This window comes from Polyodon spathula, chromosome 22, assembly GCF_017654505.1.
Source record: "Polyodon spathula isolate WHYD16114869_AA chromosome 22, ASM1765450v1, whole genome shotgun sequence".
In the NCBI taxonomy this organism is placed as follows: domain Eukaryota; kingdom Metazoa; phylum Chordata; class Actinopteri; order Acipenseriformes; family Polyodontidae; genus Polyodon; species Polyodon spathula.
Genome location: NC_054555.1, coordinates 19,908,099 through 20,052,277, shown reverse-complemented (window position 1 = coordinate 20,052,277; position 144,179 = coordinate 19,908,099). Strand labels below are relative to the sequence as shown.

Below are 144,179 nucleotides of genomic sequence, written 5' to 3'. Positions count from 1 at the left end.
CCAATACTGTGGCCAGTCCCAGCCCAGAATTACGGGGTGCGGCAGCCTTTTCATCACCCCCACTGTGAGGTGACGCTGTGTCTGACCTATTGACATGTATGCTTTTAGGGTGGGATATGTCGCTGTGTCTCTATAGATTGCCACCTTGCCTTGTGGCTGCCTCGACACACCACCAAAGTGAGTTTATCGAATTAAGGTCTATGCACACCCTGAGTCCACTAAAGCCTGGGTACTCACGTTACCAACCACCACATCAATAATATAAGGTCCATCCCGAACACCCGGACAGTGCGTGCTCTCAGTGCAGGTGCGGTGCTGGAACACCGATGCTGGTTAAGTGCAGGTGCAGTGAATTTCGGGTGAATCGCTGGCCCAAGGCTGCAGCTCCCAGATCAGTCTGGCGAAGACAAAACACAATGTTTGAAAACAAAACAAACATTTCTTCCCATCAACCACAACAAAGGAACCGATTATGGTGTCACACCCCCCTAAGTACCCTCAGCCCAGCCCCTTTCAATAGCTAGTTCAATCACGTCTCCTCCAATTCATGAATGAAATTTCGCTTACCGTACTAGGGTGATGACTCCTGGTACCGTGGCGCCGTCCCTTTCCTGAATGATCGGCGTCTGACACCCCCCGAAATGAACTACCCGACCATTCAGTACGGGGCAATCAATTCCTACTGTACAGTGCTCTCACAGGTCGAGAGGGAGGTTGTTGATTCAGATTCATTCGCTCTTTCACAGAAAGTTAGCAGGATAATGTTCCTATATTGAAGTAGACCGATATGTGAGTATACCTACTATATATCTATATTATATTATATATATATATATATATATATATATATATATATAGATAGATAGATAGATAGATAGATAGATAGATAGATATTCTTTATTAGAAATAATGTTCAGCTTTCATATTGTCTTGTGCACTATTAATTTAATCAAACCAAGTAACATAAGAATTTGCTTGTATCGTTTTAGAAGTTTCTCAAATCAGTCCTTTTTCAGCCCGTATCATTTACTGTAGGCGCTGATATAGTAATGTTTAAGTAGGACATCCTGGCAGTGGACTCTTTTTAGCGCTCGCAAGAACTTGCAGAGTGGATACAACTGTGTTGAGAATTTTAATAAAACTCATTTGAGAGCAAAATATTGTATAAGATTTTTACTGAAGAGGTTCTGGGGCTATGCCTCTGCAAGCCGAGAGGTGCCGAGGCCCCGGCGTAAGTTAGGCACTGGTTTTTATTTTAAAGTGTGAACATGTTGAATAAGTTGCTTTATCAATTTATGTTATTTCTCTGTTCTGTACTGTAGCAACAGATTGTACCCCTGAAAGGAAGGATAGCTGTCTGTATTATTTGGACTTGATTTGGGTTGAATTTATCCTTGTCAAGGGATAGTTATTTGTGCATAATTAAAACTTTTATGAATAGGTTAAATGCATCTGATACTTACAGGTATTTCACCATTGACTTTTTTGATTTTAAAAATGTTAAGTTGCGTAAAAATATAATAAGACAAATCCACAACAACAACAACAACATTTTCTGCTTCAACTGCAGAAAATTAATATTTCTAAAAATCTAAAATTTGAATGGTTGAATTGTAAAATTTAAGATGCTGTTGCAGAAAATGGAGCCATATTAATACCGCAGGATCACTGAAATTGTACAAGTATAATAGGAGCCTTTTCTTGAGACAAAAAAAATATGATTTGAGAGCCTCAAATAGGTCAATAATCCTTTCAATAGCTGGCAGTAATGACAAGAATCTAGTTTTGCTAAGGCCTAGCAAATTCTGACACTCCATTTCAGTGAAATCATAGAATTCTTTAAGACTTTCTACCCTCGCTGTGTAAATGTGGAAATATTGAAAAAGTTAGCAAATAATTGATTACATATCTACAGGTAAAAACGGTCTTCGGCAACGGTATGGATTACACATCCAATTCCAAGAAGCGGTGGGTTTATTCGTTCCATCAGTCTTGTGAATACATTGTTTTTCCCTCAGCGTTCAGAGCCTCCAAAATTAGTGTTGGTATTGTCAGTGGAGAGGGCAATAACTTTGTTGTGCAGATGGAAATTTTGTAGCTCTCCAACAACATGATCAGTCACAACAGCTGCAGTTTCTCGGGGGGGTGGGTGGGAGGTTTGTTAACACTAGGACTTGCACATGCACACCATGGTTCATTATAAAATATCAAACAAGTACGGGGATGACTTTCAAGGCTTTGTAGTTGCTTGCATCAACAGACACTGAAATTAATTTTGCTCCCTCTAGTTCTTTGGTTACCATTTCTATTGCATATGGCACAAATACTTAGCAATGATAGTTTTTGATTTTGTTCGGGCTCATGTGAATTTTTGTTTCATAGAACCTAACCAGTCAAGGCTTTCAGTCCACGGATCGGAAGCTATGGTTGTGATATACTGTATGATAGGCAAACGTACCTTCTTCAGCCACGAGGTCCAGCTCCTCCTGCCCAGCTTTTTCAACATTAAAGGCCCGATTTATTTTTTGACTTTACATTAAGCACCTGCTTGCAGTTGCATCCTCGTGTTTTTTTTTTTTTTTTCATAATCTTTGATATCAGAGTAGCCACCATATTCCACAGAAAACACTCTGCTGCACACTGAACATTCAACTCTGCTCTCGCTGCCTTTACTTTTCTTAGATAAGAGAATTATTTGTGCAAAGACTCATTAAAAGTACACTTTGGTTTACCCCTTTTTGTTTTGCATATGAAAGGGTTTAAAATGAAAGACACAGCCTTGATTCATACACAATAATCACACTGAAAACAAGTGTGCCAAACTAACATGCTTAAAGCTTAGAGACTGGCTCTCATTGTTCAAGTGGCATCAATAGCGCTCATTATCAGTGGAACTGGAACAATTTTAAAGTGAGGGTGCTGAAAGCCACTGAACAAAACTGTAACCACTGTATATGATGGAAGCCATGCAAAGGTACCAAGTTCAAATCTCATCTCAGCCACTGACTCATTGTGTGACCCTGAGTAAGTCACTTAACCTCCTTGTGCTCATTCTTTGGGGTGAGATGTTTTAAGTGACTCTGATGCTTAGTTCACACACCCTAGTCTCATATCTTGTAAAGCACTATGTGATGGTGGTCCACTATGAAAGGCGCTATGTAAAGGTTATTAATATATCGCGATTTTTTTGAAAATCCTGCCCATGGACTTTTATTATCACTGAAACAGTGGATTTAGATGTACCCTTTCCAACAGAGGACTTTCCACTGCTATACATTCTCCTGTTGATTTTTTTTTTTTCTTTTTTACTCAGTCAGCCTCCATATTTTTTATGTAGACAATCTCCTACGTACAACTTTTTGGTTAACTGAGGTGCACGCTAGAAGTCCTCACCACTCATGGCAGCTCTTCACTCACGCAAGATATTTTTAGACAGTCAAAAAAGGAATCAGGAAGTGAGTTTTAGGAAGCACTCGAGCACAGAGGAAGAAAAAAGTAGTCACTTAAAATTAAAAACAACAAAATCCACTCACTGATAACACACTGACCCGAGCCCAAACTACAATATACAAACTACACCCAACCCGAACGACACTGATACCCCTTCTCTTCTGGCACCAGCTATTGTCAGGTGCCATCGGACTCGGGTCAGGTAGCAAGGTTCCAATCTGAGGTGCCTTTACAACTAATCAGTCTTTTCCTTTATGAACAGCTGTCTTGAAATTGAATGATATCCTTTTCACCTCTAGAGGCAGCCAAATGCAAGAACATCAATTGTATGGAATCTGCATTGCAGACACACTGTAAGCCTCATCTAGGTTATAAAATGTTTAAGTTTTCTGAGATGTGCAGTAAAACTCAAAAGCAGGATACTGACAGTTTTCTGTGTTGTGGTTACTACATATGATTTAGATTTAGAAACTGAAATATCATTACATTAAAGCAACATTTAAAAGTGCACAATCCTAAATAGAACTATTCGATTCGATTATACGATTTCATGGTAAATGTGATCTCCACCCCCCAGATCTTACTAGAATACCTTAATATGCAAGGTAATCCCATCCTTCAGTTTAAAGGAAATAGATTTGGTTTGTTTTGGAGATATTATTATGATACGATTTATAATATTATGATACTGTTTCAGCAACTCTGGAAATACAGAAGAATGGGAGTGTCAGGCTGACATACAGATAGAGATTCTGACCCCCATCTGTGCTCAATTTTCTATATTTTTCAGTTTGAATTGCATCTAACCCTCAAGTACAAATTTGTCATCTCATATTTCAACAATAATTCCGCTCATTTTTATTGCAGAAACATGATCAGCCAACCAGGAACTGCATGGCTAGGATTCTTGGGCTGATCAATCAGACAACCACCTCCCCAGAAAGACAGCACACTAGACCAGTGAACTCATTAAAGTAACGTGGCTGTGCATAGTTGGCCATCTTGGCGATATAGAACCGCTTTCCAAGTTTGCTCTTCACAGAGGTTTTCATCATAACAGATCTAACTGAAAGCATTCTCCCTCCCCACTGCCCTGTCAGCTTTCACTGCAAGATCTTGTGTGCAGCTCTGCCTCTTACTTGCCATAGCCGTGTTTTTTTTTTCAATAATGAAAATTGTAAAAATCTATCCCTCTACTTAAATATAGCACAGTTGCGTCTTAGAAATGACACACTTTGTAAAATCACAAATTGTATTTTGTTAGAATTTATCAATTTATCAGCTAAACTCTGCACAGTATCTACAATATTGTATAAAGTTTGGCAAAATTGTATCTGTATGCATCTCTTGGTAAGACTGCTCTTTTTATTGGTGTCAAGACACTTTTGTCTACATTTGTCTCAATTGCATTAACATCGATGGTCACCAGGGGCGTGCCAGAGTACCCCCTTCTACATGTGTAGCATGCTCTCTGGGGAGCTGAGGGTGGGATTAGACATTACACTGCAGATATCTGCACCAGCAAGCACCATACTCAAGTGTACCTGTGTGTGACAGGACACTGGTGAGAATGTAACATGCAGAGTGATGCTGCTGCTACTGCAAGGCACAGGTGTTCCAAAGCGCTGCTAAATATGGAGCTACTTGACATCAAGCCCATAACATCTTGGAGTGTCTGAGGCACAAAATACATGAGTGGTGCATGGCAACTTGGACACTGACTGTGGATTCCTTGGTCACAGACAAAACAGGCAAACTGGTTATTTTATGATTCAGAGAGTGGTTGTGATCTTGGGCTGAGGACTCCTTGTTTATGCATGAATTACTTTGCTAATTAAAATGCTGATTGTGATCACAGGTGCAAAACACAGTCAAGCCAGCTGAAGCTGCTTTTGATCTACTTCGGATGGGTCGACTACAAGGAAGGGGCACTTGCTTTTGTACTGTATTAAACTCTGCAGACCTATATTCCTGCACTCTTTTCCAAGCCTCACTGATGGCGCTGGAGAGTCGTGTATGGTCAGATCTACAGTTTTTGTTTTGTTAAAAGATTTGTACATGCGGTTTGTACATAATTATGTTGTGAACTGTTTTCATTGGTTTTTCCTTTTTGTTCCTGTTTTATTGAAAATCACATCAAGAAGACTAAATTATTATTTTGAGAAATAAACAAACCTTACTTATAGGCTGGTGGAGTGAAGACATCTCTTCATCTCATGACCCAGGAAACCAACATGGACGTGGGCTCAGCAACAGGGATTTATTGTTGTGAGGGGGAGCTGGCATGTGTGCGTGCTTTTGAGGCTGCTTCTGTTTCCGGTCTCCAGCCTACTGTTTAACCAGATTGTCACAAAGACGGCTGTAGTAGGTGAAATCAGACCAGAATCAGGAACTAACCAATAAACAATAGAGAGATGGAGTTTGGTGAAGCTGAGCAGTTGTTTTCACTCAGCATTTAATAAATGAACAGACAGAAATAAAAGGTTGTAAGACAAGCAAAACACAGGACACAGCACTTTAGTCAAAATAAAGAGACAAACAAAATGGACTACCCAGACAAACACAGTGAGCTAATATTATTTACTATCACTATTATTACCTCTGTCTCCAATCCCATTCTCCACTCACCAAACACACAACCCAGAGTGAGTAAAAACATTCTGCTTTTATGCACCTGTACCGAGACTCAATTTCTAATCAATCATTCAATTGGAGCCTCGGTACAACTGTACGCGAATTAATAAAGTGCAATTCCCCGTGCTCACCTATTGCTACATTTTACCTGCATGTGAAGTGCTGCCTTGCATTCGTCGTTCCTAAATACAAATATACATTTTAAACACTCATGGGTATACCCCATATTGCATCCCGTGTACCAATAACTTTACACCAACATTAACACGTAACCTACAACAAAGAAATACACAGGGGCAGGACAAAATTGACACATATCCCCCACCTTGTGCATAGCACACATGGCCTCAATGGCCACCTCCCCACTTAAAATCCCCAAAGTCTCGCTCAAAGTCCCGGGCCAAGAACAGGGCCTTTAAGGGGTTCATGAGCGGCAAATTTGCCAGTAGCCAGGCTGCTACTGGCCATGCTCTCAGAAAATGTGCTTACAATGGGGCGAGGCTCTCCTCCCACTGTATCACTGGCAGCAGAAATGCTGACAATGGTGAGGCTGTTAGCAGATGCGTTGACAGCTCCCAGACTGATTCCTTCAGCTGGGGCAGTTCCAGCAGTGGAAAAGCTGCTAGGGTTGGTGGTCTCCAGACCTCTCCCAAGATCTCCTGTAGTGAAACTACTTCGGGTGGAGGTGGTCTCCTGACCTCTCCCCCCTTCTTCCTAGCCAGCAGCTCCCTCTGGGGGGACTCCAGTCACCAGAACTCCTACAGTGAAATTGCTGCGGGGGAAGGTGGTCTCCTGACCTTTCCCCCCTTCACAGCCAGCAGCTCCCTCTGGTTGGCTCCGGCCACACTGACTCCTGCGGCCAAGCAGAGCTGACGGCGACCCCTGGCGGCAGGCTGCCCCGGGTGATGCGGAGCGGCAGGCAGCCCTGGGCGATGTGGAGCAGCAGCCAGCCCCGGGAATGTGAAGCGAGACAGGCATCCTTGGGCGAAGCAGTTCCAGTGACCCCATGCAATGCGGAGTGGCTGGCAACCCCAGGCGATGCCAGGCAGCCATCCTTGGGCGAAGCGAGGCAGGCATCATTGAGCAAAGATGTGCGGGGAGTCAGGACAAGCTGGGGTGCGGGTTTTGGCCCTCTTCTCAGCCACTGCGGCCGGGCGGTTCACCCCAATGCTTCCCTCAGCAGCCTATGCAAGGGCTGCTGAGGACCGCCAGCACCTAGTCCTGGTCCTTCTGGTAAAGGGAGAGGCAGCTCCTGCTCCTCTTCCCCTGATGGTGGTGGAGGCAGAGGCAGTTCCAGCTCCTCTCCTCATGATGGTGGGGGAAGTGATACCAGCAGACGTTCACCCTCTGCTGGTGGAAAGGGACCCAGCAGGCATTCCCCCTCTACTGGTGGATGGGGACCCAGCAGGCATTCACCCTCTGCTGGTGGAGGTGGTGGAGGCAGATCCTGCTGCTGCTCCTGGCGGTGGAGGAGGTAGAGACAACTCCTTCTTCACTGCTCTTATCAATGGAGGTGGCAGAGGCAGAGGCAGCTCCTGCTGCTCTGTATCTGTCGGTGGAAGTGGGAACAGCGTGTAGCCTCCTGGCGACTGAGGTTGGAGCGGTGTGTAGTCTCCTTGCAGTGGAGATGGGAGTGGCATGTAGTCTCCAGGCGACTGGTGCAGCTCAACCTCACTTGCAGGGGACTGGTGCGGCTCTCCCTCTCTTGCAGGGGTAGGTGATGGCGGCAGAGGCAGCACCTGCTCCTCTTCTCCGTGTGGTGACGGTGAAGGAAGTGATACTAGCAGGCATTCGCCCTTTGCTGGTGGAAGTGGGAACAGCTCCCTCTCAGCCTTTGGACTCTCCTGGTCCCCCCTCCCGTCTGGGCGCTGGAGACCCCATTACCTGGGCTGCTGTTCTGTTTACAGCTGCCTCCAGGTAGCTGAAGACCAACTCCACACCTTCCTCCAGGGAGTTTGGGGTGTGTTCCCTCTCATAAGCCTCCCATAGCTCCCTGTCCATCAGCTACAGGACCCAGATGGCTATGGACATAGACAGGGCCTCCAGCCCAGCATTGTCCTGGATCCAGTCCCTCAGCCTGATGGCGTCTTCTGCCATTCCCCTTTATTATAGTTTTTTTTTTTTTTTTTGTAATCCAAACACTTTTTTTTTTCCCCCCCATACTCTGGTCTGCAACTAGGAGGTGCTGGTAATGACACAATGTGTCACAAAGACGGCTGTAGTGGGTGACATCAGACTAGAACCAGGAACCAACAAATAAACAACAGAGAGGTGGAGTTTGGTGAATCTGAGAGATAGTTTTCGCTCAGCATTTAATAAACGATCAGACAGAAAATAAAAGGTTGTAAGAGAAGGAAAAAAACACAGGACACGGCACTTTAGTCAAAATAAAGAGACAAACAAAACAGACTACACAGACAAACAAGGTGAGCTGATATTATTAACTATCTATCACTATTATTACCTTGTCTCCAATCCCGTTCTCCACTCACCGAAAACAGCCCGAGACTCGACTGCTAATCAATCATTCAATTGAAGTCTCGGTACAACTGCACGTGAATTAATAGTGCAATTCCCCATGCTCACATATTACTACATTTTACCTGCACATGAAGTGCTGTGCAATCCTCATGCCTAAATACAAATATACATATCCATTACTGCTTGGTGTGAGGCTGCACTGGTTTAATTAACAGTCTGGTAAGTTTGATCATCTGAGTTCTTTCCAGAGAAGCAATACATGACGGAAGCATGGTGAATTGAGTTTTTGGATTTAGCAAGAAGATAATCTATATATTTACAATAAGAAATGAACTGAACATCACTATGCTTAGCCTTACAAAAGGCATATTGAATAGAAAGTGGTAGGTATTTTACTCTAGTGGGGTGATTAGTCGTTTCATGCTGACATGGGCATGTAAAGGGTTCTTTAAGTAATATCTGTGCTTTTTTATTAAGGATTAAATGTGACTTCCATTTAGTGTCTTCTTGGTCTTAGGGTTGGTAGTATACTGGAAAAGTCACAGAAATGTAGAAATACACACAGTATGTTAGAGTTACAGTGCTGCAGTTGTACAGTTTTTTTTTTTGGGGGGGGGGGTTGCACATATGTGTACACTTCTTGAAAATCTATACAGCAACTGGATATGAATTAAAGAGAATAGAAACACCTGCTAACTCATTTTATCCTTTCACTAGTGGGTGATTGGTGCAAAAACATAGAAAAACACATATGAGCATGAATAACAGGTCTTCAGGGTTTGATTTTGGCCTTGGATGTCACTGGAAGTCATTGACGTTTGGATTAATGTTTATTGATCATAATTATTTTCCGGTAATTATTCAACCTGATTCAGATAAAAATGTTGTCCGTGCCTGAAGGGAAGTTATAAATAAATATTGTTTAGAAACCATGCTTTATAAAGCCTAGTTCCACAGTGTCATTAAAATTTTTTTTTTAAAAGATTAGCTTGCCTACTTTAACACTTTAACCCACGTAAGCAGCACCTGCTTTTATATTGGAATTTCTTTGCACAATTGTGTCACGAGTGACTATAATTAGCTGGATTGTGCACATTATGTTTTGCTTTTGTATTTATTATATTATTTTGTATTTATTTGCACTTAATATGTTTCACACTTTCCATTATAAAAAGGGAACCAAAAATACAGGAAGAGGAGCATGTGGTTCAAGGGTGAACTGAATGGAGGACTGTGGCAAAGTGCCCGCCCCTGTGTGTAGTTTGTGTTATATGTTGTGTGTTAATGCTGGTGTATAGTCATTGGTACACGGGATATAAACGGGTCTGTGTAACACAAGTGTTTAAAATGTATATTTGTATTTAGGCACGAGGATTGCACAGCACTTCACTTGCAAGTAAAAAGTAATAATATGTGAGCATGGGGAATTTCACTTTATTAATTCACGTGCAGTTGTACTGCGACTCCAATTGAATGATTGATTAGCAATCGAGAATCGGTACAGCTGCATAAAAGCAGCTCGTGGTTGTGTGTTCGGTGAGTGGAGAGAGACATAATAATAATAGTAATAATAATAATCGTTAAAAATATCTGCTCACCGTGTTTTGTCTGTGTAGTCTGTTTTTGTTTGTCTTACAACCTTTTATTTTCTGTCTGTTCATTTATTAAATGCTGAGCGAGACCATTCGCTCAGCTCCACCAAACTCCACCTCTCTGTCGTTTATTTCCTGGTTCCTGTTTCTGGTCTGATGTCCCTACTCCTGCTGTCTTTGTGACACGTGGTGTTAGTAGTGGGATTACCAGCATCTCCTAGATGCAGACCAGAGCAGGAACTGCAGTTTCTTGTTTAAACAAAAAAGCAAAAAAAAAAAAAAAACCAAAAAACTAAAAAAATGGAAGGCTGGAGAGATGGCTGCATGGACCTGGAGGAGCTCCTCAGTGGTCTGGAGGAACAAGGCTGGTGCCTTGCCTGCGGGGTGTACGGGCACGTGGTGGCTGTCTGCCCTTTCCAAGAGGAGTAGGAGGTACCGGCCCAGGAGAGGAAGGTGAGGAGAAGGAGGGGCAGAAAAAATCTACAGCAGCAGCCGTAGCAACAGCAGGAGGAGGTTAGGGATGACAGGGTTTTTTTTTTTTTTTTAAAGAACCTCGTGGCAGAGCTGTGCTCCTGCTGTGGGGTGTATGGGCATACGTTGGCCATCAGCCCCACGCAATGTACAGAGGTGGAAGTAATGCCTGTCTGGGAGGATGGGGGACCGTGAGCGTCTAGCACCCAGATGGGTGGACTGCGGGAAACCAAAGCCCGAGGGACTGCTGTTGCCACCTCTGCCAGCAGAGGAAGAATGCTTGCTGTCCCCATCTCCACCAGCAGAGGGTGAGTGCCTGCTGGTATCACTTCCCCTACCATCACCACCTGGAGGAGAGGAGCAGGTGCTTCCTCTGTCTCCATCACCTTCCCTTGCAAGTGAGGGAGAGCTGCACCAGTCCCCTGCAAGTGAGGTAGAGTCGCACCAGTCCCCTGCAAGTAAGGGAGAGCAGCACCAGTCCCCTGTAATAAGGGTAGACTATACGCCGCTCCCACCTCTGCCGCCAGGAGACTACACGGCGCTCCCACCTCTGTCGCCAGGAGACTATATGCCTCCGCCACCTCCATCAGCAGGAGCAGAGCAGCAGGAGCTTCCTCAGCCTCTGCCACCTACACTGGCAGGAGACTACATGTCTCCGCCACCTCCATTGGCAGGAGCAGAGCAGCAGGAGCTGCCTCTGCCACCTCCACCAGCAGAGGGTGAATGCCTGCTGGGTCCCCGTCCACCAGCAGAGGATGAAGTTCTGCTTGGTCCCTTTCTCCCCTGCAGAGGATGAATGCCCTCTGGTATCACTTCCCCCACCAGCAGAGGATGAATGCCTGCTTGTATCACTTCCCCCACCATCACGAGGAGAGGAGCTGGAGCTGCCTCTGCCTCCATCACCATCAGGGGGAGAGGAGCAGGAGCTGCCTCTCCCTGAACCAGAAGGACAAGGAATAGATGCTGGTGGTCCTCAGCAGCTCCTGCATAGGCTGCTGAGGGAAGCACGGGAAAGAACCGCCTGGCCGCAGTGGCCGAGAAGAGGGCCAACAACAGCATTCTAGCTTGTCCTGACTCCCTGCCTCGCTTTGCCCAAGGATGCCTGCCTTGCTTCGCTCAAGGATGCCTGCCTGGCATCGCCTGGGGTTGCCAGCTGCTCCGCATCGCATGGGGTCACTATTAGTGCTTCGCCAGGGGTCGCAGTCAGCTCTGCTGGGTCGCAGGGGTCAGTGTGGCTGGAGCCCCATCAGAGGGAGCTGCCAGCTATGAAAAAGGGGGGAGAGGTCAGGAGACCATCTTCCCCCGCAGCAATTTCGCTGCAGGAGTTCTGGGGGCTGGAGTCCCCCCAGAGGGAGCTGACCGTTATAAAGTGGGGAGAGGTCAGAAGACCATCTTCCCCCGCAACAGTTTCGCTGCCGGAGATCTTGGGGGAGCTCTGGAGACCACCAAACCCCAGCAGCTTTTCGGCTGCTAGACTTGCCCCGGATGAAGGAGTCTGAGAGCTGTCGGCATGTCTGCTGACAGCCGCACCATTGGAAGCATTTCCACTGCCAGAGGTACAGCGGGAGGAGAGATTTGCCCCACGGTCAGCACGTCTGCTGACAGCATGGCCAGTAGCAGCCTGACTACTGGCAACACTGCCGCCCAGGACTTTGAGCGAGACTTTTGGGATTTTAAGAGGGGAGGTGGCCATTGAAGCCATGTGTGCTTTCCACAAGGGGGGGGGGGGTGGGGGTGGGGTATATGGGGCAATGTGCCTGCCCACGTGTGTATTTTGTGTTATATGTTGTGTGTTAATGTTTGTGTATAGTCATTTGTACACAGGATATAAACGGGTCTGTGTAACACGCAAGTTTAAAATGTATATTTGTATTTAGGCACAAGGATTGCACAGCACTTCACGTAAAAAGTTAAAAGTAAAAAGTAATAATATGTGAGCACGGGGAATTTCACTTTATTAATTCACGTGCAGTTGTACCGCGACTCCAATTGAATGATTGATTAGCAGTCGAGTCACGGTACAGCTGCATAAAAGCAGCATGTTTTTACTCACTCGTGGTTGTGTGTTCGGTGAGTGGAGACGGAGGTAATAAGGATAGTAATAATAATAATTGTTAAAAATATCTGCTCACCGTGTTTTATCTGTATAGTTCGTTTTTGTACACCAGTTTATTTTCTGACTGTTCATTTATTAAATGCAGAGCGAGACCATGCGCTCAGCTCCACCAAACTCCACCTCTCTGTTGTTTATTTTCTGGTTCCTGTTTCTGGTCTGACGTCCCCCACCCATTTCACAAAGGAAATTGACCATTTTGAAAGACAGGTGAATATACTGGAACTATTGTTTCACCAAACTGCTGCTTATATTGTTTGAGACTCTTTTGTGATTATATAATGTGTAGAGTGGAATAATTGTAATATTAATAGCTCCCTGAAGTCACAAGTAGCCTGTTAAAATATTTTATGGATGATTTTAGTGGTTTTACTTGGTGCATAGTTTTAGGTGTTTCTAGAATAGAGTTTGTATTTGAATTGTCTGATGAAAATAAGTTGTAACTGATTGTCTTAGTTTCCTGTAATAAAGAAATTATTTTTTTCCTTGCCTGTTTGTGTGGTTCCTATACACTGAAGGTCTGGTTGGTCTGTACAAAATCCAAAAAAACCTGTGGGCAAAGAGTTATAACACTTCAGCCATCAACACCAGACAGAAAGATATCTACATCATCAGATGGAAAACAATGCAAATGAATGTAGATGCAGATGGATCACATTAGTTTACTGCAAAGCTACGTCTTAGTTGATGCTTATCTTGGCGAGAGCCGAGTTCAAATCAACATGAGGTTCAACATCTACTCTCATGTAATGGAAATCATAAACATAACTAAATAAAACATATTCTTACCTGGAATTAACAGTATAAGAGAGAACCCTGACAATTACCTTTTATTTATTCATATAAGAGACCCAGTGAGCTGTGACACATTGCATTCAGACTCCCTCAAGGATGGTGTAGCAGGGCAGTAGGAGATAGCCCTGCACATTATTAAAAGGGGCTGGGCAAAGCCCTGCTTGTTTATATGTTTTTGGTTGTTGTTATTGTTATTATTATTATGGTTATAGTGATTTATTAGATATGTAAATGATTGTGAAAGCTGTGTTATTGTTTATTTGTATTTATTTAAAAAACATATGTGATGGCACAGTTGTACATCTTGTTTTTATGTTGTTTTGCAGCGTGAGTGGGAAGCCCCATCCATATTAATAAACTCGTGCAGAGGGTGGCCATCTCCCAAATTAATTAAATGATTCATTTTTTGCTAATTGGGAGATGGTCACTTGTATAAAAGCCTCCAGCTCTCTGCATTCAGGGTGGGTGTACAGAGGAGAGTACGGGAGAGCCAATGGCAGAAAGGAAATTTAAACAAAACCTATAGGAACAGTGAAGGTGATTGCCCAGCCTGACCTGTAGTCAGTTTGTGTGCAAGATTTATTTTTGTTTGCCTTTTTATTTTCTCTCTGTGAACAGTGTTTTGTTAAATATGTTTTTTTTTTTTTTTTTTTTTTTTTTTTTGTGATTTAGATAAACTGTGCCACAGCGTCATTTTGCGCCGCAGTATTTCCTTTGTTTTTTGTTCCTGCTTCTGGCCTGACGTCACCACTCAGCTATCCCTATCACAGATAGTTACAACCACAATATACATTTGTGGGATAACTTGGGTGGCAAAATATGTCTGATTTGGCAGTTGATGTCATTCTACAAAATCAACTTTTTTGCACAAATAAAAAGGGCAGTCAACCTCAGGCAATTGTCTCCTAAATACCACATGTGATGTGATTACTGTTGACTTCCACAGTCTCCCTTAAAGTTAACTGCTTGGATTTTTGGCTTATGGTTGAAATGTTGGTGGTGGGCCTAAAAGAGGGGCCCTCATCACAGTCTGAGAATGCGGAGAGCTAGGCCAAGAAAAATTATTTATTTTTAGTAGAGATCACACTTGAATCAGGACAGTGTCTTCAAAAGATTCAGCATTGCTACTGCTGTGGGTGTCAACCTCAATAGCCCTTCAAGGTGCTTTTAAAGCACTCTTTGCTGGGGGTACACTTTTATGTGTAGCATCAACTAGCACTGAGAGAACAGATTCACTAACCCTGGTGTGTCTTTCCCCCAACAAAATCCATTGCACTGGAAATTGAAGATTATTGCAAAGTTAAATGTGTAGGGATGCCTATGTAGAGACAAAAATCTCCACTTGTTTATTTAGCATTTTTTTTAAAAATTTTGCTTTATAGATATTCTATCTTTTCATCCATTACTTGTTCCTACTTCTCTCTCTCCTTGGTAACTGCTACCTGCAGTAAACACATACTCTGTTGTTGAAAGTGAAACTTCCAAATGAAAGAAAAAACACTGTTCTATTGATCCCCATCTCTCCAAACATGTCAGTTACCTTGACAACAAATTCAAGTGCATCTCAAACTTCCTGAATGCAGACAAGCTGATGACATAAGAAAAAACATAGCTCTTCGGGCTGGAATTTGATATGTAAGCTCCATACGAGCCATGAGAATTGTTCCAGCTCCAAAGGGCTTGTTCAGAACTGTTAAGATTCCAGACGAATGTGTCAAAGCTCATTACTGGCTGAAAGCATGCCAGTCAATAGGGCAAGCAACAGCAGAAGAAATTGAATAATGTAAAAGCATGGCTCACAAACAAAGATTATAACAAATGGAAGTGTACAATTGTGTTAGATACAATTATGCTGAGAATGAATGGAGGCATAGCCTTTGCCAAGCTAATTACCTACACTGAAAAGAAAGACACATCATGCTTCATTGTGATAATATTGGTGATGCAAGTAGTTCAGACAGGGAGATATGGTTTCTACTGGCATGTCAACAGTATAATTCTTTAAAACACTAGAATATAATTTGCAGCACATTCACACCTGATCTCTCCACTGACTGCTTCTCTTCAACAGAGCCATATGATGAACGACAATATGTTAACATTATTCAACAAGTTTCATTCAATTTTATTTGTCATGAAACCTGGTATTAAGATTATGTATACAAGTTACTGATAATATCACATTCTGGGGATAATGCCGGTGTCTGTTTGTTCACTCATCCATCCGCTTGTATGTCAATGGACTGTGGACCTGCACATGTACATTTGTATATGGCACGTCTGTATGTGTGGCTGATTTCTGTTGTAACTATTTGTATTTAAAAGCAGGGATTTGTTCATTTTGAGTCTCTTTCATGTTCCCCTCCAAAAGGCAGACAAACCAGCAATGTGAGAAAATGGCTGGACTGGTTATCTGTCCTGATTGGAGGGGAACATAAGAAACATGTACAGAATGTGGCCAGGTTCTAACTTTAAGTGATTTTCCGTGTAACATTTAACAAAGAGTGTGTTTTTTTTTCCTTGGCCTGTGACCATTGAAATATTCACTATGCAATACTCGCCCTATGGTTGAAATGGAAACCCCAGTCACACTTGCAGCCAGTTCACTTTGAATATCTTTGACAGTCAATCTGGATTGTTATTAACCTTCATCATAATTCTTCTTCTTATTCTTGGTGAAAGAACCTTCTTTTTTCCAGACCGAGAGCGTTGTGGCACTACCATGAGTCTTGTTCTATATAATAGAAACAATAGTTGAAATTGGGATATTCAAATGCTTGGAAATCTTCTTGTATCCTTCTCCAGCTTTATGACAATAAATCATGTTCTGCCTAAGGTCTTCAGATAGCTCTTTACTTTTTCCAATATTGATTTATTGGTAATGGCGGCAATCATCCTATGCCTAACCCTTTTATACTCTCTAAGAGTGTTCACCTACAATCCAGTATTTTCTAGATTAGGTTCTGCATTATCATATTGACGTTTCTAGCACTTTGTAGACAATAGTATCATAACATCAAAGGTATGACTACTTTTGAATTAGCATTTTTGGAGTTTTGCAAAAAAAAATTGCTGAAATAAATAATTGTAGCCATCCATTTCTTGTAACTTTTTTTATTCATCCACAAAAGCAAAACTTTTGCTAAAAACTATTTTTCCAAAACTTCTTTGTTTTCGAGAAATTTCTAAAAATGAGAAATTTCAATTGTGGTATGTAAACATTTCACTACAACTGTATGTATCTTATGTGATATCATTGTCATCCATCTATTGCACTTACTACATGCTCTTAATGGACTTTACCCGTATAAGCAAATATGTTTTACTGTAAGTTTAACTGCTCTTAGTCGAACTCGCTCTCAAATGTATTTATTTACACTATTCCTTATTTTGCTCTTATTTGAATTTGATCTTATTTTCCACTGATTTTACTATACTTTATAACTGCTTTTATTTGTACTGTGATATTCTGTAACAACTGTAAGTCATCCTGGATAAGAGTGTCTTCTAAGAAATAAGTAATAATCATAATATATGTATCTATCTAACAGGAGAAGCACTTATCCAATGGTCCTGAAACATTGCCATTCTTATTTTGTACTATTATCCCACTGTCATGAAACGTGGTCATTCTTATTCTGTCACAGACATGATTTCCCTTGTCTGTAGACCAGCGTCAGAAAGTATGTTTAAGTAGTTTTTTATGTTATCAGATTAGTTATAAATTAGAATGTTAAGGGAAAAAGCCGGTATTCATGGGCGGATTGATTTTAAAATATAATTCACAGTTAAGCACTTCAACGATCCAGATGGCATCTATACAAAATAGAAGCTTGCTAGATCTGGAAGCTGATTGGCTGGTCGCACTCCACTGTTTTCTAATATCCCATTGTCATGAAACAGGGTCAGTCTTATTCTGTACTATTTTGTACATGTGTTAATATAGGTCAAGGTCATCAGCTTTTTCATCATACAAATAGTTTCAAGTTTCACAGTTTTACACTGGAAACCTACCTCCGCTTGATCCACATGTTTAATGCTTGTTCTAGTTCTAGAAGGTATCTGTAAGTCAGAACAGTTATTTGTCATTAAAATGAATGCAAAAAGCCATTTTGTTCAAACATTTACTCATATATATTTATATATAAAATAATAATGTATATATATATATATATATATATAGTTCTGTTGTTTATATCTATAGATATATATATATATATAGTCAAAGGACAAAAACACTTGTGAATTCTTTGCAAAACAGAACCTAAAAAAAATAGTCTACTCAAGTAAAACAATAAATATTTTAAATTTGTAATTAATTCTGCCCAGCTGAAGTTCTCAACGGTTGGTTATAATAAATGACTAATAGGTCTATAGAGATGCTATAAGTTAAACAATATCTGAACCATGTTGTTATAATGGATCCAGTCTAAAGCTGCTGTAAGAACTAAAATATTAGACAGGGATTAATTTGACTTTGCCACTTACTCGTGTATGCCACACGGTGGCGCTCGAACACCAAGCAGGCTCTTCATCAAAGTTTTATTGAGCATAGCATTGAAACCGGATATATATCAGATGTATGCAATTTAAAAATTATTTTTTTTATTTTAAATACGTAGGACACCGGTAGCGGTATTTAATGTGTAATGCTATCAAAGCTGTGTTAATAACGTTAAGAAGAAGAAGAAGAAGAAGAAGAAGAAGAAGAAGAAGAAGAAGAAGAAGAAGAAGAAGAAGAAGAAGTGTTTATTATGCTTTCTAGAGATTTTTTTTGCTTGTTTGTTTTGTTTACTGTTTGTATTTATTGTAGCCTACTGTTCACCGTATTAAATGTATCATGCATTGTTTCTCACTATCTTGTAAAGCGCTTTGTGATTGTGGTCCACCATGGAATGCGCTATATAAAAAAAAAATATTGATTGATTACTGACTGAATAGCGTTAATCGTGCATATTTAAGAGTCTATCAGAAACAGTCGAGTGTTCGTTCTTACAAGTGTGCTTTGCCAATATGAAGACGATTCAACTGAACACCATATTCAAAGCATTGAATCTTCGGACAAAGGAAAGTGAGCAACATTTTGTGAAGAAGTTGTTCAAGACCGTAGAACTATATTTAAAAATATTTAAAACAAAGTTAAAATTAAAAATCTTACACAGAACTTCATTAAAAAAATGTAATGTTGTTTATCTAATGCAAGTTATATCACATTAGTTTACTGCAAAGCTACGTCTTAGATGGTGTTTATCTTGGAGAGAGCCGAGTTCAAATCAGCATGAAGTTAAACTCTCGTGTAATGGAAATCACACTAAAACACAGTTATTTTAGGTTATATATAAACTCTATAATGTATTATTATTATTATTATTATTATTATTATTATTATTATTATTATTATTATTATTATTATTATTATTATTATTTTTCACTGCAATGTGTACGTTTCACTGATGACATGGAGTCAGTGTACCTCAGTTTGTTTGTTATTAATATATAATAATAATAATAAATAATAATAATAATAATAATAATAATCTGTTTATTTTACTAAAACTTAATTTGAGTAAATATATAGCAAAAATGTAAAAATATTTTTTAAAAATGATGGTTTCTGAAAAATTATTTTTTCTTTGTTTTTCCTTTGTTCCGGTGACAAGGTCTCAGGCAGGTAGTACTGTAATACTTTTTATTGAAAGCTTCAATCGCATTTTTACATTCCTCCTGTTGTTTTATGGAGTTTTAAATTATTCTGACTAATTCTGGGTCCTGTTACTCCGTTATTTTTCATTTTCCCTAAATCTGTCTTTACCAGGCTTTGAGCTTCTTTGAGCTCCTCTAGAGAAGTCTGCACTGAACAGCCGGCTTCACTTAATTCAAATCATGTGACAAACACAAAGCCAGAGAAGAATATTACAGATAGGGTTTCTGATTTCCGATGCTTTAACCAGACTTCTGCTCGCCTTTAAAAATTCAGTTCGCTTACAATGCAATGGGTACCCATGTTTTCAGATACCCATGCCTACCTGAACCTCAATGTAATTCCTGTCTGCTAGTTTTTAAAACATATATATTGTTTATCATTGGAGCACAACATACCAGTGGTGCTGAGCCAGCTGCCATCAGGGCTTAGTTGTCAGAAGGCCAGGTTTAAAATGCTTGAAGGGTCATGTTTCCCTCCCAGGCCTGTATGTGCACTAGACCTATATATGCAGAAGCAGAAGGATCACTTCACAAGATGCAATGTAGTTGGTGCCCAGGCATCTGTTTCTCAACATATTGGCTGCATTAACAAACTTTTCCAAGAAGAAAGTCTCACAGGTGTTCCTGGTATGGCAATGCTAGCAAAAACCAATTCCAGCAGTCAGGTTTGTGATGACGGATCAAGCCAGCTGGCAGGTACCACGTAGTGTAACAAAATTGAATTCTGCTACAGTGGTCCAGAACCTTGAACGCTGCATGAGACAAACTCAAAGAACGCAACTGGAGATAAGTTGTAGGTCATGCTAGCACATCAGTAAAGAAACACAGCTGGGTTCATAAATATAGTTAAAGAGCAGCAGTGTTTCAACCTGCCGCTGTCAAGCTCACTGGGTTCAATATTAAACCAAAGGCTTCTGAACAGAACAATTAGGATTGCCATAACATGGTGCTTGATATGTGAAAGCTCTAATTAGAAATCCCCCACGGCATTTTTTCTTCCTGTGTATGATGTTATTTGAAAATAAAAGCAAGCCAATTCAGTTGCAAGATTTCCAACCCTTTAAGGACCAGGTTTGTGTTATCAGGCTTATATGGAACTGGGCTTCTAGGACCACAATACAAAACACACTTTGTCTTCTTGACTTGCAGGCAGTGGTGTAATGCTATATTTAGAAGTGAGGGGTTGCTATTCTCTACCAACCCCTCCAAACCATACCACACCTCCGGTTGTTCCAGATGCACGCTATATTCATTTTTTTTTTTTCATTATTAATCTCTCAAGGGGTTCTTATGATTATTGTGTTTTTTGCTTTTTTGTATGGGTTATACACACATATATCTATCTCCATATATTACCAGGAGAAAAACAGTTAAATAATTTACACGTGAAGCACAGAAGCAGCGCACTCCCTGCCCACAGTACTACACCCCTGCTTACAGGGCTTGAAACACATATCATTGCATAAGGAAGGGATTGAATTTCACTTCTTGACAGTTTTTTTTACATTTAATTTCACTGAAAGGGGCATTTACAGCTTGATTTTCAAAAGGGATAGAGAGAAAAACACTCTTGTGACTGTGACTAAGTTGCAATATTTATTTTCAAAAGTTCTATAAGTCAGTGGCGCAATGGAATTTTAGGCTTTGCGCATTTTTGAAAATACACTTGCATTACAGCTTGTTAAGCAATTGAAATTCATAAGTGGTTTTATTTTGAAAATAATTCTTTATTTCTAAAAGGTGCAAAACACCAAAATACACTAGCTAATGAAGACATGCCATCCTCTTGTGTCTTAAACTGTGACCGCTGACAAGGCTTCTGAGCTGTAATCCACAATAGAGAATATCAAAGCGCTTCCAATTCTTCGACTGCAGCATGAGAGGGAAGGGATGAAGAAAAGACGTTAGGTTACTGATGTAACGCCAGTTCCCTGAAAGAGAAGACGACCAACAACCAAAACTTTTAGTATCTACTGAGCATTTTATGTCAGACCTACCGATAGACCTGGGGAGTGATGTCATCGGTCCCGCCTATCAAGGGAATAAATAGTCACTCCGCGGAGATCACATTCTTTTTTGCATTTCAACTTGCAAATGCATGTGATGCAACTTTGCCCGATTTGTTGGTTGTCTTCTCTTTCAGGAAACCAGGATTGCATCCGTAGCCTACCATTCCCTTTCAAATCGAAGACAACCAACAACAATACTTTTAGGAAAGTATATCAAAGAAGTTGCGAGGGAGCGTGCGGGACAGTGTTACATGGTAGAGGAAAGGGGTCATAATGTGTGAATTTTTTATTTATTATTATTATTATTATTATTATTATTATTATTATTATTATTATTATTATTATTATTATTATTATTATTGTATAATCACTTAGATTTTTTATTTATGCAGTGTATTTTAATTGTATATAGTTTTTTTGCACATAATGAGTATTGTGCACCAACATGTTTCTTTTCTTATTACTTTGTGCCCCATCTACCTGTAACAAATATTCTCATGCAAACACAGGCTATGGAATCCTTGCGTACAACAAATGAATCCCCTCATTAAGGCGAGCTAAAGCACCTGCAGGACTGTCTATTACCTGTGTATTTAACTTTTTTTTTTTGGGGGGGGGGCGATTCGACTTTCTCTGCAGTTAAGCAGTCACTGCCCCTCCCCTTTTACATTTTTTGTTACAGTACTGCCTGCTGCTGCTCTGCATCTGCCCTGCTGCTGTTGGTTCGTATTGCCCCCTAGTGGCAAAGCATTTTTGCTCCTGTGAAACTATTTTTTAAACTGTCTGGAGGATGTCCTTTCTAGGATGATTTCAAAAACAATTTTCAAAAACATGCTGCCAAGAAATGAGCACCTGGGGACACTAAATCAATATGGACATGACATGGGGATATAGGGATATGCAGATATACACCGAGGGCACCGCTGTGGGGACTGTTTGAGCACCAAGGGCACAAAGCACTGAGGCGCCGAGGCTCTGGTGCACAAAGGGCAAAGAAGCACTGAGGCTCAGAGGCACTGATGCCAGGATCATCCAAGCACCGAGGGTGCCGAAGCACAGAGGCACCAAGACTCTTGAGCAATGAGAGCCTCAAGGCACAGAGGGCACTGATACAGGGAGTGTCTAAGCACCAAAGGCGCCGATGTTTAAGAACCGAGGGCACTGAAGCACAGAGACACAGAGGGCACCAAGGATACTGAGGGCAGCGAGCAATGAGGGCAAATGCACTGAGGGTACTGGGCCGGGTGTCTAGTCTGGACCGCATGCAGTCACATAACAGGGGTAGCGCGTAGCTTGCAGGATTGTGGAGCACTGCCTACAGACAGAGAAAAAGAAAGAGACTGTTTTTTAAAATTATTTTAAGACCCAACTCACAAGGTGGGTCGGTCAAAGTATCCGTGGAATCTTCTCTAACTGGAATCAGGCCCAGTGGAGGAAGCACACATTGCTGTTGTTTTTTTTTTTTTTTTTTTTTTTTTCAAAATGCAAAGCAGTGGAGACATTACACACACACACACACACACACACAGCAAAAGCTGAAGGGTAGAGTTTTTTGGGGCCACGTCCACTGTGTGGGCAAGCCGATTCAGGCCAATTCAGTTTTTAAACAGAGTACAGTTACTCAGGGTTTATAGTTCACTCTTCAGAAGCCGAGTTTCTGATTCCAGGGAAGTGGCAAGCCAACTTCCAGCTATAAATTGCAAGGGAACTACCAAAAGATTCATAGTGAGAGCTCTTTCAAAAAGACTCAGTCATGCAACTGGAAAGGTTAGTTTATACCTACCTTACCTACCTGCTTGTGAGAAGCAAAAGATATCTCCGCGGAGTGACTTCACTCCTTGGAGGGTCCTCGGCAGAAATTACATAAAATGTTCAGTAAATACCTATCCTGTGGCAGGCATATCCCAAAAGTATTGCTAATGATCGTCTTTTAGGGAACTGGGGTTACACATCCGTAACCTATTGTTTTTTCTTCATCCAGAATTGGAAGCGTTGTAGATTGCAGCTCAGTAGCCCTGTCATATTAAGACACGAGAGGATAGCATTTCTTAATTATATCATATATAAGTGTATTTTGGTGTTTTGCATATCGTAAAAGTATTGTTGTTTGTCATTTTCGAATTACACTAAACCCAGAATATTTTGTTCCTGACATTTCTAGATCTAACTATAAAAAAAGTTCCATTTCAATTCAAAGACGACCACCAATGACATTGCGTATGGTATATGCCTGTCCATTGAGTAGGTATTGCTGAGATCTCTATACCAGAGCTGCCGATTGGCCCCTTCCTGGGATGAAGCACTCAGTCCCAGCCACGAGGGGATAAAAATGTCATTCCAAGGAAGCCATTTCTCATTTTCCTTCTCAAGACGGTACGGTAAGACCTCTGTGTTGATCTGAGCGTGTTAATAGAAAAGAGCTTCCCAAGTCGATAGTATTTCCCTTGCATTCGTGGGTGTGCGCAAGATGTTCACACTTTAACCAGTGCTTGAGCTTATAGCAAGTGCCCCCCAATTGTCTTGCTCGGTTTTGGCACTTGTAGGACGCACTGCAGCCTTCCTGCAGGTCCCCTGAACTCCAGCAGCAGAACCACGCAGGTCTGTTTTCCAGATGCAGGCGATGGCTCCTTGCCCTCAGAAGATCCCAGCCTTCCTAGATTTCATGGAGGAGGTACTCTCGTCCTGGGATCATTCGTCCTCAGGTCCTAGCATGATAAAGCAGGTGGCACCGCTTGCCTCTCTAGAAGGCACAGAAAAGCTTGTCATAGCGAGGTTCCCTAGTTAAGGCCCCGCTGGTGGGTGGGTGGCCGGAGCCTGGCTAGCTTGATTGTGGCTTGTATACAGCTGTGGCTGTCACAAGCCAGAGTTCCTGTTGCGGATAAGGCTACACTGCTAGAAGTGCCAATATCCCCAGGAAATCCTTTAGGCCAGCCGTGAAGGAGATTTACAGAGATCACCTTGCAGGTGGCCGCATTGCTCCCTCTCTGCTGCGTGGGTCAGGTCGAACAGCTGGCAAGCTCCTTAGATGCGGACTGTCACCAGGACAGTTCCACTCCCCACGGCTTTGCTGGGTGACCTAAGCCACTGCCTACAGGGCACACCAGCAGCATACAACCGGGTCCACTCAGCAGGCAGAGGGAACGCAGGACATAGCCAGTCCACATACCAGCGTCACAGGAGGCGTTTTTAGGGCCAGCGACATAAACAGCCATCCCAAACTGTTCCACCTCAGCCTCAGCAGCCCGAGCAGGGCCCCTTAAGGCTGACGGCCTCAGACCCCCTTTTTGGCACAACAGCTGCAGTACTGGCACTCTTGCACCTCAGACTCCTGGGTGCTTGAGTTCCACTTGGGACCTGTAGTAGGTATCTGAAAGGACTCGACACAGGAAACCAGGAGCAGTGGGAGTCTCTTGGTTGCAGACGTTGGTAAGAGTAGATATTGAAGATATCAAACAACAATACACTAAAAGGTGAGGGGAGTTCAGATAACTGACAAAAACACTTAATAAAACATTAAATCGCGAGCTTGGGACTTACCAGCATAATGCATGTGGCCAACAGAGCTGGGTTAGGGTTAGGGTGGGTGGTTAGGAGCTGTGAGTTCAGGTCTCAACTCTATAGATAGCATACAACAGGAAAATGAAAACCATGGGCAGTTTCTGAAAACAAACAATGCTATTCAGAAGTTGGCAATGGCTGAACAAATGACTGGTAAAACACTAGACATTACAGCAAATGTCATGCAAGAGATAGCTGAGGTAATAATTGAGGATGTTAATTTGACAACAAGGGAAGAGAGAGGCTAAGGGATGCAAGCAGCTTTATGGGATGTAATAATAACTGTCCGAGATTTGCATTATGGGATGATAGGTGTGACTTGAAAAAGACAGACATTACATAGTTTAGCTAAAACCGGATATCCAGAATATCCAGAGTTTCAGGATAATATGGTGATACGCACAGAGCAATGTGATGAAGGTATTTGTTTTATTTTAGTAGTGCCACATACCACGAGTCTGGACCACCACAGTACTGGAATAAGGGTAAGTAGCATAGGGGTAGTAATTGGAACATGGGTTATAGTCCCAAAAATAACATGGGTTGGTCAGCGTGCCCGAAATGCCACCTTGTACTTTAAAGCTACTGAGTGTTTTGAATTTGTTGATTCTATTATGTGTGACCATGCTGGCAGCAGTAACCTATCAATGCAAATGATGGAAGCAACAGTACACCCAAAGTTAGGGTACGAGAGGTGCGCCCTGATGAGGAATGGGACATGACGCGTGGTAACCTCCGTATCAAGTATGATGGTGGGAAGTAGCAGACAGGTATGCCGTCGGCTGTGTATTTTGACCCACAGGCTGTTGTGACTGTGGGACACCTGAGCATGCACATCACTCCACTTATTAACATCACAAGCACCATCGAGGATGCTGAAGAATGGATGAAGTCAATTAATCATACAGGTATGCTGATGGCGTTGACATACATTAACAGGCAGCTTATGGACGTCCATTCAAGGGTAGTGGTGGCTCAAGTTCAGGCGTCGCTGGCGGGCAACACTGGTCAACTGATATTAGCAAACACACGGTCATGTGGGCGGGGTATCCTATGTGGATTAGCTGGAGAAAGTGATGGAGTGAACTGGGCTGACTGGTGGAATGTGGCAGGACATGTGTCCTCACTTATTTCGTTATTAGTGCTGCTTATTACTGTGTTACTGTTCTGCTATTTGAAATGTGTGCTTAAGAAACAATATAAATTAATTACAGGGCTGGCCAATGAAGAATTGTGCTCCAGCATTCGGGGTTAGGAACCACTGAAACAGGACGACGCAACTCAGGTTTACTGGGTTGAACCTCAATTGAGGAAAATAAAGTTCAAAGGAGGGACTGTGGAGGTGGAATTTATACTTTCAGAATATTTGTGTATGAAGTAGGGTTTTAGGTCAGTCAAGGGTTAATGTGTAGTTGAGAATGCATATGCCTCTATGTTATCAGCTGCAATGGAAATTGTGCTAAATTATGTGTACTTGGCTGTTGCTTTCAGGCCCTAGCTTATGCCACGGCAGGAAAAGGCTAAACAACAGGTGTACGTGCTCACCTGCACATAGTGTAGTGAACAGGAACTAGATAGGGAAAAAGGCTAAACCACAGATGTACATGCTCAGCTGCAAATAATGTTAAGTTGTTCAGGGTGAGGAAGGCAAAGTATAAGTAAAACAACCCCTGATATGGAAACCTCCTGAACCGTCTATGTGACTGTCACTTAGACGGCCGGAGTGGGTGAAGCAGGAAATAAAACGACAGAGAGGTGGAGTTTGGTGGAGCTGAGCGAATTGTCTCGCTCAGCATTTAATGAATGAACAGACACAGAAAATAAACGGTTGCAACAAACAAAAACAGGACATGGCACATTCGCCAAAATAAACAGACAAAGAAAACGGACTAACACTAAACAAAACACAGTGAGCAGATATTTTACTTCTATTATTTATGATCACAATTATTAGCTCCGTCTCCTATCCCGTTCTCCACTCGAGCACACAACCCCGAGTATGTGAAAACATGCTGTGTTTATGCAGCTGTACCGAGACTCAACTGCTAATCAATCATTCAATTGGAGTCGTGGTACAACTGCACTTGAATTAATAAAGTGCAATTCCTCATGCTCACATTTTTTACTTGCACGTGAAGTGCTGTGCAATCCTCGTGCCTAAATACAAATATACATTTTAAACACTTGTGTTACACAGACCCGTTTATATCCCATGTACCAGTGACTATGCACCCACATTTAACACACCACACGCAACATAAAACACAAAAGACACACAGGTGCAGGCACTTTGCCACATATACCTCACCCCCACCCCCCGGCAAAGCACACATGGCATCAATGGCCACCTCCCCCCTTAAAATCCCACAAGTCTCGCTCGAAGTCCTGGGCCAAGAACAGGGCCTTTAATGGGTTGATGGGCAGCGATATTGCCAGTAGCCAGGCTGCTACTGGCCATGCTGTCAGCAGACATACTGACAGTGGGGCGAATCTCTTCTCCTGCTATACCACTGGCAGCGGAAATGCTGCCAATGGTGCGGCTGTCAGCAGACGTGCTGACAGCTCCCAGACTGACTCCTTCAGCCAGGGCAAGTCCAGCAGCAGAAAAGCTGCTGGAGTTGGTGGTCTCCAGACCTCCCCTAAGATCTTCGGCAGCGAAACTGCTGCTGGGGAAGGTGGTCTCCTGATCTCTCCCTCCTTTATTGCCGGCAGCTCCCTCTGGGGGAACTCCAGCCCCCAGATCTCATGTAGCAAAATTGCTGCGGGGAAAGTTGGTCTCCTGACCTCTACCCCCTTTTTCATAGCCGGCAGCTCCCTCTGGTGGGGCTCTGGCCACACTGACCCCTGCGGCCAAGCAGAGCTGACTGCAACCCCTGGCGAAGGAGTTGGCTTCCTTGGGATGACAGTTTTATCCCCTCGGTGGACGGGACCGAGTGCATTATCCCAGGAAGGGGCCTATCGGTAGCTCTCGTATAGAGAGCTCAGTGATACCTATCCAATGGGCAGACATATCCCATACCGGTCGGTACATAATGTCATTGGTGGTCGTCTTCTCTTTTACGGAACCAGGGTTACGTTAAGTAACCTAATGTTGTGCGAGATACAGCTTGGATATAGGCACTATAACAGAGCTGTGTGATCTACTTAAGTTTGATTTAGAATCACAAACAGCCTGCAATCAAGCTATACCTGTACCTGTAAAGGTTACAGTAGCCATTTATTTTCATGCAACGGGTGCCATCCAGACAACGGCTCAGGACAGATGAGATGAGATCAGGCATCTGTCAGTCTTCTATGTCAAAGATACTGACTGATGTCACAGATGCACTTTTTCTTAGGGCAACGGTATATACTATTTCCAATTGGGAATGTTGAACAATAGAACCAAACATAAATATTTTCAGTTGTCTGGCTTCCCAAATGTGATACATGGAATATATTGCACAGATGTTGCAATATCCCCAGATTAAAGTAATGAAAACGTCATCATTCTTTAACTGTGAAAGTTTTATGTGATGCTCAATGTATTATCACAATGTATTATTGCTAAGTACCCTGGCTCATACCACGACTCATTTATCGTGAAGAACAGTGCTGTGTTCAGAGAATTCAAACTCGGCCTTATAAGAGGGGGCTGTCTAATTTTATTAATACATAATAAGCTGTGGCGGAGTGTCCCGCCTCTTTATGTTTATTAGTGTTTTATGTTGTATGCAGTGTGTTAATGTTGGTGTTTATGTATAAAATACACATGATATAAATATGGGCTATGAGCACAAGTGTTTAAAATGTATATTTGTATTTAGGCACGAAGATTGCACAGCACTTCACATGCAGGTAAAATGTAATATGTGAGTATGAGGAATTACACTTAATTCACATGTAGTTTGTACCGAGACTCTAATTGAATGATTGATTAGCAATCGAGTCTTGGTACAGCTTCATAAAAGCAACATGTATTCACTTACTCAGGGTTGTGTATTCAGGAAGTGGAGAACAGTTGAGAGAGAGGAGAGTTAGTTTAAATATTTAAGCAATTGCTACAGCGTGCAGCTAAAAAGCAGCACGGTACTTGTTTGTCTGTTCGTCCACTGTCTTGTTTAGTGTTGTCCATTTTTTTTACCTTTTTATTTTGGCCGCAAGTGCCGTGTCCTATTTTGGTGCACTGTTTTTGTTTAAATGTTTATTATTATTATTATTATTATTATTATTATTATTATTATTATTATTATTATTATTATTATTATTATTATTAGTCATTGTGTCTCTGTTTTCATCTGCCAGACCTTGTTGTGGAGTGTGTTTCTGGTCTCATGTCACCCCTGCAAAGCCATCCTGTTCACATAAGCATATGACCATTCTAAAACATATGCAACAAACACATATTAATGTTTAACATTTTTATTATGATTTTTCATAAACATTCAGATATTGCATGTAAAGAATATGGATATTGCATCACAGACGGTTGACGGTTATTTTTCAGATTGAGGCACAGCATCAGTGGTGGAGGAATAGCTGGTGTAGCCAATGCATTTGCACATGGGCCCACACAATATGGGGCCACAGCAGGCAAACTCAAAAGTTGAAATCATTATATAATCAATGTATTAATTTTCAGGGCCATCCAGCTCGTGACTGTTCACGTGTATTCACTCATTCGTTCATTCTGCAGGTCCCGGCTGTTCTCCTTTTTGTAGTTCTGAGAGGGTCTTAGGACTTGATGCAAAATTAAAACACGTCACACAGGTGCAATACAGTCAACTGCACACCATAGGAGAGAATGAGTGAAGACAGCTTGAATCCCTTTTGCGATTTTACACCACATACAGTCTGATTTATTTTGTGATTTCCAATAGTATATTTTCAATTGTAAATTCATGCCTTTCAAAACACAAAAGTGGAGTACAAAAGTATAAATTGAAGGGGGCCCCTAAAAAATCTACACATTCTGTTTCTCCAACACTGCACGGCATAGCTAGATGCAGTAACAAACGCAGCTTTAGATGATTAACATATTTGGCTCAGGATCTCGCCTTCAGGAGCCACCCTCAATTGTCAACCAAGGCCAGGGGATGGAGGACCATTAATGCCCAGAAAGAAAACACAGTTGCAAAGAGGCAATGCGATGGTGGGGAAGAAAGACATTCAGAACATTTCATGTAAGGTCTGTATAGTAATGGGTAGCCAACAAGTTTTAAGGTAGCAGGCTGAACCTCACACTTAGAATTATAGCAAGCCTTCAATAAACTGGAATACCACGAAGCCTGTTAATTGTATTTATTGCTTTCTGTTTCTGACCTGACGAGACACTGTGATGAGTGAAGCAGAATTAAGTTAATAACAGGAAAGCGACAGGCATGATTGACACATGTTTCAGTTGCTGGGTTTTTCTGTCTTTGAATAAATCAGTCTGGCTGCATTTGGTCAACTGCTGGCAATGAACACATTTAAAATGATGGCATTAACTAGCAAAGCTCCTGCAACCTGTTGTATAATTAATAGGTTTCAAGATGTTTTGAGTCAGCTCAAAACATTTAAAAAGGTGAGATATTTTTTTCAATATTTTGTGAAAAATAAATGTTGAAAAGGTGCAAACAAAAATATGAGCAGCTTTGTCTAGAGAAGAACCCCTGGACCATATCTGTACTATCGTTTCATAGGTGTCACATTGCCCTACATTTTTTTTAATTAAATTAAAAAGCCATGAATTATTTTAACTATTATTTTTATTCAAGCTGTGGGAAAGAAGTGGAACCAAAATAAGTGAAATGTCAGATAGGCTTTAAGTTCACATTAATAGGCTACTTCATCTCACTTCAATCTGGGAAGCTGTCTCCTGTGTATTCTGTACCAGCCTGGTGAGTCTTAAAGGTCATTTCTTTACTGTGGCACTTGTGATTTAAATATTTTTAGAATACACATGACATGCAACGTTGACTTAGAATGGTACATTTATCACATGGACAGTTCTTTTTATTTTGTTGTTCTGCCTCTGTGTTTGCCACCTGGCATTTGCTATTGGGGTCCAAAAGCATTCTAGACAATTATGCTAGTGCTTTTTATACAAGTCTCCTATAGTGTTGAAATCAGAAAAGGTTGAGAGAGAAAGCTGAGACTCAACATATATTCCAGTAGATCTTGATCAAGATCCACTGGAGACTAGGATAATGAACTAGCTAAAAGCATCATTTAGCTTATCTCAAGACTCTCTACAGGTCCATTTGGTTCCAAAGAACCCGAACGAGTGAAAATCAACGGAAATCTACCCAAAGAAAGTATATCGGTAACAAACCTCCCAGCTGACATAACAGCTGTCAGTATGACTAAAGAGGTGATATGTATCTACAGTGTCTACTGAAGAGTCGAGATTTATTGAACAAGAAATGACAACCGTTTAATGAAAATTGGATAAAAGCTATTTAAGATGTCGTTATTAACTCGAATGAGGTGTTTGTATCATAGTAAAGCATATTAAAATAATCTGAAGGAGGTGGTACAGTGTCTTGTGAAAATTAACCTTTGTGTAGGTTTTTGAGAAGAAAACCGTTCCCTTATAATATGTACAATGTAATCTTGCAATGCAATTTTGCCCATTATTTCCCCATGGTTACACTATTTAATGTGCTTTCATACCTCTGTGCTTTGCCATGCTTACGTGTGCTTTAACATGTTTCAACGGTGCTTTATTAAACGTTGCAATGCTTTACTATAGTGAACATTTTATAAAGGTTGAAGAGCATAGACAGCAGCGCTTTACAAGGCAATCTGAAACTGGTGCTTTCAGTTTGGTCTACTGCCAAGACTGCTGTGGCCACTGACTGTGTACGAGGTTTCTTTGACAACAGTTGAGAAACTGGAAGCTTTAATCAGTTTATACGTCAGGAAATGGTTTGGAGTTCCACACTGCCTCAGCAGAGTGGGACTTTATGGTAAAGGAATACTGCAGCTACCAATCACTGCTCTAACCGAGGAGTTTAAGTGTGCCAAAGTCCGACTGAAAATTACATTAGTAGATTCACGTGACAAAAGGAAGGCAGCACCTGTGTTGAAAACTGGAAGAAAATGGGCGGCAAAGAAAGCTATGGAAGATGCTTAGGCTGTCCTTTGAAATATTATGGGGGAAGTTCCGCATGGAAAAGGAGGTTTTGGTCTCAGTTCAGCTCCTCCTGCATGGCATAAGGCAACCCCAGCTCAACAGAGGAAGCTGGTATTCTAATAACGAAATAAGTGAGGACACATGTCCTGCCACATTCCACCAGTCAGCCCAGTCCACTCCATCACTTTCTCCAGCTAATCCACATAGGATACCCTGCCTCCATGACTGGGCATTTGCTAATATAAGTTGACCAGTGTTGCCCGCCAGCGACGCCTGAACTCGATCCACCACTACCCTTGAATGGACGTCCATAAGCTGCCTGTTAATGTGTGCCAATGCCATCAGCATACCTGTATGATTAATTGACTTCATCCATTCTTCAGCATCCTCGATGGTGCTTGTGATGTTAATAAGTGGAGTGGGGTGCATGCTCAGGTGTCCCACAGTCACAACAGCCCATGGGTGAAAACACATGGCCGGCGACATAGGGCATACCTGGCTGCTACTTCCCACCATTATACTTGATATGGAGGTTACCACCCACCATGTCCCATTCCTCATCTGGGCGCACCTCTCGTACCCTAACTTCTGGTGTACCGTTGCTTCCATCATTTGCATTGACAGGTTAGCGCTGCCAGCATGGTCAGACAGAATAGCATCACCAAATTCAAAACACTCAGTAGCTTTGAAGTACAAGGTGGCATTTCGGGCACGCTGACCAACCCATGTCATTTTTGGGACTATAACCCATGTTCCAATTACTACCCCTATGCTACTTACCCTTATTCCAGTATTCCAGGTCCAGGTGGACCAGACTAGTGGTATGTGGTACTACTAAAATAAAACAAATACCTTCATCACATTGCTCTGTGCATATCACCATATTATCCTGAAACTCTGGATATTCTGGATTACAGATATTCTGGCCGTTTCCCAGACAAAGCAGGGAGAATGGATGAAATGGGAAAGTGTAGAACAACACAAGATCGGCTGGCAAGACCTATGTACAATAGAACAGAGCAAGATCAGTTTCCTCATCAAATCAACATATGATGTTCTCACATCACCACAAAATCTAAACCTCTGGGTGGGTGAGGATCCCTCATGTCCTTTGTTTTCATCACCTGCAACATTAAGGCACATTTTGACAGGATGTAAGGTGGGTCTTAGCCAAGGACGGTTTACTTGGCGCCATGACCAGGTGCTGCAATGTTTGGCCTTAGCATTGGAAGACAAGCATAACCTGACCAAAGCATTATACACAAAAGACAACATTCCTTCGTCCAAAAGAGCAACCACCAAGAAAAAGTGTTAAAACCAAGCCTTGCCAGGACAACTGGAAGCTGCTAGAGACTGGAAGATGTTGGCAGATGTTAGTCAACGGCTTATTTTTCCACCTGAAATTGCCACGACTAACCTTCGACCAGACATTGTCTTGTGGTCTGGATCAGCACGCCTTGTTCATCTGGTAAAGTTAACACTTCGGTATGCTCAACTAGCTGCTGAAACGGAACAGCGAGGATGGAGAGTCCGAGTTTACCCAGTGGAGGTAGGTTGTCGAGGATTTGTGGCACTCTCTGCAACCAGGTTCTCAGAGATGTCGGGTTCAGGGGCCAAGAGTTGCATCACACAATGAAGAACTTATCTGAAGCAGCAGAAAGGAGCAGCAACTGACTGTGGTTGAGACAGAAAGATTCTGGATGGGGATCTCAAGCACAATAGAAAGAAAGCAACGCTGATGTACAGATAACTAAGCTAGGCTGAGGTGAGTTTGGGATGGAGGGGGGTGATGCTGGGACACCAGAATCACTGTTGAGCCCTCTTGAGGTGTTGTGGGCTAGTCGACAAAACACTGAAGATGGAAGGTGCCCACAGAAGATCCCAGAGATGTACCCTACTTAGCTCAATCCAGACAGTTGTCATGCTGATGCACTGGGGAGACCGCACTGGGCTGATCCCTGGAGTCAGCATCGCAGCCGTTGTGTGTGCTGATGTGCTGGGGAGGCAAAATGAGCTGATCCCTGGAGCCAGCATTACATTTCAGCAAACACCAGACAGAAGGATATCTACATCATGAGATGGAAAACAACGCAAATGGATGGAGATGCAGATGGATCACATTAGTTTACTGCAAAGCTACGTCTTAGTTGGTGCTTATCTTGGCAAGAGCCGAGTTCAAATCAGCATGAAGTTTAACATCTACTCTCTTACACATCTTTTCTCCTTTAATTGCACATATGTTACAACATACATGTTTATTATTTGCCGTGGTTACTGAAGAAATAACTGATTTTCTTTTATTCATATTTCAGCCTCCCTACTTCAAAAGACCAGGAAACAACACAGAGGCACTGAGAACCTGGACTCACAGACATAACAGAAGAGTCCAAGTGATTTTGCAATGGCTTTTGGAATTTAGAGTTGTCATAAAAGTAATAAACAAATAAATAAACTCATACTGCAAGTGCAATTAAAAAAAAATAAAAAATAACACCTAGTCTGCAATGTATTTCAAACGATGTGGTTATTTGACATGTCATGTGATCCAGTCTCCCTATACTGTATACAATGTAGGAGAGCTCTCAATGATTCACGAGGGTCCTGGTTGCAGGTCTGTCAATGCAGTGTCTGCATTGATCAACATGTCCATGGAAACTGTCTCCTGGGTGTTCCTGGAATGGCAACATCTGGAGAAACCCATCATTAGAAATTCTGTGCTTGGATGACATATTCCACCCACTGTTACAAAGAATCCTAATCAGGGTTTAAAATCCATCTCCTTACCTCTTATTAACAAAATTATCAACCCCTTTTCTTCTTTATGAAGATCTCTGCTCCTACCATCTACTTCCATGTAACTTATATATTTAAAAGACAACACTATAAATTAAAAGTTAGCTTAATCCCTCCAATCGCTGCAATGAGACCGGATGACCATGGTACTGGGGTGCAGCACGTTATCCTTTATCTTGGATATATTTGCATATCTACAACTGAAGTAATTATTAAAGAGCGAAAAGCTAGTCAGCATGTTAACCAGTAATAATATGAAAGTGTAGTATACATTAGCTATGTTTCCCTACACGGGAGAGAATGTTTATGGAGTATTATGATCTCCAAACCCCCCCCTACTTCTAAGAAGTACATGTTTAGTTTTGACACCATACCACTAGCCATACCAATCTAAATAAAAGCCCAGTTGCAGTTTTATGAATAGATTCCCCCTCCTGGATTTCACAGTTTAGTTAAGCTAAGTGACAGTTTAAGACAACCACTACATTTTACAAAATTCTAATACAAAATAAAAACAACCAAACAAAGTCAGATGATTCATTTAAATTAACTAAAATTATTAAAACAAACACACACACACACACACACACACACACACAAAAACAGTTTCCCAATGTGGTGATTGTTTTGTTTTCCAGAAACATAAAACAATTTTACAAGTGTGAATACAAAATGTTGGATTTGTTTTTAAATATGTATGCTTGTATGTATGTAGAACAGTTTAGTCTGTATTACTGTAGTAGCCCAACAGTTTAAAATTTTATTTTGTCATTTTCATCAAATAACATAGCTTTGTTAAGACAGTTACACCAAAATTATATTTCCACCATTTTTTTAAAAAGCAAAATCACACAGGTTATGTTACATAACTAATAACAAAGAATGTATGCAGGCATTTGAGTCCTTCAATTAATCTTACACATTTTACTTGTTTGTAACATAACTGCAGAGATTTTTTAAACAAAGTAATTGAGCTTATTGCATTTCAGCATAAAGACCTTACTAAATATTATCTACATTTCTATGATTGTGATGCAACCATCTGTATATTATTCTACATATTAAGATTAACAATACCATGCATTCAAAATTTACATAGAATGTAGGGTATAAATAAGAATTAAACTGATATGCAGTTGTCCATTTGTTAACTTACATGTTAATAAGACTCTTACTATCAAACAGATTGCAATATTATGATTTTTAATTGTTTTAAGAAAATAACATTTATTAATAAGGGTAAGTAGCATAGGGGTAGTAATTGGAACCTGGGTTATAGTTCCAAAAATAACGTGGTTGGTCAGCGTGGCCAAAATTCCATCCTGTACTTCAAAGCCACTGAGTGTTTTGAATTTGTGGATGCTATTCTGTGTGACCATGCTGGCAGCACTAACCTATCAATGCAAATAGCTTCCAAATGTCAGGCTCTGAAATACCCAGGGGGTAATGCAGGCATTACGTTCTTCCCTCCCAAGCACCTCTTCTGACTTCTCCTCTTTTGACAGCCCCACCATTTCAATGTCTGGTATTGGCTTGCTCGAATACTGAATACAGACATAGAATTTATAGCTGAATTTCAACAAGACAAATAATTGTCAAGCAATGACATTTATTAGAATTTATATATATATATATATATATATATATATATATATATATATATATATATATATATATATATATATATATATATATATATATATATATATATATACAAAAAGTGCCGACAAAAAGTTTGTGAACCCCAATGATAATTATGGAAATTCTACAGTTTTACCATGAAAGCCTGCTTGAATCAAAACGAGTCTTTTCTTAAATATCCAATATGGTTTATATTAACCAATTCCATGTCTTTTGAAAGAAAATTAAGTATGAATTAGACATACAATGAGTAATTAATATTGTGAAAAAGTAAGTGAAACCCTGATTTTATCAGCTCAGTTGAGGTGATAATTAGAATCAGGTGTTTAAATAATTAGGTAGGTCTTTAGGGGTGAGTTTGGGAAGCCCCGCCCTGTATAAAGATGAGAAACTTTGTGAAGTTTGGTCTTCACCATACAGGTGTGTGGAAACACATCATGCCACAATCAAAAGAAATATCTGTGGACCTCAGAAAAACAGTTATTGATGCTCATCAGTCTAGAAAGGGTTACAAAACCATTATTAAAGATTTGGAGCTCCACCAATCCAATGCCAGACAGACAGTCTACAAATGGAGAAAGTTCAAGACCACAGTCACTCTACCCAGGAGCAGTCGTCCTACCAAAATATCTCCAAGAACAAACAAGAAAATCATCAAGGAAGTCACAAAGAACCCCAGGGTAACATCCAAGGATCTGCAGGCCACTTTGGCTAATGTGAGTGTTCATGATTCAACTATCAGAAAAAGATGGAAGGATAGTCAGGAGGAAACCCCTGCTCTCTAAAAAGAACATTGCTGCCCGACTGAAGTTCGCCAAAAAGCACATAGATAATCCACAAGAATTCTGGAACAATGTTCTCTGGACAGACAAATCAAAGGTAGAACTTTTTTGGCCTCAATGAGAAATGTTGGATTCCAAATGTTCGCTCAATTACAGTACGAGCACATTTAAAGGTATGATTATACTTTCGGTAGGGGTCGTGGGGTTGAGCAGCGGACTCAATAGCCACCGCTTTAGTGAGAATACTCGTTGTCAACCGGCCTCACAGACTCACACTGCTGAAACGCAGCTGCCAAATGCGAATTTGCGAGGATAAACGAGTCATGAGCGGAGCAATGATAGTCTTCATACACATTTGAGATGTAATTGTTTGCATCACAGATCACACATTACTTGCACAGTGACAGAATAGGTCCCCTTAAGATTTATATAGAAGTGCCTACAGGCAAACAGTGTGCTCTCTGCATGTTTCCTCCCAGGTTAGCCTGAAGCAGTTGGCAGATGTCAATGTTTGTTTGTCTGTAGAAGCAAAATTGTTGTATACATTGTGTTTCAGACAGACTCAGAGAAGACAGATGACTTTGAAATACTTGGGGACGTCTCCTCATCCACTTTTTGATTAATAATAATAATAATAATAATAATAAGAAGAAGAAGAAGAAGAAGAAGAAGAAGAAGAAGAAGAAGAAGAAGAAGAAGAAGAAGAAGAAGAAGAAGAAGAAATGTAGGTAGGCCTGTTTTTTTATTTTCAAACACTTTTTTTTTTTTTAATCCAAGGTGCGTCACGCTGTTGAATATACATTGCTCAAATGCGAAATGCATCCAAACTCACAGTAAACTAGTAAACACATAAAAAGCTGTAATTAAAATTTCCTTTGACTGTCGTGTAATGGTAATTGAAACAAAATTACACAAAAAAGCACATGAAACAAATTCATAAGGAAACGAACAAAACTGATATATACAACATTCAAGCCACACATTGTAAACTTTGGTTGCTTTTTTGAAAGGAGAATCCACCCATAACCAATACATCATCAGCAAGCGCATAAAAGGTCTGTGTACTATTCATTCTTATCGCTTCAGCTGCTCAGTCAAGCGCTGGGAGGCCGAAACAGGAGTTGACCACTTAGAGCCTGGAGGGAGGGCTGCCCTCAGCCATGGATTTCCTGAGGTTTTCCCCTAAAATAAAATTTAAAATATGTGAGTAGGGGTTTTTTCCTTACCTGAGTGCTGAGTGGTTCATATTTAGTAGTTCTGCGGGGTGCGTGGTCGGGTTTGTGAGGCTCGGCTTTTTCCCTCGGTGCAGTCATGCTCTGGGGGACGGGCCGAATCTCAGCTGCTGATTTTCATTAAATTCAATATTTGGGGGCTAGGTGGCAGAGTGCCACTGTGGAGAGCGTTAAATATTTTTCATTATTCATTCGTGGTTTGGCGGCCTCGTCATTTCGGGGAGAGGTGGCTACAGCCACTTCTTATCTGTGGCACTGGGATGCATGTATCTGTTCATGTATTTCTAGCTGGCCTCGCGCAGGTAGTCATCAGGTACCCGCGGAAAAGACTTCCGACCAAATTTCCATTTCACTCGGGCCCTGAGCACCCTTCACAGTAATAAATCATCTGCAATTGCAATCGCTGTCATCATCATTCATTCACTGCCATTCATTTAAGCGGATTCTCCGTGCTGAATTGTATTTTCCAAGTTTACAATGAGATATATTGTAGCATCACACAGGGCGAGGCAATCCACAGGCGGAGGGCGGGCACAAACGTGGGACCTCTCACACTAAAGTATAGCTCCGATACCGCTGTACAAAACAGCCGGCTCCTTTGCAAGGAGCATATATCGGGCTTATGTCTTTGTGTATGATTACGTCACCTGCCAGCCCTGCTGCTGCCTTCGCCCGTGCATGCTACAATATGTATGTTTGAAGTGCAGTGGACATTGTTACATTTAGGCTACATTAATGTAATCATTTGTACACTGATAAGTCGATGCATTGATGTAATCATTTGTGCTCTAATAAGTCGAACGGCTTGTCTTTTTACTTTCAAATCTATGTGCTTGTAAAGAGACAGACAAACACACAATATATAAATGCTGCAATTTGAGTCTGTGGCCCTATGTTTTTTACTAGATGTAACTCCGTTTTATTCTTCCCATGTTTACTCTTATTAGAACATGTACATTATTTTCGGGAGTTTTTCTTTTTCTTTGATTTAAGGAATAGAACATGTCTGTTACAAAAAGGAAAATAATCTGTTTTTAGTTAAGCAAAGCAACTATGCATTATAACAAACAATGTTTGATTTTAAAATCGTCTTTCTTAAATGTATTTGTGTTTTTCAAACATATATTTATTTATTTTAACAAACACATTGAATATGAAACCTCCACAGTCTTGTTAGAAGCATGATTACACAATAATAGCATTGTCTTCGTTTTGTTGGCTTTTCATTTTCTCTCCCTTACATCCATATCACCCAAATGCTTCAGCATGCTAAGGAAAGAGGTGTCAACCAGAGGCCTAGAAAGTCGTAAATATGCCTGGGGGCTGTCAGTGCAGACGCTATGCTGTCACCAGATAAATATCACATCTCGCTTAACAGTGTGCAGTGCAAAATACAGACACCACGGTGGAGCTGCTGAGTCTTGCAGACCAGTGTGAGAACAATGTCACCCACAGGGAAAGACTAATGCTAATGGCAAGGGACTAGCTCAGCTAACAGCTGCTGCATCTAATGGCATCAGCCTCCATTATGTGACAGTGCAGGTCACCACTGAATTATATTTACAGGGAATGTGTGGTGATTTTTTTTTCTTCATATTAAATATGTCTATGGAAACTGACATAACAATCTGTTTTGGGATACAAGCATGCCAGTGTTGTGAGTCTTTAGACTCCATTCTTTTCAGACAGTCAGTGTGTATGTGCGCGTGTTACCTTAGCCAAGGCACACAGCAACACTGCTTATTATTATTATTATTATTATTATTATATTATTATATTATTATTATTATTATTATTATATAGTGGTAGTAGTAGTAGTCATAGTAGTCGTTTTAGTAATCATGGTTGTATGAATAAAGCCCGTTGTTTGAGCTCTTGTATAAGATTTGTTGCTCTTTACATCCTGAGAAAACTTTGTATAGCCTGCAGCCCACAGCCCTTAAAAATGCCCTGGAACAGACTTTTCATAAAAGTAAGAGGTGACAATCCATTCACTTAACATTCAGAATTGACTATATATTGACACAGGGCTTCAGACACCTGAATAACTAATATTAATTAATGTACAGCCCGTTTCTGGATAACTAAAAGGCGTTTGAATCAACACCACAAAATTTCCAGTAGCTAAACATATTAACAATGATAATCACACTGCTGAAGACATCACCATCTGTGGGATTAGTTCTATGGAACAAATGCCGCTCGGAAACAAAGGGAACACAAGTTTATCTTAAAACTAAGAACTTTGGAACGCCTTGGATTGAATAATGTATTCGGACATAATCATGACATCATCTGCAGAATAGTTTTCTTTTTTTTTTAAATAACAAGTTTACTGCACCGTGTTTACTTTTTCAACACAAGTGAAGAAAGACTTTTGTCGGAAACATCCAGAAATAAAATATGTTTCAATCAAAAAGGCTAACAAGATGCTCGGATACATTGTGAAAAGTGTTGAATTTAAATCAAGGGAAGTAATGTTAAAACTGTACAATGCACTTGTAAGACCTCATCTTGAATATTGTGTGCAGTTCTGGTCACCTCGCTATAAAAAAGATATTGCTGCTCTAGAAAGAGTGCAAAGAAGAGCGACCAGAATTATTCCGGGCTTAAAAGGCATGTCATATGCAGACAGGCTAAAAGAATTGAATCTGTTCAGTCTTGAACAAAGAAGACTACGTGGTGACCTAATTCAAGCATTCAAAATTCTAAAAGGTATTGACAGTGTCGACCCAAGGGACTTTTTCAGCCTGAAAAAAGAAACAAGGACCAGGGGTCACAAATGGAGTTTAGAAAAAGGGGCATTCAGAACAGAAAATAGGAGACACTTTTTTACACAGAGAATTGTGAGGGTCTGGAATCAACTCCCCAGTAATGTTGTTGAAGCTGACACCCTGGGATCCTTCAAGAAGCTGCTTGATGAGATTTTGGGATCAATAAGCTACTAACAACCAAACGAGCAAGATGGGCCGAATGGCCTCCTCTCGTTTGTAAACTTTCTTATGTTCTTATGTTCTTATTTAAACCTTTATACCTCCTGTAGCAGGGGGAGATCTGTGTTGACTCTGCTGGCGTGTTCACAGTGCTGCAGGAAGAGGGCGGCAGTCGTCCAACAATCGTCTGTGAGTCATGGCAGTGACATGGGGAGGTGGGAAAGTGGGTGTGTGGACTTTCCCCCTCTCTGAATAGCTGGGAGGCGAGTCTTGGGGAGATCGTTAGTCCTATAAGTTAACGCTCTGCTGTTTCCTCAGGTCTGCCCTTATAGACGCGCCAAGAGTGGAGAAGCACTGGTCCAGGACCTAGAACCAGTCGGGAGAGAAAAAGAAATGAAAAGTTTCACAGCGAGACAGTCAGGGTGGCGAACCCTTGGGCAGACCCGGGGAAAAAAATAACTAAGCAGGCTAGTTAGCCGGCAGTGTAGGTCGGTGATCCGGGTCACATGGATAGCGATGGCCGGGATATATCTGTCAAGTGCAGCACCTTCTCTTTGTAGTTTTGTTACTGTTTTATTTTCCCTGTTTCTTTGTGCCTTCTGTTTTGAATTATTGTTTCGAAGCACCTTCAAGTGCGTCGGTATTGTGTATCATCGCTTGATATTCCCGTGGTTATGTTTACCATCGTTGGTAAGCAGATCACGGACCAAGAGCGCCCTCTGCGGGCTAAAAGAAAAAGAGCACCCCAAAATAAAACTGGGCACCTGTGCGGTGTTGCCAAATCCACCTGTCTGTCTCCTATGTCAGTGAATTACCCACCATGCTTCCACACCTCCTTTCAAACTTATATATAGGTGGTATATGACAGCACTTTTGTCTTTCACCTATTGCTTTTTTTTTTTTTTTTTAATGTGCGTTGGCTTAATAATTATTTGACCTTGAAGATCCTGTATTAAATCAAAGTTTATGGCACCACCATAGCCTTACTTTATAATGGCAAAGTGCCACAGTATTTGTTGTTATTTAATCCATACTGTAAAACAATGTCTGTAGTTTTACAAGGCAAGTTCTGTATTTATTTATTTTTCAGAAAACATACTGTATTTTAAAATCTAACAGAATATCCTGTTTTATTACAGAATGTTTCTGTATGCACTGCAGTGTGGGACAGTGCACTCGCCACCAGCTGAGCCAAGGCTGGCCCGGCAGTCCAAGACCGCAGGGGCTGTAGAGGTAGGACAAGATTATAGTTGTTAAATGGTGTTCTTGTAAAGAATTGAATTATACTTGCGCTTTGTCTTGCTGTCTGTGTTCCCAGTGTGTGTTTGTGTGTGTGTGTGTGTGTGTGTGTTTCTCTGAGTGTGTGTACATGCGCCCACGTGTGTCTGTGTGTGCCGTCATTATCCCTCTCTCCATCTAGAGACAGATTGCAATGCTGGGGATTGCTGCTTTAATAAAGCAGAGGAGAGCAACACAAGCAAATATATATTGTGTTGATGTAGCAGTTATCTGTAACACATACATTGTATTTTTCATAAGCAAGTACTTTTTCCACTAAAATACAGGGTAGTCATAATTTTGTTCATGGAAAAAAAACTAGTTTTACCAACAAAGTAGTATAAAAGTACTTGCGTTACTCTAAATTAATAAATAAATAAATAAATAAATAAATAAAAGAAAAAATCAATTAAATATTGTAATGCATTATAACTTTAGGGAGTACAATTAAAAAAACAGGAATTTATCTTCTATAAAATTACAGAAAAAACACTGGCAACTTTCTGTTAACACCATTTATCAACTTTGTCATTGTTGTTGCTATTTTATATTTGTGCTCGGTCTGTAGGCTAAATGTGTTACATTGTAAAAGTCATAGCAACTGGCCCAGTTGTAGAACTTTATTTAGTTGTCATGTTACCAGATCATGTCCCACATGTGACTATATTAATTATTTAAAAACTCCACGACTGCACTAAGCTTGAAAAGACCCCCTGAATACAAAATATGACACTTTAACAGTTTAACTACTGCAGGCTAGCATAAAATTTGTAATTAAAAAGGAAAAAAAGTGAATGGAAGTTTTATTAGACTACATATTGTACTAAGCTACAGAAGGAGGGTAGCACATTGGAGCTGTTGCCAAAAATAGTATGTTAACATTGGAGGAAAATATGTTTTTTATTATACATTAGAGGGTTGAATCATACTAAGGCTGGAGTTAAGGGAACTCTCGTTTTTTTTTTAACGAAAACATATTTTGACTTTTTTAAATTAGTTTTGTTATGTATTAATGTCAGCTTACAGTTATTACAGTCTTACCCTTAAAAAATATGTCCCAATTTGCTTTATTTCACATATTTGAAGGTTGGGGGCATGCATGAGAAATTCTCTTGTCTTTCCATGGAGCACTGCCTCTAACAATCAAAACACAGTGTACTCACCTTCCATTCAGTCCTGAAGCACCACCTCTCACAACCAGAACACACTGTACTCACCTTCAATTCAGTCTGGGCCTCTCTTCAACAGACTGATACTACATTATTTTTTGTAATCATTTTGTATTATTATTGTTGTTGTACTTAATTATAGTTGACACACATTACATTGAACACTGAAAAAAAAAAAAGTAAATATGGACTGGAGAGGAGGCATATACCGAGAAACTAAGGCCCCTAGGGAAGAACTAAAGTTACCACAGGGGACTATAATTAAGGTTGGGATTAAGTTACAGTGGTGTCTGTGATTTTAGGAGAGAACATTTAACTTTACCAACACTACTTGAAATTCTTAACTAAAATCTTAACACTTAAATTTTTACACAGTTGTGCTAATGATTTTGAACTCCCTCGCTGTTCTAATGATGAACTCGCTCTGTTTTGCTAATTATTTTGAACTAACTCTTGTTCTAATGATGTTGAACTAGCTCTGTTGTGATAATTATGAACTGGCTTGGTTGTGCTAATAATGAATTTGCTTGGTTGTGCTAAGGATTTTGTACTTGCTCGGTTGTCCTAATGATGTTGAACTGGCTCAGTTGTGGTAATGATGAATTCGCTTGGTTGTGCTAATGTTTAACTAGCTCATTTGTGCTAATGATGTTGAACTAACTCCATTTGCTAATAATGAACTTGCTCGATTGGGGTAATGTTGAACTAGCTGGATTGTACTAATGATGTTGAACTAGCTTGGTTGTGCTAATGTTGAACTAGCTTGGTTGTGTTAATGATGAACTCACTCCGTTGTACTAATGATGAACTAACTGTGTTGTGCTAATTATGAATTAGCTTGATTGTGTTGATGATGAACTCGCTCGGTTGTGCTAATGATATTGAACTCGTTTGGTTGTACTAATGATGTTGAACTAGCTCTTTTGTGCTAATGATGAACTAGCTGTGTTGTGATAATGATGAACTAGCTTGGTTGTGATAATGATGTTGACCTAGCTTGGTTTTTCTAATAATGAACTACCTTGGCTGTGTTAATGATGAACTTGCTTCAAAATAAAAGTTATTTGTTATCAGCAAACTTGCATGGATTACTCGGTCAAGATATAACATATGGCGACGAGGATAAAAACCTGAATAAGCAACACTATATTCCACATAGAACAAGTAAATAACACCATAAGTCATTGCAGTAGACCTATAAAAACAACAGTTACCAAACTGAGCAGCAAATAATACATGTGGATGAAGCAATTCAAGGGAAAACAGCTGGTACAGTGGGGACCGTTGCTACGTTTAATTCTCAGGCACAAACATAGGAAGAATATTGTGAAATACACATTTCTTTACTGCTAATGACATTGCTGATGCTAATAAGAATAAAGCTATCTTATTAAGTGGCGTGGGTGCGCAGACTTACAGTTTGATGATAAATTAATGAGCCCTGAAAAACCTGGTGATAAGACGTTTGAAGAGCTGGTAAACTGGTAACCCAAAACCGAGTGAAATAGTACAGTACTTGGAGCGGCCAAGTAACAGTGACATACAGAGGGACAGTTAACAAATTGCAACTAGTAATAGTGACTGGTTTAGGACCCAACCTACTGGGCAGAGGTTGGATAGATGAACTGACTTTGGATTGGAGACCAGTTAATCAAATGACTCAGCTGCGCCATCAGACACTGCAGGATGTGTTAGTTGTGCATGAAACAGTGCTCAAAGAAGAACTAGGTACTTTGCAGGGAACAGCAGCATCTCATCAGCACCTGCTATTTTTCAACAAACAATGAAAGGGCTACTGCGATAGATCCCGTATGTGGCAGTATATCTGAACGACATTCTGGTGACTGGCCTGACAGGAGGGGAGTGTCTTCAGAGCTTGAAAGAAGTGTTGGAAAGGTTTGAACTAGCAAGACTTTGTCTGTAAAGAAGTGCACTTTCCTAGGAAAATAACTGTTGTCAAGTTGATGCCACAGATCTGCACCCTGTAAAACAGAAGATAGAGGCGACTCAAGAGGCTCCTTTGCCGGCAGTGACACTGGAACAAATTTTAAAGTGGGTGTGCTGAAAGCCATTTAACAAAACTGTAACCCCTGTATATGATGGAAGCCATGCAAAGCCAAAGGGGTGCTACTGCATCCCCAGCACCCCTAGTTCCAGTACGCTTTTTCGCTGGGTAAAGTGTCAGAATTAAAAGCCTACTTAGGACTGTTAAACTACTACAACAAGTTTCTTCTCAACATATCAACCCTTTTGATGCCATGGCCATAACTTATCAACCCTCTTAATGCCCTGACACCAACTTATCAGCCTTCTTGATGCCCTGACCACAACTCATCAACCCTCTTAATGCCCTGACATCAACTTATCAACCCTCTTGATGCCCTGACACCAACGTATCAACCTTCTTGATGCCATGACCACAACGTATCAACCTTCTTGATGCCCTGACCACAACTTATCAACCCTCTTAATGCCCTGACATCAACTTATCAACCCTTTTGATGCCCTGACATTAACTTTTGCGGAAGGATGTGAAGTGGCATTGGGGGTCACAACAAGAGATGGCTTTTGAGGCGTCCAAAAAGTTGCTACAATCATCAGACATGTCAGTTCATTATTATGGAGATCAACACTTGATCTTCTACATCCCAATCTCAAAGGAAAGAAAACCCAAGGAAACACAAGAAAAACAACAATAATCATATAAAAGCAGAGAGATTTGCAAGTTCAACCAGTTTCATATACAGTATTGTTAGGAGATTGTAGAGTGGTGTGCCATCATATAGACAAAATGCACAGGAAACATGAGGCAGCAGACAGAGTACGTGGTCTCAGATGCATTCTGAGCCATTACTGACCACTTTCAGAAGCAAATTTGAACTTGACTTTGTAGAAAAAGTAGTTCAGAAATTACTTCAGTTTAAACTTCTCATTTTACCAGATGAATCAACTCGATAAAACACACATGAGGCTATTTAATAAACATGGTTTTAAAAATGTTAATCATTGAACCATTTACATGTATGCCCAATTCACATAATATAAATTTTATAAAACCTGAGCTGCAGAAATCATATACAATTTGCTTAATTGAATCCAACATCATAAATACAGCGATCATTCAGTTTCTCTTACAAATTTTAAGGACATTACCCTAACATCCTTACACCACCGGGTAATAGTATTTGTCATGTGATTGGTTCACATCACTATCAGTCCCATGCCTTTTCATAATGAACGCCTTCATCTCCACTCTTCACAACAAGAGAAATGGCTGAATATGAAGAAACTGCTGAATAGCGATTCTGTGACTTAACAGAAAATGAATTACAAAACACACTACAAAACAAAGATGCTCCACATAATAAAATTATGATTAAAACGTCACTGTCACTGTTTTCTGACTTTCTGAAATTCAAACAAGTTCAACGCCGATGTAAACAAATATGACAGTCGAGGTATAAACTATATTATGCAGCAGTCAGACAAGAGCTTTGTAAGGCAAAAACTTTGATAACTATGAGGTATGAACTTAAAAAAATTATAATTCTGTTATTTATATACAGTACTGTGCAAAAGTTTTAGGCAGGTGTGAACAAATGCTGTAAAGTAAGAAAGCTTTCAAAAATAGACATGTTAATGGTTTACATTTATCAATTAACAAAATGCAAAATGAGTGAACAGAAGAAAAATCTAAATCAAATCCATATTTGGTGTGACCACACTTTGCTTTCAAAACAGCATCAATTCTTCTAGGTACACTTGCACAAAGTCAGGGATTTTGTAGGCATATAGTCAGGTGAATGATTAAACAATTATACCAAACAGGTGCTAATGATCATCAATTCAATATGTAGGTTGAAACACAATCATTAACTGAAACAGAAACAGCTGTGTAGGAGTGTGGCAGGCTGGCAAGTGGATAGAGGCCCAGAGACAGTCTGTAGTTCAAAAAAATAACTATTTTATTATAAATAAATACAAAAATGAAAGGGCACAAGGGCCAAAATAAAGAGATTTAAACACAAATAAAGCAAGACAAAAAGCAAAAATAACAAAAATAATAATTTCCAGGCTGGGCAATGCCTTCACTGGATTCAAACTTTTTCAAACATACAAACAAACCACCAACCTACTTCCTTAGCTCCTTCATGGAAGACTTCTGGCCAAAAAACCATACCTCCAACGTGGAAACAAGGTCAAGCGACTCAACTATGCACGAAAACACAGGAACTGGGGTGCAGAAAAATGGCAGCAGGTGCTCTGGACTGATGAGTCAAAATTTGAAATATTTGGCTGTAGCAGAAGGCATTTTGTTTGCCGAAGGGCTGGAGAGCGGTACACAAATGAATGTCTGAAGGCAACAGTGAAGCATGGTGGAGGTTCCTTGAAAGTTTCGGGCTGCATTTCTGCAAAAGGATTTGGGGATTTGGTCAGAATGAATGGTCTCCTCAATGCTGAGAAGTACAGGCAGATACTTATCCATCATGCAATACTATCAGGGAGGCATCTGATTGGCCCCAAATTTATTCTGCAGCATGACAACGACCCCACATACAGCAAAAGTCATTAAGAACTATCTTCAGCGTAAAGAAGAACAAGGAGTCCTGGAAGTGATGTTATGGCCCCCACAGAGCCCCGATCTCAACATCATCGAGTCTGTCTGGGATTACATGAAGAGAGAGAAGCAACTGAGGCTGCCTAAATCCACAGAAGAACTGTGGTTAGTTCTCCAAGATGTTTGGGCCAACCTACCTGTCGAGCTCCTTCAAAAACTGTGTGCAAGTGTACCTTGAAGAATTGATGCTGTTTTGAAGGCAAAGGGTGGTCACACCAAATATTGATTTGATGTAGATTTTTCTTCTGTTCACTCACTTTGCATTTTGTTAATTGATAAATATAAATTATTAACATGTCTATTTTTGAAAGCATTCTTACTTTGCAGCATTTTTTCACACCTGCCTAAAACTTTTGCACAGTACTGTATGTTATTTATTTATATATTTATTTACTTAAATGCTGTATCATCTATATTTAAACAAAATATACCAAGTCATATTTACTATCCAACCTTGCCTTACTTATTTTCTTGATTGATTCATATGTTAAATATGTACTGCAGACTCAGCTCATAGTGGAAAATTAAATGCCCATAGGGTGCAATAGTTTTCCTCGGGTCAATAATTTTCCACTATAGCCCTTCTTTCCAGTCGTAGGATGTCGTTGAGACATTTTTCTTTTCTTTTGACATATTTCCCTTTTTGTTTTTAGGTAAGGTAGTTTTCTGTTATGTTTCCAGCAAATAAACATAATAAATGTGCAAGTATTTTCTATTGTTTTATAACTTTTGTTTTACAGACCAGTCATGGTTGCCAGCTAAACAATGCTTAAGCATTCCTGCGAGAGGAGCTTGTGTGAGTTTACAAACGAAGTGGTGTCTCCCCTTGCCCTACAGATATCGCACACTACTCTAATATTCTAATGTTTGAATGTTTCATACACAGCTGCATTTTTTACATTTGTAATTCCATTACTGGAGTTGTACATTAAAAATGAATTGTTTTAATATCATGAGATACAGTATAAATGCTCATTCGTGTACCGCTCTCCAGCCCTTCGGCGAACAAACTGCCTTCTGCTACAGCCAAATATTTCAAATTTTGACTCATCAGTCCAGAGCACCTGCTGCCATTTTTCTGCACCCCAATTCCTGTGTTTTCTTGCATAGTTGAGTCGCTTGGCCTTTTTCCAAGTCGGAGGTATGGCTTTTTGGCCGCAAATCTTCCATGAAGGACACTTCTGACCAGACTTCTCCGGATAGTAGATGGTTGTACCAGGGTCCCACTGGTTTCTGCCAATTCTGAGCTAATGGCATTGCTGGACATCTTCTGATTGCGAAGGGAAGTAAGCATGATGTGTATTTCATCTGCTGCAGTAGGTTTTCTTGGCCAACCACTGGGTCTACGGTCCTCAACGTTGCCTGTTTATTTGTGCTTCTTCAAAAGAGCTTGGACAGCACATCTGTAAACCTCTTGTCTGCCTTGAAATTTCTACCTGGGAGAGACTTGCTGATGCAGTATAACTACCTTGTGTCTTGTTGCTGTGTTCAGTCTTGCCATGGTGTATGACTTTTGACATTAAACTGTCTTCAGCAACCTCTCCTTTTTAGCTGAGTTCGGCTGTTCCTCACCCAGTTTTATTCCTCCTACACAGCTGTTTCTGTTTCAATTAATGATAGTGTTTCAACCTACATATTGAATTGATGATCATTAGCACCTGTTTGGTATAATTTTTTAATCATACACCTGACTATATGCCTACAAAATCCCTGACTTTGTGCAAGTGTACCGAGAAGAATTGATGCTGTTTTGAAGGCAAAGGGTGGTCACACCAAATATGGATTTGATTTAGATTTTTCTTCTGTTCACTCACTTTGCATTTTGTTAATTGATAAATATAATCTATTAACATGTCTATTTTTGAAAGCATTCTTACTTTACAGCATTTTTTCACACCTGCCTAAAACTTTTGCACAGTACTGTATATATATATATATATATATATATATATATATATATATATATATATATATATATATATATATATATATATATATATAACACACACTACACAGGTTCAGCTGTATTTTGTTTTTTATTCTTTGAAGTGTTTAAGTTTTAAGCTGTTAAGATGTTTTATTTATTTGCTGTATCCAGTCGTGTTTCTGCTTTTGTATGTAAGTAGCTGATATATGGATCTATTCAGCAAAAGATAAATAAATAAAAACAATTTGCATTAACTGAATAGCCGTCTCACATCTGAAACTTGTATTTATCTAATCTATCTACCCATAGAGAGAGAGAGGGTGACACACTGTGTAGATAGATTACCTATATATATATATATATAATATAGACTATATCATATAGTATATATATATATATATATATATATATATATATATATATATATATATATACACACACAAAGAGACAGCAGGCTAATGCTTCGATATGGTGTACATCTATTCTATTATCTTTCTCACGATAATGAACCCTGTTGTTGTCACTCCTTTAAGAGTTACTCTATCCATGTGAATATTAATATTGCTCCATTATGTGTCCGGTGTAACAAACCCGTTTAATCTGAGAATGTACTATATTTGTGAATGACTGGCATTGAGGTTGGATAAGCCAGTGTTAACTCAGGAGACTCAGGCAGCTATATAGAACAGACATAAAAATCTAAATAACACAAAGCCTTTGGGTACAGCATGCATGCTTGCCTTGCTACAAACAATTCAGTTGATGTGTTATGGTAAAAGTCAGAATACTGGCAAATCTCAAAGTCCAAAATAAACAGTTCACTTCGGAAATGTACCTGTAAATCTCAAGAATAACCCAAGTGCCTTTACCAAAAACAGCATTACAGTGTATGTTATAGAAATAGACAACGTTCATAATCTATTGCACAATATGTTTAATGCTTAATATTATTTACATGCTACTACTTCCACCATAAACAACACCAATAACAATAACAATAATGACATAGGCTGCACGTATAAGAGGCTTGGAGAGGATAAGCCTCCCCAAAATAAATTGCTTACAGCCTCACAAAAAAAAATTGTTGTGACTAACACAAAAAAAAAATATTTGCAAGTCCTTAAAGCAGGTCTAACGAATATATTTCACATTTTCCTACTACGCAATCGCCAGACGGCTAGGGCAGCTGGGATATCAAAATCAAAACTTTACTACAGATACAGGATTTAGTTGGCATTTCAATGTCATTCGAGGAGACAATGCTTGGCTGGTTAACGTCTATTCTTCCCGCCGATCTGAGCCCCCCATACCACTGCAGGAGGCAGCCGACAAAAACTGATTCCTTTTTGCTCATTCCGTTGCCTGGAACATTATCTTTACAATTTCTACATGTATTGGAATTGCTGTTATCTATACAAACAGCTTTATCCGAAAATGATTTTACAGAACTTTTGGCAAAATATTTTTGTAGCATTCTATCTGTTTTCACGCACCATCGTTTTGTGAGCCGCTACAGTCAGAACCAACTTCCGTCGACTGTTTGAACAAATGCCACCTTTCAGAACACTATTTGTGGTGCAAGATTACGAATGTTTCTGAAGTTTTTGCCTTAGATTTTTCCAGTCCTTCTCTCCATTTTCAGGGAAAGTGGAGTCTTTTGAAAACGTGTCTGCAAAGAAAACAGAAAACCACATCTGCCTGCTTACTGTAATCTAAATGTGAAAACGTATTTTAATATTCTGATGAAAATTAATGGTTTTGCTTACCAAAAACTGTTATCGGATAGTTAGTACTAATAATTGATTTAAATTGGTGTGAAGTGATGGTGTAGGTACTGTAGGCCAGCAGAACAGGTTAACGGATTTAAAGGTTTTAAAAAACAGTGCAGCATGTTATCGCTGCTGTTTTTTTTTTTTTTTTTTTTTTTTTGTTTGTTTTTTTAGGCATAAAAAGTTTTAAACTATAAGCTAGTGCTATGTTAAACCTAATTTATTTGGATGCCTTATATATATATATATATATATAATATATATATATATATGTGTGTGTGTGTGTGTGTGTGTGTGTGTGTATATATACATATATATATATATATATATATATATATATATATATATATATATATATATATATATATATATATATATAGCATCCCTGAGTGGTTTCGAGGTCTGTTTTGTGCTATAAAGTATACAGTACAAGCTATCAAAAAGACGCTGGCGAATGAATCAGAATGGGAAATTCAGTTCCCCATGAAATTTAGTTCCCCCTGTTCTTGTGCGCATGCATCTTAACCTTGTCACAACACGTGCCCTGCTGATTTCATTAAAGTGGTTTCCCGCGATTTTGAATCTTCCGTGGATAAGCACAGAGCTTGTCGTTCATGTTAAGCTTACACGAGCGCCATGAGCTTTTATTGATTCAGCAAAAATAAACAACATAACATAAAAAAGAATGCTTCTTTTTATGTTGAAATGTAATATCTCCTTTTTCTAAATAAACAGAACCTATGCTCACAGAAAACAGGGAGAACTGACTTTCACGGTGAACTGAAATTAGTACTACAAAGTTGATAGGCTACCATTTCAAAATACAAGCACTGTCTTCCATGGATCACAATTCACCTGGGATTGTTAGTCCTGCTTTCATAGCCAGGTGTGCAGAACCCAGCCCCTTGTTTGAAAAGCTACTCACTCTGTCCCTTCCCTTTCAAGTGGAATGACAACCATTACCGAATGGGAAGAGCCTCTCTGACTCGTCAATCACTGAGCATATATATAAAAAAGCTCCCCTATCAGGGCTCTACTGTAAGGGGCATGTCCCTCCTACCTCCAGCTGAAGAGGGACGTCCTCACAGTAGCATATTGCCATTTTCTCTTTCACCACACTGAAGCAACACCTAGATTGGCTTGTGCTCTCTTTGTGCTGGAAATTGGCTCATTTGTACGTTTTTTTAATCTGCAAATTGGAGTCTTTATGGTATTAGAATGTTTTTCAGATTGCTAGTTTTCTTAGTCTCGCTTCGGTACGCTCTACTGAATAGAGTTGATTTTGACCCTCTACAGAGATTGGTGCTAAGCTTTTATTCTCTCTCTCTCTTATTACCTTGTGTAGATTATACTGTTTCGCAGTCGCGTGAGCTATTGTGGTGCTGTAGGGTGACCCCGCTGGCATGTGGCGCCGTTCCCAATTGACTTGGCTCCAGCTACAATCCAACTCGGGCCTACGCGCTCTTCTCAGCCTCGGGCTCTCTTAACGCTTGCCGTGCTCCCTCTAGGCGCAGACGGCAATTGACTTGGCTACAACAGCTCGGCACTGACCGCGCTCTTCCTCAGCGCTGACCCCAATGCTGATTGATTCGGCGCAGACCACAACAGTCCAGTACTGTCCGCACTCACCTTGGCACGACACCAAGTACTCGGCGCCGACTACGGTCACCGATGCTGACAGCTCGGCACCGAAGCATACTGCTCCGCACTGACACCCACGCACCATGTCAGTGCACTCTGCAGGGTCCTCAGCTGGTTTTCACCAGTGTGACCAGTGTGCATCTAAGCTCCCAAAGGAGGATGGGCACACCACCTGTGTCAGGTGTCTAGGTCCAGATCACGGAGCCAGGCACTGGCAGGAGACTTGAACTGCTCCCCCTGTCAACGGTCCTCTAGGAGAACCAAGTGCAGAAGGGCAGCCCTCTCCCCAGCAGATTGCTATTCCTCGGGGCAGGGAAGGATGCAACCTGTGGTCCATGGTCCTTCTCAAAGGGCCTCCGGAACCTTGCCTACTATAGCTAGGGAACTCCCCCATACCCTGGTTCACCATCCCCTACCCCACCACCAGTGCAGAAGCGTAGGCACCTCTCTGAGGAATCACAGTGGACACCTGCGAGGCAGCACCACTTGATAGGGTGCTCACCGGGAGGTAGGAGATTGGCGCGGAGGTACCACTTCCCTTCCCCTCGTAGACGCAGGCACTCCCCTTCTGTGTCACTGGAGAAACGCCAGAGCTCTGTGGAGCGGCACTTTGAGTAGCTGGCTCAGGCCATGAGAGCCCAGCAGACTATATTGGAGACTTTGTTACATGCTCAGGGGAGACTGCCCCCTGCTACCAGGCAGTAGCAGCTTCCCCACTCCCGCTCTCTGTCTCCGACCCCACCTAGAAACCCATTCTCTGGAGAGCTGTCATTCACGGCTTCAAGGTCGGACTTTTCTGACCCAGCCACTTTGGTCATGCAGGCCTCAGCAGGGGGCTCCATACTGTCCCTCCAACATACATCTCAGAGGGAGGAGTTCCAGGCCCTGAATCAGCACATAGCTGCTGCCACGGAACAGGAAGGAAAGGAGAATCAGTTTTTAAAACAAAAAGGGCACCCACACAATGCGCTTCCTCTTTGTGAGGACTTTTTGGAGCTGGTTCGCTCTTCATGGAACCACTCAGAGTCTGCTCCCTCTGGCTCCAGAACAGAGGAGTCCCTGACCATGAAGCTTGCCTGGGCACGTTCCCTCCCATCGGGGACATGTTTACTGTGCTGGTGCAAGGGTCCACCTTCACCACAGGAGATAAAGATCCTACCTGCCCATCCAAGCCATGCAGCATGACTGATACAATGCTGAAGAAAGCATATGCTTCAGCAGCATTGTCGGTAAGAGCAGCAAATGTCATGTCCATCTTGGTGCTCTACTAGTCACAGCTAGTGGCAAGACTGCAGCAGTGGGCAACGGAGACAGATGTGGGGGAGCTCCAGGCTGAGACGGGAGTGATGACTGTCTGATGGGGGTGCTAGGTCAGGCATCAGGGAGGTCTATGGCGGCGGCACAGAGTGGCTGTTCACCGACATCTTTGGCTGCATTGCTGGATGCCCCTATAACTGTGGGGCAGATATTAAGAGCGACTGCTGATGTGAGCATTGAAAAGTCCTACAAGGCCATGGAGGTTGCTTCAGAGTTTTTGCGCCTTCCTGCCTATCGCCAGTGCCCTTGGTGGCCTTCCTAGCCTGCCGAGGCAGCTGGGCCTGAATGCCGCCCTCCACCACAGGCCAAACAACCAGGCAGAGGAAAAGCCGGCAGCAAGAGATACCACCAGCCAGGGGTAACCGGTTCTCTGGCTGGAGACCGAGACTGGGTCCTAAAAATGTTGTGCCCCCTCACAAGCTCAAGGGAGACTGCCCCTGAGGGATTCTGGCTGCCACCATCCCCCCTCACAACTGGACAGACCACTGGACACGACTCTTGGCAAGGCTGCACCTAGGACTCCTGGATGCTAACAACTATGAGGCACGGTTACACTCTGAAATTCCGTTTAGGCCCTCCACCCTTTAAGGGTGTGCTCTTTACCACCATCGGACGAGCATGCACGATTCTTCTTCAACAGGAGATTGCCAATCTTCAAAGACGCACACTGTGTGCTTGGTAAACCCAAGCAATGCCCTCAGCGGGTTCTACTCCAGGTACTTCCTGGTGCCCAAGAGGGACGGCAGTTTCAGACCAATTCTGGACCTCTGGGTCCTCAACATGTGCCTGTAACAAAGGAAGTTCAAAATGTTGACCGCACAGCGTATCCTCCAGTCCGTCCAGCCAGGTGACTGGTTCACATCGATTGACCTGCAAGACACCTACTTCCATGTCCTGATCCGTCCCGTGCACAGAAAATATCTACGCTTCACCTTTCAAGCCAACACGTACAAATCCTACGTGTTGCCGTTTGGCCTCTCACTGGCTGGCATTTTTTAAGTACAAGGATGCAGCACTAGCTCCACTTAGGCTGAGAGATATTCGGATCTTAAATTACCTGGATGACTGGCTAGTTTGCGCGCCTTTCAACACAAGCTCCAAGGCACACACCAGACAGGTCATAGATCATGTGACGAAGTTAGGACTTTCCATGCATCAACAGAAGAGCAACTTCGTACCATCTCAGTCCACAGTGTTCCTGGGGATCTAATTGAACTGTGGATCAAATTGAAATGTGAGCATGCTTGCCTCACTGTCGGAAGACAGGATTCAGTCATTGGAAGTCACACTATCCCAATTCAGGGAGGATGGTCTTCTACAGATCAAAATGTTTCAAAGGTTGTTGGGGCTGATGGCAGCCGCCTTGAGAATCTTTCCCCTAGGGCTGCTGAGAATGTGTCCGCTTCAAGCCTGGATGAATACATTCAAGGTACACCCAGTCCGCAATTTACACTGGCGTGTGGGAGTGTCCAGACAATGCCGGAAGACATTGTCACTACGGATGCCTCCAGCCTGGGCAGGAGAGCAGTCTGGAATGGGAGGGAAATAAGAGGTCAGTGGAAGGGACCTTGGCAGCAAGTGCATATAAATGCCCAAGAACTGCAAGCAGTAGCCCTGGCGTTATCTCATTTTTGCCAGGAATTAGAGCACAAACACTTGCTCATCCAACGGACAACACGACAGTGGTAGCCTACATAAACCACCAAGGCGGCCTGCGCTCCCCTGGCCTTCACCATGCAGCACACAGACTCCTGTCTTGGACACACAGAAACTTGTGTTCCCCTCCCCAATGTGAACAATTGAGCTGTCTACAATCTGAAACAATCTCCTGTCTAGAGGAGCTCCAGACAGCTCGGAGTGGAGACTGTACCCTCAGGTTGTGAAACAAAATTGGTAGAGGTTTCGTACAACACAGGTCGACCTCTTCGCACAGCCATGTCCACTCATTGCCCCCTATGGTTCTCTATGGAGAGAGAGGGGGTCCCCTGAGAGTAGACGCGCTTGTATGCATTCCCTCCGCTACCGCTATTACCTCTGACACTAGAGAGGATCAGGGTGGTGAAAGCACAGGTTTTACTGGTCGCACCCAGATGGCCGAGGTGTCCCTAGTTTGCTCTCCTCTCCAGCATGTTGTTGGGCCAACAGTGGCAGCCGTGGCAGCTCCCGCTATGCAAGGACCTCCTGAGCCAAGCAGAGAGGTTATTCTGCAACCTGAACCCAGCCCAGCTCCAACTCTGGGTCTGGCTGTTGAACTGAGCCATCTATCCAGACGAGGTTTGCCAGACATAGAGGTAGAAACTACAGTCATTGTAGGGCATCTAGCACTAGAGCCCAGTACTCATATAAATGGAAGGTTTTCCAAGACTGGTGCATCACTGGGGGTCACGATCCTCTGACCTGCCCTATTGAGACAATTCTAACCTTCTTGCAACACTTGTTTGATGCGGGAAAATCTGCATCTACTCTGAAGGTCTACTTGGCAGCAATATCAGTGTGCCACGATAAAACTGATGCTGTGTCCCCTGGGGCACACTTCCTGGCAGTGCAATTTCTTAAAGTGGCCCGGAGGCTTCGTCCTCTGATGAAAAGCATGGTCCGAAGTAGGATCTGGAGCTGGTGCTGGGGTTCCTCACGGGCCCCCCATTTGAGCCCATGACCTCAACAGAACTACTCTCTGTTTCCCTCAAAGTGGCATTTTTATTAGCCATTATATCTGCCAGAAGAGTAAGTGAGCTTTATGTTGTCCACCGATGACACATGTATGGCTTCCACTGGTAATGACTCGCTGGTAACATTACGAACGAACCCAGCCTTTTTCCCAAAGGTGGTCTCCTCATTCCATATTAACCAACCAGTGGTTTTGGAAGCTTTCAGACATCCCCCACATGAGTCAGAGGAAGAGAGGAGGACTGTATCCCTATCCGGGTTCTGCACTGTTACTTGGATAGGACAGCGTCCTGGAGACAGTCCAACCAGCTGTTTGTCTGCTATGGGTCCTGCTCTAGAGGTCAAGCCCTGTCGAAGCAACATCTAGCACACTGTACTCTCGGTAACCTGAAGCCATGACAGCTTTGATATAGCTTCCCATTCGGTAATGGTTGTCATTCCACTTGAACGGAAGGTACCATAATCCTGGTTCCCTGAAAAGAATGAAAACCATTACCCTTCGAGGTCAAGTCCCCAGCTGACCTTCGATTTTGAAAATGTTACTGTGAGGACGTCCCTCTTCAGCAGGAGGTGGGAGAGAAAGTATATATTTCAGACAGTTTACAAATCTAATGTCCAATCATCTGTTCCATACAGTAAAGAATGTTCCAGTGTAGTAGGCTACCCAAAACTGCTTGCTTAAAATGATTATTATTATTATTATTTATTATTATTATTATTATTATTATTATTATTATTATTATTATTATTATAAGCACGTTTCTTTAGCATATCCGTTGCTAGTTTATCTTACGCTATATAATTTTCCATTAATATTATTCTGATCTTATTCTGATGCACGAAGATATTTTGAATATGAATAATTTAGTACTAACTTAGCCTAAGTTATGTAAAGACAACACATTACACGTATGTAAGTTCTAAAAGCACAATTACATATCTTTTAAAGGTATGATTTTTTTTTTGGTTTGTATGAAAAACACAACCGCCTAGTTGAATCTGGGCCAAAAAAAAAAAAAAAAAAAAAAAATTAAAATTAACTTTAAAAAAGGAAACAAGTACAAAGCCCATCAATACGTTGAAACGTCTTTATCATAAACGAAACCACATCCATAAACTTACCTAAAACCAATACATTCACGAAAATATAATAAAACCACATGCAAATAAACACAATCAGGTTTTAAATAACAACGTCTGTTTTAACTGATTTTTTTTTTTTTTTTTTTTTGGTCAGACGCCGTTTGTAAACAGCACCAAGACAGACAGGACCGCATTGCAGCTTAGATCACCGTTGCATTGCTGAGCGGTAGAGTATCTAACGTGCCCCATGGAACTGTGGGAAGTGTGGCCAAAAGTATGATAAATAGGCAGGTTTATTGTGATCAGTTATAAAGTGTGAGTTATAACCGTGGGTATTCATTTGTTTATCGCAATGCTTCTATGAAGATATAGACGGTATCTATATGTAAAAACAAAAACAAAGTGCAGGAAGTCGTTTCTGTATTGCAAGATCGCAAGTCAAAAGCGGTTGTTCTTTCGATCAATAGGTTTAAATGACTCAACACCGCATATTCTATCTACCACTGTACATGTATAATTGCATATATTCACATGTAATTTACACGTTTAGGGAATATATTAGAACACATGGGGCACATTAAAAAAAAAAAAAAAAAAATCAGTTAAAACAGACGTTGTTATTTAAAACCTGATTGTGTTTATTTGCATGTGGTTTTATTAGATCTTCGTGAATGTATTGGTTTTAGGTAAGTTTATGGGTGTGGTTTCGTTTATGATAAAGACGTTTCAACGTATTGATGGGCTTTGTACTTATGTTTCCTTTTTTAAAGTTAATTTTAATTTTTTTTTTTTTTGGCCCAGATTCAACTAGGCGGTTGTGTTTTTCATACAAACAAACAAACAAACAAACAAACAAAAAAAACATACCTTTAAAAGATATGTAATTGTGCTTTTAGAACTTACATACGTGTAATGTGTTCTTTGCTAAATGTAATGAGCCTAATTATAAGGGGGGAGGGGGAGTTGTGTTAGGAGACAACCCTGACAGGAAAATCAGTAGCTAATGGCATCTGTCGAAACAGCAACACAAAGAAATAATTATAGGCTATAATAGCAGATATAGCCTGGGACCAAATCAAAACTTTGACAATCCGCTAATTGCAGTTAACAAAACTGTATTTTTTGTAAGTATCTTATTTCTTCTACTCATAAAAAGAAAACTCTGTTAAATATAGTTTTCTTAAGTGCGATTACAGGGTTGTCAAAGTGTTGATTTGGTCCCAGCCATAGTGGTAGAAGAAGTACACATTAACCTGAGCGGTTATCTTGTAAGATTAACAGTTGTGCACCGTGTTCCTCAAAGAATGTGAAAATAACTGAAACCACAATTAAAATAAGTGGGAAAAAAAAAAAAAAAAAAAAAAACATTTTACCGGAAATGAACAATATTGGCATGGTTTTTCAGTTGTTTTATATTACGGTAAAAGTTGTTGAACAACAGTGTAAAATACTTTAACAAAATCCTTTAGTTAATTCCAATACTTACGAAATCATTTAAAAAAGTAATCTATATGCAAAATGAAGTTATTATTATTATTATTATTATTATTATTATTATTATTATTAATAATAATAATAATAATAATAAATAATAATAATAATAATAATAATAATAATAATAATAATTCTTAACTTAGACTCCCTTATACAGGGCGACTTACAATTGTTACAAAATTACAGTACAAAGTACACATTATAAAATATCACATAAATTCAATTTATAGTCGACCATGTAATTTGTGCACAGTTTAGACGTTTATTCACATGTCTACTGAAACGCAAACCCTAACGCCGTTGATAGTTTGTTAAATCTCTACATTTGTATTTAAATAAGGACACTCCCCAAGTTCAGTCCATGTCAAACGCTGACACTCACTTAACGACTGCAGTGTAACACGTATTGCTAAATCTTATAGACAGTCTATTTGTCCACACGCGCGCCTGATTCTGGTGTGCTAACTGTCCAAGAAAGTGTTTTGCAACTGCTATAGGCCGGGGTTTGTGAACGGTGCTAAATAGGGCCCTGTATGGAAAGCCGTTTTAACATTTAATCCTCAATTGCTGATATCAGAAATTCTATTTTTGATATCAACAATTCTCAATGTTATTTTTGATATCAAAAATAGAATTGTCGATACAGGAAATAGAATTGTGGATATCATAAATTAAATTGTTGATATCAAAAATAGAATTGTTGATTTCGGAAATAGAATTTCCGATATCAACAATTCTGTATTTTATATTAACAATTATATTTCTATTATGAAAAATCCATGCTGATAAACATCCAGTCTGGATTTTTTATATAAAAATGCATGCTAAGAACATCCGGATTCAATTTTTGACTTCAAAAACGCATAATAATAAGACGGAGACTTCCGGTCGATACATTTGTAAGCGCATTATCCAATGCCATGGTCGCTAGTCTTGATAATGTGTCTGCTCTATTATGGAAAGAGATTCAGCAATTGATTGTATTGTCATAACACATTGGTTAACCTGTCTTAATTGTCTGAAACTATAAGACTTGCGAGTATCAATCCTGCCCGGAAGTGCATTTTCTATGATTGCTCGTAAAACATTGCCCATGTCACGATCATTCTAAGACATTCTGCCAAGCACAAAACAGATCGGGTGTAATTCATCACCTGATATCAAGAATTCAAACGAGATACTCATTAGTATGCATTTTTTATATCAACAAATCAAACCGGATGCTCATTTGTATGCATTTATATATATATATATATATATATATATATATATATATATATATATATATATATATATATATATATATTATATATATATATATATATCAAGAATGGCATTTTTGATATCACAAATTGCATTTCTGATATCAAGAATGGCATTTTTGATATCAAGAATGACAGTTCTGATATCAAGAATTGTACTTTTGACATCACAAATTGCATCTCTGATATCAAGAATGACATTTTTGATATTAATAATTGCATTTTTGATATCCAGAATTGTATTTTTGATATAACGAATGACATTTTTGATATCAACAATTGTATTTGCGATATAAAAAATGTGATTACTCTACTGATTTCAAAAATGCCATTCTTGATATCAAAAATGACATTCTTGACATCATTAATTGAGGATTCCATTTTAAAACGGCTTGCCATAGCCCCCTGTGTTTAACATGGTGTGTGTGTGTGTGTGTGTGTGTGTGTGTGTGTGTGTGCGTGCGTGCGTGCGTGCGTGTGTGTGTTTATTGTTAGAAAGAACATGCTTGAATTGTCATTGTAAAAAATACGTTTGTTGCACATTTGCAAAGGAACGCTCTTTTACAAGAGAGAGGGAATCCCATTCGTGAAAGAGGTGGCACCTTATTGCTAAACTTAGGTGGATATTACATCAAGTTGGAAAAGGTCGATTTCTTCTAAAACTATGATTACCTGCTTCAGTGTCATTGTGTATTGTATTTACTAACGGACTCCAGCAACATTAGTTGCCTTTCGATATCCTTTTGTTTGAATGTTTTATTATTGGAACCACTCAAGAAATTCCACCGTGGCCATTTTACTGATCAGAAGATATTCGTTAAAACAAAGAAAAGCCAAAAAGAACAACACAATGAACAATAAAAATCAGTTAGACATTGCAGGAAATTTCACAATCCTTGTTTACAACACAATACTTTCACCAGACTTTAGGAAATGCGTTGTTAATTGATTTATATATTTCGTTGCTCGCACAGATCTGTTCAAAATAACGTGCAATATGTGCAATTATGTAAAGGCCGCAGGAATGTGTGTATTTTGTGAAGTCTGTAATTAATGCTTTTCATGAAATAAAAAGTTAAAGAGGAATTAACTGTCCCCATACTTATGACCCATAAAATGCATCCCCTTGTTCCGGCTCCAGCGAATGTAATACATTTCCACGCCTTATTAGACAGCGCTCAAACTCTGCATTTTCAAGAGAGACTCAAACGAAGGTGCAGTTACAGTAATATTTAAAAACTGATGCGCATGAAGTCACCATATGTCATGATGTCAGATCAAGTGATGGAATAAATAATATCACTCCGCCTAGCTGTAAATTATTATTATTATTATTATTATTATTATTATTATTATTATTATTATTATTATTATTATTTATTATTATTTATTATTGTTGTTGTTGTTGTAGTAGTAGTTACATTTGATGCTTAATGTAATAGCAAAGTAAACATGTTCATATTTTTGTTTTTATTAGTTACACACACTTATTTGCATAGCATCATATCGTTTAATATCCATGTCTGTACGTTATTGTACCAAATACTGTAAACAGTATTCTCCAACTAAATCTATTGTATATATTTAAACACATGGTAAGTATTATTTTAAATAAAAACAAATGTCATGGTGGGGAAGCGAAGCATCTCATCATTAGGATGTATCATGTTTATATTATTAGAGGGCAAACAACAGAGCAAACATGTGAACGAACACGTTACAATCTCTATTCAACGTTTTCACTCATCAGATTAGGTTTGTGAGTTGAGAGTGGAAGTACACAAAAAGCACCACTCGTCTATTGGAAACAAGTTTTATAGATATTAAATTACTATAGACCATAGGTGATCATTGACGTTTAATAAGTGTCTCGGGAAATAAATAAATAAAAAAAAAACTAGAATATAGATGTTTAATTGTTTTTAAACGCAACATGATTTGCAACACAACAATAACTTTAAAGGAATATCGTACACAATCTGTCACGTGGGTTGAGTTTAAATACAAAACGTGTTTAAGAAAAGGCCAATTAAAAATGATTGATTACCCAACATTTGGTTCAGACACCCTTTAGCAGGTTATTGGCCTAGATTCCACTAATATGGTCGACTGTCATCGTGAATGCAAGTGTGTTCGACATAGAATCGATGTGCGCTAACAACATTGTTCAAATCGGAATATGATGAATTTCAGCCGGTTCACGAACAATTAAATGGTTTTGTTTACATATATCGACCTCTCTATAAAAAGTTTACATATTTATATCTGTGAATTCCCATTGAAACCTTTTATTTTACTGTAACGCAAGAACGCTATCCTAATTTGATTGCATTGTGTAAAAGTAAAATCCGTGTAAATTAGGTAGAACTAAAATAGATAGAAATTAAGAAGAACATAAGAAAGTTTACAAACGAGAGGAGCTGGTTTGGTTGTTAGTAGCTTATTGATCCCAAAATCTCATCAAACGGCTTCTTGAAGGATCCCAGGGTTTCAGATTCAACAACATTGGGAGTTGTTTCCATCCCCTCAGAATTCTCTGTGTAAAAAAAGATGTTTCCTATTTTCTGTTCTAAATGCCCCATTTGTCTAATCTCCATTTGTGACCCCCTGGTCCTTGTTTCTTTTTTTTCAGGTCAAAAAAGTCCTTTGGGTTGACTAAGAAAAGAAAAGAGGGAGCTTGGTTTGTTGCTTGCACTCCTAGGTTTTTTTTTTTCCTTTTGACTCAATTATTCAAGCTGTTCAAAATACCGACCTGCCATGTAATCAAAATAATCATATCTTGTTACATCTGTATTCAACGTCTTCTTTAGCATCGATTGCTGCAGTTAAGTGTTGCATATCTCTTATAGCCACTTATTCATATGAGTAATATTCACAGTATGCCAGATTTTACTACACTTTTGCAGTATTAGTATTGAATAATTGCACACAGTTTTTTGTATGTTATTTTTTAGTTTAATCATTTTTTAAAAGGTCCTCTAGGAACAGACCAGGAAATAACAATTTGTTCTGAATAGTGTTTTTGTCTGGTTGTAAACCATTACATTAATTGTATTCTAAACAGAAAACGAAGCTTACAAACAGATTCCTAGCTAGTCATTTCTTCTTCTGAATTGGTCATAATGTAATTAGTGAAATGTTTATCATAGTTAGATGTGCTAATTATTTGACTATCCTATTTGTACTCCTCTTCTTCCTGCGACTAATGTCATACACAAGAACACTGACTAAAATCATAGTCTGTGTTTATCCAGAGAAACGACAGATTCGCTTAATTGAAAATGTTGCTGTCCGATTTGACAAACTTCTTGTAAACTTAATGTAACATAAGAAGAGAAAAAGAAAGAAAGAAAGAAAGAAAGAAAGAAAGAAAGAAAGAAAGAAAGAAAGAAAGAAAGAAAGAAAGAAAGAAAGAAAGAGTGCCGGGGTGACTATTTCGGTTTTCTGCTAATACCCCCATTTTGCATAAGCATAGCCTACCACAAGCACAGATGCAAAACACCTTGACAATTATCCAGGTCATTCAATATAAACAACCACATGATATACAAGGGTAGCTAACAAACACATAGAGGTAACTCCAGCGTGTATTTTACAGGGAGAGCCAGGTTAGAAACAAACATTCTAATTAAAACAGTATAATGTATTTATACGTATTGTTAGCAAAGTTACAAGGCTTTTGTATGTTTTTACTTCGCTTGACCAATTTGAGTTGCATTATTATTATTATTATTATTATTATTATTATTATTATTATTATTATTATTATTATTAGTAGGAGTAGTAGTAGTTTTGAATTACATGATGTATTATAGCTACCGCATTATTGAGACTTTTTGGAGGTTATAAATCTAATGACATTTAATATGCTATTGTTAATCTGAGTTTGATTAAGATGGCTAGTAGGACACGCGTGGTTACAAAACATACCGGGCATAATGTAATAGAATGACTAAGAAGATAAGACGTTTTCAGATCCCGACCTTGGTTAGAGGCTATACAGCTATAATACAGCTATGGCCAAAAGATTGGCATACCCTAGAATTTTACGATTGAGACATAACTAAAACCCATATGAACATAAACATAATTTAGATATTTAATTTAACGTCATATAATTTATTATGTAATTCCATATGTTAACGTAACATTACTCAACAAGTGTCATTTGACCTAATGAAACAAACGATGTTAATTCTAGGGTGATGCAGAAGGATTGGGCACAGCTGTAGACACTGTGGGGTAGGTCATGGTTTAAACAAAGCTGCTTCGAAAGTGATGTGTTTGTATTTACTAACCGTGTTTATAGTGTATGAAAGGTCGTGTAAAAATGAGATGAAATGATACCCGATGTAAATCAGGGAAGTTTGCGTGAACTTCAACCTCGGTTTATTTGTGTTGTGAGCGTGGCGGACTTGTTTGTTTTCTGTTCTGTGACGAGTTTTTGTGCAGAACGAGTCTGTCTATGTTCTTGACTGAAGGCACGATACTCACCACGCCTGGTAAAACTAAAAAGGTGACGAAGGGAAGACAAACTAGTCATGAAAACCGACACTGTAAAAGGCACATAAGAGGTAACACAACAGGTTCTATAGATTGCTGTCCATATCAGATAAAATAACAGGTGAAGAACATTTCGATACATTTCAAATTACAGTTACTGGTAACTATGTAATAATAATAATAAATAATAATAAATAATAATAATAATAATAATAATAATAATAATAATAATAATAATAATAAATAATAATATAAAAAATAATAATGCCATATCTACTAAAATTCTGATCAAAAGTTTTACTAATTAATTGTGCTTCATGAAGTCTAATTAAGCCTGCGGAATAATGTTACATTAACATATTGAATTACACACCGCTTTGTAGTTTTCCTATATACTTAACGAGAACTGACAAAAAAGGAAAAATGTGACATCTTGAAATTTAACATTCTGGTAGACTTTTGCGATAGTAGTTTCTTTGATTACAGGATGTTAACTAAAATATCTAAATTATGTTATATATATATATATATATATATATATATATATATATATATATATATATATATATATATATATATTATATATATATATATCCGGTTTCTATATATCATTATTTATATATAAAGACCGGTCATTAAACTCACACATGTGGGCATTAAACTGGGCACATGACATCACTTTGAATGAACAATTTGTGATTCTAAAATGTATAACGAGGTATTTCTTCATTAATGATTGTACATTATGAACACGTTCTGATTAATGGCATTTCATAGGGTGCTAATGAGGAGGTTCCTGTAAGCTGCATGACCTGAAATCCTTAAACACTGGAGAAAAAGCACGAGCTAAAGGATTTCAAAATAAATCATCTTTACAGCGGCTCCATTTGACTCGTAAGCTCTTGTAATTTAAGATACGGTGCTGTTGCTGTACTGAGAAACACGTGATTCATACATTTTCAAAGCAGTCACAATAAACAACAAGCTCGTCACAAACCTTCTTCCGTAAGGAATGCGAGGTACTTCGAATGTGCAAAAGTGGATGGTTTCATTACACGAAGTTTATTCTAGTTTAGTATTATTTATTTTATTGACTTAAAAAAAGTATATAATAACACTTCAAAGGTAGTACTTGCTCTCATTGATGGAAACTGCGTAAAACGTTATGTTGGCTTGCTTACCTTGATTAGTGGCAACAACCAGACTTCTCTTACCTGCATGTGGCAACATATATAGTTTTATATAACCCATACTATATATATATATATATATTATATATATATATATATATATATATATATATATATATATATATATATATATATATATATAAGGTCGTTTGTTTTTTCTATACATGTGGACACATATACAATACACACACGAGGAGTGCATGCATGCCTTAGCTTTAAACACGTTGCCTACTGTCATATATACATTTACTCTTAACTGTTTGAAAAGTTACAGGTAACATAAATAGACAAATGATACTTGTGCTGTGATTTTCAACAGCGGCTAAATGTTCTCGCCTATCTGGTATGTGGTTATCAGATAATATTAAGCATTGTTCCGAAAATGACTGGAATTCAGTCTTTCTGTAGTGAAATCCAATGCCACTAGCCGTAGATTAGAACCTATTAAAGCACATACGCGTGTGCTCATTCTTCTGTGGTTGTGATCATCTGCATAGAGCTCAGTCCTGCCACTTCTTCACATTGTCATCGGTCCTTTTATGAAAGCCTGGTTGCATCACATTACCCCTACAGAGGCTTGACGAACCCGATGTCGAGCGCATGCCTTTCTGTGAGTGGAACTCGTCGTCTCCATGTCGCGTGCTAAGAAACAAAGGAAAATAAAAGCTATACATTTCGACTGGATAAAAATGCAAGGAGAGCTTTTTGACGGGGCTGAGACGGCGATTATACACACAACTTGTTATTTACCCGCTTATGGACTGCAACATAGAAAGACATCGCTTTAGGTTGGGACAATTTATTTACACGGACGTTTTTTTTTTATAACGGTGGCAGCGTAGAAGAGACAATTTAACTTTTGGTGTATTGCAAACCGTATAGAAGCCAGTACGTCTTAGTTGTATAATCTTCTTCAAAAACAATAGGCCATTACAAATGTATAGATGTTCTCGAGGCGGCAGGACGTCACATGCATTTCACAGCGCATACTGTATCTCGCGCCTAGCTCCTGAGCTTGGGGTTGCCCTGCAGGCGGCTCGATTATTAATTTATCTTGGCATGGGTTGGTTTAATTACATTGTTATCATTGCAAATAACTGGTTCCCAGACTTCAATGTGTGAACCACCAGGTTATCATGAACTATAGCAGAGCCCTTTTGTCACGGAGGCGTTTTCATTTGACACGTTTTCATCTTACAATAAATAATACAATACAATAAATAAGCAGGGAAGTTCACATGTATGGAATGGAGAAATAAGAAGTGGGCAGTTCATCAGGTGTGATTTGTATTTGTATGCATTATATCGAGAACACATTGTCTTGCTCACATTAATTCACACAAGCTAAATCAATGTTTGTATCTTACTGCAAGTTTAATTGACGATTATTTCCTTCTATTATGGGTATCGTAGTTGTAATAGCGCACCCATATGGATTAAGTCTGTTTTTGATGCACTCAACTATTACAAAAAGACCAGATGCGTGGTTGGTGACGTTTTTGAATTCTATAGGCCGGAAGGTTGGTGAGATAGCAAATATTACCTTGGACAGATCTTATTTTATTTGAGTATATGGCTGGAGATAACGAGCAATGTTTAATACAATCTAGAGCCGCAGAACGAGTGACTTTCTTGTATTTGCCACAGTTCCAATAGGACAACGTTTATTGATACATTTAAAAGGATTGGAAGTCCCGTAGTGCAAAATAATACTGTCGATCATCCCTCGACAAAGGTAAGCCCAATGAGGTTACTTAAAATAATATTATGCACATTCATAAAAAAAAAAAAAAAGCCTAATATGTCATTATGCCTTATTAAATGGAGTTGGGTTTCTAAAACATGATCACACAAAACAACCATTGATCGAACCAAACAAAAAAAGCTTGAAAGCTGCCATAGGAATGTTAGGCTGTCGTTTTTAAACACCATGTCTTTTCCTATACCATTATTACATTTCCAAATCGCATCGCTCCTGTGGGGAATTAAGCATGGGATCATGATTTGATCAAATTGAATTTCTTATGCAGTATACATATTGTAAATCCTTCCTTAGAATAATCACACATAAGAACGGTGTCAATTTCCAACACAGAATAATCGATACACATGTGGAAATATAGCATTGCATTTAGAAATTTGCCCATGTCGCATTAACCATATAGCCTAAAGAAAGGAAAATAAAGCAGAGTCTTATTTGGAAATAATAGGAATATTAATGCTAATCATTGAAAAAGCACACACACACACACACACATATATATATATATATATATATATATATATATATATATATATATATATATATATATATATATATATATATTATGTATATATATATATATATATATAATATATCTATATATATATATATATATATATATATGTGTGTGTGTGTGTGTGTGTGTGTGTGTGTGTGTGTGTGTGTGTGTGTGTGTGTGTGTGTGTGTGTGTGTGTGTGGTCTGAAGTACATGGAGGTTTATAAATATAGCTATATGGCTCTATCTGATATGTCTTTGTATGTATTCTGCTATATAAGGTTAGCTGAACTCTTTTGTGGCAATGCTGTCATGTGAAATGTTTAAACCCACTGATAGCTCACACAAATAAACTCGCAATTTTTTCGAACTTTTTGTTTAAGCCTTTATTGAAACGAATTGCCCTGCTGGGGTCCTGGGTGATCTTGTCTTATCAGAAATACATCCCAATCTGTTTCTCCTCAGCGGCTACAATGAGACAGGGCGGCTGTTTACCTCGCTTTGACCTATTCAACTTTACCCTCAAAATAATACATTTTACAGACGGCAGAGCGAGGGCGCTTCGAGATAAAACAAATCCACTGCTTTCCTGACGGCTTGATTATTTGAACATAGGGAAACCTCCAGATTTGTATACATAGTTAAAGCATTCCTGCAAGTGCCGTGGAAGAAAACATCTTTCTGAGAAAAAAATGGTCTGTGTTATTTTCCAAGTTGTCCTGCAGCATTTTTTGTCATTTTGTGTGTGTGGGGGGGGGGGGGGGGGGGGGGGGGGGGGGGAGGGGGGGGGGGGTCTTGGTTTGAAGAGAAGGCTTAGGACTGGATCATTGCTCGTTGGACATTGGCTCTCACCCCTTTAATGGCAACTAAACTTGCGCCCACGTCACTTCACGGCGCTCAGATTGTGTAGCTTGCGTTTTCTACCGATTAAAACTCCTTGTATGTATCTGTGTGTGCGTGTGTGTGTGTGTGAAAGAGAGAAAGAAAGCGAGAAAGAGTGCGAGAGAGAGAGAGAGAGAGAGAGAGAGAGAGAGAGAGAGAGAGAGAGAGAGAGAGAGAGAGAGAGAAATCGAGAAATCTGTGTTTTTTGGGGCAAAATAGTTATTTCCCAGTTACCACAATCACCGGACACTGGTACACGCAGAAGTAGGATCTCTCGTTCAGAACAAATAAGAGGGACCTTATCATTTTTTCAGAATCGCTGCGTCTGGCAACCTGGAAGTGTTCGTGGAGAAGCACAGTGTGGCACTGCTGGATGTTTTTTTTTTTTTTAAGGACAAATATTCATATTTCGCACAGGATTTATACCGTTATTTAACCTCGCTCTTTATTCAAGGTAAATCCATTTACAGCTCTTACGACATACAGCCTTCCTCGTAAACATGGTCAGTGAAAGCGGTTCATAGGGGTCATTGTTATTGCAATCCAACCGCAGGGAATAGCAGGGCCTACTAAATGATATTAGAGTTATCTTATTCTTTAATTAATTTAAGTACACATGCTCAAAAATAATTGTCATGATTCAAATACATTATTATTATTATTATTATTATTATTATTATTATTATTATTATTATTATTATTATTATTATTATTATTATTATTATTATTGGTGGTGGTAGTAGTAGTAGTCGTAGTAGTCTGTATATTTATCTGCAATACATAAATGCTTTATCTTTTGAAAACATTACTCATATATTTTTATGAATGAACATAAGAAACAGTAGGCTATGTGTTTATCATTGTGACTAACTCATGAACTCAAATTGTACTTTGTTCCATAAATCAAATTGATTTTTTTTAACTTAATGAGATCTCGCTTATTGATCACGAGTAACGTTGTATCATGGTTATGGTTGATTTCTTAGAACAGTTTACATGCTGAGCAAAATGCATAGATTCCTACATGCACACAACCCAGACTGCTCTACTTGATCAATGCAAAACTTTCACACACTGTTCATACACAGTGAGCTTTAATACACTTGAAGGCAGTGGACGAGGAAGATAATGAAATGCGTGCTTTTAGAGCAGAGGGGTTAGTATTGCAATGGTTTAAAATGTGATTTTATTAGGCCTCCTTAGAATATGTACAAATACATGGATTATTTATTAATTTAATTAATAAGCAGTCAGTATACAGATTTGCACTGTGATTGTGATTGTGATTATTCTTTAAGAAGTCGAAAAGAAAAATAAATTGATTTTTTAAAATGACTTTTATGGCAGTACATACTTACTGCAAATGTTAATCTAATATGGTATTATAACCTTGCCTGTGTTTCCATAGTTGTTATATGCTTTTTTGTATATACTTTTCAGTGTAACTATGAACTTCTTGTCATAACATTATGTACTACTGTTTTGGGCATTTTACATTTTAAAAACAAAATAAACAAGGCCTACCGTTTCAATTTAGACTGTGCTCTTTCTGGAATTCTGAAATTCTACCAGACCTAGGTCAACTTCATGAGTACAATACAGCTATTCCTAAAACGGTAGTTTTCTAAAATAACCCTTTTATAGCATACCCTGGTATTATGGCAAAAGCAGTGTCGTACCACAGTATAGGGGCAAAGCCAAAGTATGAAGTAGCCAAGCAAGCTCACAGCTGAATACAATTAGCATTGATAAATAATGATAAAACGCAGCCAATGCTTATAAGACTAGCGGGAAAACGGCAAATAAAATAAAATAAAAATCCGTATTTATCATGGTAAACGGCCTCTTTATTTTAATACCAGTGTGTGCCAGCTTTGTTTTTACTTCAGGTTTACAACTGAGCTCACTTACCATGTTTTATTTTACTAAACCAAATTCGGATATATGATTAAACTCTAGCTGTACATTATTAATATATCATGCATGGTATCACTACTGCTTGTTTTGTATAATAATACTGTAATGTCTTTTGTTGTAGTATTAACATTTTACGAGGTTATACTTGAAGTCCTGTATTTCAAACAGTCCGTGTAACCTGCTTTTATTATTATTATTATTATTATTATTATTATATTATTATTATTATTATTATTATTATTATGATGATGATGATGATGATGATGATGATGATGATGATGATGATGATGAAAAATACATGTAATACATGTAATGCTTGCAGGTTGTGTTAATAACTTTTTATGATGTATAAAGAGAGTACTGGGACAAACAATTGATATTCACTGAAAGACGCTGTGTTTTTTTAATGCTGGTTTACGCATTATATGCTGTATGTTAAGGCCTGTTTTTGCTTATATTGTAGCCTTAAGCAGTTGCAACAGATAATGCATACTTTCCACTAACATACTTAGGACCTTATTTGAAAAGATATTTTGCACTTTCGGTATAGGAAGACATTTAAACAGTCTGAGAATGTGGTCCAGAATGTGTTGTTATGTATACCAACATATTGCAAATAGTATAATTTCAATAAAAACATACATTAATACACAGATAAATAAATGTCAGAAATAATACAGCTACGTTTTGGGGAAGGGGGGGATGGGCCAGGGGAACAGCAAAGAGGTTATTATTTTGATATTCGAGTATAGAACACGTTTTTGAAACTAGAACACTGTATAATTAAAACGTCCAGAGTTAGTTACTTAGAACACATGTCTTTGGAATTAGACCACATGCGAGTATTAAATCATAGTGATTGGAGAGCCATTGCTATACTTTGTTCCCTCGCATTTTCATTGACTATTATTATATTTAATCAGTTTGAGATTCAGCATTATATTTCTTTTCTATACAACTTAAATATTGTTCGATGTTTATCCATATATGTATCAGTTTAAATAATGTATAAATATATGCGGTCTGATTAATACGGTATTGTATAGGAAGTTGTTGAAAGGATTAATTTTTAAGAAAGCATTATTTTTAATAAGAGTTTTAATGCTCATATTCAACAAATGTAAGGTCGGTAAATGAGTAAAAAATAAATAAACAAATAAAAGCATTACAGCAGAAATGGACCGTGTATTTATGTATTTGTTTTTATAGTGTATCTATGTATTTAATATTTAATTCATCAAGGGGAAAACAGTTACTTATGGCCTGCTGCTACAGAAGCAAATCACTTTCATTCCGGTGTCTTTTTAAATTTTTAATTGCATTCTATGTTGTATTCTTATCTTTATTAGGCCACCCCGAAACCCTCAATACTCGGTTCAAATGGAATGTATCTTTCTTTTCGATTAAGCAGAGACTGACATTAATATTGTCGCCTGAACGCATGTGTTGTTTCCACCACGTTTTATCTTACATGGCGCTTGTCCCCTGGAAAACGTTATTTTATTTTTGAAGTATCAGTGCTGTACTGTTGCGGTTAAATATTAAGGATTTGTATTGTTTCCACAGCGGACTCAGCTTCAAGGCTCGTCATGGCGGATACCGAGGAAGGCTTTGGGCTCCCAGGTACCCCGAGTGACTCAGATTCAAAGGAGCTGCAGGCTGAAAACAAACAAGAGACCCAGATAGGAAGCTCCGGCAAATCTACCTCTCCCCAGACAACATACACTCAACAGGTGAGCAGCGTGCGCCGCGTTATAACTGAGAGCAGCGTGTATTACAGTGGAGAGTCTTTGCGATGCACTAAAAACATTGTGGATGAGTGTCCTGGAATCTGATGAATCTGGTGCTGTACATTTGAGTTCAGTTAAACGATGTGTTCTTTCACTTTACTATCAGAAGTGTAATGTGTTATAATCCCCAATGTTATTCCTGTACTATCACATGCGATATATACATTCATACTCATTATAACATGCTGGCATCAATAACATGGAACAAAAAACAAACAAACAAACAAACAAAAAACTTGTATTATTCTGTCAGTTAAAAAAATAAATATAAAAGCATTTTTTGTCCTGTCCATTTTTTATTTATTTTTATTTTTTTTAAAGATATAATAAGATACCTTGGAGTTGGTTGCCTATTCATTTGTTATTTGAAAATCCGTATAGTGTGAATTAAGTTTCTTTTTTTCTTTTCTTTTTTGTTTTTTTACTTAATTTACATTATAGAAATTGTTCTGATCAGCTATCATTGCTGCTTGTAAAAACCTTGAAAACGACGCACTTATAAGAAACTTAAACGGAAAAAAGTCCGTTTGAAATACGAATGTTTTTTTTTTATTTTTTTTGTCAGGAGTCATGTATTATTTTCAGCGTGTGGAAAGTGATGCTCCATTAACAAATGTTTTGTAGCACACTGAAATAACGTGGCTTTATAGGTCCAAATTACGTTCTGCCGTAGTAAAGACAAACCTGGTCTAAAGAATGATACAGGGGTCTACAGTTTGCGCAAATATGGTATCAAAAACATAAAAGTGTTTTTCTTTTTTTCTTTTGGTTTGAGGGACCGACTGAAGTAACTGGGGTAGTTAATAAAGCCTTTACCATAACATACATTATACTTGTATATATAATATATTGTTTGTTTTATAGCAATATCATTAATAATAGACTCAGTTTGATTGTCCGGGTACTGTTAATGCCAGTTCATAGCAAAAAACTAGGTTATTTATTTATTTATTTATTTATTTATTTATTTATTTATTTATTATTATTATTATTATTATTATTATTATTATTATTATTATTATTATTATTATTATTAGTAGTAGTAGTAGTAGTAGTAGTAGTAGTAGTAGTAGTAGTAGTAGTATTTTCATTAAATACAGTTTAATCTAAAAGATAATTTTTCTAATTAACAAAAATTATAAAGACATATTGTGGTCCTGATTTATAATTGGTTTACATGCTTTGTACATATTGGATTGATGCACGAACATATTATACTTAAACAAAAGTGCTATCAATAAATAGTCTTGCATTGGAGTACTGTTAGTTGGAATTCAATAGAACTGCATGCTAACGATTCATTTTGAATGAGTGAAAGAACCTGGTACTCGGCTGATTGCTATTCTTGCTTAAACTGCCAGTTAGTGCGTTACTATACTATAAGAGATGGGACGTGCGCTTAAAATAAAACTCCAATCTAGAAATAGTATGTAGAGAAGAAATGCATGTATGTATGGATGCATGTATGATATGTATGTATGTATGTATGTATGGATGCATGTATGATATGCTACATACATACAGTATACTGGAATATTCGTAGGTATGTATGTATGATATGTATGTATGTATGTATGTATGTATGTATGTATGTATGTATGCATGTATGTAAAGTGTACAGGATTTTACAGATACACGACTACAGTTGTTGTGTACCATTATTACACGTTTCTTTAATGCTAGATAAACAAATACAAAATATTTACATACATAAAATCAATCAATTGATAAATGTGATGGTAGCCTACCATTGTACATTGCAAAGATGGGCTGAAAATTCATACTTTTGGGTTTTAAGGTTGTCGTGCATATTTATTAACATAATAACAACAGTAATACTCTGTTACAGGGAATGGAGGGAATCAAAGTTTACTTACACGAACGAGAGCTGTGGGTAAAATTCGATGACGTTGGGACAGAGATGATTATAACCAAGGCGGGAAGGTAGGTCATGCTCAACAGGCACACGCTGAATTGTACAGGAATTGCATAGGAAGATCAACTGCATAGGATGTGTCTATGGCGTATGTTAATGGCGAATTAATCTAGTGATTGAAATCATGTTGGAAGGTTATATTTTTAGCTTGATTTGAGGTATCAAACCTTAAAGAAAATTATTATTATTATGAATAATAATAATAATAATAATAATAATAATAATAATAATAATAATAATAATAATAATAATAATAATAATAATAGGTCTAGACTTTATTTGAAGTTGTGTGCGGGAATTTAAATTCTCTCCAATAATATTAGATTCAATTCTATTAAAACAAAATCAAAATAAAAACGTAAAGTTCGAAAGTTTTATTTTATGATATTTTTTTTTTTGTCTTTCTATTGATGTATACCGGCTCTAAAGATATTTAAATAAAAAAAAAACTAAAATAAAGTCTAAACAAAAATGGAATTATTTATTTGTTAAAAAAAAGGGGGGGGGGGGGGGGGGGGGGGGGGGGGGGGGGGGGGGGGGGGGCATGATTTCGGGGTGCGTTACCTCCAGGAATGAATGAACACTTGTTTTACAAGTCTTGCAACTGTCACATTTGCAACTATGGTAATGTGGAAACAGTCACGTGGAAATTTGATTTCCTGTTGCGTTTTAATTTTGATTTGATGATTAATTGTTTTGCGTAACTATTTAATCTATCCCCTTCAAAACTACACAACGTTTTATATTTTCTTGATATAAAAGAAAATATAAATATAATTCCTCAGAGCATCACGCACAGTGTTTTTTTTCCACCTGGTCAGCGTTAATTTGGGGGACCCAACCCTCTTTTCCAGACTCTGGAGCTCTAAAGTTTGCAAAGTGGAGCCCCTGTCTTTTTGAAGTTAGTCTGATATTAAGTCTTGGCAAACGTCTTTTAAATGAAAAGGGGTCTGTCCGTCTCAGATGCCAGATTGTATTGTGGTCAAAGACACATTAGTCAATGTAACAAAAATGTAAAAAAGAAAAAAAAGTCACTTGCCGAATGTAATTCTATAATAATAGAAAACACATTTGACCTATACTACATCTGAACAGAACCCTTGAAAACTTTCAAACAAACCCTTCTCTTGCAGAGCGTTGGGGAGGAGAACTTCCCAATAATACAGTGCATTGGAAACACTTGTATTTTTAATCTTTGAATATAATATTTAAAATAGAACTTAAAAGCCATGTAGTCTACCAGGCACGAAAACAACACACTGGTTATATGTAAGTTGTGCACAGACAATAGTGTTCAGCTTTTGTTTTCTATTCAATCATCTTTAATTGTAATAAATATCGGCTATTATAACACTATTGACTATACAAGCTTTCAGACAAAACGTTGCTTTAAATAACTTTGTGTACCTGCTCCAATAATATGTTGAGTTGGTGTATTATTTAGACTTGCTATCTGGGGGCCTCGGAAATAACATATGTTTACAGAAATGACTTTCCCACAGTTATAAATTCAAGAAATGGCGATAATAAGAATTATATGTTATGGTTTTCTTAGCCTCCGAATACTCTAGTATTTTCTGCATATTATTATTATTATTATTATTATTATTATTATTATATTATTATTATATTATTATTATTATTATTATAGGGGATATTTTTTTATAAAATCTGCGATGTTGGTTGTTTCCCTTAATTTATGAAATACACTAAAGAGACCAGAGAAATTCATTATCAAAAGCTCTCTATCAAACTATATTTTCTAAAAGCGGTGTCATTTATTATTCTGCAGTATTTTGTTATACATCTCTATTTGCAGCTGTCTTGCATTGTGTTTTTTTTTTTTTAGGCGCATGTTTCCAAGTTACAAAGTAAAGGTAACTGGCCTCAATCCAAAAACCAAATACATTCTCCTGATGGATGTAGTTCCAGCAGACGACCACCGCTACAAATTCGCTGATAACAAGTGGTATGAACATCACTATATATAGCACAATATGAATTAATGGAATACCATGTAAATAGAGCAGAGAGATTGTGTGAGCTGTATGTATATGTGTTGAACAGCGTTACTGTTAAGTCTTCAAATGGAATTGCATGTATTGTAAATAAACACTGTACAATGATAGAATTTTGGGAGGTATATACATATCATAATTTGTATTGCCCAGTTTGTAATTGAGATTTACACAGTCTGCACACATACCATTAAACCATATTTAAGCTTGCTGTGAATTCAAATGAACACCGTCAATGTTGCAAAGTTATAGCATGAACTCAAAGTGTTTGTTTAAGCTTTGCTATAGAAAATGCCTTATTTAAAAAAAAAACAAACAAAAAAAAAACTACAATACAGAAAAAAACAGTTATTTTTCAATAATACTTAAAACGTAAATAACGTTTTTGTTTCAGTAAGTTTTTGTTATTGTGTTATTTGGAGTTAAAGTTAACCTTTCATTAAATGAATTCCGCTCATCTCTTGTGTGACTCAGGTCTGTGACGGGCAAGGCAGAGCCAGCAATGCCCGGCAGGTTGTATGTGCACCCCGACTCACCGGCTACGGGGGCGCATTGGATGAGGCAACTCGTCTCTTTCCAAAAACTGAAGCTCACCAACAACCACCTCGATCCGTTTGGACACGTAAGTATATTATGTTATTAATATATATTATTATTATTATTATTATTATTATTATTATTATTATTATTATTATTATTATTATTATATAATAATAATAATAATAATAATAATAATAATAATAATAATAATAATAATAATAATAATAATGAAAAGTAAAATATTAATATAGACCGGGAATGGTGCCTTTATAAATTAATTCAATTATTTTTATTTTACTATTGTTTACAGTTTTTAAGATAATTTAACGCTTTCATGACTAAGCAACATGTCTTTCACTGACTTATTGGCCTGTTTAAGTACTAATACATTTGATTACTTCATTAAGCTACATTTTTGGGGAAGTATTATTTTCTACGTTACAAGAGAGGTCTGCTGTAGTGTTATTGTGTGGAGTTAACGTTCCTAGATCTGCATTGAAGAGTTAGAACGAGAAACAAATACCATATTTTTCAATTGACAAAAAGCCTTTGGAATGTATTGTTGGTGATGAGAAGAGGAACGTTCTCTGTTAGTGGTCTATACCGATATCTCTAACCACAGCACAGTGCTTTCCAAAGAATAACTATCCTTTAAAACTGACGAATCTCGTGTTATGCTGTTTGTATCTACAGAACACGAAATATCACAGCGTCAACAAAATCCACGTGTTTATTTATTTATTTATTTATTTAACAAAGCGAAGAATGAATACGAGGCTTACATAAATAAAATAAAATAAACTGAAGGCGTCTGAAGGGCCGTTGACTTGTGTACCAACAAGACAAATCAGTGCGATTTAACCACAGAACGTTTGGAAATATGTATTGGGGATTCTGAGAAGGGGGTGTGGCTTTTTTCACTTTCACATTTTCACCTTCATGTTCTCGCTTTCACAACAGACTAACACAATAACGTAGGTATATAGTATAACTATAGCATCTAAGAAGTAAAGGGTTTCTGAGAATCGGGCTCTTCTAGCCATAGAACAGTTCCATAGGTGGTGAGATCTCAACCAGTACATCTTTTAAGAGTTGGGTTATGACGATCTGCTGTGTAGATCCAATTGACAATATAAACATATCCATATACAGTAAATTCATTTCTAAAATATATTAGTAATGGATTTGTTTGCAACCCCTGGATTAGGATCTAAGCAAGAATGAGCGCCATTTTGTTATTTTCACATGCGTCGCAAAGTTTATTGATATTTGATACAAACAATATCGCATCTGGCTGAAACATTGGTTGTAAAAAAAAAAAAAAAAAAAACGAAGGCCCTTGTTAGCAATTATGATAATTAAAACAAACAAACCAAAAATAAAAGCTTATCGCTAGTCATTTTATAAAAAAAAAAAAAAAAAAAAAAAAAAATTGCCCGGATTTTAACAAGCTAACACATTTGCGATGTTATTAATAGCACCGGTAATGTCAGTGCATATATTAACAATCGACCTTTGCGATGTGTTTCTGTTTTCTTTGGGTAATCATCTAGTATTTTGCTATGTCAAAAAAAAAATACAAACAAACAAACAAAAAAATACAGGTTAGCAGGCAGTGAAGAATACCGCCAGCAGGGTAAGACGTGTGGGTCGTGAGGACCTGCATCGCTATGCTAAGCGTATATACTGTGTGAACATATGAGTACTGGGATATAGTTGCCATTCCAAGAGAAGAACGGGATTTCACGTGAAGGTGTACATGCCATTACATGGATAAAGTGGGATTTCATGTAAATGTTGTTAATATATAGTGATCTGATTAATGTGTACAGTACATGTTAGACATGGAGGCAAAAATTGATGCAAGCAGTAGGCCTACAGTGCATTTCAATCTGGCAAAAATATATACGCCTGAATTTATGTTGACACCTATTTAATTGTTATTATTATTATTATTATTATTATTATTATTATTATTATTATTATTATTATTATTAATATGCTTTTTATCAATACATATTCATAAAATATGTTATTACAATTTCTGTTTTAAATTAAGTTTTGCTGATTAAAAACATTATTATATGCATGCAGCTGCCCCAGTTTAATCTATATCAAAGATTGCTTAACCTCTGTAATTCTTAAACTCATCGTGTGCTATTGATTCCTCTATCTGCGTTGAGGAGTCAGCTATATTCAGTTCAGTCCTGCAGCATTTTTTGTTGTGTGTGTGTGTGTGTGGTGTGTGTGTGTGTGTGTGTGTGTGTGAGAGAGAGAGAGAGAGAGAGAGAGAGAGAGAGAGAGAGAGAGAGAGAGAGAGAGAGAGAGAGAGAGAGAGAGAGAGAGAGAGAGAGATGTTGAACTGCAGCTTTAACTTTGAGCGTGGTCCAAATGAGGGAACACTGTGCATCTTTATAGCGTATAGTGGAAACCCAAGTGCTGCATTGACCACCTCTTGCCTTGCTCTTCTTATGACACACCGGAAACCAGCCTTATAAAAAGCTGGCAGTGTGTAGTTTAATCTAAGCCATGCCAACTGTTAGTATGTTTTATTTTTTTTCAAGCCAGGTGTATTTTTATGTTGCATCTCTTTATTTCTTCATCCTTATTTAAAATGACTTGAACTGTCAGTGATTCTGCAAATCTTTGAATTGTTTATGTATTAAGTCCTTTCAAGTGGACTTGCACACACATTCTGCATTTAATCACAAATGTATTTGGTCTATTTAGAAAGCAACCTACTACTACAATGTATATTCATTTCTCTATTAATAAAAAATGGCACCTTGCGCCTATGGTTCAAAACAACAAATCAGCAAAGTTGAACCATAAATAATGTATTGTATCATTCATGAACTATGCATGACTTAATATATAGGAATACAAAGATTTAGTAGAAGAATATATATTCTTCTTCAAAATCTTCGTTTGTGTAATACTTGTCTGATATGAATCATTCTAATAGCTTGTAGTTTACCCCACAATAGCAGTAACATGGTCAGAGAAAATAGTGTCTTAAAGAAATTGTATGTTCTACTTGGATGTTGTAATCCATTACTCTCGTGCATGTAGTGAGGTTACAAGACTGTCTAGTGTTGGTTTATACAAGTCCCAGATGTATTGGGTCTGTGTGGGGAAGGAAGGTGGGCTGAGATAATTAGGCAACCAAGCACTGGTAATGTGGTGTATATAAAGAGCAATCCTCAGTCCAAAAATAATAAATAATACATTGCAGACCTTGAACAGTGTTCAGCCTATTGCACCCTTGTGTGCATTCATTCATATATATATATATATATATATAATATATATATATATAGTATATATATATATATATATATATATATATATATATTTAACTACACCCACCTTTGGAAAAAATTAAGAGACCACTGCAAAATTATCAGTTTCTCTGGTTTTACTATTTATAGGTATGTGTTTGGGTAAAATGAACATTTTTGTTTTATTCTATAAACTACTGGCAACATTTCTCCCAAATTCCAAATAAAAATATTGTCATTTAGAGCATTTATTTGCAGAAAATGACAACTGGTCAAAATAACAAAAAAGATGCCGGTTGCATTTGACGAGACGTTCTTGGCATGCTCTCCACCAGTCTTTCACATTGATGTTGGGTGACTTTATGCCACTCTTAGCACAAAAATTCAAGCAGCTCAGCTTTGTTTGATGGCTTGAGACCATCTATCTTCCTCTTGATCACATTCCAGAGGTATTCAATGGGGTTCAGGTGTGAAGATTGGGCTGGCCATGACAGGGTCTTGATCTGGTGGTCCTCCATCCACACCTTGATTGACCTGGCTGTGTGGCATGGAGCATTGTCCTGCTGGAAAAAACAATCCTCAGAGTTGGGGAACATTGTCAGAGCAGAAGGAAGCAAGTTTTCTTCCAGGACAACCTTGTACTTGGCTTGATTCATGCCAATGCTGCCCGATTCCAGCCTTGCTGAAGCACCCCCAGATCATCACGATCCTCCACCACAATTCACAGTGGGTGCGAGACATTGTGGCTTGTAGGCCTCTATAGGTCTCCGTCTAACCATTAGACAACCAGGTGTTGGGCAAAGCTGAAAATTGGACTCATCTGGGGGTGCTTCAGCAAGGCTGGAATCGGGCAGATTTGTTAGTGAAGGGCGCATGAATCAAGCCAAGTACAAGGTTGTCCTGGAAGAAAACTTGCTTCCTTCTGCTCTGACAATGTTTCCCAACTCTGAGGATTGGTTTTTCCAGCAGGACAATGCTCCATGCCACACAGCCAGGTCAACACAGGTGTGGATGGAGGACCACCAGATCAAGACCCTGTCATGGCCAGCCCAATCTCCAGACCTGAACCCCATTGAAAACCTCTGGAATGTGATCAAGAGGAAGATAGATGGTCTCAAGCCATCAAACAAAGCCGAGCTGCTTGAATTTTTGTGCTAAGAGTGGCATAAAGTCACCCAACATCAATGTGAAAGACTGGTGGAGAGCATGCCAAGACACATGAAAGCTGTGCTTGAAAATCAGGGTTATTCCACCAAATATTGATTTCTGAACTCTTCCTAAGTTAAAACATTAGTATTGTGTTGTTTAAAAATGAATCTGAACTTCTTTTCTTTGCATTATTCGAGGTCTGACAACACTGCATCTTTTTTGTTATTTTGACCAGTTGTCATTTTCTGTAAATAAATGCTCTAAATGACACTATTTTTATTTGGAATTTGGGAGAAATGTTGTCAGTAGTTTATAGAATAAAACAAAAATCTTCATTTTATCCAAACACATACCTATAAATAGTAAAACCAGAGAAAGAACTGATCCCAATGGACAGGAACGGAAACATAATCCCATTACTCTGTAAATTAGAGTGGTTTTATAGTTGCTGTTTAAACAATACAATAATCAGAAAAGTCTTGACCCCTGTTCTTGGTTAATGGCAGCATTTGAAGGCACTGCACAAAAAACAGTTCTGTAGTAGACCTTACACTAATTAATTATTGCCAATCAATAGGTTTGGGGAAACCAGATATCACAGGGGCGGAAGGGGGAGAGGAAGTGCAATTATGTGCCAGAATAGGTCTTGTTAAAAAAGCCAGTTTTTAATTGCATTGATCTTCCATGAAACAAGGTCGATAACTTCTATGTAGTATATCAGATGAACAGAGTGACAACAGTAAACAAGGCGCCTTTAACATCAGAACTTATAAAATAATTGGGGACCCTATTGAAATAGACAGATTACACAAACGGGACGTAAATGAAGTAATTCGAGTTCTACAGGAATTTGAACATCAGGGTGTCTCATCTTTTAAATAACATCTTAAAGATACGCATAGAAATCAACACAGTAACACAATTCTGGAGGGCATACATATGTATGTATGTATGTATGTATGTATGTATGTATGTATGTATGTATATGTACATTTTAATTAACAATTAACGCGTACTTGCAAGTTTCTAAAAGATTTATAACTTTTGTATATATTATTATTGTATTATTATATTTATTATTATTATTATTATTATTATTATTATTATTATTATTATTATTATTATTATTTAATATTGTATAACATTGGTTGGTATAGCACGGCTAGTTAGTGTGTATTTTTGATATCCATTAATTATTTAGTTCCACCTGGGCAAATGCCTTAATCTGCAATTATGTCTTCTGCGATAATTAAAAGACTAGTTAGTGGTCGAAGAGTTTCCTTTAGCTGGATGAACAGTAGCTTTGAAAAATGTCTTTGTAATGAAATAAAGTGCCTTGAAAGGGAGGGCCAATATCCTCCTACTGTGAGGAGGCGACTAATGAAACGAGGCTTTAAAACATATTGATGCCCAGCCAACAACAAGGAACTTCTCAGAACAAACTGCGCTGCTAGTCTCTCAATTAGAGTCGCTGTAATGAAATTAATAATCATTAGCTCGTTCACCGCTGATGTCTACCTCTGCCAGCGATGTCAAACCAATATAGCTTAGACTTGGGATGAGAGGGCCTCGCAAAAAAGATGACTTGTAAGGAATGTGGACGGCGGAGGTCTGCCGGGACGACAGCGTCTTTATGTCGCCAAGTTCTCCAGCAACCATATGACGACATACAAACGAGAGAGAGAGAGAGAGAGAGAGAGAGAGAGAGAGAGGGAGAGGGAGAGGGAGCTTTTGCTCCAACGTAAAGTTAATCATGTTTGTAATTGGCAAATAAACTACTATTAGACTTATATTTTAATAGAAATAAAAACATTTCCAGTAATTCAAGGGACATTGTTGTCGATATGTATTATCTCCTGAGAAACAAAGTTAAAGATGAATGTAGAATTAGACCCAACTCCTAATGATTGTCAACTCCCAATCTATCATATGAATGAAGGCTGATTCATTACTAATTATTACATAGAAACAGGTTAATCTATAAATGGATGCCCTTCGCTCGTATACCTCTGTGAGTATTAGAGTATTAGGATTACACACACACACACACACACACACACACACACACACACACACACACACACACACACACACACAAATCACGACATTTTGTGTTATTTTTTTAAAAAAAATGTTTCTATTGGCAACATGAATAATACTGTAAACATGTAATTTAAAAAGAAAGAAAGAAAGAAAGAAAGAAAGAAAGAAAGAAAGAAAGAAAGAAAGAAAGAAAGAAAGAACATGCACGATTCATATTTTTAACGCATTCTTTAAAACCGTCCAAAGGGTTTGTGAATAGCGGCCCAAAAAAAGAAAGCAACCTACAGTTGTCAAGTTTTGCCTTCTTAGTAACGTTATCTACACATACGACATCAAAGTGTTTCGAACTAACTGTGAATAATTCAGTATTTTAGCGATACCAGTGCAGAGGAGCCTGGACCTGAAGCAAATTATATCACTCAAAATATCAGTAGAATATAAATTATGCATGAATCACATCTTAAAAGAGAGGGGAAATAACAAACATAAAGTATTACAAATGGATGCATTGATGGACCGATTCTATTTTGTTATTGATTAGGATACACTGCCATATTCGTTGTTTACTGCACTAACTCGATTATATATTTTACTTTTTTTTAGATTATACTAAACTCCATGCACAAATACCAACCAAGACTGCACATTGTGAAAGCAGACGAAAATAATGGTTTTGGCTCCAAAAACACGACCTTTTGCACTCAGGTCTTTCCTGAAACGGCCTTTATCGCTGTCACATCCTACCAAAACCACAAGGTAAGAAAATGCTTTGAAACGTGTTTTAAACAGAACACGGAGAAATCGAGACGTGGCAGATCATGTATTTAAACATATTTATTGAGATTAAATAGCTATTAAATATACCTAGAAACACAATAAAACTAAAATGGATTGCACATTGTAGCTCACTCTACAATAAAGACCGCAGATGAATATACATGGCAATGGATTTACTGTTAATTGTGATTTTTCCATTCATATGGATTTGTTGTATTTTTCATTCAATATAATACTTTACATAGCAAAGTTAAATTTATCTGTATCTAGAAACAGGTGTTTAAGTCCTACGAAGTATGGTTCTTATATATTAGCCAGTATTATCGGTTCTAAAAATAATAATAATAATAATAATAATAATAATAATAATAATAAAATAATAATAATAATAATAATAATAATATACGCACCGTTCTATTTTTATGGGTTCCAATTATTAATCATCAAATTATGGTTCCCCTAATATGTTTCTATTTAAGGTTGAACAGTACACGCCTCTGTTGGGCTTTGTATAGGAATGGTTCTGTATAAAACCTGAATACAGCAGTGGTGGTATCTAGAATTGACAGTACGGATTTAGAACATACTTTACTCGCTCAGAAAAATAAAAGTAAAAATGCACAAATAAACATAACCGATTAAGTAATACATATGCTTAACATCTGTAAAAGATGCATTTTTCATTCTTAAACACTTGGTATACCCTATAAGTAATAGAACTACATATGCTAAGTAAATAGGGCACTGAGTATTAGTTAATGGGAGTTTTCGAAATCTGGTAGTCATGTTATTTTCATTGACCATATAGTTGATTTTAGGTACTGGGACCACATTTTAGTTAACAGTCAGTTTTCTATATTTATGTTTCGGACAACAGATACAGCTGTGAATTACAATTTAGTAAGCCGTAATTCACATATGCCCGTTACTAAATCACAACCCGGAGTATATTGCACTATAAAAAAGTCATCATTCATATCTGGAGCTCTTGACTGTCCCGGGGCAGGTTTAATCCAGAGCTGTTTTGTGGTTTAGCACCTCGAATTAATAAAGGCAGCATCGCATGTAAACAGATCTACTTCAAGGCATTTTACATTAGTACAATACGTGTTTATTTAAATAGCAATTACACGCACTGTAGAATTAGAGGCGCGTTTAAAAAATCTAGGATGTAAAACAGCTGTTAACTTAGAGGCACCATGTTTTTTTTTTCTTTCTCTCTTTTTCTTTATTTGAATGTAGTGCTGTATCTAGGAATGGCAATTTACACGTTGAAACCAACAACATCCTAAGTTTATATATATATATATATTATAATATATATATATATATATATATATATATATATATATATATATATATATATATATATATATAGAGAGAGAGAGAGAGAGAGAGAGAGAGAGAGAGAGAGAGAGAGAGAGAGAGAGAGGAGAGAGAGAGAGAGAGAGAGAAGTGAGTGTGTGTGTGTGTGTGTATATATATATATATATATATATATATATATATATATATATATATATATATATATATATATATATATATATATATATATATATATGGATGGAGAGATATATATGATTGCATGTAATAATCCTAAACTGGCTGTCTTCAAACACGTGCAGGATTTGACATTTCAGTCTATGTTAAGTATACTAAAGAAACCAGATTTCAGACAGATCAATAGAAATTCAACTCTTAGGACCCTAATTTAAAAAAAAAATAGCCAAATGCAAGTCAGTTTAATCCTTTTTCTTTGAAATCACTGAAAGGTTGATTAACTTGCTTTCCATTTGGGAGGAACAAGTCTCTTGAATAGGATAATATTGACTTGCTTTGGTTTGGTAAACGATGTGTCAAAAATGGATCATTGCAATTGTACATCGGCACGAAATTCTCAATGATTTCTTTGAAAAATTGAAAAATGAAATATGATTTTATTTCATGTCAGATAATTTCTCTCCCCAACAACCAAACGCTTTGTTTACCCCTCTGGAAAGAACACGTTTCACTCCGAGTGTTTATTACTATGTTTTAACGTTGTTGGCATTGAGCAGCATAAGTAAAATACAGCTTAAAAATAAAATGCCAAAAATAAACACCTGTATCCAAATTTAATTGATTTACAAGAATATCTTATAAAGTATTGTATTTTTTCAAGGGTCAACAAGCAATTTCGCTCCTTTTACTTGGAAAGGATCTCGACTGCATTGCAGTAATATATATATATATATATCATTATCTATTATATATATAATATATATATATATATATATATATATATATATATATATATATATATCTACAAGAATTTCGTATATAGCTTGAGGGTGTTTTCTTGTGTATTTGGTCTTTTAACCTCTTCGAAAATTGACATTACAAATGGTGTATATAACAATCAATAAACTCGGTGGTGACATAATTGTAAATTAGTAATTGTTTCTGAAAATATTTCGTTTTAGTGAGCAAGATTTTTTAACTGGTCATTTGAATTAATACACTACTTTTGTTACCTTTTAGGTTTAAGGGAAAATAACGCAACAGATTGTATAGTTTGTTAAATCATTATATATTTATTAACAACTGAAGAAAAATATATTTAATCTATAAACACAAGGTGTAGGCAATATGTTTTAATTACGTTTTAAATGTTTATTTTAATTTAATAATTGACAATTGATTTCAAAATATACAATATAAATAAACGTGTTTAATACGAGTTCAGAATATTCTAATTATTATCAGAATGTTCTTGTCCACTAGACAAACGCACTGCGATCCTCAAAGCTTGACTAATCGGTCAAGTACATGGTTACAGAGGCTTCTTGTGTACAACACAGTTTTTACAACAGTTTCTCTTTACAGCAACATATTTCAAGAAGTGCAATAGCTATGTATTAACTCATTTAGTTAAAACACAGGTATCCCATACTTGCATATACAAATCAATTCAACCCGATAACGTAGAGATCGTATATAAATATGAATACTTCTACTTCTAAATTACCTAAAAATGAGCCAAAACACTTTTTGTTTAAAGAAATATATGGGACTCAAATAGCATCGAAATAATAAAACTTTAGTTTCTTTGGAACTTCAACCTTGCAACAAAGCACAGTTGATTTGAAAGATGTGTTTTGTTCTACAAGTATGACGATCAGTCTGTTGAAAAGTGGAATGAACACTATCAATCATTTAATGCGTGTTTGTTTTTTAGTTTCTTCAAAGCACCGACACGATGTGAAAAGTAAGGGGAGAAAGTTGAGCATTTGACCTATAGTGACGGTCAAACAAATAATATTTAGCACGGAAGTTGTCCCACCATTAATGGAATCAGCAGTTCATCTCAGGAGAAAGGAAACGCATCTGTTGTCTTTTTGTGCCATGAATATCGAACCTTGCGGAATTGTGCTAATTTTAAAGTCATTTTTTTAATAATTTTTTCTGCATAACTTTTTTTTGTTAATATGATCGTCATCTTTAAACACTATAATTTAAAATTGTTTTTATATGTCATGATGATCATAAACAACATACTGAAGATTGAAATTGTTTAAATATGGTTCAAAGACAGTATAGGTACAAATCTTCCTGGTAGTTCCATTGAAGTTAAAACAACTTCTGTAGTAAATATATCATTTTGGTTGTCACTTGTTGACAACATGTTTATCTCGTTTCTTGAAAATTAGACAGCTGACCGAGATCATCTGCAATATGACATTTGTCCCAACGTAATTGTCTATCACTACTGATTACTATGTAATCCAGATTCACTGCTGTTGCAAAAAGAAAATCTGTTTATTCTTGATTCAAATTGTTCCCTCTGTGTGTGTGTGTGTGTGTGTGTGTGTGTGTGTGTGTGTGTGTGTGTGTGTGTGTGTGTGTGTGTGTGTGTTTTGTGTGTCTTATAATGATGATTGTTCAAAGCTAGGGAACGGTAATAAAGGGGCGAGGTGAAACATATATGAACGGTGTAGCTGACAATCAAAACGGTGTATCCCGTTTTAAAGCAGGAAATGTAAACGTAAGCTACCAAAGCGAAAAAATAATCATATCCTCTCCTCTGTGGAAGGTTTTTAGAATCTGTGGATTTCGTGGCAATTATTCTCATTAGTTTTATAGCTTTGGGCTGGAAATCGCCACTATTTATTTGTAGTTTCCTGGGATATCCACAATGGTGCTGTTTTTCCCAAATTGAGCTCAAGAACAAGGGTGCTATCGCTTTGAAACGCTGTTACATGCCAGGTCAGGTTCCCAAGGAACAACAAAGGTCGTTTATGTCATTGTGCATTTCAAGTCAGCTATTATCATACATATAAATCTGCCCCAAAATAAAGCGCAATGTCGGAAATAATAGTTGTACGGGATACTTTTGTTTTTTTGTCTAAATTACATCTGGGGCGCTGATTTCCACAGCATAAATGCCATTATTAGACCAGGTAGCATTAATAAATATTGATCTGGGCAGACCAAATCCTATGGGGTACGACAACGAAGATAGCAGTATATATTTTACAGCAGCATACATTTCTAAAGATGCTATCATTTACTATTTCAATGATCGGGTCTTATATTTCTTATGAGAAAAATTGCAATTTGAAAGATGCGTAATTAATGAATTAATCAACCAATCACTCATTTTATTTAATTAATTAATCCGAATTCTATATCCCCATTACAGCAAGCTCTTTGCTGTGTGTGTGTGTGTGTGTGTGTGTGTGTGTGTGTGTGTGTGTGTGTGTGTGTGTGTGTGTGTGTGTGTGTGTGTATATTAAAGTATGTATCTTATATGCATGCATGCATCGATGGAAGAATACACCTCGTCACCTCGTGAATAATTATGTAATACATCAAACTAATCGTGTTAAAATAGGTCTACACATATAATAAGAAAATGTTAGGACAATTGAATGTATTCAATAGTCTAGGGTCATTTTAAGATGATAGGCTTTTCATTTTAGTGAGGAGGTTCCATTCCCCTCATGTTTCACGCATGCTCTTCCTCTATTGGTTAAGCACCAGTGGAACTTGTAATCTTTCCAGCCTTCACAGCCGATGTGTGTTCAACACGTGTCTCCCACTCATTAACTGCAGGCTACAACCAGAACACACCTCCAAACATGTCCAACATGCAAGTGTAAAACAGAGATAAGCGAACTTTGGTGCACGTATATATATATATATATATATAATATATATATATATATAATAGATAATATCTATTATATATATATATATATATATAGATATAATATATATGCATATCTCAGTAGCGTATTTCTTTCTCACAGTGAAAATTGTATCTTCAATTTGTATATACTCTGTTAGAATTTGAATTTGCAGCTTAGAAAGTTTACAGCCTTTGTTATTAGCTTATTAGCTCAGCCAGATCAGCTTAGGATGTCGTATATGTTTTATTTGTGAGTTTCCTTAAAATTACATATTAGGAACAGCTTGGCTTGTTTAGTTTCATTGCTTGTATATCATACTACTACTACTACTACTACTACTACTACTACTACTACTACTACTACTACTAATAATAATAATAATAATAATAATAATAATAATAATAATAATAATAATAAAGTAGGCTAAACCATAGTCCACGCTTTTAAAACAAACCAGCTAACACGTGCCATGGAAAAATGCCATTTAAAAGGAATCACTTTTAAAATATCCATATCTGCAAAAGCGTGGTTCTAGTAAATTTTGAACAATTACAAATAAAGGCTGTTTTATTTGAAACTTAATTTTCTCCATTAAACCCCTTTTATCGATTTTCAATTGCAAGAAGGGCTGATGGGACAATAAAGCAAAATAATGAGACAATATAGCATACAATCCAATAGTAATATGATTACATGTACTGTTCTGCAGCCAGTTGAAATCCCAATGACTAGAAGTAGTAACTTAAGATTTAGTAGTAAGTTTAGATTTTCTGTGTTTTTGATAATTTGCTTGAAGACAAAACTCCTGTGTTATGTCTTTGTGTCACATGATCATTATTTTATTTTGGTGAATACATGGTATGGACTTGAGTTTGAATACCTTTCTCTGTTGGATGTATTAAAAACATAGCATGAGTCATCACCTACTCATATGTATTTATGCATGCATTGACTGGTTTCGCCAACCCTAACCTTGCATTAAAATAATATCCAACAAATCTTCACTGTTTTTAATAAAGAGAACAAAGTCTATTTCTCATTTTAATATATGAATACAAGCGAGTCAAGTTGCGAATGCACTTCCCACACGTGTCTTTATTACACCTGGTACAAATTTCCAATTGAACTGGATTTGCTCAAATAGCGATTTAAACAGTAAGCTAACCTTACAGCTTTTGAACATGTTTTAGTACTTTAGACTGTAATATTTATTTTGATATCAAAGCCTATCTTCAAATATTTAAAACAAACATTACAATGTTTATTTTTTATCTATTGCATGAGATTTTTGTTCAGTTCTTAAGGGTGTAGGCTACTTTACATTTCTGAGGGTATGGCTCTTCTCAAAGCTTTTTGGTTTGTAATGTACAAACATTTTTAAAAGCAAAAATAGATCTGGTAATGTAATCAACACATTTTCAGAGTGTTACAGCACGTTAAACAAAACTGTGAGCGTTCACACAATAACTTTTTTTTTCACATTTCACAAAATAGAGGCTACTAAATAACTAATAAATTACTAGACCAAAATGTTTTGAGAGCAGTCCATCATCTTTGCATAGAATGCGCTAACTAATTCTAATGATCTTGTGTAACATGCAACATGAAAAAAAAAATGAGTTAAAATAAATGTACTTATATGCCTACCACGCAGGTTACATTTTAAACACAAAAGATTAAAGTACAGTACAGCCATAAAACACTTAGCCTATAGATATGACTACATCTCATACAAAGCCATGCAGCCAGCCACATTCCCTCATATAAGTGACATCACAGACAGTGTAATGTTTTTTTTTTTTTTTTTTTTTTTTTTTTTTTTTCTGGGTCACATGTTGTGATTTCAGCTTGACAAATAGATTTTGAACTTCAGTGCCTTAAGTTACTAGGTACCAGGAAGACACAGCAACCATCTATGAACGTTGACTTTATAGTATCTCCCTATCTCAATCTGGAGATCTTACGTTGAATGGAATTTTAAGTCTACAGTAGGATAACCAATAAAAACAGACCTACAGCAAGAACGCTGCTATGCATGGTTTTGACCAACGCTTATGACATAGAAATGCGTCAATTATTCAACTGTATAATGTTGGCTAATTCGATTGCTTCCACAGTTACTCGACTATTTACAGTGGGCCTACGGCATGTACTGTGTTAAGGTGTAGAGTATTTGCAGACTTGTGTCATAAATCAGTATTTCATATTTATATGTCTTCTTATGAAAACAATTCAAAGTGTGGATTTATTTAACAAGAAATTTTAAATTAAAACATGAAACGAAAATGCTTACGACGTATTGCCAACATTGAAATGTCCAAAACTATAACCTGTGCAGACAGGAGAAAACAACAGACCCAGTTTATAAAGCTGGCTGTCTCTTTGTGCAATTAAATACACATAAGTTTATTTCAACACACTGGCCAGTTGTGGCTGAGTCTCTTCGCTGGAAATAGTAAATAAACCCAAGAAAGTGAGACTGTTATTTAAAAACACGGACGAGAATCAGACATTCTTACTTTTGTTTTTAAGGTTTAAAACGGGGGTGCTTTACATTTGTGAGGGCATGCCTCTCCTCAAAGCTTTTCGATTTGTAATTTACCAACATTTTTAAACACAAAAACATATTCTGGTAATGTAATAAACACACTTTCAGAGTGTTAAATCAATTTGAGAATAGTCCAGTGTATTTGCATAGAAGCCATGAACTAATTAAAACAAATCTAGTTATTTTCCTAACACGTAGTTTAAGGCAGTCATGCATCGGGTCGGATACCAAATGCAAGAATGTGAACTTTTTTGCTGTTTGCGTTTCGGGTGGGGGTCAGAAAATATAATTTTCGAGTCATGCACGGGTATGAATTGCCAAAAACATTTTGTGTGCCCTTTCAGTGTACCTGTTTGTAACTCTTTCCCAAATAACATTTCAGAAGGTAAATGCAATTCCTGCACCAGAGCAGGAGGTGATTAGGCAGGAGTCAGCTCACTAAGCAGTGCTCTCGGTTTTTTTTACTTCTTGTGTGATACATAGCAAGATTTTTTTGTTATTATTATTATTTTTTATCACATCTGCTGGTGATATAAAAAGTCTCTGTGGACGAGGAGTGAACCAGCATAGCACGTGGTTTTTATATCATGTAGGGCAAGGGGCTCCAAACTTGGTCCAAGAGAGCTACTAGGTCTTCTGGTTTTTGGTTCAACCGAGATCTCAGTTACTTAATTGCACCTATTATTGGCTTAATCATTCAAGATTAACAGGTGTTCCAGATCTTTAGCCACTGATGATGTAAAGACACCTAGAAAACCTACAGGATTGAGTGTCTCCAAGACCAGAGATGGAGAGCCCCGATAGTAGTAGATAATAGTTCGAGAGGTAAATCAGAAGTGTGGAATTAATTTGGAATCATAGCTAATGAAAATAACAAACATGCAACTGGATTCATTACTTGTGAAACCTGTCATCATGTTTTGTGTATGACCCACAAAATAGGTACATCATATCTGCGAAAGAACAGGTGTAGCTCCCTTTTAACGGGTGGCATGAAGGGAATAAACAAGTATTTTATAGTAAAGTAGAGATAGTTAAGAAATATCATGGAGAATGGTATAGATATCTGTGTGTGAATGTGAGAGCGTGAGGCAGTCAGCAAATGAATTGTATTTAAAAAAAACGTGGGTCACATGTTGCGATTTCAGCTTGACAAACTTCAGCACCTTAAGTTATTGAGTACCAGTACGAGGAAGACACAACAGTCATTTAACATAGACTTTACAATATCTGCGTATCTAAACTGGGGATCTTACGTTGAGTGGAATTTGAAGTCTACAACAAGAACACTGCTATGCATGGTTTTGACAAATGCTTACGATACAATAATGTGTCAATTCAACTGTAGCTAATTTGATTGCTTCCACTAGTTACTCGACTGGACTTATGCCATTTATTTTTATTAAGATGTAGAATATTTGCAGACTTGTGTCATTAAATTAGTTTATATATATATATATATATATATATATATATATATATATATATATATATATATATATATATATTATATTATTTAATATTTTAAAATTAAGTTTAAACCTAAATTTATTTGTTAACTAAAATTTGTCTTTACGGTGTAATAAAAATTTGTGAAACCTAACCAACCCACAAAATTTGTGAAACACGATGCCAGCATGTTATTCTAAAGAAGGAGTTTGGACACGGACGGAGAAGAAGGTAAATTCTGTTTTAAAACAGGTGTAGGCTACATTTGTGAGGCCATGCCTCTTCTCAAAGCTTTCTGGTTTGTAATTTACCAACATTTTCAAAAGAAAAAACAGATTCTGGTAATGTAGTACACACAATTTCAGAGTGTTAAAGCATGTTGAAACTGCAAGAAATATATACATATTATTGTTTACTCATATGAGCCGCTGAATCTTTAATGGTTCTTCTTCTTCTTCTTCTTCTTCTTCTTCTTCTTCTTCTTCTTCTTCTCTTCTACTTGGTTTTTGAGAACAAAAGATGATTGCTGGTAATGTACAATTTCAGAATGACAGCATGTGAGACGGCAAGAAGATATGAACATTGCAATTGTTTAATGGAGCCGGGACTGAATCTTTAATGGTTCTTTTCTTTACCCTTTAGTTTTCTGTTTTCTAAGACACATTCACATCTCTTTTTGTGTGTTAAAGGCTCACAAGCTTCCTTCTCACTCACTCTCTTTCCAAAGAAGGAATTTGACGGGTTCAGCTAGAAGAAAGAGGTTTAGTTTAATAAGGATATGAGCATGTAAGAATCGTTTGGAAATTAACCTTCTTCTTCTTCTTCTTCTTCTTCTTCTTCTTCTTCTTCTTCTTCTTCTTCTTCTTCTTCTCTTTGTTTTATAGATCACGCAGCTAAAGATTGAGAACAACCCGTTTGCAAAAGGTTTTCGTGGAAGCGATGATATGGAATTGCACAGGATGTCAAGAATGCCAAGGTAAGCAGCACACTGGACAGTGCAGAGAAATAGCCCCTGTAAACCGACATTTTAGGACATTAGCCTACACATAACTGTGCAACAGCTTGTCATGCGACACGTCTTTGCACTGTACAGTTCCATAATCTAAAGCTTCTCTCGCCTTCCCTCATGATCATCAAAGACTTGGTTTCTACTGGTGTGTGTTAGCCGATTCCACCTGTTAGTTATTATCCTAGAGCTTGCAATGTAAAATTCCCATTTGAAGATTGAAAACTGTATTATTAGTGTCTAAAATGTAAAAGTTGTCATTTGACAACTATTGCTGCTTTCTACGACTCCCTTGTTGGGAAACAGATTTTAGTGGGTGCAGCAACCTGGTTAAATAATAGACTGGGAAAAAAAAATGTTTATTTATATGTGTGTTTTAAATGCATGTATTCTATCATATATTACCGGAATTATAGCATTAAAATTAAACAATAGAATAGGACTGTATAACCTTAAGCAGAAAAGTAGGAAATATGACTTAAGACAGATGCCAGTAGGATAGTTTTTATTATTAATTATTATTATTATTATTATTATTATTATTATTATTATTATTATTATTATTATTACAGTCAGTGATTAGCTTGGCCTAGCTTAAGCTTCACATCATAAACAATACACAATGGAAGTTTTAATGCTAGCTCTTGAACATAATGGTCATAAATTCATATGAATTTAAATACAATATAATAAAAAATCTTAAAAAATAAGATCATAAAAACATGATGAAAGTTTGAGAACGAGAAACGACCTTTCGGCCCATCAAAGGCCATCCCTTGTTAGCACACCATTCTCCGCTACTAGGGGAAACTAATTTAAAAGAACATGATGTTGTCTTTTTTTAAACGTTCAGAGTGTTATAGATCCTGCTACTTCACCTGGTAGGCTATTCCATGCATTTATAACTGTGTAAAAAAATGTTTCCACATATGCCCTTCTTCTCTCTGTGCTAAATTTGAAATAGTGTCTTTGTTTAACACTAATTAACGTACATTTATGGGAAAAGCATAGAAAAACGAATAAATTACTGTGCAAATTGGCTTTTATTTGGTATCCAAAATGATATCATATAGTTTGCTACACTAGTAGTATATCTTGATCTATGACTTATATAGTAATCTATATACAACTAGCATTTCTGTTCATTTTATATTGAACTATATGTTTCCTTTCAATATTTCACAGAACACTTATCCTATAGCCTATAATTACATAGATACATTGGTGTATTAATTAAAATTCATTTAATCTGCTCCGGTTAGTGGTTTGTGAATTAAATAGCAATTCCATGGCAAAACAGTTTTTCCCATTTATACTGAGGATGCAGATTATGTATTTTCCATTGTTAGTCTCTATTGTAATTCCATAAACCTTACAACATTGAAACTTGTTAATGAACTTGGCTGAAAATGAGATATAATGGAAGAAGAAGTGACGAGACAAAACGGGGAAGGGGTGTTACTCTTCAGAGATTTGCACCCCTTATTTCTATGTTCTAGTCTGTTATGTTGATTTTGAGTTTTGTTTTTCTCATAAACCCTTTACTCTGCACAGAATATTGTTTACTATTAAATATTAATTGGGAAAGAAAATCATTTCATGTTTTTGTTTCAAGAGTCAGGAACTTTTGTAAACCAGAAATAAAGCTTTGAGTTTACTATATTCAAATCGTTTAGTGTTTATGACAATTAGCTAGCGTCCAATAAATAATGAAATATTGAAAAAAAATGAATGACTCTTAAACATGTATGATTTAACTGTGATTAATGTCATGGATTATTATTAAATTGTGCAGCATGGAAGGAGTGCCCTGTTAAATTATGCAGTATGGAGGGAGTGCTCTATTAAATTGTGCAGAATGGCAGGAATGCTGTATACTCTTATTTCTTGTTTTCAGTAAAGAGTACCCAGTGGTCCCTCGCAGCACAATCAGACAAAGAGTGGGCTCCAATCAAAGCCCTTTCGGGGGTGATGTGAGGGGTCTGCCCACTCCCTCTAACCTGGGCTCCCAGTACCAGTGTGAAAATGGAGTCTCCAGCACCTCCCAGGACCTGCTGCCCCAAAGCAGCCCCTACCCCCTGCCCCACGAGCACAGCCAGATCTACCATTGCAAGAGGAAAGGTAATGGCTGAAATGAGCTTTTTTAACTTATAAGATTTTACATGGTGTGACTGTAATACTTATAAGATTGTACAGGGCATTACTCCAATACTTATAAGACTATAGTCTGTCTTGTTTTTTTTATGACATAATTAATTGTTTTTGTTGTGTAACTAATTGTCATTTAGAGGCCCTTTATTCTCTGCCACTCCATGGAAATGACTTGAGGAGGATGCTGTTGGCATTTCACGTACTGGTGCAGCATAACTAGCTGGTTCTTGCTGCAGTCAGCAGACTCTGCCCCAACAATCAAAGGAAACACATAATCTGGGTTTAGTGAAACCACCCATAGAGACAGCAGATCAGGAAGTTGATGGGGGTCACTGCACGGAGACAAATCAATTCATAATCCTGTCTCAATTGAGATTTCAAAGTTGGCAAAACAAGGAACGAAATGTTGACAACTTCCCAGCCCTGGAATCCAAGGCCAGTGAAGACGCAGCAGTCACAGCTCCTTGATCTCCTGGTAGGGCCAGGGTCTGGGTCAGGGGTCTCTCTTCTCTGGTCTCTTCACTGGGAGTCACATTTCTAGTTGCTGTATATGGAACAGTCCGTGCCAGACTCCTGCCTTTCATTGAAACAGTGATACAGTACGTAATCCCCCATGAGATACATACAAGCCAGATTTAAACCAAGTATGAAAGAATTCGGAATTGCTATTGCTAATGTACTGTGCAAATCAATATATTATAATTAGCAGTACATGTTACATCTGTATAAACAACAGGAGATTTGAGCCTTATAATCTTGAGCGATAATGTTCCTCTTTTGTTAAAAAATAAAACTTCAGCCTTCTTATTTTATAAGTTCAGATTTTTTAATTTCATGCAATTTTTTTTATTTATTTTTAATTATTTTTATTAATATGAGCTATACTCTTGTAGTTTATAGGGTCACAAGAATCCCTCTATAAAATGTAGAGCCTTATAATATTCAGTTGGGTATACATTACTCCTTATATTACTCAAGTGTATTTAATGTAGTTTGATATTATTAAAAAATGTTATACATTATTTAGTGAAGAATCTCTAAATTGTGTTTTCTTCTTAGAACGTGAAGATTAAAGTTAATTCAGTAACCTCCCTCCCCCAAATATGTCAACCTTCAAGAGTAATGACATGTAAATATGTATCCTTAAATTGCTTTGTATTCCGTTTTACAATATGTATTTGTTTATATAGTTCATTGCTCAACTGTATGTGAATGTATCAATACAGAAAATTTAAATGAATTCAGAACTTCAGATGAACGGTTAATAGCTGAGTAATCAGTTTAAGTCAGAAACCTGTTTGCTACTGGTCTAGAGAGTTCTGTACAGCTGAGTAGTGCCACCTATAGGAGAAAGGCCTCAACACACGAAGGTAAATGAACAGTGCTAAGCAATCAGGCAGTTACATATTCACTGTTAAATACATGTTGTCAGAAAGCTTGTCTAGAAGAAAAATGTTTCTTTAGTATGTCGTGTATGTCATGATTGATTGTTTAAAGGTATAGGCAAATAGTTTAACATGGTAAAATATTTCAGAACTATTGGGAGATACCACTTATGAAGAATTCTAACATCCATAACTATGAAATTTTCAATGGTAGAAATACTGAAAGAAACTTAATGCATTTTAACAAGGAGTCAGTGCAAGACATGGAGAAAGAGTTTTAGTCAAAATGTTTGTCATTGAATTTATTATATTACTTTTAGTATTTCTAATAACAATAATAAGTGACCTTGATAAAAACTACTTCGAGAAATATTTATACAACTTTATACAAATACTTTAAGGTTAATTTAAATACCACTAAAGTAATGATTTGAGTTGTTATACTTGTATTAAATATAAGCCTTCACCAAACATCCATGTGTACATTTGAAAGACAACATCAGTCTTTTGTTAACATATTCATATAATAGCCTGTCTAAATCTGATTAAATGCAACTGATACCATGAATGCTGGTCACCTAGCTCAAGTGTATTTAGACCTAGTGCTCAAACTAAGCATAGCAGTGAATCTGAAAACCTGGTTACCATTTAATCACAAACTTTACTGGGTGTTTGTTTTTGTCTCTCTGCAGTAGAGGAAGAGTGTCAGCCAGGAGACCCGACTTACAAGAAAGCATACATCGAGAACTCTCCCAGCGATGAGGACTCCTACTACCGAGCAGGGGGCTACTCCCATCCACCAGGACAGACTGCTGCCTCCTACAGGACTGAGTCGGCACAGCGTCAGGCCTGCATGTATGCCAGCTCATCACAAGTGGTAGAGTCTGTGCCTAGTCTGGAGAACATTAGTTGCAACACCTGGGCCGCTGTGCCACCCTACAGCGGATGCCCAGTGACTGCCATACAGCCGATGGAAAAGCTGCCATACCAGCACTTCTCTGCCCACTTCACATCTGGTCCACTAATGTCCAGGCTTAGCGGAGTGGCCAGCCATGCCTCTTCCCAGATCACAGACACCCACAGCATGTACCAGAGCTCCGTGCCCCACCAGCCCATCGCTCGACAGTGCATACCCCAGATGGGCATCCAGTCCCCCAGCAGCGGGCTCCAAGGCAGTGACTACCTGTACTCCCATGGCATGCCACGCAATCTCTCCCCCCACCAGTGTCATACTATCCACGGGGTCAGCATCGTGCCAGAGTGGAATGAGACCAGCTAATTGGAAAGGGGGTAGGGGGCAAGAAAAATAGGATGAAATCAAATGACGTTAATCAATCTTTGCATTTCACAAGAACAAAGCTGCCTTCGAAAATTATGCACAACACTGCTTAAATGGCCACTGAAGATCTGCTTGGTTTCTACTATGTTTTCAATAAACCCGCTTTTGAGACTCCATATAAAGATGTTCCTTTATAGGAAGGACAGAGGTTAAATAGGACCCACACAAACAATTTTAAGGAGGAAATCAAAAGGTGTCAGATGATAGCTTTGCTTTGCCATCTGACGATAAAATCACAGGTTGATTGGAAGACAAGAACTTTTATCTGCAGATATAAGGATCAAGGTTGGTAAAAGACCCACAGACCTGAAATGAAGACATGCAACTTTAAATGGCCAAAGGGTATTCAGTTCACCCCTGCTTGGGTTTTTATTGTAATCTTTTGCATTTTTTTGTTCTTAGAACTATGAACCGGTACACTCCGTTCACACTGTTAAGTTGCAAAACTCCGAATTCAGTCAAACAAGTGTGGCAAGCTGGTCCTAGAATGATTTGGCACTACATAACTTTTATTTACTGTCATCTGTGTATTCAGCACACAGGGGCCAAGTCAATTTCAGGTACAATAGATACATTGTGGTACTATCTTATTGATCCAAACAGCTACAGATCTTAAAACTATGAGACATGCTCTACTGCAGAACTCTTTGCAACATATTTTGTAACACTTAGTGATTGTACATCACTTTTTAGGAAACATCAGTTGGACTATAAAAGTTAAAGAATGGCTAGCTCTGCGACTGTTAAGATTAGTAAAATAGACTCAATGCATCAGAAAAAGAATAGATTCTCTTGGTACAAAATAGGTTAATTGCACTTTTTCACAGCAGTAGCACAAAGTGTCAAGTTGCTTTATAGCTAATCACTGGTCTAATGTAAATTACATAGTGCCGTGGACATGAAATAAAGTTAATGTGTGATTGACTCTATCCTATGACTGCTAATTGCTACAGTTGAGATAAAGTCAAGCATGCCTACACCAGTATTATTAAGCGATAAGTCAGCCGTTTATGTTGTACTCACCATACATCTACCTACACGTTGAGTTAGCTACAGTGAACTTGTATAGATTCATGGGATTTTTAAAGAAATATATAGAAATGAAATATTATTTTTGTAGTAATTGCAGGGATCACATTGTTCAAGTCAATCATACATTTTAAGCTAGACAAAGGTTGAAATGTTATAGCAGAAATGTTTGTCTTCTTATCACTTTTTGCTCACATTGTCTAAAAAGAATCACAAAGCCCTTAAAAAGTTTGCTGCGGTATAACCAACAATGATACAAGTCTAGTGAAGCACAGTAAAAACACGACAAAATGTATATCAATCTAAACAGAAGATACATTATTGATATTCAAGTCTAGCATAATCAAACTACTGTGGTAAAAGCATAACAACCATGGTTAACTATGGTAAACCAATGTACACAGATGGGGGGATGTTACACAGCAGTGGAAATTGCTCATATCTTAAGGTAATGAAATACTGGCATTAATGTATTTCCACAGAAAGCTTCAAGTCTGCTTTAGACAGCTCTGTCTTTATAAACAGTGTCACCGAACAAGCAGTTTTTTATCCTATAGAATTTTTTACCCCCCCCCCTTGAAAAAAAAAGACAAAAAATGAAATAAACTGACGTGTTTCACAAGCAAAGCATTTAGTTCTAAGAAGAAAAAAGAACAAAAAGAAAAAGAAACAGCTGAGACGGCTCATCCACTTAGAACAACCCAGCGGTACTTATAAACAGTGTGATGCTGATGAATGTCCTAGTGTTTTTGAAGCTGTTTTTTTTTATATTCTACTCCTTTTTATTGTCTGCTCTTGCACAGCTGATTTCTTTTCCATATTTCACTGGCATTTCTTCTAGTATAAACAGAACCAGATATGTTTTTCAAGCTAGCCACTTCAAGGGTTAGAGATTGGCATCTCTGTTATGAAATTCAACATCCAAACCTATAATCAAAAGCACTTAAACACTGAAGGAGAAATGTCTGACTATGCATAAAATGAAAAACAAAATAACAATAAAAAAAACATCTATCACACAGTTTACCAGTGTGCACGGAAGGTGTTGCTTGATGACGCAGGTCCTAGGTTGCCATTGCCTGGCTTCATTCATACATATAGTGCCTGGTCACTGTATCTCATATCAGGTTGGGTCACATTGTTTTCCCTTAAGCACAGCCTTTACACAATGTAGCATCCATTAGGTGTTGGATGATGTCTCAAGGGATCTGTTCAATCTTTAAAACATTTCGCAATTGCCAAGCTAGGCAGAGGATCATAATGATATATGCATCTTTCAATTTCATCCCAAACATGCTCAGTTAGATTGAGATCTGAGGATTGTGGTGGCTATGGAAGATGCTTGATGTCAAGCTCCTCAAATCATTTGTGCACAATTCTGACATGGTGGATAGGTGCATTATTGAAAGTAACCATCACCTTCAGGTTACAGCATTGGGTGAACTTAATCAAGAACTATAATTAAGTAATCTGCTTGTCCCCATACCAGGGCAATACCTAAGCCAATCAGGTAGACATGACATTCTAACGTGGCCAGGCAGTATAAGTTTCTGATCCATTAGTTGTGGGAACTGTCCTGAACTACTGAATCTAAAGTGCAGAACACAGCGTTTTCACCTTTTAGTGGACGTCAAAAAATAAATAAAAATGCTTGACTGGTTTCACAAACCCTGTTTAGTGCTAATCTTGGACTATCTTACCTAAAATAATATTAGGTTGTCCTGTATTCGTGCTGATCAGGGTCGGTGAGTCTCTGTTTACAACAATAAAAGAGCATCCAGGTTAAACTTGATTGAAACAAATCCCTGATGAATCAATAAAGAGAGAGCAGGGTGGAATTCAGCTTCAGTCCTACTAGCCAGTTCAACCGAAAAATAACAAAAAAGGGAGGCATCTGAAAGCAGCAGCTCAACAGTTAGTGGCTAACAGTTCATTCAGATTTCACTCAACTGATTTCCATATATTTAGCCCAGTAATGTGTTTCTAATTCTGTGATACTCTAACCTACTCACCATGCCTATCTGTATAGAATTCCCATCGTGCAGAGCATATTTGAAAAAGAAAAAACTATCCTGGTCTTGTACTATCAACTGAATATCATATACAATAACACTGAATGTCTATTTTATTCTGAGGTGCTGCTAATTTCCTTAATTATCATGCCTGAAAAATAATAACAGTGATCAGTGTGTTTAAAGAGATCTGCAAAGTACAGCCTCAGTTTCTCTTAAATACCTTTGTATGTTCCCTTTTTTATAATATTTTGCTTGTTTTTAAGAGTTATTGTAAGGAGAAATGGTCATTTAAAAAAAAAACACAAAAAGATGAAATTATGTATCAAGCAATAAGTATTGTTTATTGACAGTTGCTTGTATTAATTATTAGTATTTATTGTTCTAGCATTATGCAAATCAATTGTTTCTAGTTTGTTGGAAATCATATATTGTTAGATTTTTTAAAGAACAAAAAAGAAGTGGAAACAAACGTGTTATAGAAGTCTGGTTAAAATGTAATTGTTGTATAAAGAGATGGATTACTTTGTTGTTTTTGGTGTAAATAAACACAAATGTATATACAGAACTGCAATAAATTTAAGAACATTTTGGTTTATTCACACTGACTGCATGTTTTCTTAACATCTTTTTATTTTTCTGCTACTGCCTTCAAATATGATTATGCAGGCAATAGGACCATGCAATGGGGCAAAACTACCACACATGCAAATCAATTGAACAAAAAATTAAAATGTAGACACAAAAATGTTTGGACGTTTCATCTTATAATGTTATACAAATACTTCTCATCTAAACATGAATATGTTAGCCCTAGCCAGGTCATAGACTTTGAGACAGTGTCTTCACATTTGGTATATAGCTGTCTTCTAAGATTCTCTCAGTCACCTTTAATTACTGGCGTCGTTCAATACAAATTAACTCATTTGGGGTCACTTTTGTCATATTTCAGAAATAGTACATATAACTAATAAAATAATTTAATTAAATCTTATCTAGTATAGAATACCATCACTTCATAGAGCTGACATTTTCCTGTAGGAAAGATGCACACATTACATATGTTAAACATGGATTTGACATTTAATACATATACTGTATATTTTCCCCATAGCCTTTATAAACAGTAACACTGCCAAACGTATCTCGCAGTCTCTTCCACACTGCACTTCCAGTTTAGGGAATGAGGTCAAGACACATCAGTTTCTTTTAAGAGCTTGAATGTTTCATTTTTTAAGACAATGACAATTAATTTCTGCAAATATCACCTCTGGTTGTTCCATTAAAGGTGAAACAACTTCAATAGTAAATATTTCATTTGTGTCCGTCACTATAGGCTAAATTCCCATTATAGATCTTTTTGCTTTTAAACAATGATTTAAAAAAAAAAAAAAGAAATGATATCCTAACAATGTAAAACTAGTCATATTTGTGCATGTGAGGGCATCCAGGAGACTAGCCTTACAGTGTCCCAAGAAGACTTACAAGGAACTTACAAAGTGCACTTGTTAATGCATTTGAGAAGCATCTATAGTTCTCCTCAGATCTGACTCTACAGTACTGTGCCTGTGACCTCGATGAGTCAAGAGTTCATGTGATGAATCAGCAGACATAACAAACAGCAGCCAAGCCCCAGCCCTCTGCTTCCCGAGAAATGAGACACAAATCACTTGCTTCACTGCACACACAGGAACTCATTTTTATTAATTTAATACAGACTAATATTCTCAATATGTTGTCAATTTGATTTTACAATCATTTAAAAAATATATAATTACTATAGCTTTGATATCACCCCCCTTTTTAGCAATTTCTAAGAAAATCAGATAACTTGTGAAACTGCATATGCCCTTCACTGTGTATGTTATTACACCATGTTTTGTTTTCTATCTATGTATATATTTTATATATATATTTATATATATATATATATATATATATATATATATATATATATATATATATATATATATATATATATATTGTAGTTAGAATTTACAAATTCCATTAGCTATCGATGTATCCAGAGTGACAGAGATTGAATGGTTCTTGGTGTTAAATCTACCTCCCGACCTGCGAGGGCACTGTGTAAAGGGAACAGATTACCTTGGACTAAATGGCATGACAGTTTATTCCCAGGGTTAGGTGGAAGTCGACCATATAGGAAAGTGGTGGAGCTACGATACCTGAACTCAATGACCCGGACAGGAAACGGCATGGCATTCGTGGATTGGAGGAACGGATGTGCTTGGTAACCATGGGGTCATGACGTATAAATAGGGGATGTAGTGAAAGTGATCTGTTCTTTTGTAAATGGTTAGAACAACCTAGAAGGAGAAACCTGTAATACTAGAAAATGAGTGTTGTGATTGTTTGTTTGTCTAGTAAAAATTGTTTGTTTGTTATTTATACTACTATCACAAGCTGTAGCCGAATGCCAGCATCAAACTCGAACACAAGCACTTCCTTTTGTTTCACAGAGAATTAATTCCCTCACTGTAGTACCTGTGTGTGTGTTTTTGTTACGTGTCAATGTAAAAGAACAGAACTATTTGTTGCAGGTCAAACCTGAGGATTACAGAGAAGTGATACATGCTGCTGGGTAGAAGTCATTGAAGGGGTGGGGACAATTCCACCTTCCAGGTGACCAAGAAAGTGAAACACAATCTGAAAGCATGAATTGCAAACAGAGATTGAATCTAGTCTAGTACCAGAAACCATGTTGTAAAATAAGAATACATGTTTATGATAATATCTTTCTTTCGAAACTGCACACCTGGGAGGAATGGATGTACCCAGCAGGTAAGAGCTATGGAATTACTGTGACTAAATAGAGACTGCTGAACCGGGTGTGTATAGAGCAGCATTCAAAATATTCATCTATATGTAGAGATAAAAACAATAAGCTGCATAATATATTTTTTATATAGTTATGGTTCTTGTTTTAGTAGGAAATTGCATTGGTTGTTTCTGAATCATCCTTATCTGAGGGTTGATAAATAAATAATCTGTACTGTAAGCCTATGCACAAATCAAATTAATGCCTGTAGCGCACTTTATTTTTACTTTAGCCTACCAGTAATAGAATAAATCATGCTGTTGCATTGTACACATTACGGTACAATGTAAAAATAGTAAAACATTATTTTTAATTTAAACTGTATGATTTTGGTGCATTTTCTTTTTTACTGTAGCTTACTAAGTACACAATTAACAGAAAACAACAGAACACAAACTTTACAGAAGTAATATATTTTTTTTAATTTGTATGTGTGTGGGGCCCCCTCTGGCATCAGGGCCCCGAGCGCTTGACAGAACGCTAATGCCGGCCCCGGCTATTATTTTGCTATTTGCTTAGTTGCCATGACGCTGTTGTGTAGTAACTTCCATAGACTTGCATTCCCATTTTTGGCAATGTAACCACATTGTATTTGCCTTTTTAACAGCTTCACCACATGATGTATGATGCAAATAAAGTACTGTCCAGACTGCTGAGTTTTCTACATTTGAGCTAAAAGCGATCCATCAAATAAAATACAAGTTCACAACCAAGAATACGCTGATGCAGTAATAGCCAGAAAATTAAGGGATTCCCTTGCTGTACTGAGTGGAGGGATCTGGTTACTCAAATCACTTGCAGTGTAACAGAACTAAGTCCAAATGAAGTCCAGATGCAGTAAAATGTATCGTTCATTAGTAGCACCCCGATGTCATCCAATACCTTAAGTAAAATGCCTTTTAAAAAAACAAAATCAAACTGCAAATGCCAGAACTGCATATCAATTATACAGTATTGAAATGTTCTAACTTAGAAAGTAGACAAATATTGCTTATCCTGCATAGCACTGCAAATTATCTTTGTAGCTTTGTATCATGGTGAAGTGTACAGTATGATAGACTATTGAATGAAAATATACTATATTAATCAATACAATACTTGATGTTTATTGTAATGAGCTACTTCCAGCACTCTCCATACTAGAATAGAACAAATTAAATTTCCTGGCTGATAATGGCAGTTATCTCAAGGGGTTATTCCTATACAATATCACTGTAAATTTGTCATTTTCCCATGCTTTACCTGTGGTTATTCTATGATTTACTGTCATAAAGATGGCCAGAGTGGGTGACGTCAGACCTGAGCCAGGAAATAAACAACAAGAGAGGTGGAGTTTGGTGGAGCAGAGCGAATGGTTTTGCTCAGCATTTAATGAGTGAACAGACAGACAGAAAATGAACGGTTGCAACAAACAAAAACAGGACACAGCACATTCGCCAAAATAAACAGACAAACAAAATGGACTAAACAAACGGTGAGCAGATCTTTTACTACTAAGACTACAACTACTAATATTATTGTTATTATTCGTATTACCTCTGTCTCCAATCCCGTTCTCCACTCATTGAACACACAACCCCAAGTGAGTGAAAACATGCTGCTTTTATGCAGCTGTACCGAGACTCGACTGCTAATCAATCATTCAATTGGAGTCGCAGTACAACTGCACATTAATTAATAAAGTGCAATTCCCCATGCTCACATATTATTACGTTTTACTTACACTTGAAGTGCTGTGCAATCCTCGTGCCTAAATACAACTATACATTTTTAACACTTGTGTTACACAGACCCGTTTATATCCCATGTTCAAATGACTATACACCAACATTAACACATAACACAAGGCCAGGCACTTTGCCACATTTACCCACAATTTTTAATAGTTTACTATGTTTTCAAAATGCTTTACTATGTGCTATGCTCACACTGTGCTTTATTAAACTTTGCTATGCTTTTACTGTGGAAAACCTTTATAAGGGAAAGCAACCATAAATTTGCAGTGCCTGAAAGATAATCTTTGTCAATTTCAAACATAAAAATAAATATTAAACGCTACAGTGCAGTTTAACCGGTTCTGCTCAATAGATCACAGCAAAAAGAAGCCAGAAAAATATATTGCCTGCTATTGCCTCCCAAGCCTGCTTAATAGAAGGAGGTGCTTTGATCTTTGACAGGCAGCTCGGGAGAGGGCCTCTGGCAGCTTACAACCTGAAACATGAATGTTTCTCCTACAGACAGATTCAGGGGGGGAGGGGTTACACTTCATTCTTTACAGCAAGCAGCTGACCATATCCATTACTCAGTAGGCACTGGGATCAGAATTAGATTAGCTTGGTTTAGTGTCTTAACCTCTGAGAGACATACAATCCTCACAGGCTTTCTTCATAAAGCCAGGAGCTCCTAACCATTGCAGCAAATCTACTTTCATTTAATTTCCACAGATCTAAAGGATTGTTGTATTATACAAAATAGTACTTTCATGGACTTGTTCCATGCCTGCTGCATACAAATCTAGAATTATGCTTCAACTTAAAAATGTGATGCCATTACACTTACAAAAGTTTACCACATTAAAAGCCTAGCAAACTGTGTAAAAAGCACAGTGAAACCATGGTAAAACATAGGTATTTTAAAGCCTACAGAGGTACGGTAAACCAAGAGAAATTATGATAAATGCACCTTCTAACCATGGGAAAAGTTTAGGAAAAACTGTACAATTATCATGCAGAAGAAAGCAATTGAACACTGTAATGTAATTGTTTTTTCTCACCAACTGACAAAGGGCAGAAAATCAGTATTTGGCTTTGAAAAGGTGGTTGGCAATAGCCGCTACAGGATTTCGGAAGATTATCAGTAGGACCCAGAAACATTTTCATTTTGACTCAGAAAAGACATTATTTTCTATAACTTAGCTTTACAGAACCTGATTAACCTTAATTTTGTATTACTAATGTTACTTAGGTAAAGTATGCCCATTAGTGCTAAACAGGATGGAAAAACAGTGTTTTAACTCATTTTTTGTGTCAACTGTACTACTATTATGGCTTCCGGTATACTTTTGCGATATCATTTCTTTGATTTTAAATAAAAGATAAAAATTATGTTCTTACAGTTTTTTTTTTTTTCTTTTTTAAATTAAGTATCAATCCTAAAATTCTAGATACTGAAAAATTTTTGGCCATAGCTGTGTATTTACTAAGCATATGATTGTTAGCTATAGTTTTGTGCTGGTGGTAAAACCAATATCCATAATACAAATATAAGATGTAAACTAAGGTGCTGATTTTGATCAGCCTGTACCCTGCCAGGATAAACATCGAGACCCAACTTGACCTGTTTTGAGATCAGTCAGTCAGCTACTAGGAACTGGACTAGCCCTCTCATTCAGAAATGTTCTTATGTTTTTGAGCTGGAATTTAATGGATCATTTTACAGCACTGGGGAATCCATTGCTCACCTCTTCAAGATTATCCAGGGACTACCACTGAAAACAGATGACTGCCACAATCCAAGAGGATTCCCCAGTGCTGTAAAATCTAGCGGTATCGAGAAAGCAATGCTTTACGGTAGTCTTTTATTTCATACCCCTTAGTCAAAATATCTATTATTATTAGATGTGCTTTAAATTAATTTTTATTTTCTCGCTGATTTAAAAGGCAAATTGTGACATGTCAGAATCTCATCATTAAAGTAAATTTGAATCTAAAAACGAATCTGTATTATTTATTCCATTCATTTTTATTGGAAGGAGTTCAAGTGCTCTCCATTTTTTATGATCCTGATAAACCTCTCTACAGCCACCGCTAATTACTCCCATTATCTGGTAGTCTCACAGAAAGCCAGATAATTAGCTAAACATGGATCTGACTGCCCCTCTCACTCCCTGGTGATTCCACTCATAAAACACTCCTGTAGTGTCACTAGCGTTCTTGGCTATGGTGAAGAGTATTATAAGCTTAAGAGATGATCTGATGACCTAAGCTTAAAGGTTCCTGCTCAAGCACTAAAGATGTGGTTTTATGAGTCCAGCTGTCTAAGGACTGGTGTTTTCTGTACCGGATTCAGCCATTAACGTGGTGAAGCATCATGTTTACAAGGTGTTCTGAGGAAACAGCAGCAGCTTTCAGTTACAGCACATCACAGGAGGATATCTTGAATTAGACAGCAGAGGATCTTTCAGCCAATCAGAGCGCATATTCCACAACATATCACAGAAAACTCATTTATCACATCACCTGTTCCATATTGAGTTTTTACCATGCTTTATACACAAACTCAGTATGCTTTAACAATTCAACAATTCCTTGTTTCTTTTTTCAGTTCGAAATAGTCAACATTGTCAATACCTTTAAGAATTTTGAATGCTTGAATCAGATCGATTCAATTCAATACCGAATAGATTCAATTCTTTTAGCCTGTCTGCAAATTACATGCCTTTTAAATCAGGAATGATTTTGGTTGCTCGTCTTTGCACTCTTTCTTGGGCAGCAGGATCCTTTTTGTAGCGAGATGATCAGAACTGAACACAATATTCTAGATAAGGTCTTACTAATGTATTGAAAAGTTTTGACATTACTTCACTTAATTTCAACACTTTTTACAATATAGTTGAGCATTTTTTTGGCCTATTTATAGCTTCCCCACATTGTCTAGATAAAGACATTTCTGAGTAAAGATAAACTCCTAGATCTTTTTCATAGATTCTTTCTTCAATTTCAACGTCTCTGTGGCAATTTTGCCTGTGATTATGAACAGGTGGAGATTTGATGCGTGCAGAAGAAATCACAAACAATTGTAATCCGGTAGGAAACAGGGGTTTAATTATAATCCGGGTTTGCTGACCAACAAAAGGAAAACGCTCTGGCAATACACAACAATGTGTAATGCGCAGAGCCAAACAAATGGGCGTACAGTCCCAAACAATAAACATTATCCGCCCCACAATACTAAAACATGGTCAGCAGTCCCGGATGCGTGTAGTAGTGCTAGTGGTGGATGATAACAGGTTATTTGGTGACAGTTCGTGCAGTGCAGTTCTGGCTTGTGCTGGCCCAAAAGCGACAGCTCCAGAACGTGTTTAGTCGTCTAGTGATACAAGAAACAAGACAATTACTAACACTCAAAACAAACAAACACTCACGAATATTCCTTGGCAGTTTCTATTGCAGCTCTCAGTCCTTCCAGGTTTACGTATACAACCCAAGCGAAGGAAAAGATTAGCTTTTCTCTGGCCTCTTTTATGCTACCCCGCATGATCCTTTGGTAAACTATTACAGCTGCATCTATAGCTTGCAGCTGCTACCTCATTTGCCTTCTGGGTCAATAAGTTCCTGCAACAGAGTCTCGCTTTCAACTAACTGTCAGGTCAGACCATCCAGATACTTTTCCTTTCACTATTTAGCACTCTCACAGGTCGAGAGGGAGATTTACAACCAGAACTCATTGTATTTCTGTGACGTATCCCACCGGTCAGAGTGGAGCCGAAGGTACACTCGGCTGAATCTACCTTTCCCATTACTCCCCCCTCCCGGGAAAAATAATCCGCATTTTGATGGTCCTTTCCCGCACGGTGTACCATATGGTACATGAAGGGCTGCAATGCCAGATACCACCGAGTTATTCGGGCATTGCTGTCCTTCATCGTGCTTAACCACTTGAGTGGGGAGTCATCTGTGACAAAATCAAATGAGTGCCCCAGCAGGTAGTATCGTAAAGAGTGAGTAGCCCATTTAATTACCAAACACTCCTTTTCGACTACGGAGTAGTTGCGTTCCCGAGGTAGCATCTTTTTGCTGATGTACAGTATTGGGTGTTCTATTCCAGCTACCTTTTGGGACAAGACAGCACCCAAACCTACATCCTATGCGTCAGTGTAGAGGATGAATTTCTTGGTGAAATCTGGTGTGATAAGAGTGGGTGCCTGGCAAAGTCTATGCTTAGTGGCATTAAAAAAACCCTGACACTGAGCTGACCACTTAATTAAATTTGGAGCAATCTTTTTGGAGAGGTCAACTAACAGGTTAACCACTGTGGCATACTTGGGGATAAAGCAGCGGTAATAACCGACTAATCCCAGTAGTGACCTCACCTGAGTCTTGGTTTTGGGGATGGCTGAGTCAACCAAAGCCTGGATTTTAGTGACTACGGGTCTCATCCTTCCATTCCCCATTAAAAATTCCAAATATTGAGTTTCTTTTTTGGCAAACGCACATTTCCTCAATTTAGCTGTCACCCGGGCTGCCTTTAGATACTGAAGGACGGCTGCAATCCTAGTCAAATGCTCTCGCCAGGTGGAGCTGTAAATAACCACGCCATCAATATACGCGGCTGAATATTCATGATGTGGGTGTAAAGACTAGTCCATCAGTCTCTGAAAGGCAGCGGACGCACCATGTAGCCCAATTGCATGGTTTTAAAGTGAAACAGCCCTTCTGGTGTTGAAAATGCAGTTTTCTCTCTAGAGCTGCGGGTTAAGGGGATCTGCTAGTATCCCTTCGTTGGGTCCAGAGTGGAGATAAACCTCGCTTTTCCCAGTCTATCTAGAAGTTCGTCGACCCAAGGCATGGGGTAAGCATTAAACTTGGCAATAGTGTTTACCTTTCTGAAATCTACACAGAAGCGGTTGGTGCCGTCCTTCTTGGCCACTACGACAATAGGAATGCACCACTCACTTCTGGAAGGCTCAATCACCCCAAGCTCAAGCATATCCCATACCTCTTTGCGAACGCCACTTCTTGACTTTCTAGGATCTGGTACAATCTCTTTCGCACTGTGACACCTGGTGGAGAGATAATGTCAAATTCATCCAAATTAATTCTGCTGGGCAAGTCAGAAAAAACATTGCTGAAATCCTCAATAAGCTTACGTAGCTCCCATTGCTGATATGGACCCAATTGTTCCCCCATCGAAATTATTTTTGTGCTAGGAGTCTTTAGACAGGAGCCTAAATCATCCTCTATATTGCCTGGGGCTATGAACAAGACCCCCCTTGCCTGCCAGGGCTTTAATAAATTTACAAGATACATTTTACATTCATTACAACGATCGGGCTGTCTAATTTAATTTCCCTATAGCCCGAATCACTTCATATGGCCCCTGCCATTTAGCACACAGTTTCGAAATTCTGATGAGGGAAGTAGCAGCATTACCTTGTCTCCAGGTCGAAAGGTTCAAATTAGTGTATTTTTGTTGTAATGCTGCTGTTGTTGGTGCTGAGCTGATCTGAGGTTGTCCTGGGCCAAAGGACTGACCAAATCCAGGTGATCTCTTAGTAGGAGCACATGCTTCACTACATTTTTGGACGAGCCTTTGTGCTCCTGCCACCCCTCTCTCAACAGATCGAGGATGCCGCAAGGCCGTTGGCCATACAGGAGCTCGAAGGGGGAGAACCCTATCTAACTTGACGGTACTTCTCTCACTGCGAAAAGGAAGTAGGGAAGAAGTGATGCACAATATTTTTGGTCTTGTGTTACAAACCGTCTCAGTATCACCTTCACGGTTTGATTAAAGCGTTCCACCAAACCGTCCATCTGTGGATGATAAAGAGACTTCCCTATGGGACATATTTTTTTATATTTTATTCACCTGCTGTATTGTGTTAGACAGAAAATTGGTTCCATGATGAGTCAAAATCTCTTTGAGAATCCCTACTCTAGCCATAATCTGTACTAATTCATTGGCTATTGCAGCAGCACTAGTGGATCTCAGTGGAACTGCCTCTGGGTATCACATTGCATAATCTACCACTACTAATATATGCGTATACCCAGAGTCAGAAGGTAGCAAAGGGCCCACTATGTCCATTGCAATGCGTTCAAAGGGGGTGGAAATAATCGGCAGTGGACCCAAAGGGGTAGCGGGCACTCGACCCGGCGCTACTCGCTGGCAGTCTTGGCATGTGGCTACATACCTCAACACATCAGTATGAAGACCTAACCAATAGAATCATGCCAATATCCACTCCCTTGTCTTCTCAGCTCCGAGGTGCCCCGTAAAAGGGATATCATGCGCCAGCCTCATGGCCTTGGTCCGACAATATTAGGGAACCAATAATTGTGTTACAGGCTGTCCTGTGCCCGCAGCTAGATTTACTCTATACAGTAATCACCCCATGATACTAGAATATGGATATATTAGCACCCCAGGGCCCTCAATATCCTTAACTTCAATAGACCGACCAGCATGCACTAGTGACGGGTCTTTCTGTTGCCGCCACACTATGTCCACACTTGAGTACCACATGTCCGGTACATTGAGAGGGGCCAGAGTATTATTTGCCCTGGTTGGCCCAATAACCTCACCCTCTCGGTCACATTGTGTTCCGACTCCCTTTGACTGGCGTTTGTTACCATTCAAGCACTGTCCTACCAGACCCCAGCCTTGTCTCAAAGATGCTCCCTCCCATTTCGCAGTCTGTCTCTACTTATTTGTTTTTTTATGATGGAAAATAACACGGTCATCAGTCCTGGGTGCTTGTAATAGTGCTCGTTGTGAGTGATAACAGCTTATTTGGCGACAGTTCATGCAGTGCATTTCCGGCTTGTGCTGGCCCAAAAGCGACAGCTTCAGAACTTGTTTAGCTGTCTAGTGATACAAGAAACAAGACAATTACTAACACTGAAAACAAACAAACAGTCACGAATATTCCTTGTCAGTTTCTACTGCAGCTCTCAGTCCTTCCAGGTTTACGTATACAACCCAAGTGAAGGAAAAGATTAGCGTTTCTCTGGCCCCTTTTATGCTACCCCGCATGATCCCTTGGTAAACTATTACAGCTGCATCTATAGCTTGCAGCTGCTACCTCGTTTACCTTCCGGGTCAATACGTTCCTGCAACAGAGTCTCGCTTCCATCCAGGCTGACGACTTCCCGACCTCGGAAATGAACTGCCAGACCAGCCCGTTAAGATACATGGGAGATTTACAACCAGATCTCATTGTATTTCTGTCACAGTCCCCCATGTGGTATTTATAAGGGACCTTTTTATTTCCTATGTGCAGTATCTTACGCTTTTTTAAATTAAATGTCATTTGCCATGTGTCTGCCCAGTTCTGAATGCTGTGTAAATCATTTTGAATGACCTTTGCTGCTGAAACAGTGTTTGCAACTCCTCCTAGTATTATATCATCTACAAATTTAACAACTTTGTTTACTATACCAGAATCTAAGTCATTAATGTAGATTAGGAATAGCAGAGGACCTACTACTGATCCCTGTGGTACTCCACTGGTTATCTCACTCCATTTTGAGGTTTCTCCTCTAATCAGTACTTTTTGTTTTCTACATGTTAACCAAGCGTTCAGCTTGAGAATTAATCTTTTATATGGGACTTTGTCAAAAGCTTTCTGGTAATCTAAATATACCATGTCATATGCTTTGCAATTATCCATTGTCAATCCTCAAAAAAAATAGAGATAATTTATAATCCAGTTTGGAAATGGTTTTTGTTTTGTATTTCCAGGTCTGACGACCAAACAATAATTCCCCGGCAGTACAGACCAATGTGTACAGCATGAGCTACATAATACAAGAACAGACAGTCCCAAATAATAAACAATATTCGTCCCACAATAATACTGACATGGTCACTAGTCATTGGTGTGTGCAGTAATGCTCATGGTGGCTGATACAGTTTTATATTTGTTACAAAGGTACAGCGTTGTCAGGTTTTGTTCTGACCCCTGGCGACAGATTCAGAACTGTGTTAACTGTTTGGTAATGTAGAAGACAAGACTAGAAAATTACAAACAAACAAAAACACAACTCTCAAGATTTAAAAATTATAGTCACTTTTACTGTCCTTGGTTCTTATTCACTACAAATGAATGCGAAGGAACATATTGCAATTCTCCATCCGCTTTTACTCAGTCAAGCATGACCTCCTCTCCAATCTGTGTCTGCCACTTCGTTTCCATTCTGGGTCAATATGTTCTTGCAATGGAGTCTCACCTTCTTCCAGACTGGCTGACTTCCCGACCCGGGGAAAGAACTGTCAGACCAGCCCAAGAACTCTGTATGAGATGCAATAGCAAGCCATAGGTGACGGTGCTTACCAGACAGACAAGGTCCGCTGCTGAGGTACAGTAATGCACTCTAATCAGAGGTCTGTTGCAATTAAAAATTGAGTGAAGTGATGGTTCTGGCAGGAAACTCACTTTAACTTTAGATCATAGCATGTAAACATGAAGCTTATTTCAGGCGCTTCCAATCCCAGATTAAATTGACAATCAAATAGCTAGTTTGTTATTTGTCCCCTTGATAAACAATACATCCAATGATCAGCAAGAGAAGTCTGATCCTCAGTCATGCCCTCCTGACCATGGCTTCCCTGTGGTCGGCCTCTTCACTTATCTGTTGGCCAGTTCATGGGCAGGGGTACCTCGAAAGGTGAGACCAAAGGCCTAAGAATGTACTGTTAAAAATGTATATTGCAGTAGTGTTGTCTAGTCTGTTTTAAACATTAAAGACTATTTGCAAAGATCCCGATTAGCACTAATCTTGGACTAATGAGTGTTCCTTAAAGTATGGTAGTCTGTGTTCAGATATTTTCTAACAGAAAAAGGTGTATCCTACTTGAAGAACTGTATTTTTGTTAAGAAATATCAAATACAATGAAAAATGATTACTATTAATTGTTAAAGCCGCTATTTAAAGCTTTCATTCAAATTTTGTTCTAGTATTTTTCTTGAGGAAAGTAGTGAGTTACATTAATACAATAAGACTGTGACAACTGGAGCAGACATTGTCACAGAAATAGAATCAGATCTCCATCCTTACTGTAGAGACAATAATATTGGGTCACTGCTTACTGCAGTACCATGTCAGTGGTATTTACAATTGATTTGAAGATTTTAAACTGTTAATTAGATCATTGTGTATTACCTATTACCAACTATTACCTATTTTCCACTGGGACAATGTCCCTATCTCCAATTGCTTCCGTAAGCAGCAGAGGCACTCTGGTGGAGTGCCCCGCCCCTTTAGGTTTATTAGTGTTTTATGTTGTATGTAGTGTGTTAATGTTGGTGTTTATGTATAAAATACATGGGATATAAATATGGGTTATGAGCAAAAGTGTATAAAATGTATATTTGTATTTAGGCACGAGATTGCACAACACTTCACGTGCAGGTAAAATGTAATATTTGAGCACGGGAAATTACACTTAATTAATTCACATGCAGTTGTACCGAGACTCCAATTGAATGATTGATTAGCAGTCGAGTCTCGGTACAGCTGCATAAAAGCAACATGTTTTCCCTCACTCGGGGCTGTGTGTTCAGGAAGTGGAGAACGGGTGAGAGAGAGGAAAAAATATAAGCAATTGTTACAGTGTGCTGGCTAAAAACCAGCACGATACTTGTTTGTTGGGTTCGTCCACGTCCGTTTTGCGTTTTGTCTGTCTGTTTGTTTGGCCAATGCGGCCTTTATTTTCAGTTGTTTGTTTTGTTTAAATCTTTTCTTTGTTTATTATTTAATAAAACAGCGTGTCAGGTTCACCGCCGTTACCTGTTTTGGTTTCTGTGTTCTTCCGGGTCTGACGTCACCACTACAGTTATTCTGGTCACAGGCACCAAACTCGCTTTCTACATATAAAAGGACATTTACTCCACTTGACTGCATCACTGCATGCCAAAGAAAGTGTATGGCAGATCTGAGGAAAATGCAGATGCTGCATATGGATGACTAGAGCACAGGGTCAGGTCACATAATGCATTAACTTGCAAGTTACTAACAAATATTGTATAACATTTTTTTTTTTTAATGATCCCCCCTCAATCGCTAACACGTATACATGTTTACTGCGGTAATATGACTTAAGACCCTTATCTGTTACTGTATCTGTGATTACTAAAATAAAAAGGGAAAAATAAATCTGTCCACCAGAAGCTAGTTACTAACAACTCCCAGGCATCTCTCTTTGAAAGAAGACGGACATAAAGTAAAAAGCAGCAGTGAACTAAAGCCAGCCTCCGCAGCAGAACAACTTTCAACCCTGACACCTGATTAGCCAGGTTCTGGTTCTGGGTAAAACTTTGATCTTTGTGGTACCTGCCTTGCACCAAAACTTCTTATCAAACCTGAAAGGCTTGCTATCCAGCAGGAACTGAAGATCATTAACTCTTTCCCCTGTGTCGCTGACCCTTTAAAACAGTGATGTCCAGCTAGAACCCACCCCAAATAAATTATCCAAGATGAAGCCTTTGAAAAAATACACTCAGGAAGAGTTCTTGTCTAAAAAAATAAAAAATTCTGAATAGTTTTTCGTACAAAAAATCCAGAATCAAGTCACATGTATTCCTTCAACAGAAAGTGCAGGATAAAAAAGTGAAACAAAGCGCTATGAAAGAAATACTGTTAAAAAACATACACTTTTAACATAATGTATGCTTCTTTCACATAGGAACATGTGAGATATCCTGTACAAAAAATGGAATTATTTTGTTAGCTTTGTCAATTTAAGCATATTTTTTAAAGAGAGATATAAACTAAGGCTGTGTTTTCACTGCCACAAAGCCCGTCCTGAACTCGATTCTTCACGGGCGCTGTGCTGTTCTAATGATTGCCCTCCCTCTGCAAACAAGTTCATTCATGTCCAGACATGTTAACCCCTAAGTGTTCATACCAGCGAGACCCCTGCTGAAAAACCCTGGGATTCATGAAAAATCTTAACCTAGACCGCTAGATTGTGTGTTTTTGGGGAGAATCAAGATTTTTGCACATGGCTGACAGCTACGCCACTGACCTAAACTTAAGGGCTATGCACAGCGGTAGCGAAGCAAACGACATGAATACAGCATGAGTACATACAAAAAATACACCAATATCTAGTCATGAAAAGAAAATACTGTCTGCTTTTCCTCCTTTTGAGGAGATGAAATAAAATAAATAAAACAGCAAAATAGTCTGCGTACACGACAAACTAAAAAAACAAATAAAAAAGACATTTAACAGTGAATGTTTATATGTGATCTAGTTTAATATGTAAATTATTCAAAAATAATACATCTACACATATTTATTATAGAAAATTAGTTTAATATACTTTTAACTGATTTTCAGTTTTAACAAAATCTTAATTTAATGTGTGAATGTGATTATTATTATTATTATTATTATTATTATTATTATTATTATTATTATTATTATTATTATTATTATTATTATTAGTGGTCAATATTATTAAAACAAAGAATCATTTTAAAGAAAAATGAAACCAGTGTGTGGCACTCCCCATCTGACTAAAATTAAGGTGAAATAAAGAGAGATAGACATACCATCAATTTCTAATTGTTCTGTTAGTTCTTATCATATGATGTATTTACAACCACTGACACTGGCATCACATAGAACATTATATTTTTTTACTTTAATAATTAAATTATCATTGATGTATATTTTTCTTTTAATTCTTTGGTAATTTTCGCACGAACAATTTGTCTAGCCAGTGTATAATCTTGGGTATCCTGGAAACATATTTTAAAAAGTTTGCATCTCATTAGCAGCAGCAATTAACTCAACTAGCCCTACACAATGAAGTTGTCAGCAGGGAAAATCGCACAAGTGTTGAAAGCAAGGCCAATAAAATAATAACTCACACTGATGAAAAGCTTTTTGTGGAACTAACTAGAAGCATCTTGTAATGGTCTATGAACCTAGCTGAGACTTTTAAATATAAGTTTCAAGGATGTGATGAAAAACAAAATAAGAATTGGCAACCAAACAATGATACATGGGTAAGAAAATTATATCATTTTATACATCCTATTTATTCTATCTTATCGCTAAAGAAGATAGCCTTTTTAAATGATGGATATTCTGTCCAATTTGTTTCTGTTGTGCTTTTGGTGAGATGACAGTATGGAACAGCAATAGTGACATGAGGCTGTTGATCGCATTTGTTTCTCAGTCCCTCTTTGCCTGTTTCTCTTCCACTGACTTTGAGAGCAATGGTTGTGAACTGGAACAACCTATTAACCTTTAGTCTGGCAACAATTCCACGTGGGATCATGTTCCATTTTTGCACTTTCTAATTCTAGTTGCTGGATGATTTCATCTTCTTTTTTGTGATCAATAATTTTGATGATTTTCAAAAACTGACAAAACAATGGTATACCATAATCAACATATAAGCTAAACACATGCATTTGTAAAAGCCACTGAACTACACACAAAGGAAAGAAAAGAGCTCAATGCAGTCACCCAGACAACCCCAGTTGATTTTCACTCTCTAGCCCATGGGAATGCAATGACCTGTGCAGCCTCATCGCTCTGTGTAAAGAAGTGCATTAATAAACTTCATCATAACCTCCTTTCGTTTGTACCCTACGCTTATGACTATTAAACCCAGCAATCTGTTTGCCTTTTAAACTACTTCAGATGTGGGAAATATGAACCTTGTCTCAGGATTGTTTTTGATAGATCCCCTTTATCCCTCACCGCTGCAGTTCCCCACAGCATCTCAGGAGAATTGAAGATCAGTGGATATCAACTGATCTCATGACCAAGCCAATCACTTCTTTACACCCAGGAGCTTGAGCTCACTGGATGCCATTAAGGTCTTCTAAAGTGGAGAAACTGTCCCTGATGGTTTGTGCCTAAAGCCAACGTGACACTCCCTGTAGAGTCCCCAGTAAAGACCGGCAACTTGGCACACCCAGAATACAAACCCCTTATCTACTATGCTTTTACAAGGTAAGCCACTCAGGGGCCCACTCTAATATTATTTTAATGATGCCAATATTGAGATCGTCCCTCACTTAGATTCATTGAATAGACCCTATTTGTGCTCAGCACTAAACCAGAAAAGATCAGATTTGGAGCAATGTGGTAAGCTATTGTACCACTGCATTGTCACCCTAGCTCAAGCTGAAGATAGTGCTTTCTCCCTCTACGAGAACAAGAGTGAATTGCATCCTTTTGACAGGTAAGTAAAATCATTCCCTGGCAAAATCCCAAACACAGCGAAAGACTGGTTGGAGCAGGATATTAAATTAAGCAATTTTCATCAGATAACACATCTTCTGGTTCATGTAATGTGTCCAACCAATCAACAAGCTCATACATCACCCTGATTGAGAGGGAACTGCATAGGCCTTTCACTTCGTAAATATGCAGCACCATAATGGACAAGCAGGCATGCAAACTATTCCACCAAAACAACCTTTACTGAACACTGATAGCTTGGCTGCTCTTCTGGGAATATTACGAAAAGAAAAGGAATGTAGGGAGAGAAATAAAATACTGGAATATTATAATAATAATCTTTATGTAACACCTTTCATAGTGGACCACCATCACGAGACTAGGGTGTGTGAACTATGCATCAGCTGCAGATTCACGTACAACAACATCTCACCCAAAAGACAGAGCACAAGGAGGATAAGTGACTTACACAATGAGTCAATGGTTGAGCTGGGATTTGAACCGGGAACATCCACTGGACCACACAGCCTTCTATAATTATTCAGGTAGTTACTGTACATTTCAGAGTTCCATATATTAGTTATTCTCATTGATAGAGGGCATTTTGAGGTTCTTCAGTGGCTTTCACAGTATTATTCTATACAATTAAAACCAGTGCAGGGACATTCAGATGGTCTTCATTATTGCGCACCGTACTTCAAACAAAGAATGTGAGAGTGAATGTACAGTTTACATTTGTGTTTATTCAGTTAGAATCCAACTGCAATCCTAAATGTCTAAAAGAGTATAAGATACAAGTTTATTGAAGTTTGGTTCAAAATCAAGGCAGATATCATGTTCACTACATATAGTGTGACAAAGAGACTCGATCAGTGGATCAGGGTCCCTGAGGGAGTGATAACCAAGGCTTACTTACATATTATCTTACCCCTTATGAGCACTACAAACATAATCCCTGGTACCCCTCTTGTGATTCTCTACTTTTACTTGTATAAAGATATCAAAAATATGAAAGTGTCTGTTGCTTCCTAGTACCTCATCACTTCCTCTGCTGTAGTTCAGAAAAACTTAAAAAACTTGGCTGTATCAGACAAGCAAAGCACAGGAAATAATGTATTTCATTAAAAAAAAATGAGACAAGGGCAGTAATAACAGTGCTAATGCTGATAAGCATCTAAAGTAAAAAGCAATATCCACCCAACCATCACTGCCTTTCCAGGACTAGGTCTGCACAATGGCTAAGATGTTAGAACATGAGAATATTCAGCATCAAGAACGTGGCTAAGTAACCCATTCCATATCCTCACCACTTGAGTGAAGACGTGTCTTCTTTCCTCTGTCCTAATCGCCACTTCATTTTCAACAGTGTGTCCTCTGGTCTTGTTTTCTGTGTTGTGCTTAAAGTATTGGTAAGGTTAAACTTTATCTACTCCTTTTAAGATTTTAAAGATTACATTAAGTCCCCCCCCCCCCCCCCCCCCGATTCTGCTTTGTCTGTGCTAAATACATTCAGTTCTCTCAGCCTATCTTTAGAACTCATTAATTTAAGCTCTGGGATTAGTCTGGTTGCTCTTCATTGGACTCTTTCGGGGCTACAGTATTCTTTTAGTAATGTGGAAGAGACCAGTATTCTATGACGACTCACCAATGAGGATTTCGTTGGACCCTCAAGACTACAGGGGCTGTGTGCACTGATGCTCTCACTCACAGTGTTGCAAAAATATCATTTTGTTGCCCACTGTAATAACTAATGAACTATCCAAGACAAATGTGTGGTTTGGCGGTTTTAATCCCTTACCATGGATTCATTTCTTAAATTGTTATTCCTCTTGGTGCAGATGCTTTGGAAGGTAAATTATTTAAGAATTCCAAGTTTCCAAATACTTGTAAATGTATACATTAACCCTAATGAAAAGGCAAAACATTTATAAATTGTGCATTATAGTGCTCCCCATATAGCAAGACAGCTTTTAACAACAAAGCAAATTAAAACATACTATATAGGAGTCATACAATCAATATCAGAAGGTCAGTTCATAAATAAGACCAGTGCAGGGCAATCAGAGTTCAAAACAGAAAAAGAAAGTGTTATTTTTCAAAAAACCAAATCTGTTTAAAAAATACTTGAACAGCAAGATGAAAAGGATAATAATTCACATTTTAGCCGGTATGCATTTATCCAGATTACCTGCTACCTAGAAGGATTGTACATAAATCAATCTACCTTAGACTTTTTAATGAGGCAGCCCACTACTGCACCCTTCTTCAGAGGATCATTATAAATAAGAGTCAAGTTAGCTTTGAGTTCGGAAATCACACAGGATACCTTTCACCTTCAGGTCGCTGGTTCACTTCCAGCATGTGTTTGTAGCGGCTGCAGGTTCAAGAAGTGCAAACAGACCTCAAGATGGTGACCATGCCACTAATTCATCATCACAATTAGCAATAACTATTAAGCCATCTATTCTTACAACACCCTACTTTGTTTTTGATCAAGACAGTTCCTGACTGAATGTTACAATTAAATAGTTCCTTCGATTCAATTGTATGTGTCTTCTGTATATTGGTGAGACCATGCTAGAGGATATTAGGTTCGGTTCTGGTCCCCACACTAAAAAGAAGACTTTGGGGTCCAGCGAAGTGCAACCAGACTATTCTCAGGGCTGAAAGGAATTCTGAAGATTTTCAGGAGTTCTGAAGATTGAGGGAATCTATTTATTCTCAGAACAAAGAATGGTTAAGCATGACCTGAAAAGGAGTTGACAAAGTTAACCACAGCCCAGCACAGGACCAGAGGTCACAATTGGAAATTGAGTGGAGCAACAAAAGCTGTCAGTCGATAATTACAGATTTTGATGCAAGAGTGTGTAAACACTGATATACACCAAGAAAACCCATGATTATAATTCCACAGACACATGTATGTAAATAAAGTATTTGTATTTCCTTTAGTGTAAATTGGGGCTGCCTATTTAACTGAACTTAAGTATTGAGTCAGGTTAACTTCACCAGCTTCACATTGTTTGCATTCACAAGGAATAGAAACAGGGAAGCTGTTTTTCTGACTGTTCCTCAGTATTGCCGTGATAAGTACCTTGAAAACTGGGAAATGTATTATTTTCACTGATTTATACCTGTTTTAACTTTTTTTGTATAAACACTGATAAATTCACAGGAAATTACATTAAAAAACTCAAGTAAAGATCATTGAAGATTACTGATGTCATGACATATCATAGGTTGCTTGATATCGCCCATATCCCTTCCTGCTCTAGATAGCAATTTCTATCCAATGGTCTAGCATCAATGGGATTCCTTAAAGTAAATATTGATAGGTATGAACGTTTACTTTTGTTGTGCTTATCTTTGTTTGGTGAACATTTCATCTTTTCTATGGTGTAATGTTTAGTCGCTTAAGCTTGAACATTAAAATCATTATATATCTCCCTTGCATCAAACCCCCAATTGTATTTATTAAACTTTGCAGTAAGCTGTGGTTTTTTCCTCTGATGTAATTTCCAGGTTCATGAAAAAAAGGTCCCCTGAAGAAACAGTTTTTTTCACAACAGCTCGTGTCCAGTCCAGACCAAAGTAAGATGTGGAGCTCTGCAAGAATGCATCTAGTTTGACAAGAAATACAAGGACTGATATATCAATATTGTAGAATCATTTTTTTCAAGTTTCATTTTAAAGAGCACTTTGATGCAGACATTTTCTTAAGATATATTGTTTAATTTTAAGGTTATTATGATGTAGTTTATTAGCTAGACACATAATTTATTTTATTTTATTACACTGTAGCTTTTTTTTTTCTTCGCATACAACCTAGGATTTCTTAACTGCATTGCGGGCTATGATTTTATATAGCCTACACCTGTATCCTATTTCTTCAAGTGGTTTATTGTGTGAATATTTTGTTTAAAATACATTACTATTTGTGGTTTACATCCTATGCACACACAAATTATTGCGAGACGAAAGACATTTTAGTTTTGTTTTGGTCCAGCTTTCACCCTCTCCCTCCTCTTCCGTCTTGTGTTCTTTAATGTGGGTTTAATATTTTCTAATAAAAGTTGTTCATAAATAAACACAGTCTCATCTTTGGCAAACAAAACGAAACATGGTGTCAGAGTTAAGAACCAGAATCTTAACAACAAAAAAAAGAAAGGAAAAACTGAGCCTGCTGTCGAGACTAGGCCTAGAAGGCAACTTTGCTAAACAATGGCAAAAGTTCAAACAGAGATTTCAGATATACCTAGTGGCTACAGAGTTGGAAAAGAATATGTAGAAACAGAAAACCTCTCTATTCCTTCATGTGGTGGGTGAAGATGCTCTGAAAATTTACAACACATACACTTTTAACAATGAAGAAGAAGAAAAAGAATCACTGGAAGTGCGAGGAATACTCCATCTAAGAAAGAATATCACATACGAGAGGAATGTCTTCTTCACATGTGTGCAACGCCATGGTGAGACAATAGACCAGTATGTAGCAGAATTGAAGAATAAAAGTAAGACATGTGTGTTCAGTAAAAAGTTTTAAAACAACGATTATTGAGAGATCCTGACCTGAAGATGAAGATGTTCACAAATATTGAAGTAAAGAACTGTGACAGAGAGAGAATGAATCTTGGTTATCAATCTACCTCCCAACCTGTGAGGTTGCTGTGTAAAGGGAACAGATTGCCCCGGACTGGATGGTCTGACAATTAATTCGAGGGAAAGGTGGAAGTTGTCCATCTAGAAAGGGGGTAGTGTCACAGTACATCAAGTCATCACCCCAGAAGGGAAGGAATGTGGCAACCGCAGATTGGAGGAGAAATGGTTACACTCACTAACCAAGGGGACGTGACTGATGGTACAAAAGGGGACATGGCTAGGTGATCTGTTCCTTTTGTTATGGTTAAGAGAGAAGTTGCAGAGTTGTTATGATAATAGTTTAAGAAGGCATATCTACAAGTTTACTTAATTAGTGGGTATTACTACTTTTGAAAAAGAGGGATGTCAGTATATCACTTAGGCAGCTTCAAATATACATTTGACGTGTGAACGTCAGAGAGAGTATCGAGCAGTAACAATGAAGAGCAGTTGTTAGCCTCGTGTTCCTAAATGTGAGTTTATTATTTTCTTATAAAATTTGTTCATAAATAAACATGGTCTCATCTTTGGCAACAAACAAAATGTAAGAATGTGTACGATAAAAGATTAGTGAAGATTTGTGCAAAATGAAGCCAATTGTCATGTTCATCATGTAGAATGTGAGAGGCAGAGATTGTGAAAAACAAAGGCTGATGTGACATTGCCAGTACAGGTATGTTTCAGACAAAAGCAACGTTAGTTATAGCTATGCCGTTCCTGTTAGGCATATTTCAATTTGGACATAATTGTTCTCACTGTAACATAGACGCATATATAAAAATGTTAATATTGCATAATGGAAACTTACTGCAGAAGCATATGTGTGTACAATAGTAAAAAAAAAAAATCTTGATACAAGTATTCCCTCCCGGGGCATGCATATGAAAACATTTTATGAAAACGCTTGTATTCGATATGGTAATTGAGTCATGTCTTTCAATTCTAAGATTGGTATTCATTTTAAGCAGCATGACATTAAATTAAAACTATATGCATTTTATTTTTAATTACAGGTTTGTACGAGAATAAAATCCATGCTTCTTTTTTTCTGTGCTGATTTTAGATTGTTTTGAATCCCTCAGCAACACTTGCTATAGGTAACGTTAAAACTATTGTACAACTACAGTAGTTATTTTAACTCTGTAGCGGGGTTAATACGTCAGAGATCATTCGTGTTGGACCTGCCCAGTCCTCCAAGGCTAGGAGGCTGAATGTGTTTGCTTTGCAAGAGCAGGGTGATGTATTATCGTCTTAACGTTCAAACTGCATCCAAAAGTGCAATGCACCGAAGGGAAATCTTGCACACAATGATGGTGCATTTATTTTTGCTAAACTATCAGACCTATAAATATTCCATTTAAGCAAATGAATAGCTACCAGGAACCAACACTATATGTATTTGTGTCATACGTACACTGATAATGCTACTAGCTAGTAAATATGCCTTGGTAATCACCACTTTGTCATTCGATAAGCCCTTTAAACACATGAAAATATAGATGGAAAAGGGCATTTTAAGTGTACTAAAAACTGAAATAGTGGTATAATCTCCAAGGATATTGGCTTTGAATATATTTTTGTTGATGTCAGAATGACTTCATCCATTACCATCACTATCAGTTTAACTGATCCATCGAGACAGCAGTGTCTTGCCCTGCTTGAAGATGGAAGAGCTCTCGTCTCCTTTTGTAAATGTCTTCCAGCTGTGTTCTCCACAGAAGCTGATAAGATCTCTTTCCCCCCTCTCTCCAGGCTGTGGGAAGGTACATTCCCAGGCACGTTACACTGTACAGTACACTCATCCACCTGCATTTTTCATCCATATGGAATACATTGCAGCAAAGGCCGAGTGAGTTTTGTGAGAACTGTTTCTGTATCATTTCAGTGGCATTCTGTAACTGCTAATTACAAGTGGCGTTGCTTTTTTTTAAGCTCACTTTTATGCACAGCTGAGCAAACAAAATCATGTCATACACCTTCTTTGTTTTACACTTCCATTATATAAAATGTCTAAAAGCTGCACACATTTATTTTAATTTTAAAACAGAATATCTGGTAGTGTCTTCTAGGTCAAAGCATTCCATCCTAAAACTGAAAAATTCAAGCAAACTTTTCGAGTAAAATCAGGCACAGGTCTCTGACCCAGTCTTTGGCACAGTTTGTATTTTTTTTGTTTTTGTTTTTGTTTTTTCATAATGCATCGAACACACTTGCAGTCAATGGCTTCTCATCTTTGACAATTGGAGGCACATAGCAATGTCAACCTCGAACTTCAGCTTTTGAAGTGTTGCTATACTAGAAGAAACCCAAGTAGAAGAAAAATAACTCGGCTGCACATTTGAGCACAATTTATATAATACAAGCAATGTTCAATTGAGTACTCAGTGAGGAAGTATTGGAAGAATTAGCAACAGGGATTATATTTGTGTGTGTGTTTGCACCCTACTATAATCAATGTAATTCTTATTGTTTTTGTGCATACATAAAGGTATTATAATTATTGTTAGAAATAAATAAGCCTGATAGGTGTTTTTACTTAACAATATTTAATACAATACAAAAATATCACAAAAACCTTCAGTCAAAAAATAAATCCAATTCAGGAATTAGTTTTTCCATGAGGGAAAAGACATCAGTGGCCATGGCTGGTGGTTTCAGTTGGTCTTACTGGTTGAAGAGCTCCTTAAACTTGTTTATGAAGAAACAGGTTTATTTACTGTACATCTTGTATGGGATACCTGAGAGGCAGCTCAGCAGGTGTTGGGGGTTTTCAGCTGGGTTAAGATGGATTGACTGGTGGCTCTCCTTGAAAAAAGCAAGCTCTGTACATCGGTCTGTGGCAGGGCGATTGCCCTGCATAATGGTAAATTAGTGTTGGTGTGATTTATGTGGGAACGGGTTTATTGTGTATCGTTTTGGAGTTGATTAGTTTGATTGTATTATTGTTTACAGACGGGCGCTCGATTGAGACTTGCTGCCTGATATGCTTGGTTGAGGGGAAGGGAAGCAGGTGGGCGGGTCTCGACTGAGTGTCCGTCAGTTTAAAAACACCTGCAGGAGATAGCTCGGGGCTGCTGCAAGGCCTGCCGTATTCATGGCACATTTTGATTTATAGTTTGTTGTACTGTGTTTTATTTTGCACTTTTTGTACAGTTTGCTGTATTAGTCCTCTATGCATTACCATCGCTGGTAACGTCACATGACCACCTTTATTTTACTTTCATTTTCTGTTTGTGGTGTGAATAAAACCTGCGCGCCTGTGCCGGCGTTTCAACACCACGTCTATCTCTCTGTATGCTTGAACAGCGGCTACCCACACGCGTGACACAAGGAAGACCCTGTCACACGGTCACTAAAGCTTTTCAAGTATGCATGGGTGCAGGTAGAGCAGTGGAGTGAGTTAGAAGGTCTATAATCTAATGGCTTGGGTCATCTGAAGCAGAACAAACATGGTCACGGAAAGCTGTCAGTGCAACGAGTCGCCCCCCCTTTGTTGTGACTGGGGCCCAGTGGGCTCCCCTGCAAACACCTTGTACAACATGCTGTTCTGGGGAATGGAGATGATGGGAGATTTGGAAAAGCACAGCTGAAGGTCCAAGGAGCCGTATTGAGAACAGTGATGGGATCAATACCCAACCCTACGACTTCCCCCAGGGAGGATAATGGTCTGATTGTCCTCTGGTGTGAAGCAGTGTGCTTTGGTCAATTGGAAGCTGTGTCCAATAATATAGATCGTTTACACTGTATTGGTTTTAATTCTGTGTTTTATGGACCAACATCTATATGATTACGATGGAAATAATAAATGTACAATTATAGTCAGATTTTTCAAACCTGGGTAATAACTGATTAGTAGTTCCAGTTTAATAAAAATGTTGCATTGTTATTTTACAAAATATTCTGTTTACATAATATTCTTTTATCAAGTCTAACTATTAAATAATAAATGGTGCTGAATTTTGAAATACTACAAGAAACTTAAATTCAGTTACAAACATTTCAAATACAATGGCTCTCAAAAGTATTCACCCCTTGGACATTTCCACATTTTATTGTGTTACAACATGGAATCAAAATGGATTTAATTAGGAGATTTTGCCACTGATCAACACAAAAAAAGTCCATAATGTCAAAATGAAAAATAAAATTTACAAATTGTTCTAAATTAATTATAAATGTAAAACAAAATAATTGATTGCATAAGTATTCACCCCCTTTGCTATGACATACCTAAATAAGCTCTGGTGCAACCAACTGTCTTTAGAAGTCACATAATTAGTTGAATGGAGTCCACCTGTGTGCAATTAAGGTGTTTCACATGATTTCAGGTTAAATACACCTGTCTCTGGGAGGTCTCACAGTTGGTTATTACATTTCCTAACAAAAAATACATCATCAAGATGAAGGAACATTCAATGCAAATCCAGAATAAGGTTCTTCAAAAGCACCAATCACGGGTAGGATATAAGAACATTTCCAAGGCATTGAATATCCCCTGGAGCACAGTAAAGTCCATTATTAAGAAATGGAGAGAATATGGCACAACTTTGAATCTATTTAGAACAGACCGTCCTCAAAAACTGAGTATCTGGGCGAGAAGGGCACTAGTCAGGGAAGCCATCAAGAGGCCTATGGCAACTCTAAAGTAGTTAGAGTCTTCCACGACTGACCTAGGAGACACTGTGCATATGGCAACAATAGCCCGGGTGCTTCACAAAACCAACAAAAGTTTGCAAGAAGGCATGTGGGAGACTCTGAGACCAATTGGAAGAAGATTCTATGATCTGATGAGACCAAAATAGAGCTTTTTGGCCTCAACGCTAATCGTTATGTTTAGCGCAAGCATAACACCGCACATCATCCTGAGAACACCATCCCTACCGTGAAGCATGGTGGTGGCAGCATCATGCTATGGGTATGCCTCTCTGTGTCAGGGTCTGGAAAGCTTGTGAAGATAGAGGGCAAAATGGATGCAGCAAAGTACAGAGAAATCCTGGTGGAAAACCTGTTGAAGTCTGCAAGAGACCTGGGACTTGAAAGAAGATTCATATTCCAGCAGGACAATTATCCCAAACATACAGCCAAGGCCTCACTGGAGTGGCTTAAAAACAAAAAGGTCAATGTCCTGGAGTGGCCCAGTCAAAGCCCGGACCTCAATCCAATTGAGAATATGTGGAAAGAATTGAAAATTGCTGTTCACCAAAGGTCCCCATACAACTTGACGGAGCTTCAGCAATTTTGCAGAAAAGAATGGACAAAAATTGCAGTGTCCAGATGTACAAAGCTGGTAGAGACCTATCCAAATAGACTCATGGCTGTAATTGCTGCCAAAGGTGCCTCTACCAAATATTGACTCAAGTGGGTGAATACTTATGCAATCAATTATTTTCTGTTTTGTATTTGTAATTAAATTAGAACAATTTGCAGATTTTATTTTTCACTTTGACATTATGGACTTTTTTTGTGTTGATCAGTGACAAAAACTTCTAATTAAATCCATTTTGATTCCATGTTGTAACACAATAAAATGTGCAAATGTCCAAAGGGGTGAATACTTTTGAGAGCCATTGTATTTGGAATGAAAGTTTTTGAGGATGGTCTGCTCTAAATAGATTCACAGTTGTGACATATTCTCTCCATTTCTTAATAATGGACTTTATTATGCTCCAGGGGCTATTCAATGCCTTGGAAATGTTCTTATAGCCTACCCCTGATTGGTGCTTTTGAAGAACCTTATTCCGGATTTGCATTGAATGTTCCTTCATCTTAATGATGTATTTTTTGTTAGGAAATGTACTAACCAACGGTGGGACCTCCCAGAGACAGGTGTATTTAACCTGAAATCATGTGAAACACCTTAATTGCACACAAGTGGACTCCATTCAACTAATTATGTGACTTCTAAAGACAATTGGTTGCACCAGAGCTTATAGCAAAGGGGGTGAATACTTATGCAATCAATTATTTTGTTTTATATTTATAATTAATTTAGAACAATTTGTATATTTTATTTTTCACTTTTACATTATGGACTTTTTTTGTGTTGATCAGTGGCAAAATCTCCTAATTAAATCCATTTTGATTCCATGTTGTAACACAATAAAATGTGGAAAAGTCCAAGGGGGATGAATACTTTTGAGAGCCACTGTACAAACCTTTTTCAATGTCTTCTGATGAATCTGACTATTCCCTGCTGTAACACTGTCATATAGGACAAATTATTCTACGAGTAAATAAGTTTTTCCTTCTAAGACTTAAATTAATTAGTTATCCTAGGGTTTTTATCTGTAAACTCATCAAGTATGTACTGTAAGTAACATACATCCCCTGCAATGTCTATAAATTCATAATTACTATGACATACATCAACAGTACATACAGAATAGTATAGAATAAGAAATGATAATTAAATGATTCATCACAATTTGATCAGCAGTTCTCCAGACAAAAATATTCAAGGGTGACAAATAGATGAATCGATGTGCAAACAGATACCATATAGACTCAATAACTTATGCTAAATAATGCTCACACCAAGTTTCATGACAATTGGATAAGCTGTTCTCCAGATATATGCACAGATGAGTGACATACAAGTGGATGGATGTACGGATAGACAGGCACCAATTTATTTCTCCAGAATCTGACATTCCCAATTACTTATTATCAGGATGTGAGTGGTGCAGTAATGATACAGTGTCCACAAAGAGGGTGTATTTACAACAACCGCCCCGTTTATATTAAAAAACTATCCCCTCTACTGGCAATGGGATTGGGGATCAAACGGTAAACAATATTAAACAATGATCACAGTCCAAGGAGCATGCACGGGTGTAGGGTGTGCAAGTGCAGGTGCTCCGAGTGCTGGAAAAGGTTGAGGTGGTGTGGCAGTGCATATGCTCAGAGTGCTGGAACAGGTTGACAGTGTGGCAGTGCATATGCTCAGAGTGCTGGAACAGGTTGAGAGTGTGGCAGTGCAGAAGGTTCGAGTGCTAGAACAGGTTGAGGTGGTGTGGCAGTGCAGATGCTCCGAGTGCTGGAACAGGTTGAGGTGGAGTGGCAGTGCAGGTGTTCAGAGTGCTGGAACAGGTTGAGGTGGTGTGGCAGTGCAGATGCTTCGAGTGCTGGAACAGGTTGAGGTGGTGTGGCAGTGCAGATGCTCCGAGTGCTATAACAGGTTGAGGTGGTGTGGCAGTGCAGATGCTCCGAGTGCTATAACAGGTTGAGGTGGTGTGGCAGTGCAGATATTCCAGGTGGTAATGCTGACTTTGTGGTTTCAGCTCCCGAATCATCTCAGTCTGCCAACACAAAAACAATAACAAACGCAGTGATCTGGCTTTTCAGCGTGTTCATAGCAGTCTGTCAATTAATGCAGATTGACACACACCTGTGGCAATTCAAGTCAGGATCCTGGGAAAGGTATGTGACTGATTGTATTCAATTATTAATTTGAGGAACAAACAACAAGATAAACAATATACACATAGTACATTAATAAAAACAAATCGCAAAGCAAAATTAAAATAATATCTTAAATAAGAATAACAATTTGCACAAAGGACTACATACCTAAACACAATAATTGTAAATTATATATCACCCCACTCTTTAAATTAATCAATTGTGACAATATCATTCTATAAAGTTTGTTGGACTTGAAAAAGTCCTTTGTAAAGCTTAATGGAAACCAATATTGAGTTAATAGATGACATAATTAAGATCCTCAGCTGTTTAGATAATTAAAATCTTACATATTTGTTGACATACTGTACATGTAATAATCTGAACGGTCTATAGGGGTTAACGAGTCTGTTATGTTTGTACATTCAAAGCAGTTATCATGTCCCGTGTAGACTGTAACAAACAGATACAGACAAACACGATCTGTGAATGAAGTATTTTGAATGATCCATTATTAGAAACATTTACCTTCTTAACTATTTGTAATATAACCTCAGATTTATGATTGATTATGTAAGGTTAAGGATGTCAGCAGGTTCCATCAGTATTCAGAGATGCTAATCTGACTACAGATATAATATAGTGAAGTGCAGTGGACGGCAAAAACGGGTATCAAGCCATTTCAATATCTGAAGGAGTTCCAGAAAGAAGATATGCAAAAGCAGGTGGTCCATATTTAATTTGAAATGTGTGCATTTCATTAGACCTAATACAGACCTCCAATAAACATGTGGCAGAGCTATAGCGCTGATTTTAAATGAAGTGTGGTGTTGTATTTGAGTTTTGGTGGTGGTTGTCAGGGATAGGGTTATGGGCTGCTCCCAAATAGAATAATTGGTGATGATTGGGAGCAGCCACATGCTATAAAAGGAAAGCCCAGAGCTCCATTAGGCAGACAACAAGGGAGCGGGAAACAAGGAGGTTTTGCTGCCAGAGAGCGAGATGCAAACACTCTGTATTTTTTATGAAAAACCACACTGTGATAGTGACAGACAGGTGAGAGAGTTTTTGTTTCACGTTGTGTGCACAATTTGTTTTTGTTTAACTTTTTTTATTTTTGGCTCCGTGAGCAGTGCTTTTGTTTGAAATTTTTTATTTAGAAATAAAACTTTCTACTGTCAATTTCTGAGTCACCTCTCTGCTGCCTGACTCCAATAGACACCCGAAAGACACTCTACCACAAAGCACCTTGGAGTATTTCCAACATACACCTTGTAAACTAAGCAGCCAATTCCACAGTTTAATAAAACACACAGCACTGCTGGCTCTCTTTAGAATTTACAATATACAGTATTTTGCTGTTTTACATTGGGACCAACATTGACAGGGCTATGTGGAAAGCACATATGAGATTTAAAATTTAATAATGTAGCAAGTCTTATCCCCAGGTCATGACTGAAGTTTCAAACCTGAAACATGCATTTGACAAAGTCATATTACTTTTTACATTTTTATATGTATCTTCAGAACACAAACACAAGTTATCCCACATACTGTAAATCAGTCATTGTATTACACCATGTAAATCTATGGCTTATTATCTTCATTTGAACGTTTATGAAACAAAGGAGCTGTGGTTTAGTTCTTGGTCCTTGTGGGTGGTGTCATGGGGGATGCCACCAATGGTATCCTGACTGCCCATGGTGGCCCAAAACCCTGTTGACAGTATTATGGCAGGAATTTCTCATCCACACAGTATACATTAAGGTAGAATATCTATGTACTAATTTCACAGATTTTATTAATTGAGATTAAATTATATTAATAAATCATGTATTTAATAATGTCTGGTGCCCTATTTGTGAACTTACTGTTTCATATATTTATATATTTTATAACAGCTTGGAATTGTCAAAACTATGAATTCCCTACCATATCATTTCTATTAATGGACTTGACCTTTTCTCTTTCTCTCTCAACTCATCTGACTCCAGCCTTTTGAAGTTTCATGCATCACTTTTCTTTTTTTCCTCTTTCTTCTTTAAGTAAGTATACATGTATACCAATGGGAGCCGATGTCAAAAGAACATGTCTCTACTATCTCTATTAACACCAGCCCAAGTCCATACAAAAGGGTCCTTTGGGATGGTGAGAGCTGGTGGCAGAGAAGCGATATTGATCTTCCTAAATGTAGGAGGCTGAAACATTGATCCAAGGGGCAGCTACTACGATGGGACGCTGGGAAATGTTGTTCCCTCCTTGTTTGACCACCCAGGACAGCTGCCAACCCTCTCCCTTTAGAGTTACAGATGCGTGGCTTGATGTTAGTAATAAATTGTCAGTCACAGTACCAGGAAATGGGCAGGGTTCAGGCTGCACCCTAGCACAGAGCATACATCACCTAGTGATCAGTGACTCGTAGGGACATGACAGTGTTTCACACAAACTTACCAGTCGAGATGTGCTGGGGGAGACATGAGTCTGTGTGTGAGTGGTGGTAGGGGGGGTGACTGGTATCTGTTTTTTTTTTTTCCTGAAGTGGACAAGTACGAGTCTTTTATCTACAACAAAAATATAAATATTTAAACAGGGAGTGAAATTCTCCTTCAAAATTAAAATGACCTAATTAATATTAAAATATGGTAGTGTCTTATTCTGAATTATTCTGTTAATTATTCCTGTTTATCCTTCTGTGGCAGGAAATGGCTCAGCGGTGACGTCAGACCAGAACAAGGACGAACAACAAAGGTATCTGCAGTTTACAAAAAAAGACGCGGCGTGCGCCGTTTTTATTTTAAATACAACAAAAATAAATAAAATATTTAAACAAAAGAAACACTGCTCACAGAGCACAAAAATAAAAGACAAAAACAAATCACGAACACAATAACTGTTAAGGTCCGGCTGGGCAGTATCCTTCACGGATCCTTTAAGCGTTTTTAGTTTCGTTTTCTCTTCTCTCTCCGCTCTCGTTCCGCCTCTCGGACACCCCATCCGGAGTGCTGAGAGCTGCAGGTATTTGTGCAGGTGACTATCTCCCGATTAGCAACAAATTAATCACTTGATTCGGGAGATGGCCACCTTCTGCACAAGTTTTTAATATGGATGGGTCTTCCCATCCACGCTGCAAAACAATACAAAAACAATAAAGAAAGCAAATGGTGGTTCGCCGTCACATATACACATACAGTAAATAAACACAAAATAGGGGGAAACCCTGTTCTAAAATAAACGCTGTGGAGGGCTGCTTACCCTGTTCTGTATCCCCCTCCTTGTGCAAAACACACATGGCCCCAACGGCCACCTCCCCCATCAGCGTCAATGTCCCGGAAGAGGGGTCTGGAGAAATCCATGGGGGTGGCCATAGTGGGAGGTCCTTCTCCCTCTACTCTTTCATGGCTGGCAGCTCCCTCTTCATGGGGCTTCAGCCACTGTTCCTCCTGCCGCAAAAGTGCAGCTGGGGGAGGCGGTCTCCTGACCCCCCCTCCCCCCCTTCGTTGTAGCTGGCAGCCCCCTTTTCTGAGGCGTCGGCTTCCTGCGGTCCTGCAGGACTAGTAGCGGCCCCAGGCGAAGCAGAGCCGGCAGCGGCCCCAGGCGAAGCAGAGCCCTCAGCGACCCTAGGCGAAGCAGAGCCCTCAGCGACCCCAGGCGAAGCAGAGCCCTCAGCGATCCCAGGTGAAGCAGAGCCCTCAGCGAACCCAGGCGAAGCAGAGCCCTCAGCGAACCCAGGCGAGGCAGGAGCGGCAGCAACCTTAGGAGAAGCAGAGGAGAGACAGGCAACCCCAGGCGATGTGGGACTCTTGGCAACCCCAGGCGAAGCGGGACCCTCAGCAACCCTAGTGGACAAAAGAGAGACACAAGCAGCGGAGCAACAGGCAGCCCCAGGCGATGCGGAGCCACCGGCAGCCCAAGGCAATGCGGACATAGCATCCTTGGGAGGTGCGAGGCAGGCATCCTTGGGCGGCGCGAGGCGGGCTTCCTTGGGCAGTGCGAGGCAGGGCAGCAGCGGATCCTCCGGAACAATGGCGGTGAGGAGAGCCAGGCCTAGCTTTGGTGCGAGGGTTGGCCCTCTTCGCATCCACTGCATCTGGGCGTTTTTCCCCCATGCTCCCCTCAGCAACCTATGCAGGGTCTGCTGAGGTCCGGCAGCATCCTGCCTTGGTCCCTTCAATGCTCTCCAGCTAGTGGGGTTGGAGACAAAGGCAGCTCCTGCTGCTCTGCACCTGGTGATGGTGGAGACAGAAGCAGCTCCTGCTGCTCTTCTCCAGGTGGCGATGATGGTGGAGACAGAGGCAGCTCATGGTGCTCTGCTCCTGGCAAAGGCGGCAGAGGCTACTCCCCTTCTGGCGGCAAAGGCGGCAGGGGCTCCTCCCGACCTTTAGGCAGTGATGCTCCTCATGCCTGTAGCGCATGCAGTTGGTGCACCACTCCTCTTCCTCCCGTGTCTTCCTTCCTCTCTGCCTCCTCCTCACGTCTGTTTTAGTTTGTGGGTGGCGGCTCTTCTGGGTTCTCCAGGGTGCCTGGTCCTGGCCACCTTCTGCACAAGTTTTTAATATGGATTGGGCTTTCCATCCATGCTGCAAAACAAATCAAAAACAATAAAGAAGGCACACGGCGGTTCGCCATCACATATACACATACAGTAAATAAACACAAAACACAGTACAGGGGCAGCCCTTTAGCCCTTTCTAAAATACACGCTGTACAGGGCTGCTTACCCTGTTACACCTTTTGTAACTTCTGATATCATGCCGCTTTCTAAAACTAGGTTTCCACAAAGTTTGTAGGTTGTGCTGAAGAACCGCAAGTGCAGCCTCATTTATCCACCAACAAAATATTATAAAAAGCAAGGGAACCAAAAACCCAGACAAAGCATTCCACAAATACCAAAAAGAATGCTTTGAAAGAGCTTTGTGCTATTAAATATCATTATCAATAATTACCATTAATTATCTTCTAAACAGTTTTTACTGCATATATACACATTATTTATCATTATGTTAGTCTATGAACATAATGTTTTGGCCACACGTGACAATGGAGGGAGAATTTGGAGTTTCTAAACTGCATCTAAACCAAGCTGATGTCTTACTTCAATTCCAAACATTTGTCATTGACTTTATAAGGTTTATTTTAGTATTTCTAAATTCAGCACTATTGAGTGTATATTGGTTGTGGCTAATCTTATCAAATCTGTAAGTCGTGATATTTTTAAAGAGTCTTAAAGTTTGTTTTGATAACTAAAAAATAAAGTTGATATTATTTAATAATAATAAATACCTAATTTGATTCATAAAATTTAAAACACAGGAAGAAACAGTGCAGACGTAGAGAACAATTAAACTAACACATGTGGATTATAGTTATTGTATATTAAGTAGTAACAGTTTACATCTAATTGCCTACAGGGATTAGCAACAGTGTTATTTGCAGTTGTTGCACAACCTCTGTAAGATAATAGGACTGCACATGCAACTCTTGAACAACATTGCCTAGGAACAGCTGTGAAAAAAAAACACACTTCAACATCAGCATAGAAAAATAAAGTCCATGTTTCACATCTGGAATTATAAAGGAAAAAAAAAACTAAAGAAACCACAGCAATTCATGAAAACATTTACAACGAATTTTAATGCTTAATCATGCATAATCACAATGGTGTTCACCATGCTGGGTTTGATAAACTGATCAGTGCACGAGGATCCTCCTTTTTCAAACCTGGACCCTAAACACAGCACTGTTTATATAAATCTCTAATCTCATCTCATGGTTTTGGTAGCAGTCTTACAGTTGGGTGTACTTCATTCATAATATTATCCTCCGCTCCTCCCCCATATTGAGGTTAGCACTATGAGAGCTTCCTTTAACAGATTAGCAAGCAACCCTAAATCCTAATCTGATCTGCCTGCTGTTCAGTCCTGGGCATCTGTCCTTGCAGGCCTGAAGAGCTGTACTGATTACCAGAGTTCTTACAGCGGCCTAGCAAAAAAAATATCACAGATGAAGCAACCTGACACCCAGACACCGCTTTAGTATATTCTGCTCATTAAACATCTTTCATGTTTAAACACAACACTACCTACGACTACAGATTGCCCATGCAGTCTTTTCAAACCCATTCTAAATAGAATGCTTCAAAAGAGCCATCATGTGGCATCCAAAGACCCATCTGTGGCTCAAGAGCCATCTCTGGGCCATCCCTGCTTTAACCGGCACTGTTTATTTTGTTTTACAGTTTATTGATTAGTACCTGTTAGGCTCTCACTTTGATAAGTGCACACACATGGCTTTGTGTGTTTGTGTTAAGTGTGTTGGACGGGAGGGCAGGATAATCAGCACGTCCTGACTCCCACCCTCCCCCATCATTTAGGGGTGAAAGAAGGAAGGACCTCCTATCTAGGGGAAATGAATTCTATCCAGCCAGCTGACTAAATCAAATATACAAGCTGTCCTCTCCCAGCGAGCAGGCTGTCTAATCTTATCTGCTGCCCGTCTGTTTGCCTCTGTGAGCAGATGAGCCCCCTCACAATTGGAAGAGGACCCCTGCACTTCACAAACTGTCTGGGACATACCAGCTTGTTTTTTTTTTTTTTTTTTTTACTTTCTCTAGTTGTTGGTGGTCTCGTTCTCTTTCTGCTGCCTTCCAAATGACCCGGTCATTGACATCTGTTATAGGCACTCCAGCAATTCACCTAACAACCATTATTATTTATTATTATTATTATTATTATTATTATTATTATTATTTATTATTATTATTATTATTATTATTATTATAAGAAGATAAGAAGTATCTGACATTATTTCACTGTTACCAGCATTACGGCCCATTACTATACCTCTACTGGAAGCATAAATCATGATTTCCTGAAGGTTAGCTGAGGTTTTACGTTACTTAGCAACCAGGGGTGGCATTAAAGATGACTGAAAGGAACCTTGCTGAGATGACCCAGAGCCAGAGGGCATTCTCAGTATTAGCAATCCAGGGGTTTCATTCTCAAAACCATTGAACTGATATTTGGAGGACAGACAGTTTGTTAAACATCTTTGGTTCAGATTTACATATATATGCCTTTTCCTAAATGGTCTTCAGTGGCAAAACAGGTGAACCATAATGCCAACACAATGATTCTGCACATTCTGTATTATAGGGTTATAGGATAGCGAATAAAAGACTGACACAGAAAATCTATGTCTATTTACGCCTTTGACATAACCTATACACGTAACCTATACACGTCCTATAACTCTGTTATATACTACTTCACAGTTAATGTACAAATACAAAATCCAGTTATATTTGTTTTCTATTTGTGACTCACCTATTTAGCCCATTGTGATTTTCATTGAAAGAGGGAACGGGATGCTGAATGGAATACCTTTAAGTGTCTAGGGTAGGTGTCCGATTGTGATGTCACAGTTTCGAATTGTCTTTGCAGTTGAATTCCGAGAGGTGGCTCAGGTATGTTTTACTTTTTATAGGCGACGGGAATTGTACTGATATTGAAGAAGTAATCAAAGCAGAAGCTGAATACTTTACGGCTGATGTCATGAATGGGGTTTCTCAGTGAGTGTCTTGGAATACTGCAGGCAAAAGGTCTATGATGAGGGACAGTGGTAGCTCAAGGGCAGCTAAAATTTGGAGGAGCCATTAGTATAATTCTATTAATGAACCAATACACACCGTGGTACTATATCAATACAATACAGCACATGACCACATAAATCCATGTGCAACTCTGTTCAGCACATGCACTTGTATCATAATAGCTTTAAAAACAGGGCACTTCTATTGAGCTCAGAGACAAGTCTTCCTTGCTAGTATGACATCTACTCTCAGATTGTATCCATTCAGAAGACTGGTGCACCCAGTAGTTAAAGCTTAACTATAGAACTACAGAACACACAATATGCCACAGACTATCATAAAATTATTTGTTTATAAACTACTCAACTAAACCGTCTTGTAGTTTATGAGGTTGCATAAACTAGATGGAATTATTTTCCAGTAACTCATTGAATTCCATCTATTATATATAATATGAATATAATATAATATAATATGAATCTATCTATCTATCTATCTATCTATCTATCTATCTATCTATCTATCTATCTATCTATATATCTATATCTATATCTATCTATCTATATATATATACATAGATAGATATATAGATAGATAGATAGATAGATAGATAGATAGATAGATAGATAGATAGATAGATAGATAGATAGATTCATCTTCAGCCATTTTCAGTCCACTGCTGGATGAAGGCCTCCCCTAGATTCTTCCACAAAAGCCTGTCTGCTGTGTTCCTCATCCATGTTAATCCGGCGTGTTTCCTAATTTCCTCTGATGCTTTTGTTTGTGCTCTTATCCATGCCTTCCTTTTCTTGTCTCTTCTTGACATTACCAGCATGCATCTTTCGATATTCCATTGAGTTGTTTGTAATTTTTCATTTTTTCTTTTTAAATTCAGTCGTCGCCAATTTTTACCCCAGTTTTTTTCCCCAATTTTTGTATGTCCAATTATTATCTGTATCCTTGCTGCACCAATATAAAGTCACTTAATAGGGCGTTGGGTTGTGGCATAGAGTCTACCAGCCTCTGGAATTCTGCAGAAGAGATGTGGCACCATTCTTCCACAAGAAAGTCAATCAACTCATGCCTGGCTGATGGAGGTGGAAAACGCTGTCTCAGGCATCGTTCCAGAATATCCCACAAATGCTCAATTGGGTTCAGATCTGGTGACTGAGAAGGTCAGTACATTCAGTATAGATAACATCGGTGTCATGCTCATCAAACCATTGGGCGACCACACGTGCTCTTTGGATGGGGGCATTGTCATCCTGGAAGACACCCCCCCCAGCCCCCCCCCCCGCAGGAAAGAACTGCTGCAACATGGGGTGAAGATGATCACTCAGTACATTTAAGTAGCGATTAGTGTTTAACTTTCATTCTAAGGGAATGAGTGCACCCAAACCATGCCAGAAAAATGCACCCCACAAGATTAGGAACCACCAGAACCCTTCACTGTTGGAACCAAGCACTCAGGGCTGTAGAGTTCTTTAGGGTGGCGCCACACATGCACTCGTCCATTTGTTGAGAACAAGGTGAAGGATGATTCATCTGACTATATCACATTTCTCCACTGCTCAGTAGTCCATTGCCTGTGCTCTTTGCACCACAGGTGTGATGAGTGGTTTATGCACTGGAACCCCAGTATTGTATCCCCCTCTGTGGAGTTCTCGGCAGACCATTTTTTATGAAACTGGTTCCTCTCACCCCAGGTTGAAATTTGCAGTCAATTGATCTGCAGTTGCTTGCCTGTTTTGCCTTGCACTTCGAATTAATGCACAGATATCACAATCCCGGAGTATGCATTTCTGCCCACTGTTGCTCTTTGATGATGATGTCTTTCCCTCAAGGTTCCATGCCGACATCACCTTAGACACTGTTGCTCTTGAAACATCAACAAGTTGAGCTGTCTTGGTCACTGAAGCTCCTGCCAAACACGCTCCAAAAATCACCCCTCTTTCAAAGTCACTGAGGTCTCTTCTTGCAGCCCTGCTAAGCATAATTATAGGCAACCAGGCCTGTCTAGCATTTTTATACATGACCCTAAGCAGGCTGGGATGTTATTTGCTTAATTAACGCATGAGCCACAACTGTTGGAAGCCCTTGCTTTCCACATACTTGGTGTGCCTCATTTCCCCTGGTGTTTCCACTACCTGCATGCAAAAAAATTATATATATAATCTATATATATATATATATATATATATCTATATAAGATATTATCATATATATATATATATATATTAAAACTTCAGGAACATGAAGTTGTATCAAGTTGATATTATAAATCACCTTTGAAATCCCATTGCATTATATTATTTATTTGTTGATCCTGTAAAATGAATTTGTTTCCATTAATACTTTATTAATACCTTAAATACTGTAAAATAAAGCATTGAGAAGGGCACAGTGGGAATGAAAGCACAATTCCTTTGAGCATAGATGAAATTTCAATTTAGTTTTTGATTACTCCTTGCTTGCTCCTGTATCTAAATGTGGCAGTGATCTTGGGGTGGCAGAACAGTATGAGACAGTTAGACTTTTTCACAGTGCTGGAGGTTATCAGGGTTTTGGACCCCTATCAGAGTCGATAGCCTAGTTTGTCTGTAATGCAGCAGATTGCTTTGTTGTCGTTCATTCAGACAATAGAGGAGATAGGAGACATCGTGTTACAGTGTGTGATACAATGCAGACTGTGAATCCTCACGAAAGATTCCACTCTTCCACTGGAGTCTCACATTACAGACCAGGATTTTGCATCTATCTCTAGTGTGTATATTATTGCATTTTATTGTAGGGGGATATTGTGGAGGTGGTTGCATTTTTCATATCTCTTATCCAGTTGTGATGAAATGGTATTAACAATAGTAATGTATTGAGAGGGTGTTGGGGATGTATGGGGGTTG

The 144,179-nt window shown here is 38.3% G+C and overlaps 1 protein-coding gene across 1 annotated transcript; it reads left to right on the top strand.

The window, feature by feature from the left end:
- Positions 1-70,512: 70,512 nt before the first annotated feature.
- On the top strand, positions 70,513-104,480 carry LOC121296882 (T-box transcription factor TBX5-like). Its single transcript, XM_041222774.1, has 9 exons — positions 70,513-70,799; positions 73,829-73,995; positions 75,902-75,996; positions 77,838-77,957; positions 78,481-78,628; positions 85,623-85,775; positions 95,849-95,940; positions 97,868-98,091; positions 100,199-104,480. Exons 2-9 carry the CDS (start codon positions 73,852-73,854, stop codon positions 100,783-100,785), a joined length of 1,563 nt encoding a protein of 520 aa, XP_041078708.1. The 5' UTR covers positions 70,513-70,799; positions 73,829-73,851; the 3' UTR covers positions 100,786-104,480.
- The last annotated feature ends 39,699 nt before the right edge of the window (positions 104,481-144,179 follow it).

What these genes read in the sequence shown, in the direction of transcription:
- LOC121296882 (XM_041222774.1), top strand. Translation starts at nt 73,852, where the DNA reads ATGGCGGATACCGAGGAAGGCTTTGGGCTCCCAGGTACCCCGAGTGAC. An exon ending in CATCCTACCAAAACCACAAG is followed by an intron (nt 85,776 to 95,848) that starts GTAAGAAAATGC and finishes TTTGTTTTATAG; the next exon opens with ATCACGCAGCTAAAGATTGA. An exon ending in CTACCATTGCAAGAGGAAAG is followed by an intron (nt 98,092 to 100,198) that starts GTAATGGCTGAA and finishes GTCTCTCTGCAG; the next exon opens with TAGAGGAAGAGTGTCAGCCA.